The sequence below is a fragment of the Clytia hemisphaerica genome, unplaced genomic scaffold (genome assembly GCF_902728285.1).
Source record: "Clytia hemisphaerica strain Z4C2 unplaced genomic scaffold, Clytia hemisphaerica genome assembly, whole genome shotgun sequence".
NCBI lineage: Eukaryota > Metazoa > Cnidaria > Hydrozoa > Leptothecata > Clytiidae > Clytia > Clytia hemisphaerica.
In genome coordinates, this window is record NW_027103633.1 from 1,166,661 (window position 1) to 1,290,956 (window position 124,296).

The 124,296-nt window shown below is 35.5% G+C and overlaps 9 protein-coding genes and 1 long non-coding RNA gene across 10 annotated transcripts; 8 read left to right on the forward strand and 2 right to left on the reverse strand.

Annotated features, from left to right (window-relative positions):
• The first annotated feature begins 909 nt into the window (after positions 1-909).
• LOC136802655 (uncharacterized) lies at positions 910-9,406 on the forward strand. The gene is made up of 6 exons (XM_067059416.1): positions 910-1,052; positions 2,055-2,249; positions 6,484-6,630; positions 7,287-7,805; positions 7,959-8,051; positions 8,626-9,406. The coding sequence occupies exons 1-6, from the start codon at positions 1,034-1,036 to the stop codon at positions 8,742-8,744; spliced, it is 1,092 nt and encodes a 363-aa protein (XP_066915517.1). The 5' UTR covers positions 910-1,033; the 3' UTR covers positions 8,745-9,406.
• Positions 9,407-36,090: 26,684 nt separating this feature from the next.
• LOC136802656 (meprin A subunit beta-like) lies at positions 36,091-42,351 on the forward strand. The gene is made up of 11 exons (XM_067059417.1): positions 36,091-36,231; positions 36,774-36,968; positions 37,411-37,534; positions 37,655-37,746; positions 38,182-38,265; positions 38,789-39,007; positions 39,677-39,724; positions 40,270-40,410; positions 40,761-41,029; positions 41,409-41,532; positions 42,147-42,351. Exons 1-11 carry the CDS (start codon positions 36,171-36,173, stop codon positions 42,317-42,319), a joined length of 1,530 nt encoding a protein of 509 aa, XP_066915518.1. The 5' UTR covers positions 36,091-36,170; the 3' UTR covers positions 42,320-42,351.
• A 345-nt stretch (positions 42,352-42,696) lies between these two features.
• Positions 42,697-45,443, reverse strand: LOC136802659 (transmembrane prolyl 4-hydroxylase-like). The gene is made up of 3 exons (XM_067059418.1): positions 44,896-45,443; positions 44,427-44,602; positions 42,697-43,614 (listed from the first exon to the last, which is right to left on the reverse strand). The coding sequence occupies exons 1-3, from the start codon at positions 45,401-45,403 to the stop codon at positions 43,117-43,119; spliced, it is 1,182 nt and encodes a 393-aa protein (XP_066915519.1). The 5' UTR covers positions 45,404-45,443; the 3' UTR covers positions 42,697-43,116.
• Positions 45,444-46,506: 1,063 nt separating this feature from the next.
• LOC136802681 (endonuclease domain-containing 1 protein-like) lies at positions 46,507-47,442 on the forward strand. Its single transcript, XM_067059441.1, has one exon. It carries the CDS (start codon positions 46,507-46,509, stop codon positions 47,440-47,442), a length of 936 nt encoding a protein of 311 aa, XP_066915542.1.
• A 6,071-nt stretch (positions 47,443-53,513) lies between these two features.
• LOC136802682 (uncharacterized) lies at positions 53,514-54,110 on the reverse strand. Its single transcript, XM_067059442.1, has one exon. The coding sequence runs from the start codon at positions 54,108-54,110 to the stop codon at positions 53,514-53,516; it is 597 nt and encodes a 198-aa protein (XP_066915543.1).
• An 862-nt stretch (positions 54,111-54,972) lies between these two features.
• On the forward strand, positions 54,973-62,558 carry LOC136802683 (uncharacterized). Its single transcript, XM_067059443.1, has 8 exons — positions 54,973-55,071; positions 55,269-55,386; positions 55,750-55,866; positions 56,744-56,874; positions 57,067-57,114; positions 59,214-59,310; positions 61,874-61,987; positions 62,467-62,558. The coding sequence occupies exons 1-8, from the start codon at positions 55,036-55,038 to the stop codon at positions 62,556-62,558; spliced, it is 753 nt and encodes a 250-aa protein (XP_066915544.1). The 5' UTR covers positions 54,973-55,035.
• A 2,737-nt stretch (positions 62,559-65,295) lies between these two features.
• On the forward strand, positions 65,296-71,637 carry LOC136802685 (uncharacterized). Its single transcript, XM_067059444.1, has 11 exons — positions 65,296-65,409; positions 66,060-66,190; positions 66,569-66,610; positions 67,353-67,437; positions 67,688-67,798; positions 67,995-68,128; positions 68,250-68,447; positions 69,220-69,292; positions 70,378-70,500; positions 70,754-70,858; positions 71,459-71,637. The coding sequence occupies exons 1-11, from the start codon at positions 65,316-65,318 to the stop codon at positions 71,635-71,637; spliced, it is 1,275 nt and encodes a 424-aa protein (XP_066915545.1). The 5' UTR covers positions 65,296-65,315.
• Positions 71,638-73,154: 1,517 nt separating this feature from the next.
• LOC136802686 (uncharacterized G-patch domain protein DDB_G0278987-like) lies at positions 73,155-73,520 on the forward strand. The gene has a single exon (XM_067059445.1). The coding sequence runs from the start codon at positions 73,155-73,157 to the stop codon at positions 73,518-73,520; it is 366 nt and encodes a 121-aa protein (XP_066915546.1).
• Positions 73,521-92,961: 19,441 nt separating this feature from the next.
• LOC136802660 (uncharacterized) lies at positions 92,962-94,433 on the forward strand. The gene is made up of 2 exons (XR_010846031.1): positions 92,962-94,059; positions 94,281-94,433. It is a non-coding gene; the product is annotated as an uncharacterized lncRNA (long non-coding RNA).
• Positions 94,434-99,746: 5,313 nt separating this feature from the next.
• On the forward strand, positions 99,747-101,462 carry LOC136802687 (zinc finger protein 862-like). The gene has a single exon (XM_067059446.1). It carries the CDS (start codon positions 99,747-99,749, stop codon positions 101,460-101,462), a length of 1,716 nt encoding a protein of 571 aa, XP_066915547.1.
• Positions 101,463-124,296: the final 22,834 nt, after the last annotated feature.

Consider the following 124,296-nt stretch of genomic DNA (forward strand, 5'->3'; position numbering starts at 1 on the left):
GCTGTATTTCATATTGTACCGTACAAATACGAGACCGCGTTCAAAAAGGGGTCTGGCAAGCGAGAGATCATTATTTTGTACAATTTTATGATTAGAAAGGTTTTCTCTTCGCTTCCAATACACAACAACTTATCAAAAGAGTTTATGAAAATAATGTTTTGATATTTTTAATGACCATTCGATTATAGTGGGGGAAATTACTAAAGTACTTGTTATACATTTTTGGAAAGCTAAGGGGTAGGGGAATCAAAATAACTTTTTTTTCAGACACTTTGGTGTGTTTTCGGATAAATATGACAGTCTAAGGTTAGAGATATATTGTGAGTATAGGTGATTTCTGTACCTAACTCGAGATATTAACCCTTAAAAACAGTATTTTCAGCCAGAAAAAGCTGTTTTGTCCAGTTTTTGCGCTTTTGGAAGCTCAATATCTCGAGTTTGGTACTGAAATCACCTATACTCGCTATATATCACTCTACTTAAAGAGTCACTTGTTGCCTAGAGTCAATTATTAGGTGGGCCATCGAAATAATCTCAAAAGTGATTAAGAAAATCACATTGTCTTCCTAATTGTCGATCTTGTGATGATAACGTTTCAAACACATTTTTTATAAGAACAAGTGAATTTTGATGAAGGCTCTGCTGTTCTTTTCTTTAAATTATTTTCAGGTTTAAATGTCCTTCTAAGAATTTCTTTACATGCTTACTTATAATTCACTTACCGCCTTAAAAGGGGCTTAAATTAGTAATTTTTAGCAGTTTTTGTCTGTGCTAATGTTCTTAATTTGTATTTTTTTACCGAAATTATAGCCTCGTGTTCCTATAAAAACGTCTAATTATATTACAGCATTGTATTCACAATTGCATTGTTTTTTTAATGTAAACTTGATGTGATATATTGCACGTAGCTGATATGTTTTGCAGAAAAACACAGAAGAAAGGAAGAGACACGAGAACGAAAAAATAAGAATTGATTTGCTGAGGCCAGTGAAAGAATATTGGATATTTTACTGGAGTTGTATTTTTTTCTAAAATGGTTCAAACTGTCGCGGGTAAGCTTTATTTCAATTTTTTTTATAAACTCGGAAAAAGTCGAAAACCAATGCTAACCAGTAATTATTAAGGAGAGTCTGATTTATAGATAGACAAAATAGAAAATTAGAAAAATTTATTTAAGGTTTGGAAGGGTTAAGTTTGACTTTCTTCGACTAAATTATGTGCACTGATTTCGATTTATAATGCAAACTCATGATATACCTAAAGTCTATTCACGATAAGTGTGCACTCTTTTTTCATTTACCTATAACTTTTGAAGGAATTATTCAATCTTTATAAATTTGGTATCGTTGGAAAGATATTAGTGAGTGGAACAATTTGGAATAAAAAAATCTATATCAAAATTCTAAAAATGAAGATGAAAATGAAGAAGAAAAAAATGAAGATCTTGTAGAAAGGTGCTATAACTATCATTTTCACTGAAGTGACTCCTTCATTATCGAACATCATCACTGTGAAAAAAATTCTCAAAAATAATCATTCAGTCAAAAGATATCAAACAAAGTTCTAAGCTGATTGACGTCTAAAAACGCTGTTTTCTGCTGTTTTTTGCTGTTTTTTGGGGTCAATCACTTATTAACTTTGTATCATAACTTTATATTGAAAAAATATTTTAGTGAAATTTTTTCACAGTGATGACCTCCTAAGATCAAAGAATCTCTCCAGTGAAAATGAAAGTTATAGCACTTCTCTACAAGATCTTCATTTTTTTCTTCTTCATTTTCATCTTCGTTTTTAGAATTTTTTAAAGACTTTTTTTTTTCAAATCGTTCCACTCACAAATATCTCTCCAACGATACCATACCAAATTTATAAAGATTGAATAATTCCTTCAAAAGTTATAGGTAAAAGAAAAAAGAGTGCACACTTATCGTGAACAGACTTTAATTCGAATATTATATACTATATATTATGACTTCTTTTGCATTTAATACACCTCTTTTCGTTTTTCCCACTCCAATAGTACTTTCATAAAAACTTTTTGATGGTTTTTGTAGGAAGCTTCAAGCAACAAGTACTAGACGCGCACAATAGTTGCCGCCAAAAGCATGGAACACCACCCCTTCAATGGTCAGACGCCCTAGCACAACAAGCACAGAGTTGGGCGGACAAGATTGCCAAGAAAGGCAAATTCGAGCACTCCCCAAGCAAACTGAGGAAAGGACAAGGAGAAAATATCGCTTGTGCTGGAGGTATAACTTCTTTTTTACAACTTCAAAAGCAGAGCCACTGCGATGTACTGGTCTTGCTTGATTTCTAGATGGGGCCAACTGTAGAATTATGTTAGAATTGAAAAGTGTCGATCTCAAGGCTAATCGATGAAATTTATGCCGTCAAGGTTAAGGTTCATAAAAATATGGACCCTAAGTGAACCCATCTAGGATGATTTATTTCGTCCGCTGACAAATGAGTGACTTTTAATGGAGCTAAAGTCGATTTTTAAAGCTTTTTTAGCTAAAATCTTTCTTCAAATTTTTGTAAGTAAGTTTCAACGAGGGGCTGATTTTTCGTTTTTTGTATTTTTTATATCTTACCTGTACAGGAAGAGGAGAAACTCCTACTCTTTTTATTGTCCAACTACCGACCCCATGAATCGACAAGCTTGAGAGAAAAATGGCATTGAGCTCCTCGCGTCATTTTTTTGGCAAAGATGCAAAAACTTGATTGCTATACCTGATCAAGGCCTCCACTCCTCATCATTAATTAGTTTAACAGCCCAATTATGCCTTAGAAACAAGTACATTATCAAGCAATTATATGCTTTCTTCTTTAAGAACTAAGTAGCTCTTTTGGATTCTTTTGGACAGTCTGTCCGGTTAAAAGTTTGGTACTAGCTTACTTAAGAGTTTATTTAAGAGTTTAGATATGATATTTTTTGTCCGTACTTGTATGCTGGTTATATCATATCCCAAGTTGTTTGAAATTCCTTTTTTTTCTCTGCTTGTGTTTTGTGCTTCTAGTCTTCATGTTATCTTATGAAAAATTGAAAGGCGATTTTCCTACAACCAAAACAAGCATCCAGTAATTATGTAATTGAAATTCCTCCAACGTAACCTGGTAATATTGATACCAATTTTTGATGGAGACCTCTTTCTCTAATGCATCTTCTTGATTGTCCAATTATGTAATCTGAAGTTTGGTGCCAAATTGAAAGGTCTGTCCAGCCTTTTTAAGTTCTGTTGATGATACTGTAACCAATAAACTTATTCAACTGAAATTATTATTTCAACTGAAACTATTATTTTGCACATACCATGAAGGTAATAAGAAATAGATGGAGAATTAACTCCTTTTGTTTCATTGTACCTAATCATCGGAAGCAAACGGCTCCTTAGTTGCAATGGGAAAAAGTGATTAATTTTGTGTGCACTCATGGGAATATTTAAGTTCATAAAAAACTGAATAAAAAGATGTTGGATTTTTAACAACTCTATTGTGAGATAATAGCTTTGTTGATCAAAAAAAGAAAAAGCTTGCCGTAACAAGCACAAAATCCTATATTTCTAAGGGTCCCCTCTCATAAAATTATCGATAAATTTCAAAAAGAATTCTATATTACGATTGGTAACCTTTTAATTAATCATCCACCGGAATTTGAAAGCCCCCTCCCTTTTAGACGTAAAGATTTCTAGTGAAGAAATTTTCAAGGAAAATGTGCTGAAACTCTGAAAATTAGCACAGTGTTCGCCCAAAAATGCATTGATATGGAACCATAGAACTATTGTAACCTTACTTTGAGAAAAATATTTTTGTATCACGTTTGAACAAGAACTTTTTGCATAATATGTTTATTTCAATCAGGTTAACATTCTCACTTCTGTTCTTATGAATTTACATTTCGGATTTTTTTACTTCCAATGATGGTACATCAAAGAAAAGCTTCTTTGAATAGATTTATAAAAGATTTTAACGACCATTTAGGTCATTACCGAGACGTTTTCTCTCCATCTATATCTTTATTACCTTCATGCACATACTTTATGTACAATGGTGTATCATCTTTTCCTTAAAACGTTCACCTTTTCTTATTCCCTTTGTGAACTGTTGCTTATCGCATCAGCTAAATTATATAGCTAATATCATGCTTAAACAAACTACCGTATTACTGCGAATAAACGCCTGGGTATTTATTGCCACCGGAGGAAGCCTAAAGCTTCTGAGGATGGCATTCATATCTTCACGCATAAGGAAGTTGGGCAAACATCTCATAATTTTGCGTTTTTCAGTATTTTAGTTCCACTTAACGGTAGCATTCTTATCTTACGGTCTCTCTATTGTTTTATCATCATCAAAAAGACTTTCCCGGAGTTATTTTGATCTGATTACTCATTTTGAAATGTCAGTTTGTCTTTTTCTTATCCCTGGAGAGTTAAATGAATCCAAGGAAATTCCCTTTTCTGGGAGATTCCCTTTTTATACCACAAGTAGTTGTTAAGCGCTCTCCATAGGTTAAAATATTACTCTACCCAAAGTATTCGAACAGTTATGTTACTGAACGTGTACATTAGTAAAATAACATATGAAGAGCAGTATCTTCAGATATATACGCTTTATATAGGAAAAACCAGTAAGTCATATAATTCTGGCTCGGTCGCTCTTAAATTTATATAAGTTTTTCAGCCTTAAATGTCAATATTAATTAAAATGGAAACATGTACTTCTCAGTAATTTCTGAAATCTGAGGTTCAGATTCTTCTTAATTTGTTCTTAGGTTTTGGCCAAATTTCAGCCTCGTATTCTTATGAAATTGTTCTCATAAAAAACGTGTAAGACAAGGCACAGATGTCACTCTAAGTAGACTGTAAATCACTTCCTTGACACATTTGTTAGCATTTGAAAGAATTTTGTCTCAGATGAGAGGTCAATCTTAACAAAAATTACTGTAGGGCTAAGATCATTCCTTTTGAACGCAAATTCAACTTTATGTGTTCGTTTTGCTGCGGTGGCACCTTAATGAAAGTTATGGCTAGTTAATTTTTTTTATTTCAGGAGGGGCGTTTATTCGAGGAGGCTTTTGAAAGAATGGGGCGTTTATTAAATAATCTTTACCCAAAGTCACTTTAATAAAGTGAATGGGAACCTTGTTTTGCCTTTTCCTTTTTCATTCATTTCAAATGTGTCATACGTTAGTATGAATACTGATTGAATGAATATGATTCTCCCTTACCTGTTCCAAATGAACGCCCCTCCTAAAGGGGAGCTATTTATTCGGAGGGGGCTGTTTATTCTAAGGGGGTGTTTAAAAGATAAGGGCGTTTATTCAAACTGATACGGTAATTTGGTTCGGTGAAATCACTTTCTGTACTGAGGGTCGCTTGCGTTTCGAAGTGGCATCATGTAGACCTCTGTCTCACGTCAGCCGCAATGGATGCAATGGAGATATTCTCATGTTTTTTCAACTCAAAAAAACTAGTAACACCCCTGTGTCACAGACCCGGTGGGCCCCCCACCCCGGTGGAAAAATAGGCCACAAAATCGTCCTCGGTTGAAAAAATATCCTACAATTTCAACCCCACTGGGAAATTGCTCTATGATTTTATCTCCATTGAAAATTGAATGTAAAAAATTGCACTCCAAAACCATTCCCGGAATTTTCGAGCTGGAAACAATAGATTTTCTATCCCCATTGGCATTTTGATAGAAATTTTCATCCCCACTGACTGAAAAAATTCTACCGGGGCACTGAGACAGGGGTGTCTAGTAGGAATGGCTTTGGTGTGAAATTATTTTTCTATTGAATTTCGGATTGGGATGAAATAAAGTCTATTTTCCAGGTGGGCTGAGTTTGTAGGGTATTTTCCCAGTTAGGACGAAATTTAAACCAAATTTTCCAGTGGGTAGGGTGACCCACCGGGTCTGTGACACAGGGGTCTATCATGTGTGGCTCAGAAAATTGGCTTTAAATAATACCCCCTTTTATGTATTTGCCTCACTTCAATCCTTAACAAAATAAGTCGATCTTTTCAAAAAAATTTCTTAGTTTTTTTATGGGCTTTATTTTTTATGCTTTATTACCTAATCCAGCCCCCACCCAACCTATCCTTTAACAGTGCAGTGTCTGTCTTAACAATTGTAAAGAATTAAGAAACAAGAAAACTAAAAAATTGGGAAAAGAAAATTTGTCTATGTCTCCTTTCAAAAGTCCAGAGTATTATATACCTAATATTTTTAATCGCAGCGGAAAGAGCCGCGACAGTGGCAGCGGACCAATTGGGCCAACCCTTTTTAAAAGCAAAAAGAAAATTTACCAATAAAGCCAAACTTTTTTAGATAACCATAACCTGTTTTAGGCGGTTTAGAAGGGCTACAATTCCAAAAATTATTGGTGCCTCCTTAGTCAATATATCATGGCTCTATCAATTTCAAAGGGGAGCCGTGGCCCCTGATGTAAGCCAAAATTTTACTCAAATTCTTCGTTTTCCGTAGGAAAAGAATTGACAGGCGAAGATGCCGTCAAAATGTGGTATGACGAGATCAAAGATTTCAACTTCAAAAATGTCAAATACAATTCCAAGTGTGGCCATTTCTCACAAATGGTATGGGTCAGTACAACCGAAATAGGAGCCGGCAAAGGTATGAACTTACTAGTAGAAGAGTAGAAAATTTCTGTAACCATTTTAGACTCCTGAATTCTAGGAAAACCTTACTCGTTAATGCTTTAAAGTGTGGGAGTACTTAGGCAAAATGGGTGCATGTTATGTGCGAGCCATAAGTGTATTTCTTCAGAGCCACCACACGATAAGTGTAAAACTTTGCAGGGTGACTGAGAAAGGGGTGTTTCTAATAACAAAAAAGTCACTTAAAGGTCACTTAACAAAAGCAAAGACTCATTACCCTTTTGAATAAAAAAACAACAACAAAATGTTATGGTTAGTATTACAAGAAATCATCATCATTTGATCATTAAATACCTCTTATTTCTTAGTTTCTCGAAGGACATCGAGATGTTTTGGCAATTATATTAGCTTGAGCCATCGCTGAAAAACACCCTCTGAATAACGAGATTTGTTGATGATGTAATGATGATATGTAATGCTTTTTAAACATGACTTAATCTTTTTACCGAAAATCCCTCTTAAATGCGATAAAAATCCAGAGACCTTCAGGGCTGTTCTTTTTGCAAAATTAAATAGATTAGGCAAGGGTACGGGTAAGGGTAGCGTGATTATTTTTTTATTCCGTAACATTTTAAAATTTATTTTACTTTTTTCTCTTTGTAATCTTTTAAGGTACCGCAAAAAACGGTATGCAATTCGTAGTATGCCGTTACAATCCTGCTGGTAATATGCTAAGCGAGTTTAAAAACAATGTCAAACCACCCGGTGCACCCGCCTCTACAGCTCCACCTCCCAAACAACAAGCCGCCGCTGCTCCACCTAAAACTCAACCACAGCCCAAACCAATCAAATCACAACCCATTCAAAAATCAAAACCGAAAACTCAAATCGTGGAAAAGCCAAAACCAGTTAAAGTTGTGAAGAAAAAAGCAGACCAGAAACCAAAAACAAAACTTAAGAACGTTGAGCAGCCTATAATTCCAACAAGAACACAAGTGGTTCATGCAGCTCCTCCGCAAATGAACAGAAAAACAATGGTTTTGAAATCAGAGAAGAATTTTTATAAGAAAACAACAACAACTATAACCAACAATAATAACATTGAGCCAACTATCACAACCGATCAGCCAATCAAAGTGAAGCAAAATCAACGAGCTCCTCCAAAATCGAATGTGAAAGTCACTGAAAAGCGTAATTTTTTAAGTTTTTATTTTTCCGAATAAGATGATCCTTCATGAAATTCAACAAATGTCACTTTTGCAAGCTATTTTTTTATATTTTTATACAATACAAATCTATCAAATCAATGCGGTTGGAAAAATGTGTTTGTTATTTTGCTCATAGACATCAGATACGACAGCACCTTGAAACAAAGCAGTGGCAACAAAGTCATTTACGTCATGGATTACATTACTGAAGTCAAAGAAGTCAAGCCGAGTATGTTAAGGGGTCTTATTTACATACTCCTTATTTAGGCCCGGTGCAAGGCACGAAAAAATAGGTTACCTCCTCAAGCTAAGAATTCGCCAGCCTATGATCTAGAATTCATTAAAGTTTATTTTTCATACTCCAGCCTATCAAAAAACGCCCCCTTGTCATAGACCCACTGACAAAACTCCCCACTGGAACCCCTTCCCACTGGAAAAATTGTCAAAAATATTACCTCTGGTCTAAAATTATACTCCAACTTTCGCCCTCGCTGAAAATAATCAAATAACCAAAAAATATGCAAAATATTATGCTAATTTTCCCATCCCCACTGAATTATTCTTTCGAGTCATGACTTGAAAACAAAAGAATTGAAATCTCCAGCTATAAATAATATGGGAATATCGATCCCCATTGTGTTTACTTTCATTTCCACTGGAAGAAAAAAAATACCGGGTCTGTGGGAAGGGGGTGTCAAAATTGAAGCAAAACTCTTTTATATTGCTATGTCAGAGCTCCTCAGATACCCGGGGAGAATTTTCTGACAAACAAATTATCTTACGTTTGCTGTTCTATTTTTTAGAATGTTCCACAGTTCAAGTCAAGAACATTGGGAAAGAAGCTAAAGTAGCAATGTGGAAAACCAAAGAATATTTAAAGATAGGTCATTCATACACTATCATGCACCATTGTCTCTCATGAAGATGTTCTTTCGTTGATTTATAAGACTCTGTACCAACTGTGAATAATCTCCAATCTTTTGGGAGGAAAATATTATAATCGTTTTGAATTCGGAAATCTTACCGTGATATTGATTTTAAAAATTTTGTTGAAGCAATTATCTAATGTTCACAACGTCAGTATAACGTTAGATGAACGTTGCAACAACCTTGTGTACCAGCTGGAAAATATATTCAAAGTGTAAAAACGGTATACTCACCCTATACACACCCGATACATGATGCCCGATTTTGCCTAGGTGCACCCCTAGTCTTAACACCTACTTTGCATAGGGTTTTAGATGTTATTGGGACCAATGAATTGTAAATATTTGATGTCTTCGCTATATAATGAATCTTTTTCAATGTTACTTCCTTGAGTTTAATTTTTCAAATGGAATTTTTAGATTGATTAGGACTTTTTTTGTTCTCATGTATATTAATGTATATAGATTCTAACTGGCTTGGAGAAATTGTGCGCTTTTCCTACCGGGTGACCCACGAAAAAGTTCAGACGTTTCCCGACGTCTTGAGGCCGAACAAATGTCCCAAAGTGCTTGGAGTTTTGATATTTAGAAAGTAGATATCCTAACTTAAAATTTGAGCTATCACTTTTTAAATTTGACCAACTTGTTCTCTGCTTATGAGCTTTTAAAGTCAAAATTCACTTTACGGAAAGTGTAAAAAACACGTAAAAAGGGGGTATCATTGACGAGATTCATTGTTTCTGACATCATATAATATTTGGACTAAAAAAGGGCCTGTAAACTTTGCAATGCTTCATCAAATGATAAGATTTTTCGATTGATGTTTTCTTAAAGGTGAACTCTATTGCTTGATACTTTCCTCCGAAATTATCCAGCGACTTTATGTCTACAAATTGAGTCTGAAATCGTGTGTGCTTATAAAGAACTTTTCATTTTCTGGCTTGAGAAAATATATTTTCAAAACAAAATTGAACGGATAACGAAATGGAACATAAACTTGTTTCCGTGGACGAAGTTTTTACGTATATTAAAAGGCTAGAATCTTCAATACTGATTATTAGAATGTTTATAGCAAACGTGAGTTCTACTAAAAAGTCTCTTAGAATTTCTATTGATACATTTTATAAAAGAAATCTAAAGACTTTAACGACCAATTACCGACACATTGAACTCCTGTTTTTCTTTATACCTCTATGGTTCTTCTGAAAACGTGTTTTATTCTTGTTTTTGATAAGATATTTCAAATGTTTTTTTTGGAACCAAAAAATACTCGTAGCAACTGGTTTTATTGTTTGTATTTAAAGCTGGTTGGCAAATTCTGGTCTTTTTCGGGCTTTTTCATCTTTTATGAAAAGCCTTTTGTACATATTATTTAGCTTTACATTAAACTGATACATATATATTACATACTTTGCACAAAATTTCTTAATTCGTTTCTCTTATGATATAAAACTGGGTACACCTATCTTATGATGACAAATCAGAATACACAATAGATTATGCTGGCCATTACGTAGCAATATTGAAATAAAAAAGATTGGATAAAACGATTGAATGAAATATCAGCATCAAGAATTGGATTGAACTAAATATTTAAAAGATTGAATATTGCCACAGAATGGCTGGCATAATAAATATAATTTTCTCAAATTTTGTTCTCGCAAGGCACATGAGTGGGAAAAAGTTTTTCTTTACTTTATATTCAAAAAGGACGCCTGAGCGAATGTTCAGACCAGTCCGTGAGAGTCGAACTATTAGGCTGTTTTCGATGAGGGCATTACTAAAGACTATCGATTTTACGGTATCAGTAATATGTAAAGATTTTACAAAGACGTTTTTAAAAATGAAGTTGTAATTGCGATATTTCTAACAAAGATAATTCGATAAGATTATCCTTAAAGGTTTTGTTTTTAAACACGAGGCATATCGTTTGCTTGCTCATCAATTTTAACTCACAGGCTCTTTCACGTTGGATTGACACGGATGTGGAGCAAGATTGGCCAGAAAGAGGAAATGAAAAATCTTTTTTGCTTATATAGCATAATAGAACAATGTGTCTGCCACTATCCCGATATGAAATATGTGTCTGATATGAAACGGGAACACTTATGTAAAAATAAAACCTTTAAGTATTAAAACAAAAAACCAAAAGTTAATTTACAAAAATACACATCTGTGTCATGATAATTTGGCAAAAATGTCGTCCCTGGCGGGAAAATACCCTAATATTTCAGCCCCACTGGAAAATGTTCATTGATTTCATCCCCATTCGAAATTCATTGTTTAAATATTTTATACTAAAACCTTCCCCACTGGATTCTTTAACCTCGGAAAAATAGAATTTCTATCCAGATTGAGATTCCAATAGGATTTTATCCCCACTGAAGAAAAAAGTTTCACCAGGAGACAGGGGTGTACAAATGATTGTCAAGACATCATCCAAAAATATCTTATGGTTCCCTTCACCAATTGTTTTCTTGAAAAGCAAAAATATTTAGAATTTACTTTAAAAATATCAAACCTCCACGTGAAGCGCGCCAAAGATGAGCAAACATAGTTAGTCGTAAAGACTTTTGCAAAAGTTATAATTTTGATCACTTGGTTTGCATGTGTCCGACAAATTCATCAGATGGATCAGAAATTCATAGATTAGAATTTCTTTATTTCTTCCACTGTTAGGTCCACCATATCGGTTGCTTCATCGATGGTTGCTTTGATCGTTTGATTTAAGGAAGGATTGATATTACCGATATATTTGGCTGACAAACCAAGTCGCTGTCTTGAGTTGACGATCATAGAAAGCATGGTATTCTCATCTCCATATGTTTTCTCTTGTCTTGCTTTGTGAGTAATTTTTCAGAGAAAAGTGCTCACGATATCATTTTTTGATATTGGTATATGCAGTTGATGGATGATTTGATGATTTGATGACTTTTGTTACGCTTTCAGATCCTTAAAGGTGATGCTAAAAGTATGATGCACAACTTTGGGCATTGGTGGGAATTCTGTCGATTTCAATAATAACCTCGATTGAAATAAGAATTCTTTGATGATACACCGCAGCCAATCAGTTACATTCTGGTAATCACCAATATGCTCATATTTTGACGCATACGCAAATGAATTGAGACACATGCACAAATGAATTGATGAAATAAAGTATACCTTGCTCATCACACACTTGGTGGTTGACCCCAATCGCCAGTAATGCGTCGACATTACCGTTGAAGCCTTTGCTTTGAAAGCCAAGAAGGACCAAGAAGGACCATACTAGACGTACATTTGACGTTATGCGCCTTGATGTCACTGACTCCAATTGGCAATTACACGTTGATTTGAGGTTTGGTCACGATTGCCCAGTCTTTCTCATTTCATTTGAAATCCAATCATTAAATACCATGTGGAAAGTAGGGCAGCCATTATTAGACAAATGTATTTCAGCATTGATCTTGCGTATCTTGCCACTTACACCGTTTTAGTTTTCGCTTTAAAATCAGATACAAAATGGGTTGGAGAATATCACAAAGATGTCGATATCTCCATCGGTAGTCAAATAAGAGCTCCGTCTTACCGCTCCTAATTCTGTCCCGGATCAAGGTAAATAACTCCTTTCTCACAGATCTGGTAGGATTTTTCCAACCAGTGAGGATAAAAATAAATAACTGAAACTCGATGGGTATTGTTATCCTCATATTTTTATGAAAGGGGATTTTCAATTCTTTCTTTTGAAGTCAGAAATTTGTTATAATGGATTGCAATAATTTGCATTGAGAATTGGTTTATTTGATTATTTTTAGTGGGGACAAAAATTGGAGAATAATTTTCCACCAGGGACAATATTTTGTAGGATTTTTCTAGTGGGAGGGAGTCCAAGTGGGTCTATGAGAAAGGGGTGTGAAACATACAGCTCCTATCTCATCTATCAGAAACCATAGTTTGTTATGTATTTTCGAGCTGGCACACAACGTTGTTTCAACGTTCATCTAATGGTATATGGACGTTGTGAACGTTAGATAAACGTTGAAACAACTTTGTGTATCAGCTGGGAAGAGCTTCATAGATAGCCTGCATAGTTCGGACCCCCCTTTCTTAAGGGGGATGACACCTTCCAAGAAAGTGAAGAAGGGGGAGGGGGTCAGAAATTTTCATTAAAAAGGGGGGGTAGCAAGGAGGGGGGATCGTTTAAGAAGGGGGGGGTTCCCAGCCGGCACTCAACGTTATTTCAACGTCCATACAACGTTCATAACGTGCATATAACGTTAGAAGAACGTTAAAACAACGCTGTGTGCCAGCTGGGTACATATATTGTAGATTATTTTCCAGCACTGTTATGAAATTTGGTCTGCATGAAAGAAAGTTCTTTATTTTCACTAAAAAGTGGTATTATATTTGCCAGACTTAATTTTTCTTTACTGTTTCCCTTCCCTTTTTACCATAAGAAAATTAGCCCAAAACCCTTGGGGGATAGGCATTTTTAAAGGTTGGGGGGGGGATGCCAAGAAGGGGGGGATCATTTAAGAAGGGGGGTCAGACCCCTTTCTGCACTATGGCCTGTATCACTACTCTTGTCCGTTGAAAAGATCATGCGAGTAGATGGTTATCTTTTTCTTTCAGTCATGGTTTCTTAGTTTAAATTGGATATTCATTTTAGCTCGTGTTACTCATGTAAAATCATGAAAAATGTTTCAACGGCAATTACCAATACCGGAACTATGTATTTAATGAATTTTGATTTGCAGCACTCAAAACATTAATTCTCCTCTTAAGGGAAAACGTAAAATGTAGAAGCAGCAAATTTGTAAAACATAAAAAATGAAGCGACTGCTTAGGTAGAAATTTTCGTCATCTTTCGTGACTTCATCAGCATATAGCTCAACAAAAATGATATCCTTTTTATATGGAAGCTAGAAATTTCACAAAAACGTAAATAATAAAAACAATTTAAAAGCTATAACTATGTACAATAAAATATCATAAAAATTCTATTCGATCGAAATTCCCTAGATACAATAATAAAAAATATATTCCTATGAGACTGCATAATAATACCGCAGTAATAATACAAAAGAAATGGCTAAAATCGAAAAATTAGATATTACCTCTTAAGGGTATAGAATGAACCGGAAATCTCCCCTTCCGAAAATAACTCCACTTCCGAAAATGTTTTGCCTCAATCCGTGCCCTATATAGGCGTTTACCGGCAGCCCATGGACAGGCCAAAGCTCAAAACCACTTGGTTTAAACCAAAATGTCATTTTTGTTTTTAGGCCATCAGCTTTCAAACGGTGCCAAAAATTTTAGCAACCCATTTTTAGAAACCAATTTTAAAATCCATAATCGGAATAATCCAAGCTCGAAGTTTGAAGATTCTAACCTATGGAGTGGAAAATCTGCTAAATCTCGTACCGCCTTACGCGCCTCCGCGCCCTCACTTTTCTCCGCGCCTGTATTCTCTTTTTTGTCTCCTTTAAGGGGCTCTGACCATAGTCCAAAAATTGATTTTCGTATTTGAACATAAAAGTTATATTTCAGGTTCCTTAACACTTTTAACAAAGAATTGCCTTTATAAATTGCTTTTTAATCGAATCCCTTAAGAGTAATAAAGAATTTAATTGCAAAAATGACGTTATGAACTTTAAAAAGATGTTAATAATATGTTGCATCACCCTCTTTTACAAAAACTGCTAAGCTTTAATGGGTAATTAACTTTTTTGTTTCAAAATTTCTTTACACTGTCCGCAAAGAATTGAACTATTTTAAATTTTGCGGAAAATTTTTCTAAAGAGATGTGTCAAAAGTTATGACTTTTTTTTAAGCAAAATCCAGATGAAAAATTGACGAAAAACCACTATTTTGAAGATTTCGAAACAAAGAAGCATTTACAAAAATTTTCCGCAAAAATTTTTATTGTTCGGTAAAAGATACACCATCTACCGCAAAAGTATTTTTAAAATGTTTTTTCTTCGCCGAAACTAAGCTCTTCAAAGTTGAAATATTCTTCCTCGCAAAAGTCTTCATGTTCTTCTACATCAAATTTGTTCAATGGAATTTTTGAATTTTCAGATTCAGGAATAGTTTGTCTAACAGAAAATGTATAACATGCCATAGTTTTGTTGGTTACATCAGTCAGACAACACATTTTAAACACGGCAATTATGAAAAATTCACTATGGTCAGAGCCCTTAATTAAAAGATGCCAGACGATATCGATTTTTACTCTTCTGGATATCACGTACACATATGATATCCTTTTTCTTTTTCCTTCCAAGAATATAAGAAGATTTCCGCTATTTAGGAAGAGTTTTTTCGATTTAAATAAAATGATCTGACACAATTATCGTCCTGGCCAAGTGCTTATAGGGAAGGAAATTATACCAATTAAAATATCATTTTCTATTTATAAGATGTATATATGTCACTATTCGAAAGTTAGCACATAATGTAGTTTCAAACGCCGGTGTTCTAACAGCCATGTAGCGTGTTCATAGTTCATATAATGTTAGATTTACGTTAACGTTGACAAGAATGCTATAGTAAGTGACTTTAACAATGATCAAAACAAAAAACTTTCACTCTCCACTTAATAGGGAAAACCAGGAAAATATTTTACTCTATCCTAGTGATTCGCAAAATTAAATTCTTGCTAAATATTTCATTGACTCAAATTGCGAAATTAAATAAATTTTGCTAATGACACGACTCGCGAAATTGTCGAGGATTGAAATCGTTGAAGGAAAAGATAACTAGGACGACCGGTTTGTCTTTAGTGTTCTGACTAAAAACGGGAGGTGAGGGGCTTTTTTTGGGATGTACCTTTTTCCAAGCAGGGTTAGAAGCTCACACTACAATTTGTTTTCTTGGTCTTTATAATCATATTAAAATATTATTTTCTACCACTGCTATTAACAAATAAGTTATGAAAAGTTACACAGCTTTCACGGTGAATATGGTACTCTAAGAACACACTAAGGATATACATATAGTCAAGCGCAATATAAAGATTTTAGCAAAGTTCTAAAGCAATATTTTCAAAATATCAATCCCTCCAAGGGCTAACGAAATCCACTAGCATTCCATACAAGGCTAATATGAAACACTGATTACGTGCCTCCTCGCAAACGTCATAAATTTCCAGGTTATAATTTATTGTGTTTTCTTTTTTTTAAAGTTCGATACCCATATTCATCACTGAGTAATTTGACCCAATAATCTTAATCCAATTGAAATGGTATCTCAGGACTTTGCCCCCTTGCATGCTAACACACACCCATTTAGCGTCCATAACGTCAATTTAACGTTAAATGAACGTTCAAGCAACGTGATGTGCTATCTGAGTTGCATGCATATCGAATCGAGTGAAAACACATAAAACATTATATTATTCTTTCTCATTTGATGAACCCTCTGATGAATCTGATAGCGACAAATTTTCCAATTTCGGTGTCGTCGAAACTTTGCGTTTTGGGTTCGTAAATTTACGCGGTAACTTCTTGTCGGTTGTTAAATTGTTATTATCAATGCTATTGTTGTTATTATTGTTGTTGTTGAAATTTAGCCCGAGCTCATATTTCGGTTCTGCAGTTTTTTCTTGAGGGCTCACAGGCTTCGATGAACTGCTTTTTCTTCTCTTCTTGTTCTTCAATTGCATTTTGGGTGATGTTGTGCGACACAAATCGCTGCTACGAATCACTTTTGTACTCATCGTGTAAGTTGGTCGAAAATGAATATTTTCTTATCTGGATTATAAATATCTACTTTTAATTCAACCTGTTGATTTCTAATTCTAAAAAAGGGAAAAGTAAAAAAAGCATTAAAAGTTTGTTAATTTGTACAAATGTTTACTTCCCTGGGACACTAACCCGGAACCAGCCAGGAAAATAAGCCCAAAAACCTAAGTGAAAAACACACTCCAAAAGATTTGAAATGGAAAAAAACACATCAAAATCCATCTAAATTCATACTTGAACTATATCAATTCTAATGGTTTTAAGCTGCAACAGAAATAACAAACAGTGGGCCTCCTATCGCTTAAAGGAGACCAGATATCGCAATTAAACATTGAATTTCGAAAATTCACACCAAATAAGCGGCATTTATAACCAGATATATCCAGTAGGATATCATTAGTTCAAAAAGAAAATCCATCAAAATGTAATTTAAGATCTTGTCAAACATACGTGCCTGCTTCCTGTTTTAATCTTGCATTAAATCGCACCTTATATAGAATGTTAGCTTTCTAACAAAGCAAAACCCTGTATAGCAAACGAAAACATGATAAAACAGAATCAATATTCCTGCCCGTTTGTTTATGTTTATTTGAGACTATGTTTCATAAAAAAACCTGACGACTGACGCCGACTTTTGTTGACATTTTCTCGACTTAATTACAAGCTAGCGGGTGATAAAAAAGTTTATTTCCCGCCAATCTTATATTGTTTTTTTAATTGTTAGGATCGGTTTTGTTTTGAAATTGGGAGAAGTTTGAATTTGAATAGCTATCTAAAAAGGACCTTCTGTGTCGCCTCCAATGTGACTGCGAACTTATTTACATGTTTACACGTAGAATACAATCAGCATTACTGTATCTGTTTATCTAGCCCCAATTTTATCCAAAAGGTGACAAAAAATTTCAGAGTAACGCCCCTGTCTCACAGCCCCGGTGGAACTTTTTCAATTTAAACCCAAACGGTGATAAAAAGCTCTATTGTTTTTAGATAAAAAATCCAGCGAGACGGGCTGTGGAATACAATTTTTCCAGTGGAACTGACACTTGAGGGTACTTTTCCCACCGGGAGCCAAATTTTCCAGTAGGTAGGGGGTCCCACCGGGTCTATGACACAGAGTATTTTCATTCTCATATTAAAGTACCCCATTAATAAACACACGCGCTGATTTCCTTACTCTATACATCTCAAGCCGGTCATATACTCAACCGTCCCACACAACCAAATGCTTAACTTCTGGTCTGGCACAAAATAGAAACATTCATCATATAATGAATTATTTTTTCTACATCCAATACTTTAATACTATCCTCTGGAAACACTCTCCGGAAGATCCGTAGAAAAAATACAATCACGGAATTAAAAGTTATGCCGTATAAGGAGATAATAATTATGTAATTTGGTTTTTCTTATCTTTGTATCTGTTGCAAATGAGATGCAAGATAAGAAAAACTTTGAATAGTGCGTATGGTCAAGTAGCTAATGAGAACAGCTTTTAAATATCAAATTTTAGTTGTAGGAAACTCAATTTGAAATTGACACTCTTACTTTATGATAAGAGACAATGATCTTTGGTTGAGAGTTTTGGTCTACTACCTATCTTTCGCGATTTCGGGCTGGCATCTTCTTAGACTTCCTATAAATTATGAATAAAATATTTCTTTTCAAATTATGTTGGCCATAATATTTTGGAACAAGACGACTTAAAGTCGAAAATTTCGCATAATATTAGAACATCAACGACGAAGACGTGAAGCATTATGGATTTTGAATTAAGCGTTACACAAAATATACACATTGTATTGTACACACAGGTCGTAGATACTCTGTTTTCTTATGAAAAATCTCAATCCAATAAAAACAAAAAGATAAAATTAAAAAATGCGACTAAAAAATTCCTTTTTATAAGCGTTAAAAAGATCTTTTATATTCAGAATAAATCAGAGAACTGCAATATACTTGAGAAAAATAATTTTAAATTTTTTTGAAAATGAAGAAGAAAAAATGAACTTTTCATTCTTTGATGCCAAAAACTTCATTTTGTGCTTTGATAACAAGTCACTTGTGATAAGACTCCTTTCACTTGCGCAAAGTTTATATCAACTTCTTTCTATAAACAGTAGAATTTTTCTAAATTTGAGAATTAGTCAGAAAAATCTGTTGTATACTATCTTTCTGAAATGTTGATGGAGCATTACCATCAAAATCATTGGGCTTTTCCAGAACAAATTTGAATATTGCAGAATATTGTGGGGGGGGGGAGTGGGTTATCACATTTTTTGGAAATTTACCCTGTGATTTAACCCATAGACAGCAGGTTTAACCCCCCGGACAGCAGGTCTAACCTTCAGACAAGCCAAGCATCAGTTGACCCCATGGACAATCATAGGCCACTAAAGGCAAAAAGCAGTTGAGTAGTTGAGCTCCAGCTTCTGAACTAGAAAGTGATGCAATTATTTTATAAAATAGCCTGGACTAATAAAATAGAGACCTTTAAAATTAATTATTTCTAGGTTGACCATAAATCTTTCAAAATCATAAAATAAATGTTTACACACCAGTGAAAGTAGTAAGTGCTAAAAACAGTAAAAGAATCAATATTATACGTAATCGATTAATGGCCCTTCTAGCAAATCACAACAATGACTCCTTTATAATTCTGCTCTAACTCCATTAAAACGAACCCTCCCCAATATCTTGCCAGTTATCCTGTAAAATAGATATAGGGGAAAGATTCCAGAGTGCGGAAATAGGAATCTCATACAAAACAACGGTACCACTGGAGTTTTTAATGTTTCAAAATGAAAATCCTGATTAGCAAAAGGGGTATCAAGATCGCTGAAGTTTGATTGAAGCTCAATTAGTTTGATTTATTACCGTCAACTGCTCTAACTAACTGGGACTATCTGACAAAATATGGGACGGCAATTCGGCCACCATTTCACCGAACCTCCAAAGTCATTTGATTGAGTTAAGGAACAGCGTATAGACCTTTTTTTAATGAGGCCACCCTGTTGAGTAATTATGTAGTCCAGCAAAAAAAACAATGATATAGCCATGCATAATTATTATAATATGAATGAAACAGTAATTATGCATGGCTGTATCATTGTTTTTATGCTGGACTACATAATTATTCAACAGGGTTGCCTCTTTAAAAAAAGGTCTATTTAAAAATACACGATTTCTCTTTCGATTTTACAGTAAGTGAAAATACAGACCAGATTTGCAACAGTCCCATGTTTCGACCAATCTTCCCAAGTTAGAGCAGGTAACGGTGCCTTGTTGCCCATTCTTTTTACACTCTGAAGGCTTATTAGCAGACACCTACGCTAAACCTTATAGAGCAGGCCAATATCTATCATCTCATCCGCCAGGCGATGTCAATCGAACTGTTCGATTATCGAACCAAATCCAACAGTCATCGAACCAAGAAATTCCGGTAAAGTTCAATTAGTTTGATTGATGTTCGATGTGTTTGATTGAGCTGTTGCGCTAGCAATAACTGGAACCATTTGAGCTACAAAAACACTGATCGAACTTAATCGAACTGCGATATAATCAAACATCAACCTGAAGATTTTCCAGTAAAGTTCAATTACTGTTCGATCAAGTTCGATAATCGAACACCTATCGTTCGATTTATCGTTTGATGAAATTTGATGGTTCGATTACCAAAATTGGTTTGATAGGATTCGGTTGACATCATCGCCTGGCATCGGGGAAGAAAAGCTGGAACTTTTTCTTAATCCAAACCCATCCAACACCAATCAGACTTCATCAGATAAAAAACTGTCATCAAACTTACATAATCAAACTAATCAAAAAATTGTCTTACCAAATTAGGCTCGGTAATCGAAAAAAGCTATCGTTTGATTTCGTTGGATAGCTCGACAGTTCTTCGTCGATATACGAAAATGATTGCTGAATTTCAATTGACATGATTTTCTAGGAAATATGTGGAAATACTTGCTAAAGCAGACTGTTTGTCGCAATTGGTTAACATTTAACACACAATGACTATCTGGCGAAAAAAAATAAAAAAATATCATACCTGTGTGTTTGTAGTTTTTTGAAGAAGACAGAAGAGGGTTTTATGTGTTGTTGTTTTTATGTTGTGTAAAATTAACTCTTTTTGTACTATTTACTGAGCATTATCAATTTATTGGTGCATTCACTAACTACACAAACATAAAATAATTAGTAGTAAACGAATAATAAACCTCTTTAAAACTCTACAAAAGACCAGAAAACATGATAGTTGATAAGAACTTATACAGCAGCATCAATCACTTTTTGAAAAAAGTTCTCATGATGAAGATGAATGCTTACAAAGGCTTGGTTACACGTCTTGCACTAGAGTATTTTAATTATCAACAAAAGCGCTGTTTTTTATCTTTGTGAGTAAGTCCACCTTTAGAATATTGGCCGTAGTACGCCCGCAGCCAAACGCCCACGCCATAATTTGCGCCCAAAAAATTTTCTCGCCACACAGAAAGACTATCGTAATACTTTCGCTATGCGAAATTAACAAGGGGGTATTCACTCGAAATTTTAAAACCACAACGGATTTTTAAGTGTTTTAAATTAAGTAGACTTTTAACATTATACTTTAGGCTGGGAATAAAGCTATTCTTCATGCTGTTCTTCAATTTTTGCTCTCTTGTAATCTGTTCAGGCTAGAACTTTTGGTCCTTGCACTTTTTCATTAGAACAATCTTATAGGAAGAATTGAAATCAGGCTCAAAAACACCAATCGAGGTAAATCCAATTGCTGAAATTTTAGGATCACTTTTGATAAGTTAGATAATAAGCTCTAAAACCTAATAAGAGAAATTTTGGAAGGTAAAGAAAGGACAAATAAGCCTCAAATTTCCTGATTTTTATAAGAATGTATGTATAGAGAACGCGTATATACGTGCATTGTCATATTTAAGTCAAGCTCATCTCGTCAAAAGAAAATCGAAACTTCTCAAAACCTGAAAACTGCATCAAAATAATACCATAACAATCTCAAAATAATAATCTCCTATAACAATCTCTTTAGGATTTGACTTTATTTTTGTTTACGAAGCGTTTATGAATTCTATTACTCTGTCAATCCAAATTTTGAAATGATACACCTTAAGTAAGCATTTTCAATCTATATTTGTCAAGACCACTTTGACCATATTTTTCATTTAAGTGGTATTAAACATGCACAAACGAGCTTATTGAGGTCGCTTAGCAAAAACAGATAAATAAAACTGATTCCTATTTAATTCCCGAAGCTAGGGGCCAACACTCAACCATTACAATGTAAAAAATATCCACCAACCTCCAAATCATATGTTCGTTAATAACAGTTGACTATGTCCCGATTGGCTTTCTCAAAGAGCGTTGAAAAAAATCAGGTATTTAGAAATCAAATCGAGCTCAATTATAAACACATAATTTGCAAAACCTCCAAATCCTACACCCTCTTCTCAGAGACTCACTGGAAACCCTTCCTACTGGAAAAATTGGCCAAACTATCGTTCCCATTGGAAAGTTATACTCTAATTGTTTCCCCACTGAAACTAATCAGATGAGCAATTCCTCACTGCTGCAAAAATGAGCTATTTTTTCTGCCCCACTGAATTTTTTGGCTCGAAAACAATGTTAATCAAACCCAATTCAAATCCCAAGCCAGAAAAATACATGGAAATATAACCCCAACTGGCTGAAAAATCCTACCGGGTCTGTGAGAAGGGGGGGGGGGCAATCCTATGATGATAAGAAAATAAATCACAGAATTCCAAGAGTATCAAAAACCTTTACAGAGTAGCTCCTAAAAAGTACACGACTTCTTAATAGCCACAACCTACCACACTGTGTTGAAAATGAACAGTTTTCCCTGAGGGTAATCTGAAGTAAACATTGTAGCAACACGTTTTATTTATATTACCAACCCTTATGTAATCATACAAACTTGTTTACTTCCTGAAACTATTATTAACGAAAGGCACCCTTTCCCCTTGTTTGTTTCCCAGGAACCGTCATTTAATCACTGAAGGTTTTCCTTCGATAACATCCCATTGTTGTGTTGCTAGGAATGAGTTTTCATCAAAACCGACCCTGGCCGCAAATCAGAATATGTTTCGATATCATTGGATTTTTCAATCCAATCTCGATTATAAATCCGAAATGTCACGCATTATAAAAACATTAGGAAGATACCAAAGAAGAATACTTGCTCAAATACGAGATTCGACGAGGTTACAAATTATGTAAAATGCTCGAGTATCTATTTAAAACTTGCGGAAAAAGCTGATTTTAACTTTGAGTGTTTATAATTTCTATAGTGTTAAGCTTTGAAGTCTCGTAATCACAAGTTGCCGTTATGTTTCTAAAAACAGTAATTCCAATACCGATTGCGGACTCAGAGGAGACTTTTAAAATCTGACGGAGGATGAAGTTTTTATCATAATTTCCAAATTTAGACTTTCCGCTACTCTTCCCAAATGGAGTTTTTTTTTCTCTGTGTGACCGGCCTTGTATGAAAGTTTTTCAATAAAATATATTTAAGTCTGTTTTTCCTCCTTCGGAGGTGCTAAATCGTTGCAAACACTGACGTATTTCCATGAGGGAAGAAATAGCCAAAGAAGATTTCCCAAAAAGCAAGTAAGAAAAATTAATTAGAAAACACCCACGTTCGTTGTTGTTGTTGCAGATTTTTCAAAAGACAGTTAAAAAAAAGTCCGAGGAGGTATTACTTTTAATATTACTTTAATCATACTATGCTTTAATCTTAGGCGGACAAAAAGTTATCTTTAACACGTCTGTACATGTCCCTGCAGTGACGTAGGCAAAAGAGGGGCGCCAAATTTGTGTAAGAGAACAGATTCTTCTATGACAGAGTATCTAATTATCTTTTTATATTATGAATAGATTATTACAGTTTTTTATAAAGATTTTAAAAATCTGCTCTCCTACACAAGTTTCGCTCCCCTCTTCGTTCACGCTAAATTTCCTTCGTCCAAGAAAGAAGAGGCTCAGCTAAAAACGTGATCACGCAAATTATACAGAAATACTGGTAGCTAAATAGTAAAATGGCGGCAAGCTTCACTACGTTTACATGTATATTTTTACCTTCAAGCAGAATTATTGACTGACAGACATTTGGCGAGCTGTCAATCTTTTTGGAATAGATGCTTTAGCTTGTCATAAATAGAGCCTGTAAAAGATAAAGAAATGTGAAAATTAACGTTTTTCTATAAAGAGAACGGGGACAACTTCACTTAAACAATTTCCCGTTTATAAACCACTTTAAAACGACTCCAGTCTGAACGAATGATTGATAACTACCTTTAACATTGAACTGATTAAAGTACATCTATTTTAAACTAAATTCTTTTTTCACGATCATCCCGAAATTTGCGCGATGATGGATATCCTTTGAAAAAAAATTACGAGTAAATCATTTGGTAGACAACAATAAATTATTCGGCCTCAAGGCATACAGACTCCAAGTTTAAAACTTAAAAGCTTTGAAATATTTAATTTGCCTATTTCGTTAATCTGTTACACGCTTTTTTCTATTCAATTTAAAGGGGAAAATGCACAAATGTGTATATTATGGATCTCTATTTCTTTGGACTAGACAAAAATAGAATCCATTTTCAGGAAATCGGGCTAATAGTATATTCCGATATTGATTAGGAGATTAAAATCGGGTTGTGGGTTTGACATCATATCCTTTCAATTTCAAATGATGGCGCCTTCTTTTTTTTTCCTGACCCCAATTATATATAATTGGTTTTCTATGCTTGTGTGTAAACATAGAAATTTGAAGGAGGCATATTTTTAGAGTACGCCGAGGACGATTCTACAAAAATCCCAGATTCACACTACACACAACATTGTTTCAACGTTTTCTCAACGTAAGAAGAACGCTGATTCAACCTTGCGTGTCAGCTGCAAAGGGTACGGCTTCAGTGCTTTTGAAGGTCTTCCTTCTGCTGTGGCTAGTGACTTTAGGATATTCTTGTTTGAGAAAAACGGGAACTCGCTTACGATCTAACTATGAAATATCAAGATACCAAGATACTTGCAAATACTGTATACAAACTATCGGGTTCACCTAGTCTAGTCAAGCAAAGATAATCATCAGGCAAAAGGCTCACGCTTGTTTTATCTTTAATTTTAAACATTGACGGTGTATATTGTGGTCATTAACTGTCTACTGTTTGAAATTTTAGATATCGATAACACACATTGACACTTTTGTTAACTTGAATTTGAATTGTGGTAGATTCAGAATTTCTTAAAGTTCCTTTGGTTACACAATTGCAAAGTTAAACCCCTCCCCTATTTGTCCGTGATATAGTATACAAAATGGTTTATGTGTGAGCTTATCATTAAGTTGGTCACGCTAAGATATAAATTGTATAAATGCAGTTTTGACGAATAAAAAACCCGTACCAACCATTGAGTTTAAAGCCGGAAGGGCTAGAGTAGAATATCCAACCTTTCTCAGGCAAGAAAAAGTCAAGCCACTTATTTCCCATCCAGAACGCGCCCAGAATGCGCCATAATCATAATCACGACGAGGAATTGTATCTAGCAGTTCCTTTTTCTAAATCTAGCGATAGATTTTAGTTTCAATCCGGCGTTTGTGCAAGAACCACGCGCAGGCGTTCTGGATGGGAAATAAGTATCTGCATTTCCCATCCAGGAGTCTCGACTCCAGCCAATTGGGCTTGGAAGTCAATGGTACCAACCACTGTTCGCTCGATTATTCTTTTAACTGCTAACATGATTTCAAAATCCATCAATAACTGTAACTTAGCACTCACTTATCATGTTCAATAAATAACCCTCGTTAAGAGATGCTAATTACTACAGCATTACGAGTGATGTCTCATTAATGCTTCCTGTACTTGTGGTATCTCATAATTACACTAATCAAAAGTTTGCCGTTTCCAAATATATTTCCTGTATCCTACCTAGATCTTCATCCTTATTCATTTCTAAGGAACAATTCATAATTTCGAAAATAGTGTTCTCATCGCACTTTTGCGGATATCCTTTCATAGGCATTTTAATATCACTGTGTTTGCCACTGTATGAAACTTTAAGTTAAAAAAACTACACAAGGCTTATTAATATTCGCAACATCATAAACAGGTCTAAACATCAAGTTTTTGGCACAGAGAAGGCGCGATGGTCAAGTGGTTAAAGGCGTCAGCGTCTGAAACCAGGGACTCGCGGTTCAAATCCCCGCTCCTTCAAATGTTCCGTTCAGTTCATAATTATCCGAGCCAGCTGGCCGTGGACCCCGTGAAATCAATCGAAAAACTGTCTAAAAGTCCTAGATTACTGGGCTATCCACGTAAAATATCGTAATGAAGTACTTTAGGCATGAATCATGTAAAAGCTGATTTCTGCCCTTAAAAAGGTTTGAGCATTTTGTCTTGAGCATTAAGTTTAAAATCTGAAGGGCTCTAGGGAGGAACCTCATGCCTTTTTTAGGCATTAAAAAGTAAACCCCTGTGTCAAAGATTTTGGAATTCAAATTTGGCAAAAAATTCGTCCCCAGTTGGCAAATATCCGGGAATTTCAGCCCCACTGGGAAATTTACTTCGGTTTATTCCAACTCTGGGATGATACCCTGAGTATCAGAGGTTAAGTTTTTAAAAAATATATTAACCTCTGAAGACAAATAATAGAAATTTTATCGCGCATGTGTCAATCTAATCACTGTACAAAAAATCAAAGATGAAGAGCAAATATTACCATATTAATGTCTAGCAGACTGTATCAGTATGCAGTTTACTATTTACGAATTCCCCAGAAACTTCCAAGTGTAATTGAAATGAGTTTATTTCGAAAGAAATCTTTTATATGATCCCCAAATGTATAACAGTAATTACTAAACTTTTGATTATGGAAATGTCACTTTAATTGAATCGAAATAATAGACAGACTTTATGTTATGATTCTCTATCACTGACTCTTTTTACAAAGCATTGCGATGACTTTTTGTAAGTTGTGTTTTCAACGACGGGAATAAAAATATCAACTTTGAACCTCATCCAAGATCTTGGATGGTCGTCATGGTTACTTTTGTCTTCGTTGATTGCGCGCTGAATAGAATCTCGATTCGTCGGCACAGCGTCAATATATGATTTTGACCTGTGCTATTCACGGTACTGGGATGACTCTTTTTAAATTTCACTCCAAAACCATTCCCATTTCTTAGCCTTGAAAAATAGAATTGCTATCCCCATTGGCATTTCAAAAAGAAGTTTTATGCACACGAGGATAAAAGTTCCACCGGGGCTGTGAGGTAGGGATGTGAAAGTGAAACAACTACAATTCAAGAAAACTTGTAGAGACAGATTCTAACTATCCTGGCTAACGATTGTTTATAGAACTTTACATGTGACTTCCTTCAAAGACTTTGAATTATGAATTGATGACGCTCTCTATATCGACGCTCCCCAATAAACGATATCGGCTTAACGTGAAATCACAGATTAGACCTCCGAAAATTGCCCACAATGCTTTGCGCAGAAAAAAGTTCACGGTGAAACTCTTTCCGCACAAAGCATTGTGGATAATTCTTGGGGGTCAAATAGGAGTTTTCATGTAAAGCCGATATCGTCTATTTCTGCTTACTTATTCGATGAAAATTCAATTCCCCTTGAAAATCGAATAAGAGAGTGTCAATCGTAAAAGTATACCCGTTCAAGATTGCACTTCAACAAGACCAAGTTGTTGTTTCATTCAAATGTAAAAATTGATATTCTAATTATAAAATCAAATTACTTTTATTGTTGATAAAAATCTTTCAAAACCATCATCCTGGTATGTAATCCTGGATAAATTGTATTAATACGCATTCCTTGCAAAAAAATTAATATTACACATATTTTCTTATATAAGATCACAAGGTTTCCAAATAAATTACAATTCCATTTAAACCATTCTAGGAACATCTGAAGGTTTTTGAAGATACTAAAACATGCAATTCCTTAAAAAATACCAACTAAATGCCGAAAAAAAGAACACCAAGAAAAAATTTAGGCTTAAATCCTGAAAAGTTAAGAACATTCGAACGCTTCAAACTTATTGACGTTCTTATAAAAAAATATTAAGCGAAATCGGATAAAATTATGATTTCTTAGTTTCAAGCAGTGAATCAGACATTTTTGAAATTGTCATGTGATTTAGAAGATTTTTGACAGTTAATTTACGTAATTTTGTGAAATTTTCAAATACCAGGTTTTTAGAATTGCTTTATCTAGCAAATATTATTTGTGACAAATAATTTGTCCGATGCTGACAGAGATACGATATAAAGCACTTTTTTTATAGTAAATTAAGACTTTCAAACAATCTAACTCACTGGCCTAAATGAAATTGAACTGTACATAAATAAATTGAAATCAAACAAAGCTTCGAATGATGTAGAGGCTGAACTCCTTAAATCATTGAACAGTCCAGATATGTTAGAATTAATTCATCGCTTAGTGTCTAACCTATGGGAAAATATGGACATTCCCCATGCATGGGGAAACTCAAAGCTCCGCACCTTGTGGAAAGGTAAAGGATCGAAAAATAAACGACCCTGCCAAATATCGGTCTTAGTATCGGTTCCACTGTGTGCAAACTTGTTGTCAACATTATTCTAGACCGTTTGCGCCCATGGTATGAAGTTAAGCTATCCGAAGAGCAAAACGGTTTTCGAAAGGATCGGAGCACCACTGATGGCATTTATTCGATTAAGAGAGTCCAGCAGATTACTCATCGTAAGAAGCAGCCTCTCTACCTTCTTTTCATTGATCTAACCGCCGCCTTTGACCACATTCCCAGAAAGTGGCTGTTTGACTCAATTAAACTACGTTTTACGGTCCTGAAAGTCCTTTCTTGTTTAATTTGTTCATAGACTTTGTTATGCGTGTTTTTATTGAAAAATCTGAGGGAATCAATTTCTTTGATCATAAGTATCGAATTAACCCGTTTAGTTTTACAAGGGAAGAAAGATACATATTAAGGAGACAACACACTGATTTGGATGGCTCCTCTGATTTTGCCTGGTGTGGGTATGCAGACGATCTAGTTTTATTTCTCGTCAACCTGGTCAGTCTTCAAGATACCGCCAACCTGTTAGATGAGGCGTTCCAAAATTTTGGCCTCACTGTCAACAAAAGTAAAACTGAAACAATGATTTTAAATCATGACATCTTAGGAGTTGATGAATATCCAAAGTCAATCGTGTCTATTAACGATACACCCCTTAACAATGTTCCGAAATTCAAATATCTCGGCTGCTATATCGATTACCTTGACCCCAACACTAGAGACGCGGAAATCAATCACAGAATCCAAATGGCAAGTGTCAAGTTCTCTCAAATGTCAAATCTACTCCAAAATTTCCACATCAATCTAAAAACTCGCGTAAAGTTTCTGAATAGCTTTAAACGTAGCAGATTAACCTACTCATGCCAGAACTGGAACATCAACCAGAAACAATTTGATCGAATCGATACCGCTTACCGTACATTCCTCAGACGAATGGTAAGGAATGGTATGAAACATGTCAATGAAAAGGAAAATGATTTTGGCATGGTTATTAGTAATGCTCGTTTGTTGGAAATTTGTGGTACGAAAGATGTGAGTTTGTTTATTAAAAGTCAGCAATCGAAATATATTGCTCATGTTATTCGTATGTTTATTAATAGAAATGTTAAACGTCTCACGTTCAATGATGATAAATATACTCGAAAAGGTCGACCAGTCAGGTTGCTTTTGGAATGCGTTATGGTTAATGAAAATGTGAGTGTTGATGGTTTTTGCAACCTTGCATTTCAAAGAAAGAAATGATACGATGATATGATAGTTTTTCTTTTGGTAGTGGTGAAGCTGGCCTATCCAGGTTCAATTTATTATTTTAAGAATTCGGTGTGGGCTTGGAACCGACGTCAAACGACGTTGGTACAGGCCAACACCCTATTCAACCTAGCAATAGGGAATAGTAAAAAATTTTATATTATATATATATCGAATACTCCCAGACAACCCTTTCTCACTGAAACTTTAATGTTTTCTTGTCTTACTGGCATATATACATCCCTGTATCATCTAAATTCCCTTAAACGCGTATTTTTCACTTGCAAGTGTTAACACCTTTGTTTCCATGACATGCCACTTTAAAACCTATCTTGGCGTCTCCCTCTTAAAACCCTGTTGCAATTTCACACACGAACAACCTGTTAATCGGTTCTTTCATTTAATTCAGTGTTATTTTTTACTTCAATACCAAAATACTTTTCTACATTTTTATAAGTGGATTACTTTGAAAGCTCATTTAAGACGCCATTATCCAGGAAAGTGCCATAAATAATATAAACATATCTGAGAATCTTAACATGATCACAATTTTAAATAACTCGAAACGCCTCTAAACCTTCCTACAAATGCACAGCCTCAAGTACAAAAGCTTAATTAGTAACAAACCAGGTCAAATAACAACCAAAATCGTTTCAACATTCATTTAACGTTAGAGACGTTATGAACGTGAGATAGACGTCGAATCAACGTTGTTTTTCAGCTATTTTCAGAAACCCAGTGACATGCATAGGTGTTGATCAAATCAATTTTGATTCAAATGTCTAGATTTTCACAGTATGTAACAAGGGTAACACTGGGAGTAAAACCTCCCAGGATTTAAATAATCATGATGGAATAAATAAGAACAAGAACAATTGATTATAATTATTTATAAGAACAATTTGATGAGAAAAATGAGACTCACATATACTAAAGAATATTAATAACTTCATAATAACAATTTGACTTGTCTGAACTGCCTGAATTTATCAAAATAATGGATGGATAGTAAACAGTAAGGCATGCACTCGAAATACAGTTCTTAGACATAAAATAGAAAATGGTAGATACAAACCTTGAATAAGAGGAAACTAAATTAATTTACGGGTTCTTATAAGAAAGACTCTTTGTATCTGTTTTCATTCTGTTACCAATAGCTAATAATTTGATTTGAAGATATTCCAAGTATGTGCAGATTACAGTAATGCTGTTTATTTAATGTTTTTAAAGTATGAAACACCAAGAAATTCGTGACTAACCACAGAGCTGGCTTTTATTACTTTTTTAGATAGAAATTCTCTCCGTGATTTAAACTAACAAAGATACTTGTAAAGCTCTCACAACACTTTCAATATTTCATAATCAGCAGAAACCCTCAGTCGAAGACTTTAATTTCAGTAACCAGTCAAAGAATGTTTGTTTTGAGTATAGTATATTATGCAACCTGTGTGACTAAGACCTTTGGTTCTTCGCAGGAAAATAGAAATTCATCGCGATGAAAAATCGCACAAAAACTTAATCATCATTGGTACATCAAACCAAGTTTCTAGGCCTATTATTTTGACACACTCTAATCACAGGCCCACTGGGACCCCTCCCCACTGGTAAAAATTCGTTAAAATATTGTCCCCAGCGGAAAATTTTACTCAATTTTTGTCCCTGCTGAATATAATCTGATAAGCAAACCCTCGCTGCAAAATATTGTGCTATTTTTTCCATCCTGACTGAATTTTCTGGCTCGAAAACAATGAATTCAAATCTCCAGACTTAAAAAAATCATGGAAATATCAATCCCCATCAAGTTTTGATCTGTTATTTTTAACCCCACACTGGCTTAAAAATCTCACCGGGGTCTGTGAGAAGGGAGTGTATTTTGACTAGAAATCTTAATAAAATGCTTATTTCGCTTGTTTGAAAACCCACACCCGAAAATTTAGTTTACATTAGTTTCTTTTTTCCAAACATCTACTGTAATCACTATTTAAATGATGCTGGGTATCATGTGTGTCTGTCCGGGTTTCCAACGTTTTGATAGTCTGTCAACAAGGTCACTCACACGAAACAAAACAGACAACTGTATCAGACTTTTTTAGTTGCACCAAACTCTAAAATTTTAGAAACTTTTTATGATAAGGTAAGAGTTTTTTTTCGAAAATTTTGAGTCTGGATACCCAGGCTAGGTATCATTATCAAAGACTAACTACAGTATTTGTGCCAACATGTATATGTGCACATTGAACTACTAGAGGACTGAAGTGAGTTTGGAACTCGCAATTTTCATATTACAATGATTTAATAGATAAATTCAATCAGTTTTTTCTTTGACAACTCGAATCTAGTGTCTATAAGATTTTAGGGCTAAAAGAAGCAATCAAACAACGTCAAGTCACATCAACATCAAAGCATATTCCAGAAAATAGAACAGATAATACCAATCTATCCAGACCAATATTATCTTTCTGAGGCACATTAAATTCATTTGATCAAACAACAAACTGCTGTAAAATGCATATTGAGGCCATGCTGTGAACTTGCCGACAAGTCTTTTCAATTTCTTTCATAATGAATTATGAGACACATTAATGTCTTAATTAGTCTTCTTTTCATTAAGAACTAAGACAAAAAAATATGTCAATGTGCTTATGAAGGGATATTATGACCTTTCAATAAATTCACTGGTTTTCAAATCAAGTTATTTTTAATCTTTTATTTTTTTCACTATTTACCCCAATTTTATGGTAAAGTAAGGTTTATTCCAAAAAAAGTTATGGTAGTCCGTACGTTTTGATACACTGCTTAGATAAAACTTCGTTGAAAAAAATAATCTTAAGTGGATAATTTTAAGACTATATCGATAAAATATCGATAGATCAAAAGTTAAATCCCTTCAAGTAAGCAAAAAATGGCAAAAACTTTGGAGGGCTGTAATTTCTCAACAAGGTACTACTTAATTATAATTATTTCTTCTGAGCAATGTGTGGACTGCTGTTATTTGTAACAGACTTTAGTGTGTCAAAACAAACTTACATTTAAAGTAAGTATGTCTGCGATCTGAAGGCTCCCGATAGCTATCTAACAGAAGGGGAAGGGAGGATGCAGCTCTTTCTCCCTGGATTACTCCACCCTTGACCCTTCTCTTGATTGCTGAGCATCTGTTAATGACGCATCAAATAACATTTTTATAATATGTACAAAGTTTTCGACATATAATCCCGGAAGGGGATTTAACATTCAACCTTATGCACCATAGCTGAATGCTCTACTTTTTTACTACTAGGGCTGCACTATTGTACAGGGTGTCCCTAATAAAAGTATCGAGTTTGAACATGCGATTGAGTAGAAAGTTTTAAGTGTGTATTCACAAAATTGTATTTTAAGCTCTCCCTCTTTTTTCTTTGTCATTACGTAACAATAAAAACATACTCTGCCTGTTTAAAAATGCAACGAAATTACGATCATGAGAAAAACGCAACAATTAAAACATGTTTGTAAAGAATCGTATGTAAAACTATGAAAATAATAAAAATGGAATGTATGGAACAATAAAAAAGTAAAACGAGGGAATTTGAATTTTTATTAATTTTGATTTTTAAAGACGTACATTTATGCAACAGGGGAATAGTAAAAGGGCTATTGATTAATTTATACGTTGTAACTACCTTTTGTAATGAGCCTATGTGATGGAGAACGTTCTTATATTTTAGCGATAACACACACAGACTTTTTTACAAAATCGCATGTTCAAACTCGATACTTTTATTAGGGACACCCTGTACAGTGACTGTAAACATGAACATATAAACGACTGGACATCCATCTCCTTTGTATTTTTGTAGAAAAGGCTGCTAGCTTTGTTGCCGCCTCGTTAAAATGAAACAATAGATTTTGATGATATACCACTTGGGAATACCTTGCTAACAACGTCAAAACTTCGACAAAAGTCTCTGTTGTTCTATTCTTCTCAAGTCGTTGTATGTATATCATAACAAAAATAACAGAGGCAAAATCATCGTCAGCTTGTCAAAACTCCGACTAATATTTCTAAATTTTGACTTAAAAGTGTCTAATAATTTTAGAGAGTGTCACATTCTAATTTCGATATTCTTATGAAACAGGCTCTCAACTTTGGCAAGCTATTTTTTTCAAGTCATAAAAAAAATTATTGGAGTGACAAAAGGGATTCAAAAGTATACACGCAGTCGAAATTCTGCATTTTAGAGTTGAAAATGTTGATAAAATATATTGCAAACTTGTGAAAAAAATTCAAAAATGATTTTTTTGTGCATTAGGAGTAATGTTCAAGCTCTATCAATCCTTTTACTTAAATAATTCAAAGAAATAAAATTATGACGGAATATTGTCTGATTTTTCATACCAATTTTGAAATACAGGCGGCAACGAAGCTCGATTCAAAGAGACAATAAAAGATAGACGTCCAGTCGTTTATATGTTCATGCTGTAAATGATTTAGACGATGAATCATAAAAAACAACTCCGTTTGTATGTCTGTCTCTGTTTGTCCTTATGCCTATAATATGTTAGCTAAAACTTCTTTAGGCTTAGGACAGTTATATCCATAATCCTATAAGGAGATTATAATACAAATAATTACCCTTTCAATAGCATACTTTAATTACTATTGGTCTCCTACTTAGACTACTTTAAGTTTTATCCTCATTTCAGTTGTATATAAATTGAACTTTTACCACACACGATTCATAACATCATCATCAAGATATTTTTATTTACTGTTTGCTTCCTTTCACACGATCTGAATGGAGCATGAACGGTGGGTTCTAAAATCAAGGTTGCACCCACCAAAGATTATGAAAGTAATAGCTACGTGTCTACGTATTCTTGAAAACGTTAAAATTGAACCAGGCCAACTTTAAAACCTGAAAAAAATTAAAGAAATATTTCAAAAGTTTTCCATTTTTACCTTGAGATAGCAATATGACCATTTTCCTCTTTGACACCCCCTGCTCACAGACCCGGTAGGATCTTTCAGCCCGTCGGGATAAAAATAACAGACTCAAACTCGATGGGGGTTTATATCCCCATGTTTTTATGGCTGGGGGTTTGAATTACATTGTTTTTAAATGTGAAAATTCAGTTGGGATGGAAAAATATTTTTCAATGAAAATTTGTTTATTTGATTATTTTCAGCTGGGACAAAGAGCAGAGCATGATCTTCTACTGGGAAGGTTATTTTGGCCTATTTTTTGAATTGGCAGGGGGGGCCCAACAGGTATGCAAGAAGGGGGTGCTCTTGGGGTAATACTGGCATTAATACAGTCTAGTCAAGTATGGGGTCAATACGACAGGAGACCCGTCCTGTCTATACAATCTGATGTTTACAGGACGGGTTCGGGCATATTTCTGTAACATGATAATTGCAAGAAAACAATCATGAAAGTTTTTATAGGTATTTTACCCCTAGCATTGAGATTCATGCTATGTTATTCAAACTCCCGCTCCCGTTTATTCGAAGTAAATTTTTATCCCCCTTGGAGCTTCGAATAACGGGAAGGCTACTGTAATTTATAATTAGAAGCAGATGATAAGTAGACATTCGAATCAATATTAAGTTTTTTCAAACAAACACTGAGATAAATCTTTAAAATTTTATTGCATGGTAAATTTGAAGTGCAATATTTATTTCAGCTGAATCATATACTTCGTTACACTTTGTTTGACTTTTCGTTTCTTGAGAGTTTACCAATATTTATCAATATAGATTCTGTTTCATCGTGATTTAGCTGATTGCAATTGACTTTCCAAGATTACGTAATGAGTAGTTTTGCACACGAATATTGATTCGAAAAGTTTTGGCTGATCATCTGTTGTGTGCAGTTTTGTAATTTTTGCGGAGTTAATTTTTGCGCAGATTTGTAATTTTTCACCTTAAGAGTGTCTTTTTAGGACCAACAAAGTCCCTTTAAGGGTCGTAAAAATCACAATATTTAATTTAAGTCCCCCTAAGGGTTACATTGAAACCAAAAACTACAATATTCATCCCTATAAAGGCCCTGTAAAGTTTAGGAAAAAAGTCCCGGTAAGGGTCCCATAATCCAAAAAATTTCCGATTTTCAAAAATTGTGTGGCATCCCCCCATCAATTCGCAAACCTGGTAACTCCCAAGGTTCGAGTCCAAAGGCTGATCTTATTTCCGCATAAACACTTCCAGTGTAAACTGGATAGTCGTACTCAATCGATAGAGTAGTTGCACTAGTAATTCTAAAATTTCGAGATCGAATCTCACTTCTGTCCTCAATTTAGTAGAATTTAGTCAAATTGAGGTAGATGCGCACATATATACGTGTTGGTATTATATGGTAAGTGCTTGATGATGATATCGATGAATTTAGCTGTAAATTGGGCAATTTTGAACCTTCAATAAGAGCCTGAGTTTGAAACCCGTTGAATTAATACTCTTTTTAATTTAAGCTTTTCAAAATATTTGTCAAAACAATACAAACAAGCTCATTTGTGCGCTCAGCCTAGTATATATTATTTTAGCTGATTAAGTCACGTTGCCTAAAACCAAGTTCAGGGGGTTGAAATTGTACTGCTGGTCTCAATTTTTATGGTAGGGTAGAGTGCAAAATTTACACTACTCTAATGCGAAATGATATATGAAGATACTCCCTCACAGATGGAAAATCGGCAAATTTAGCATAGAAGAGAACCCTTGGTGATTATCAATACAAGATTTTTAAAATATTTGAGCATACAAAAGACGTATCGTTTTCATTTTCGTATCATTGAAGTCAATTCAACTCAAGTGAAGCGTTGATAGCACTCTTAGATTGAGGAAGAGTGATTTTCAAAGCAAGTTTGAAGATGAAAAGTTTTGCAATTTTAGCAGCACTAATTTGTGTGGTGTGCTCTTTCCCAGAAGAAGGTAAGTCCCCATTTTTTCCGACCCTTAGTGGGACTGAGATTAAATTTTTGACTTTTTAACTTTTACAGAAACATCCAGCTTCCAAAATGGCACCCTTAATACCGGCAAATCCGTACCCTTCGCTTGCCTAGGTAACCCATCCGGGAAGTAAGTCCATCTAGCCTTTATCAAGAAATAAAGTACCAACCTTTCTTGCAGGTATTGCACTTTCTCGTATGAGAAGTACAAATCAAAGAGTAACTATTCTTGGCTTTAGGGATAAATGAATTTCTTTCTTCAATTTAGGTTGTCCGGGTATCTAGATTTATGGGATATAAAGTTAGTATAAAAAAAGGGAATATCATCAATGTGACGCCGATTGCTAGGTGAACTTATGATTAATTTTCAAGAATCAGAAATATTCGTCCATCAATAAGGGTGATTGGAGACTTTTTGGGTGTCAGTTAATTAAATAGCTGTCATTAAAACGATTAATCTTTTTGCCTCAAATCTCAAATTCCGTTTCTACATTTCATTTAACCTTAAACATACCATATTTTTAGAAAATGATGACAAGGATGGCTTATTATATGCGGGTGACATGATGTTAACGCCCTTACAACGTATGGTGATAGAAACGGGCGGAGATTTGAGTCGTGTTAGAGGTGATTTGACTGCAAGGGCTGCAATGAAGAACATCAATGTGTTATGGTTACCTAATGATAAAACTGTTCCCTATACTATTGATGATTCGTTAGGTGAGTTGAATTATAGCAACCCCAGCTGCTAAACGACGTTATTTGAACGTTAATACAACGTCTTGTGTATGTTATGGACGCTAGGTGAATCTCTTTTGGACATTCTGTATCAGGATGCTCAAACCCAACGTTTTTACATATGTCTAAAAGGTATTTTTGTTGGTCTTCGTAATATAGGACCTTACGATCCGACATCCGAGATAGATTCTTTTTAATGTAAAACTCCAGCCTAGGTTATAAGTAAGTTAACTTGAACAAGGTTCATGAAAGGTAGCTTCACTATGCGTGACCGGCAGTTAGATATTTCAAATAAAAGCATTTTCAAGCCCCCCCCGGAACTATAACAAATTGGCGTGCTTAATTACTTTGGCTTCAAAAAGGTTATACTGTATCTGTCCTGAAACCCTCCTTTCTAAATTTGTAATTTTTTTCTATTATTCAGTGGACGAACCAGAAGCCACTTTGGGAATGATGAAGGCTTTTCGTGAATGGGAAGAAAGATCATGTTTAAAATTCAAACGAAGGGATCAGGAAGAAGATTACATCAATTTCTTTAAAGAAGGAGGGTAAGGAATCAGGTGGAGGATACTATGCCAGTAGAGACTGGTGCTTTATTTTTTAAGTTGTTCTAATAGACACGAGAAATAGCCGATTAAAATTAACAATTTTCTGTTCACTTTCTTTAGCTGTTGGAGTTATGTCGGTCGTCAAGGTGGTGCACAAAATATTTCTCTAGGGGATGGTTGCTGGGATATCGGTACCGTGGTTCATGAAATTGGTAAGAGCTTATTTCAAAATCGTGTCTTTCAAAGTAGAGAACCTTTTTCAGAGCTAATAAAAACTTAGCAGTTGGGTTTGATTCTAGTTTTGACCGTGGTGAAAAGTAGAGGTTTCGGCTAAGGGCGTAGGTTCTATCCCCGACCGGGTCCTACCAAAGACATCATACCACAGATCTGTAAAGCCAGAAGGGCTAGATTTGCGGCTTTTATCGAAAAGTGAAGCCTAGGTTTGGAAGGATTTCCTACCAAAGTCACGTGACTAAAAAATGCAATTTCACCGGTTTGAGAGATGTGAAATAGCGTTTGCATGACGCTCAGCAGTTGAACAGATCAATTTTTACTAACCTCGTTTGAGGCTTTTAAAAAAGCTAAGGAGTCAGCATTTTTGGTTGATCCATTTCTTAAATTTAAGATTACCTTTCCTTTGCTTTCAGGCCACGCAATGGGATTCGGACATGAGCAAAACCGTCCGGATAGAGACCAATATATCAAAGTCCATTGGCAAAACGTTCCAGAAAGTAAGTTTAAAGAACGCAAATTCTATGATCAGAGCATGCGGATTGCATATTTCACGGATTGAATCATCATATTTTCAAAATATTTCCAAATTTTTGAAATATCATATTACCAAAAGTTGGAAATATTTTGAAAAAATGATATTTCAATGAATTTCAGATTTGGAAATATCATGAAATATGATATTTTTATTTTAAAAAGTCATGTTTCCATATTTACAAAAAGTTGTCAACCGTCAGTTGAACGAGTTCAACGGCCAGTGTCAACCGTCTATGTGTCACGAGCACCTTTACAGCCCTGTCTCAGTCGACCACGCGACCTTTACCTGACGGGGCGTCACCACTAGAAAAATTGATATGTTTGGAGATGTAAGATCTTGGTTTTCCCATTTATACAGACTTTATTTGCGCTTCTTTTATTTTCTACTATAACGAGCGATGGACACCTTTGAGTTATCTAGGATCGAGTAATCAACCATGGGAAAGATTCTACTCATAGACAAAAATTTATTTTCATCACCTACAGGAAAAAGACACAACTTCCAAAAATACAACGATTCCAAAGTGGACAGTTTGAACTCCACTTACGATTACAAATCCTTCATGCAATATTCAAAAACGGCTTTCGGTATCAATGACTCACTAACCTTAGATCCCTTACAAAAAGATATTTTTCAACTGGGACAGCGAGTCGGATTCACAAAGGATGATCAATATCAAGCTATGGAACTTTATCGATGCAATGGTATGTTGAATAACATTTCTTTCACAAGTTTCAAAATATTTCTTCTCTTTTATGTATATCCTGTAATTTGCAACTATAGACTCCTGTTTCACAGACCCGGTGGCACCCAAACTATTGGGAAGTTGGCCAAAGTTTCTTCTCCGATGAGAAGTAGCCCACGATTTCAGCCACATTGGCAAATTAATTGACTTTAAAGGAAGCCCCAAAACTATTCTACTGGATTTTTTTGAGCGGGGAACAATAGAAATCCCCACCATGGGAAAAAGTTTCACCGGGCTGCGTGAGACAGGGGGGTCAGTATGTGAGAATCTAACAATTTATGATACACCCCTGTCTCGCAGCCCCGGTGGGGCTTCTTTCCTCAGTGGGGATAAAGATTCATATTGAAATCCCAAACGGGGATAGAAATTCTATTGTTCCAAGGTTAAAAAATCTAGTGGGGATGGTTTTGGAGTACAATTTTCAAACATTGAATTTTGAGTGGGATGAAATCAAAGTGAATATCCCAGTGGGGCTAAAATTCCAGGGTATTTTTCCAGCGGGGACGAAATTTTTGCCAAATTTTCCAGTGGGGCTGGGGTCCTAGCGGGTCTGTGACACAGGGGTGTTATGATTTAGTATAGACGTTTTCTTCCTTATACCCCATGACACATTTTAATGTCTTTGCAGGTAAAACAACGCGTCCAACACCAACTTATGAAAGATATATTCCAAAAGGTAAAACATCTCGAAAAAATCTTTTCACTTGACTTCTTGTGTCTTGAAACTCTGTAAAAAGTGCTAATGTGGCCACTAAGTTACTTCAAGGGTAAGGTATCTTGTTTATAAAAGTACAGTTTTTGGGCATATGAGTTGAGGACAAGCAAAATTTAAAGGATCAAGAATTTTTGAAATCAGAAGTTTTAGGGTTAAAGCGTGCAAATTTTGATGCTTTAGGACGTAAGGTAATATCATTACGAATCTCTTAAAGATTTTGTTTTTAAATAAGAGTGGCATTGTTTGCTTACTCATCAATTTTAATTCACAAGCTTTTTCACATTGATTAACATGGATGTGGAGTAAGATTGGTCAGAAAGGGGGGGGGGAGAACTGGGGAGAAAAACATTTTTTTGCTTATATCAGCATACACTGTCCTAAGATGTGTCTGATATGAAACGGGAACACTTGTAAAAACAAAACTTTTAAAAAAGCTTGCGCGCGATCTTTCGTAAGGCCTTATGTAAAAGTTTACGTACATGTGAAAAAAGCTTAATTTTACCTAGGTGATGATGTTTGTGACTTTGAAAATGGGTTATGTCATTATACTCAAGATGATACGGACGATTTTGATTGGTCAAGAAGATATGGAGGTACCCCATCAGGAAATACAGGACCTGAAGCAGATCACACTACTTCTAGAATGGGTATGAAATGATAAGTTTATAAGTTATGTTGTTACAAAGTATAATTTTACAAAAATGAATATTCTAGATAAAATGGTCTAGTTCCCTTCAAATTTGTAATTTAGGGTAAAAAAAACAGGTAAACTACTAGAATAGTAGGATTTCCTGTATGTGCGGACCGGACCTTCAAAAACCAACCTTAAAAACCTAAACTCAATTATTTTATGAAAAGAAAGTTACCCTTAGAGGGACAAAATCGGTGATATAAGTGACCTTTTTTAGCCTCGATAATTTTTAACTAATTGGGAAACGATTTTGACCTCCATTAATTCTTCACTATAAATTTTTTCTTTTCTTCACCTTCCTTTTAGGTGTATTTGTTTACATCGAAGCCTCCTCCCCTCGTCGTCTTGGAGACAAAGCAAGACTCATGACCAAAGTCTTCCCAGCATCGAAAGACCAGCAATGTTTATCATTCTTCTTACACATGTTCTCAACGAATAAAACCATGATGGGCCAGTTCAACGTCTATTTGGTTGATGATAATGGCCAACAAAGAATTTTGCAAAAGACTGGCAGCCAGGCTGTGAATGATTGGACAAATGTTCAAATGAAGTTCAGACCATTCGGCAATTACCAGGTGAAGTCAATTTCTTAAGTATTTTGTAATTAAAACAGAAATTCGATGATGTTAATGCTGTATTGTAATTTGTAAAAAGATCCGAGACAAAATAAGATGATAACGCAAGTGCACTTTGGTTATCATTCCATACGGGAAAATTTACCTATCAAAATCTGCGAGCAATGAAAAATTGCGCAAGGCCGCAAAATTATCATAAAGTCATTTTCAATGAACAAAGAAATGTATAATTTTCACTAAGGGAAGAAAATTAGAATTCAGACCCTCGTTGAAAAATTCGTATGTTTTTGTTTTATACAAATTTGTGTACATGAAAAATTGAAAATATCCATTCTAAGCTTTTAATTTAGTTTTGAATTAACTCTTAACTTTGTTTTAGATCGTATTTGAGGGTGTCCGTGGAACTAGTTACCAAGGAGATATCTCTTTAGATGACATCACATTCACCAAAAACCAATGTCCAAGAAATGAAGCCAAAAAAGCACCATCGAAGGCCACTGGAGGTAAAAATACAATTTCCTAGCCATCATTTCTTGCTAGATTGTTAATGCGTTATCGAAATATCGAGACACTTTATCTAGCACTCCAATAGATTTTGGAACCTCAGCTCAAACTAATTCAAACCATATAACTTGTACCCAATCTACGTTTTGATTTTTCAAATGAATATCAATGAAACACAAAAACAGCAATAGGAAACATCCAAAGAAATCCTGACTATCCTTCTAAAGTTTTTTTGTACAATTATTAAACTGATCAATTTCGAACATTGCTATTAGGTTGTTGATTAAGAGCTTCTACACGTTCTTTTATCAGAACCCAGTTTATTGGAATATTTGGGGGAAAATAGAACATCATATTTGGTCAGCCTAAGAATTGAAAATCTAGCCAAATTTGTTCCTAATTATCTGAATTCATATGAAAATTTCAATCGAGATTGCATTTAATTATTTTAATTCCCAACTTTAAATTTGAGCAGTTTTTGACGAAAAGCTTTTATAACCAAAGGTAATTAATTCTGTGAATAATAAGAACATTTTAGGCTCAAAATTGCCATAAAAAAGACTCAGTCGAAATTTAAACCTTCAAAATATAATGTGTATTTTATCTCCTTAAGATGGTACGTGCAAGGACACCAAAGACCGTGAAGCACGCTACTGCCAACAATGGAAGGATGCTGGTTATTGTCAATCACAACAAAAATACATGTCGCGCTTCTGCCAAAAAAACATGCAGTTTATGTTAGATGGAGAATATGGAAAAGTGAATTTATTGAAGATTACCGATTAAAAAGATATGAAAAATACAAGATATTACTATGATACTTAATAGCTTCAATTTATTTTTGTGAGATCCAAAGTTTTAGTCTTGAAACGGCGTTCAGTCAAAATAATTTTTTTCACTGGAAAAACTTGTTTTGGAAGCAAATTATCATTCTTTGAAAAGGAGATCTGCGGATGCGTAATTCGAATCCCCACCTCTATTTATGCTCTACCAGCTCATAGATTACCGAGCCGGCTATTCGTAAAAACCGTGAAAACGATCGAAAGACGCTTTCAAAAGTCCTAGATTACTGGGCTATTCACATGAAATTTCAACTCTGTTTGATACTATCTAAGATAAATGTTTCCTGAAAGGCAAAATGAAGTAATGTTGATTTCTCAGTTAAGAATTGTTATCCTATCAAAATATTTGAAATCCTGAATTAATTTTTTTATAAAACGATTTTCTTTACAAGTGTTTTTTTTACAGTCAATTTTCCTTAATCTAAAAAAAGAGATGACTCTCAACTTATTTGAACGCGAATGGAAAATCTAATTTGTTCGAGTTACAGAGAAAAGCATTACGAATTATAGAAAGAGTCCACACTGGAAAGATGCTGGTTATTGTCAATCACAACAGAAATACATGACGCAATTCTGCCAAAAAAACATGCAGTTTATATTAGATGGAGAATATGGAAAATAGAGTCTATGAGGATAATGGATTAAAAAGAAGATGAAAAATCTTATCTGTTTATGTTACAGAGAAATTCGAGTTATAGAAAGCATTTGACAAGGGGTTTTCGACAATGTATAACACAATTTCTATAATTCATCATTGGGTCTTTTCAAAGCTAACCATCCTTTCTTCGAGTCACGTGATCCCTTTCCTCCAATCAGATTGATCCACGTGTTGGCAATCCATTTTTCACTAGTCGTGACGTCACAACCTCCATGATACGTCATTTGGTCTAAATGCCCCATCCACCCATTTGATTGGTCAATTTGATGATTATACCATAACAAAGCTGTCCCTTGGGACGGTTGCACTATCAAATTACTCTTTTCACAATTATCCCCTAAATTACATTTAATAGGTGCTTCTTCCTGCCATCCCTCAATACTAAAAGTCTTGTTATCCGCTACAGGAAATACAGTTTGTCCGCCGCTTGTGACATTATTCAAGAAGAACATAACAGTTAGGTAACGACATTGTCGGCACATGTGGTCCATGTTCTCATGTGTACAGCAAGGGATTGTGGGATCGATTTCATCCGAATCGTGATGACAATAATAATGACCCCCTTCTTCGTAATGAACCACCTGAAAAAATAACAATATTTTAAAATTTATAGAAGGAGGTTTGAGATGTAGTAGTAACTGAGTAGGTTGTTCGGATCTGAGTCGGGTGTGGCGTGGCGTCCACGGAAATACCTTCAAAACACCGGGTTTGAGAAAAGAGTTTTTGGGGAAAACTACCGAATTCGAATATTGTCCCTTCTAGGGACAAATTAAAGCTTCTTGAAACCTAGAAAGGTTTTGGTCCAAATCTTCATCTACTTTTTAAGCATTTCGCTCAATTTTTTCGGAAATTTTCCTTTCAAGTTTCAAGTATTTCTGAGCTATATTTATAAAGCTCCGAACCTTCCAGATTTAGTAAATTTAAATTGGACAATCAGTTTTTATGTCAAATTTTACTTCCAGAAACGGCATTTCTTATGTAACTCAGATAGTTAGCTATCAGGCTCAGCTTTCAGGAAATTTTGACTATTAGCACTTGAAAGGCATTCTTGCTATCACTTGAACAACCCTTTCTCACAATCCCGGTGGGACCCCTCCCACTGGAAATTTTGGAAAAATTGGAAAATTATACTCTAGATTTTGTCCCCGCTGAAAGTAACCAGATAAGCAAATCCTCATTGCAAAATGTTGTGCTATTTTTTCCATCCCACTGATTTTTCTAGCTAGAATACAATGGAATTCAAGTCCCCAGCCATCAAAAACATGGGAATCTCAATCCCAATTGACTTTCTTGGTCCGTTACCCTTACCCCCACTGGCTGATAAAATTCCACCGGGTTTGTGAGAAGGGGGTGTATAAAGTTTTCCATAGTAGGACACAAAAATCAACTCTACCTGCATCGGTTCACTGATCTCAATCAAGTCATGTGGTAATTCAGTCAATCTTGATAGCCTCTCGTGAAAGCCTTCTACGAGTTGGTCGTAAGCACCGTAATGCCATATCCAAGATTGCTTACTTAAGCGACTTCTCAATTTTGGATTCCTCTCTCCAAGCATGTCGAAATATTTCCCTATAAAAGATAATTTTTGATTCTTTTTTATCTCGAGAAGTCAAGTTGGATGATCTCGGATCTTGGTGAAGGGAAAATTCAGTTAAAACCTATTCTTGGAGATCTAAGATTAACGTAATTTTCGAACGGGAAATTGGAGAGTATTTCTGTTACTACTAAAACCACTAAAAAAGATTCTTGGCTAATTTTTAAAGGTGCCAGGAATCTCACTGGGCCTATGGTGTGATGTGGCTAAAACTGATAAAACTTATTACATTATTTTTCATCACGTACACGCTCAATTAAAACTTTACCTATCGTTTCAGCCGTGATGGCGTAAAACTCTTCTAAATTCATTTTATTATCGTCATTCTTATCAATCTCCAGATCTTCCATCATAGCCATCATTTCAACCTCCGTTAAATACAAATTTCCTTTATTACGTATAAACGTAAATTCGGCGGCGTCAACGTACGTATCATTATTGACGTCCCATTCTGTAAACACATCCCGATTTGTCTTGAAATTTCCGATTTCTGTATGAATCGGGCTATCTTTTAATCCAGCTCTTTTAGCCATGAAAATTAAATAATTACACTCCTCAGGTGATAGGAAATTCTTAATTTCAAATACGGGTGGGTTTACACTTAACGTCTTGATCTTATTATTTTGTCCTATCTGTACTTTGATTTCTTCCTCGTAGCCGATGTGCACAGGGTTTCTACGAGGTAGTCGAAAATTTTCTTCATCATACCAACAATGTATAAAATGAAAATGAAACAGGAATACCAAATATAAGTAAGTAATTTTCCAATCAGCCATTTCTGTCTTTGCTTTCAATGCAGGCTATAATACATGCTATGGGTGCGACTATTCTTTTGATCTAGATAATTCTTCCTCACATTCAGCATTTGTTTAGAGCGTTCAGTTTGGAAAGCTTTTGTTTGTCATTCTGTTTGCAATGCTTGCAAAGTAAGCATTTATTAGAAACTCGGTTTCAAGCTACACGTTTTTATTTCATAAGAAAAAATTATATAAGAACATAAGGCTTCGATGACAAAATATTAAGAACAAGTTAAGAACATCTGAAGGCCTCGAAAATTGATAGATCCCTACTTAGCTTAGTGCTCTGGAAGGAAATGTCTTTGAAAAACTACTTGCTCTGGAAGGAAATGTCTTTGAAAAACTACTAAAACATAAAGAATATGCAAAGCATGTTGCTTTATACAAAGCATACGCGCCCCTTATACTGAAATTTCATCTTTAGGATTTTCCAAGTATCAAGAAAGACTACAATATTTTGACGTTTTTATGTAGAATCTCCACCATAAAACGAATTTTTTAAATTCTTCGCGGGAGTTTATCGATAAGAAAATGAAAACATTACCAACCTTGGTATTTTTTAAAACATTGTTTCAAAAGTGTTTGTTTATTATGCTCAATTTAAGCAAATTACTTTTTATTGAAATTACTATCATTTTCATTTTGAAAATATTAACAAAATTTGTTTGATTGTTTTTGTAACTATGTTTTCATTTTCTCGTTTTCAAAAACTTTTTTGAAGATGTTTTGTTTTGGATAGTTCAACAAATAAAAGGTAAGAAATTTTGCTCTTTGCTCTAATTAACATTGTGAACAACCTATACCACAGCCCTTTACTTTAAGCTATACAGTAAAAAACAAAATTCAAAGAAGATGTGCTGAATTTCAAGTAATTCTTTATTTTCTAAAAGCTTCACGGTATTGAAAATAGGATTAAAAGCCAAAATTAATTATACTTAAAAACGAAAAGATTTGGACTCAGGTTGTCATAACAGCAAAGTCTCAACAAAATTTTAATTTTTCTATAAAAGAAAGAGTGTTGATGGTTTCTATCCTGATTGGTCTTTGTATCCACAATTCGATTATTTTTCTTTTCTTTTAAGATGGAGTTCCTCGCTTCGTATTTCGTTCACTTGACTATTCTTTTGGCATCAACAACCTATGGTTTCCTTTCCCCACAACTCAAAGATTGCCGTGGATTTCTCAAAGATAAATTTCTTCCAAAGAACTACCCAAAACCGTTGAAAAAAGTTGGAATATGTCAACGCTTAAACACAGTGAAATATTACGCTACAATGTACAATTTGGAACACAAAATACCTCTTTACTCCGCTTACAAGATGGATCCATCTATAGAAAAAGACCAACCACCTGATCTCAAAAAATGGATGGTTGAGCTTGGTTTGAGTGCAAAAGGCGGAGATATGGGCGATGAAAACGAATTAACGAAAAAAGAAGCAAAAATACAAGCTGTAAATAAAGACTACACAGAGGCAAAAGAGCCTGTTGTCCGAGGACAGATGTGTCCGAAGATTCATCGAAATAAAGAAGCAAGAACGGCGACTTTTACACTGACCAACGCGGCCCCACTTTATGAAAAATTTCAAGCCGTTTGGCGTATTGTTGAGCAAGAGACTAAAAAACTAATGATGAAGAAATGCATTGGTGCCCTTGCGCCTGGCACTCCATTCTTCGTCCCTGGGCCTATACCAGGTCCGACACAAATAGCAGAAAAAGTTCACATACCGACGCATGCGTATGTGGCATCTGCCTGCGCTAAAGACTCACCAGGAACTTTTTCTTTCGGCGTGATGGGACCGAACGACGAAAGTGCCAAGAGCCCTAAAGACATTCCAATTTTGGTGACTGATGTAGTGACTTTGGGTAAAAAGATTAAAGAATACTGGGGTATGCCCCCTCCCCCGGAAGCTCCTATCAAATTTTTCAAAGATGACGGAAACCCTGTCAATAATGTGGCGGTTAATGAACTCAAGGATGCTTTAAAAGACAGGGGTGTTAATGTTGTCGAAGATATGTAAATGGGACCACAATGATATGCACGTTTTTTTAAGAACATCCAAAATCTTAATTTTTGAGTTTTAAGCCTTAAAATCTTCTTATAAAAACGGGTATTGCAATAAAAAGCCTGGTGCAACTAAAAAAGTCTTGTACAATTTGAATGCACAGTCTGTTGACAGAATCTCAAAACTGTGGAAACCCAGGCAGACACACATGATTATAATTAGTTACCATAAAACCTCTTTTAGACTAAATCCAAACATCAGCCACATTCATAAAGGCTCCTTTTCCATCAACCATTTTGTTTAGAAATTAACCTGTGTTTTTATTTTCATTTGTTTGTCTTATTTTGCAATGTCAGCTTTGTGCATAAATTATACGCGCGCATAGAAAAATATAGAAAACCCCGTGACTTGCTGCAGATCGAGCAATCAGATGCACTCGCATATGCAAGGCCAAATATCCCTGCACGCGAGTTAGTTGGACCAGACCGTTAACAAGAAACGAGAATTTCAAAAACTAGACCGTGAAATTAGTTTACGGTCTGGATATCCAGGCTATGTTTTGTAAATAATATTACTCATTTAATTTGAAAAGACTATGATAACTGCATAGATATTTACACTGTTTATTTTACGCAAGTCACGCTAAGTGAAATTAAAACTTCTTTAACCCTATTCATACTAGGCTTTAAGAGGCGGATCAGAACTAGGGGGCTTTTCCAGTACCAAGCCCTAACTTCTGATCTTGTTGGTCTATTTGAATAAAAATTTGGTACACAAGATCCTTGTCATATAACATTGATACAAGTACGAAGCGCAGACACTGAAACAAGATGACTGGTACAAGCAGTTCCCCGAGATGGCTAATTCTAAGTCAGCTGACCAACTTTGGCAGCTTTTTAAAAAGTAAGTTTTGAATATGAAAATGTTTTGTACCCATTAAGATCATCGGTGGTCAAAACTGTAAGAGGAAAGTTAGAGTACTTGGAGCTCAACTGCGGAAAGAAATAGAGAGAGAAGAGATGCCTCCAAAGAAAATGAATGAAATCATTGCCTGAGGAAAAAGAATACACCCCTTTTCAGTCAGTGGGGGTAAAAATAGTAGACAAAAATTTGGTCTTGAAATTTCCATGCTTTTTATGGCCTTGTTTTCGATCCTTTTCTTAAAAACTTTAAATTAGTTTAAAATCGATTAAAATCTATTAACTTAGTACTTTCTTAGTGAAATCTCAGGCTCAAGATTGATTTTTTCATGGATTTTGGCAAAATTTCCACCTCGTGTTCTTACAAAGTTGTTCTAATGAAAAAGCTTGTATACTTCCTAGTTGCATAATGCCAATTATATATTCTTTAAAACACGTTTCTTTAAGTTTAAATTGGACCGGTGACAATTCTTTTAGTTTGCGAAGCTTATACTTATTTTTTGAATCACAAAATGGTCTCGATAATAATTCTCTCCCTTGTAACCGCCATTGTTTACGATAAGACTTCAAAACAGGAAAGTAATGAAAGATGATCTCTGCCCCGAACAAACAGTTATATAATAAGTGGTTGTAAATCAACACCGCTGCATCACATCATGGGAAATCTATTGTTGTTTTTATGACAAGACCCTACATGAAGATCTTTTCTCAAGCTTATACTTATTTTTTGAACAGGGACTGTTGACTTTTATATAAAAATTACATATTGCTGGAAGGTTTTTGAATTATGTAGAGATTGTATGTGAGTCGTCTATAGGTTCTCTTAGGATTTGGGAGGGTTGTGTAACTTGATGAAAATCCACCATTATGGAAGAAACATTGCATTGCATTATAACACCCCTGTCACAGACCCGGCATCCCCGTCCCACTGAAAAATTTGAGTTAAAATTCCGTCTCGGTTTGAAAATGTCCTACATATTCAGCCCAACTGGGAAATTGACTTTGATACTCAACGGAAAAGATTTGCACTCCAAAATCATCCCCACTGGATTTTTTGAGCTGGGAATAATCGAAATTATATCCTGATTGGGGTTTTAATAAATATTTTCATCTGTACTGTGGGGAAAAGCTCCTACTGTGCTATGAGCCAGGGGTGTTTTAACACAAATAGAATATTTAATCTAATAATGGTGGAAGTTATATAGCCTAGCCAAACTGAAAAACCACTAGATAGTGTAATTTGCCTTGGTGCAGATTTTGATTTAGGTTTGGGTAAAATAACGATATCCAGTCAATATTGGACCGAACTCCGAAAACCAACATTTGAAAAGCTAGTTTTACGAAAAAGGGTATTCATAATCACTTGGAGTATAGTTTGGGGAAATAACATAAATTTGGGAATTCCTAGCACCGAAATTAATTGCTCATGTTTAAATAGTTCTTGTATTTAATAGAAGGTATAATGAGTCTTTTCACGCTTTTATATATTTATCTAGATCTTATGCATTCTAAAAGAAACTGGTGAATGCTTAATTTACAAGGAAGTTTTAGTATTACTTGAAAACAAGGAGCGTTGACAGGGAATTTTATGACAAACATGACACAGGGAAAATAAAAAAAACGGTAAAAACCCTTTTTTAATTAATGGAACTTAAACAGAAATCATTTTACTTGAACTTTACTTTATATCTAACAGTTGTGATATCAAATATCGATTTTAGTTTCCAAGCAAATGAATGATAAAGAATCAAACAAATCTGGTGTGGACATGCAAAATTCTCCATTAGGATTCAATGGTGATTTATGTAGTGTCAATGACCCGGTAAATGAATCAAAATCCAATGCTATGACTCGTTTAAAGTTTCCAGTTAATAATGGTGGTGCAAAAGTTGTTCAATACCGAGATTTGGAACAAAGTACCTCAGTGATTGAATCAGCAAACTTTGATATACAAGAACGGACATTACCTAGAGCTAAACTTCAAATACAAGATATATCAGTGTTGCCGACAGACCATTCAAATATCAATATACATGAACCAATAATAGATGAAAGCATCGTACGAACACAAACATTACCAAAAGATTTATTTTCTGGAAAAGAATTTACATGCTTGCCGATAGACCTTCAAAATACGCCTATAAATAAAAAAGCTACAATAGACTCAAGGAGAACAGCTCGAGAATTAACTGTTTTGCAGCCTATATGTCTGCAAACTCCACCACCACGCTACAAACATTTGGTGCATTTATTTTTAACAGATGAACCTCCAACTTATTATGCTGCCACTGGAATAAAGGTGGCATCCGCGAAAGAGGTATAGTTTTTAGAAAAGTCTTTATATAAGTGCTTTATTAGCTTCAATTATCTCTATACACCTCCTTCTCACAGACCCACGGGAAACCCTTCCCACTGGGGGAAATTGGCCAGCAAAATTCGTCCCCAGTGGAAAATTATACTCTAGTTTTTGTCCCCGCTGAATATGATCAGATAAGCCAATCTTCACTGCAAAATATTGTGCTATTTATTCCATCCCCACTGAACTTTCAGGCTAGAAAACCATGGAATTAAAATCCCAGCCGTGAAAAAAATGAGAAGAACAATCCCCATCGAGTTTTGGTCCGTTGTTTATATCCCCATTGGCTGATAAAATCCCACCGGGTCTGTGCGAAGGGGGTGTCTCTATATACTTCCCAAAGTTGGGATGAAAATGTCTTTCGAAATCCCAATGGGAATCAAAGTGCTATTGCTCCCAGCTCAAAAAATCCAATTGTTTTAAAGTGGAATTGATTTTCCCATTTTTTAGCAAATTTTCCAGTGGGGTGTACCGGGTTTGTGAAAAAAGGGTGCAAATTGACAAAGATAATGAAAAAAGCTTTCTAACGAAGCCACCTTAACCCATATTCTTTAACTTTTTCTGCCACAAGCCTAAAAATGTTTTTTATTTTCATAATTTTTTAAATAGTTTTATGTAATTTTCTAAGAGAGAGACGTTTTAGCCCTTGCAGCATTAAAATGTTGTTAAGTTCTTCTTGATATTTTTGCCACCGAAATATCATGTTTTTGAATACAGTTGACTCTCGCTAATTCGAATCTTACTATCATTCGAATTTTTCTATATTTTGAACTAATTGTTAGTTCCCGGTATAGGGAAAATCTCGTAAAATACTTTCAAACAAATTAGAATTCCCGTTCGAATTCGAATTGGCGTGAGACAACTGTAGTTTGTTCCTTTAAAGAAACACGAAGAGCTAACATATCCAAAATTTCAAACTTTTCTTTTTTCAGCCCGATCTAACAAAACCTGCCCATGACGGACAGACCAGAAGATGTTGTTCGTTGAATTCTATTTGTGGAAAGGAGTTGACACGATTTGAGATTGTTCTACGGGTATTGGCTGGTCTGGTTTTTATCATTATCGGCATTTCTATTTTTAAGAATGTATTGTAACATCAACATTAACATTCTAAAATGATATCGATGAAAAATGGGCTTCATAGGGGTGGAGGGTATACTTTTAGTATGGAGGGTATACTTCTAGCGTAACAGCAAATAAGAAGAAAGAACCTCCAAACCTTGAATATTTAGAGAGACAAAATCGGGGTGAAAAGTGACTCTAAGAGAAACTATTTTGTAGAATTATCTACCCTTTGAGTACCGATTTTCTTTAGGAGTAAGAGGGATTCGGGATAGACTACTATCCAAGGTTTTAAATATAGGTCTGTGACAAGACATACCCGTGGTTCTCTAAACGCATAAATTTACTGGGCGGAAAAAGTATTCACATGTAAATAATTTGTAGAAAGTATTATATTTTTAATCGATGTTATCTTTGTTAGAAAAGTGTCTGTAAATTATATAATTTTGTATTTGACAAAAAGAAATTTTAACATTTATATCTGGGTTGCTCTAAAAAGCAGGGTAGCCAATTTGGGTAGCTATAATTGGGCTAGGCTGTGGGGTAGTTTTGCATTTCACGGATCAGAGTAAAAAAATAAAACGCTTTTATATGATAATCCTCATTGGAGCCAGGGGTAAAACTTTGAAAAAAATATTGAATTATTCATTTATGATACAGAAGAAATTCAAAGAGTTAACTTAACACATTGTCAGAGCTTGTTTTCTCCACTATTCCACCTTCTGACTACATATAATTATCAAATGTAGTTTCCATAGGTGTAAGGTAAATTATCATTTGATAAGATTACCCATTGTTCTGATATTCATTTGAGTCTCAAAAGTATCCTGTACTTTTCACCATAAAAATCAGTCTGGTCTGTAATCTTTCAAAGTGAGACAGGTAGAAAGTCAAGATGGCCACCACACTCAGTAAACAGAAGTAGATTTTAGTACTTTTTACAAAAATGGCTACAGTAACTAAAGTTACGGAGCAAATTTAAACCTGATTTCTTTAAATGACTGTTAAAAAAGTTCTAAGATTGTATTTTCACAAATTAAAGCACTGCGCTTCAAATGTTTGGTTAAAAAGGGGTACCACATAACCTAGCCCTGCTTTTTAGACCAACCCTTTTTTTCTACAACTACAAAAGAAATACAAGAAATTTTATAAGAACAATGTTAAAGGAACATGAAGCTCAATTGTAGCCGAACAAAAGAAGAAATTAAAAGTACCTTAAGGGGACTAAATCTGATGGGAACTTATTTTAGCGGCCAACGTAAGTTTTTAATTTTGAAAGATTAATTTAGTTTTTCTAAGAGCAATCAAGCCTAAATAACATAACGAAAAGAAATCACCAAAAATTTAGTGGTTCTTATGAAAAAAAGTAAATGTTATTCTCAACCGATGATATCAACAGAGGGAACTTGATCAGAATTTCCACACAATTTACAATTCTCATAATAAAATTCACTTCGATCAACACCAGGTATATCTTGATTTTTCAAATCCCACGCCATCTGGTAAGTAATATCACTTTTACTAAATCTCGAAGCAAAAACTTGTGTTTGACCAGGAGCACCAAATCTTGACTTAGTACAAAACCACTTATCGCAGGGATTTTTAAAAGTCTCAGTAACTCCTGTCGGTTGTCCTTCAATAAATTTCCATCCCTCATTCTCTCCTAACCACACTTCAACCCAGTTATGATTTCCGTTTTCGATCTTACTGTTCCAAGCCGGTGTTCCAACTAAACGTGCCGGAATGCCTTAAGCCCGCATAGCATCAATATACAAAATGGAAATCCCAGTACAGCTTGCGTATCCAAAAAGCATAGTCGACATTGGATCGTAAATTAAAGGCGTTTGACTGGACTTAAAAACGATGCTTTCTTTCCCTTTAGGTGCTAACTCTTTCCAAGCCTGTTTATTAACAAACAAAGCCATTATTTCATAAATGTTCGAACGGATGTACTTTCTCCTAAATTCAAAATACTGAGCTGCCAAAGGAGATAACTTATCCCATAAAATCTGCCTCCAGTTAGTACGAGCTTCATTGACATTTGCGTATGGTAAAACATAGTCAAAGTATACATCCAGAGGTACAGAGCCAGCCCAAGGATATATTTGCCGAGCCATCAATGAGATATTAACAGTAGGTTCGACTATACCACCGTCAAATAATGTTGCGTTGTTTGGTTTGTCGAAATCTGGCATTTGGTTTTGTAAGAATTGAGTAGCTTCTTTCACAGCATCTGAAATAGGTTTACAATTTCCATTGTCCCATGGAACTGTAGTGCTTGGACATACACTCTCTACTCCAAGTAAAGATAGCGTCGATAAAATCCAAATTTTTAAAAGCAACATTATTACGAGAAAAATATTTCAAGTCTGAAATCAGTTAAATTCTTTATACATTAAAATAAAAAATGCTTCTGATAGTTGTCACAGATTTTATTGTCAGTGTCTTTTATGTAACCTCCTTGTTTATGTTGTAAACCGAAAATAAAAACATTATTTTGGTGTCATTTTACATCAAGTCTTCAACATGTCTGATAACATGTCTTCTTGTCTTGCATGACACCTTATTATTCACTTTAAGTTTTTGTATATCTGATCCCTTAAGAATAGCCAGGTCATACGCACTAAACTTTTCAAACTTTTTATTATACGATTTCCAGCCTGGATATTCTGCGTTAACGGAAACCTTTTTTCCTTATTTAAGAAATATGACATAAAACTAAACCTATTTTCTTGGAAGGTTTAAGGCTACATGACAATCGTTGAGAAAAGGAAGCGACGCAACGTCTTTTTTATGTTCATTAAGCGCCTGCAACATTATAACGACATCAGAAAAACGTTAAAGCAAAATTAAATTACATATGAGCGGAAGCATCATGAGTTTTTGTTTCTTATATAGAAAGTGTTAGACCCTGATAGAATATAAACTGAATCTACGTGTCCATCTAACGTTCATATAATCGGAATAAAAATGTTTAGATTATTGAATTAACGTTCAGAGGAAAAATGGGGGCGTTTTGAAAACCACTCCCAAATAAGGCGTATCCGAGATGTTTGTAGGCGGAAAAAAATCATGAGCGAAAAGCATTATATCTTTTTTTTCTCAAAATATCTACCACTCCCAAGTGTGAAATATGGTATCGAAATATTTAAATGTGAAATCTTTTTGCTCATTAACTTTTTTCTGATTTTTAAACAAGTTTGTTTGTCGAAAAGCAACTAAGACCATATTGATTTCATCTCTTGACTTTTAAACACTTAATGTTTGAAAATGGCCCGATTTTATTTTGTTTTACTAATATCAATGGTAAGTGATGATGTGCTTGGATGTTTCATTTAAAATCTAAATACCCTTTTTTCTTCATTTCGGGCATCTTTGCATTTTATCAATCTCCACTTTTTCGAGAGTAGTCAAGAATATTAAATTCTTTCAATAAAGTTGTTGAACCACCATCAAGATATCGAGGAATTCTTTTATCAAGAGTATTTCTTCTTTTAATGTAGTTTTTCAACCATCATGAAATTTCTGGTCAGCTATCCAACTTCACGTTTGATGAATTTGTCACATTGAACAACCAACTATCGAAACAATGTCTTCGGAATTCTCCCCGATTGATTCATAGTGAGTGGCTGATATGACTAGCTGTAGCTATTTGTCCGAGGGGGAAGGGGCGCTCGATTTCTCTAAGTAAAATATGCCTATCCCACCACGCGATTTTTTTATCACTTTGTTGGTCTTTTGGATTTTAAGTGTTTTAATATACAATGAAGTAACGTCAGTTCTTTAAAACAGCATTGCAATCGCACTTAAAGTGACGTCAAACTTCCCCCGTTTTTTCTTGGGGAAAATATTTGTTAAAGGTTACAGACGGAACACTGTCGAGACAAACAGGCAAACTTTATATTAAAAAAAAATGAAAATGCAACTTTGAAGAGAAAGAATCTATATTCGCTATTGACGCCGAACTCATTTTCAATCTTTAAGATTCGTCAAAGACCTGTGAAGCTGAGTTCAATCCACATTGGCTATGTTGGCCAGACACTCCTCCCAACGTTACTATAACAACCACATGTCCATCAATGCTTTATAACAACACTTTTGGTGAGTTAAAATTGCCAAGGCTGTATATTACAAGGTCCTGTATAAGGCTCGCATGTTTTATATATCTATTGGAAACCACGCTTTTTTGGTGCATGATTCAATTTATCTTGATGAAAAATATTGAATTTCGACCGTTAAAGTATTCTTAAGAAAGTGCCAAAATTGAGGGTGAAATATTCTTAACCTATTCTTACTTTTTTAGACTTGTCTTTTTTACAAACATGAGAAATGATCAATTTGAGAGTTTTGGACTTTTGAGTGAACATTTGGGTTAAAATTAAAAATTCTGTAAAATTCACCCTAGAGGGTATTCTTAGGGTATTTACGATTTGGCCATATTTCACCCTGATATTCTTATAAAAGATATTCTTATAAATAAAGCGTGTATTTAGGCTGTTTTTGAGTTACGACACTCCCTAATAATTAGGGCAACAAAGTTCATGATTCCTGGCCATGACTTCAATGAACTTATTGAACCTTTCTTCAGCGTTATTTAGGTTATTTTGAAATTTGGCTTTCAACCCTCGGACCGCCTTAGTGGTCCTAGAAAAGTGGAAAAAAGGAAGATTTTTTGAGTTTTGCAACCCATTGGAACTAACTTAACCAAATTTTGTTGTTTTTGAGGGAAAAATTTAAATTTTCCTATTTTTCCGACCCTAATAGAACTGAGATTTTCTGACTTTTCCAATCCTTAAAGGGACTGCCAGGTTCCAAAAAGACACCCTTAAGAACAACACATACCCGTACTTTCACTTACCTAAGAGTATGTTTGAGTGTATATTTTCAATCTTGAATTTTTTTAAATTCTAATCAAACGTTATTTGTACGTTATATGGAGGTTAGAAAATTGTTGTTTTGATCGTTTCTATTTTTTCAGGCCAAATTAAACGCAAGTGTTTGAGCAATGGTACTTGGGATACATCTGTTGATAAAAGTGAATGTGTTCCACTAAATACACAACAATCATGGTGGAATGTTGAAGACTTCCTAAGACAGTATAATTTCACGGTTGGTTTTTTACCAGCTGTCTTAAAGGGGGTGGGGTAGTTGAATGAAGTTTTAAAAATTGTTCCACGGATTTTAAAGTAAAATCTTTCGGTGCAGTTTTTAACAGAACAAGAATCATTTGCTGTTTTCACTCTCAAAGTCAAATTTAATTTTTTAGCTTACAAAATTGCTAATTATGAATTTTGTTTTCAGCGTACTGTTCCAAATAATATCTTGCCAACTCAAGTACCTCCAAAAAGGGTATGTTACATTGATTCGTATGCTTTTATTTCATGAAATTTTATCTCAGAGAATTCGACTCGCGCATCGGCACCTAATTGCTTTTGTGCAATACAACTCTCTTTTATCTACAAAGATAGCCGGATAATTCTCCGACAGAAATTTCGAACGATCACAAAACTCTTCGGATATAAATCAAGTGATCTGGGAAAACGGTCAACGGGGTTATGTCCTCAAGTTTTCTTGGATCTCTATGCTCCCTTTTTATTACATTTGTTTGATGTACATATGAATGAGTGACCACAAAAATAATGAATAAAACGGTGAAAATTTAGTATTTAATAAGGATGGAGTAGGAGAATTACGTCGTCGTCGTCGTCGTCGTCGTCGTCGTATCTCGATTTTTTAAGGCGCACCTTAATTTTCCGAGTTGATTCTAAGTCGGTCATTTTAGGTGCACCTTAAATTTTCGAGTTTTAGAACTCGGTTATTTTTAGGTTCACCTTATTTTTTCGAGTTACATAACTTGGTCATTTTAGGTGCACCTTAAATCTTCGTGCTACATAACTCGCTTTTTAAGGTGCACCTTAATTTTTCGAGTTATGTAACTCGATTATTTATGGTGCAACTTAAGTTTTCGAGTTTCATAACTTGGTTACACCTAAAGCGACTTAATCGAGTTAATTTTTCACATAACCAAGTTGGTCAATCATACTGTAATTTTCTCTCTTCGAATAAAGTAGTAGTTTCGACGTCAGAAGAGACGGGGATAAACTTTCAAAAATGCGTCAGAAAAGCCCTTTCTATAGTGTCGTGTTTATGGTAATTTATTGATATTCCAAAACCCTTTTTGAAAAGAACTCATGTCCAAACTCAAATTCAAGTCTTTGTACGATTTTTCCCTTCACAAAAGACAACCTTTGCAGAGTAGCAGAGAGTTTGAATCTTTTCCGTTCCGAAACCCAGGCTTAATTATAACGTTACTTATGGACGCCAAAGAAAGTGTATAGGCTCAAAAGCAAACGTCTGGTATCCTTCTAATTGTTATAAAAAAGCCTTCAAACTTTGATAATCTTTTCAACTAACGCTGTGTCGCTCCTCTATCCGAAAAGAGAAAATTACAGTATGATTTACCAACTTGGTTGTGTGAAAAATTAACTCGCTCATTATAGATGTACCTTAAAAAACCAAGTTATGAAACTCGAAAACTTAAGGTGCACCATAAATAATCGAGTTATATAACTCGAAAAATTAAGGTGCACCTTAAAAAACCGAGATAGGTAACTCCGAAATTTAAGGTGCAACAGGTGCACCTAAAATGACCGAGTCATTTAACTCGAAAAATTAAAGTGCACATAAGAAACCGAGTAATATAACTCGAAAATTTAAGGTGCACCTAAAATGACCCAGTAAACTTAACTCGGAAAATAAAGGCGCACCTTAAAAAATCGAGTTATGACGTCGTAACTCGGGTTTTTTAACTCGGGTTTTCCAGGCCTCGAGAATTAAGGGATGGCTAGATGTTTAGCTCAAATTTTCAAGGCTTTCTCTTAAAGAGAAAATGTTTCTAGATCTGAGTGAAGGAACGTGGCATGGGACAGGGTGTAAAATTCCGAATAATTTCTTTGCTCTCTCGACATCTGTCTATTAGTCGATTAAACCTTCTCAAAACCATAAGGACTGAGAACATCTAAGAAGGCTTTAAAATATTTATATCTTTATTGATCCGGTGACAACTTCAATGGTCAAAATTCTTGTATAAAAAGTTATAGGTCTTAGAAGGTTGCCCGTTGGAGTTGAAAAAGAATAGCAAAGGTTTTATGACCCAAATGAGCTGCCTTCTAGAGGCTGTAGCTTTTGATTGGAGAAATTTAAGGGAAAAATAACTAATATAGTTGAAGTCAGGAGGCTTCAAATTAATTCTCTAGCAAAATGAAGATTTTCATCGTCATCTACTAAAGTTTTTAAATTATTTTTCCTAGAAATCACAGTGCTCTAAATATGATATGTACATTTTTCGAAGAATGAATTAGAAAATTGCTTACGTCCTTTCAATCAATGACATTTATATACATTAGGTTCTTGAAATTAACGTGTTGACGTTTTTCATGCGTTTTTAGTCCAATGAAAGATTGGAAATAACAATTGAGATGTTGCAACAATTCTCAACCCGTATGGAAAACAAATGCCACAATGATGCTTTCAAGCTAGATTCAGGTATAAAGCTTACAATCTAATCTGAGTTCTTGAAGCCTTCTCTGTTTCATTCTTAGACAAACCACCAACCAGACTTTTCAACATGTACTAGTGTATATGTATAAGAATTGCGAAGCGATCCAGGCAAGTCACTCGATTCGCAAGTTGCAAGCAAAATATTTATAGAGTCACACACTAGAAATTGCAAGTTAGAATAGATTCATAATCAATTCGTAAATGTAAACCCCGAGAAACCCCGACAACTGCTCAGGTTCAGGAAGACCGAGCCTCTTTAGAGATGTACTCAAACACTTCAGGTGTACAAACTTTAAGACGTTTACTTCTACGGATTTGAGAAAATTATATGATTTTTTTCATGAATCGCTGTGAAAAGTTCAATAATCATTTGTCCGCCCGGAGCCTTGAGTATTTTTATTTCTTAGTCTTTGTTTTAGACTCGTTTTACTTCCGGTTTCGAACTCCTTGCGTTCAAAATCGAACTTTCGAATCTTTCTAATTTTAAATTTCGAACGTTCGAATATAAATAACATTCGAAAACTTTTTTCCTAACATAAACACCCCTGTGTCATAGACCCGCTGGAAAACTTGGCAAAAATTTCGTCCCGGGAGGGAAAATACCTCTCTAGCCTCTTCAAAAGGTCTTCCTTGCAAAGAGCCCAGAGAATTAAAAGAAGTTAAAAACTTTTAACATCGCTCGGTTTATTGAGACAGGGATGTGAAATACAGAGGATTTCAAGACTAGAATTTAATAGAAATAAGTTGACTTATGTAGTTTCAAAATTCAATAACCATATTAATTAGGAATATTGTATCATTGCATCGTAAATTCTGAAAAATTTAACAAAGTTATAAAATTATATCTAAAATCCTGAGATAAAAATAAAGAAAAACCAGATAAAAAAACTGAGATATAGAAAGTATTTTTCAACGATTCTACTTAGTAAAACCTCTAAATTTTACTGGCTGTGATTTTTTTCAAAGTTGGGAAACTCTTATCTTAAGTTTGCTGGAGGCAAGTACTTGGCAGTCTTTTACCCTCTTACTTACTCGAGTTGTTGACAAACAGGAGCATGCTCTTCACATAAAAAGTAAAAAATCTTTGACTTTTTTCTCGGCTGTAGCACAGGAATTTAAATCAGTTAAAATGCATCCATAAACATAATGTCATGGGAGGAATAAATTCTTCCAGGTTAGCCATATCCAAAATCGCAAAATATTTTTGTTCCCATCAATTCAAAACATACAAAAAGTCCAGTGATGCTCACTTCAACATACTACCAAGATTCAATCTAAACCAAAAGGAATGGCTTTCCCACCATATGTATACAGTTCATTTCTTCAGCTTAGATTCTCTTCTTGCAATGAAGCAACAACTCTGTTGAGCCTTGCCTGTCGATGAAAGAATAAAAATTCCATCTTCTTTCTTCTCATTCCGCAAGTTCAGCTGCTTTCTTCGTTTCTTTTCATCAAGCACCATCTCTTTTCAAAACACCAATTTCTCTTTTCAAAACAACAAGAAATGTTTGTTTGTTGTTTTTAGTCAACATTCGAATTTGGAAAAGTTCGAAAGCCCTTCGAAAGTCTTTGCTCGAATCAATGCAATGACTTCTTGAAGAATGAGCGCCATTTGAACGCTTCTTGAACGCTTCCAGCCCGCGCTGATTTTCCGATCTCTTCTTTGGATTTCCTAATTTAAACCTTAAGGAGATAAAAACAAGGCTTATCTAGTACTGGTAAGCACGTGAGTTATCTCCGTAGCTTTTAAGAATTGGTATATCTAAACGCACGAGGCGATACTTTTTGAAAAAAAACGAATTTAACCATCCGTAATTCCAGGTCTCTCCGCCGTGATTCTAGGTTTGATCTAAGGAAGGGCGGACGGCTTTCTCAATCATTTCTGCGTTTGAAAGATTGGATATATATAGTAATTTTTCATTTGCGCTCCCCAGCGTAGGTGAGATTTAAAGGTACATATACACGATAGCAAAACTGCTTCGCTCATGTATATTCGCTTCGCAATAATGTGATTTCTCAAAATAATTGTCCAGGAGGGGTTCGCCAGAGAAAGATGGTCCGAGTGAATTTTTTGCAGGGGAATTGATTGCTAGAATAATTTACTGCATGTAGAAGTGCGTGTATTTTCATTGGCTTAATCTGGAAATCACATCATTGAAATAAAAAAGTGTTTCTACATGGGGGCGAAAATATGTGCACGGTTATCTTCAATAGACAACATCTATTTAACACCCCTGTCGCACAGCCCGGTAGAACTTCTCTCAACAGTGGGGATGGCAGTTTCTATCGAAATTCTAATGGGGATAGAAGTTATGTTGCTCACAGGTCAATACAGTCTTATCGGAGATGGTTTAAGAGTGCATTCTTTTCCGTTGAATTTGAGATAGGGATGAAAAGAAAGTAAATTTTCTAGTGGGGCTGAAATTGTAGGGTATATTCAAGCCAGGGACAAAATTTTAGCAAAGATTTTCAGTGGGTAGGGGACCCCACCGGGTTTGTGAAACATGGGTATATTTTAACTGGTATTCTTTTCACTATTTTGTTTCAGTTTCGTTCAGTAAGAAATGTCCGGTAGATTTTGTTTCGTTTCAATGCTGGTCAGAAACTATGCTGGACACGACGTTGAGGATGCCATGCGACAATTCAATCTTATATAACGAAGGTACGAGTGTTCTTTGGTCCATGTTATATTTGATTCTCTATTCTATATTTAAAAAAAGATGAATTTTCCACAATAGAGAAGGAAATTGTTTAATTTGAGGGTTTATTTTTTTTGTACGACACCGTTTACTTACAAAGCATTTTTAAACAATAGAGTTTTAAACAAAAAAGAGCAACTTTTCCTCCTTTCCTTGCTTCGCGAGCAATTCTATTCTTTTCTTTTCTTCTTTTGCTTAGTAAGCATAGAGATGCTCTCTTTTCCATATCATAAGAAATTATTCTTGAGCTTCCCCAGTTGGCAAAGAACGTCGTATCAACGTTCAGCTAGCGTTATAAAGCTATTACGGATGTTCAATGGACGTTAAAATAGCGTTGTGTGTCATCCAAATATCCCTGGTGTAAATGGATTAATAGGTATATAAGACTCCCCTGTCTCCTTTTGATGGTACTTGGTTAAATCTTTTTTTGATTGTCATTCAGAATATATTTTGTTAGAATTGAAACATCAATCGAAGAATGACAAGCAAAACAAAAATGAAAGTGAATGGAATTTATGTTCAAACACTCGATGACTCGATAGAAGTACAAAATATGATTACCTTATCGGGGAAAACTTCGTCGGGGAAAATATTCGTCGGGGAAAATTTTCGTCGGGGAAAAATATTCGTCACTTGCTGGCTTTGGTAAACGCATTAAGGTCGGGGAAATTTTTCGTCGGGGAAAACATTCGTCACTTGGCCGAAATTTCATCACTTTTCCCCGACGAAGTTTTCCCCGATAAGGTATTAAAATCGAAATTTTTACTCAGGTTTGATGGAGCGGAAGTGTCTCACGAATGGTACATGGTCTTTACCGGATACTTCGAACTGTACGCGATCTTCGGTAGTTGGTTTTCGTGAGAAGTTGTATAGAGGGATGGAAAAAATTGCCATTAAAGTAAGTTTGAAATTCGTTCCGTCTAAAAAGCACTAGATCCCAAAAATTAGTTTCACGGTACTGCAAAGCTGTCCTCCATCGGATATATATATGGTCGGGGAAATGGGAGATATATAGGTAGAATCGATATTTCATATGAATTAACTCAATAATGTAGGGCTTTTAGACAGCCTTTCGTTTTTATAGGGTCCACGGCCAGCTCGTTCCGCTATCCATGAACCCAATGGATGGAGTTTTGGATAGAGCGGGTATTTGACGAGCATTCAGTGATTCAAGCTTTTAAGGGAGTACCTAAATTTGCTCAATTAAGCTTTTACCTCTATAAAATTGCAACCGTCCTATGCAACCGACTGCTTCCTTCATGCCTTCTTTTTCAAACCAGTCGTTTGTTGTAATTGACTTAAATTTCAATATTTTTTAAACATTTAGATTTACGCTGAACTGACAACAAAGGTCGTAAATATGACAACATTGAAAGATTTTACCATACAATACAGAAACGAATGCTTGAATAAAGCTACCAAAATCAAAAACTTAAGTAAGTCTCCTTAACCCTATTAGCCCCAGGGGGGGGATAGAATCTACCACGCTGGAGTTCTTTTGTTTATATCTCGGAGAAAAATTTTTCAAACGACTTGAAACTTTCTGACTTTTAATAAAATCTTATTAAGAGTACTTGTACAAATTTTTAGGGTCATAGGTTGTCCAAATCAGGTTTTATGACTTTATTGTGAAACATGACATAAAACCCAGCTAAAATCCTTAAAACTCAAAATTTTAAAGTGCTGATAACTTCTAAACTATTTATTCAATCATTTTCAAATTTTGACACGTGATAGGCATTGATAATAAAAATTTAAAAAATCTAAAGAAATTTTTTGAAAATGATGACGTCATCATTTATGACGTCATCAAATTTTGAAAATTTTACTCATCTTCAGCATAGATTTTAAGAAAAAATCTTCATGGAAATTAAAAAAACTGGCAATTATGTTAAAGAATAGTCTTTTACCTTTCAGAATCTTCAAACAGAATTGAAATATCTGTATTGGTTCGACTGTAATAGACACTTTTGTAAACCATATATTTGGGCTTTTTTCCGACAGGTGGAAATTTTGTGATGACGTCATCAGTTTTTGGATGACGTCATCAATTTTTTTTTTCTTCCTGGAAAATTGTATCATGATGGAGAACATCTGTACCAAATTTCGTGGCCATAGCTCTTCTAGATCGAAAATAATCGAGGGTGGTAGATTCTACCCCCCCCCCCTGGGGATACAAAAGTCAAAAAAGCTTGGGGCTAATAGGGTTAAACCAAATTGATCTTTACAACCGCAAGGTACCTGAAATAACAACCTGGTGCACATAATATTGTTTTAGCGTCCAAATAATTACGTTAGATAGATATAAAACCAAAGTTCGTACATAACAACACCCCTGTCGGATAGCCCCGGTGGGAACGTCTTCCCACAGTGAAAATGAAAATTTTTTTTCTGATCCAAATGGGGATGAACGTTCCATTGTTCTTAGGTAAAAAAAATCGGTTTGGAATGGTTTCGGAGTGCTATTTTTTCCATTGAATTTTAAATCGGGACGAAAAAATAGCCAATTTTCCACTGAGACTGAAACTATAGGATATCTTTCCCACCAAGGACAAAATATTGGCCAAATTATCAAGTGGGCAGAGAGCCCACCAGGTATTGGACACAGTGATGCATAGCAGACCCAAAATCTATGTAAAATTTGAAAATTCATTGCCGTGCTCTTCGATATACGTGAGACACTCTGGCACAGTAGCTCGTTTGTTACCGTAAACATTATTTCAATAACGAAATTCATGGAATATAACTAAATCGATCGTAACATAAAGGTAGATCATCCAGCTACGGTGCATTGGAATCTCGACCGGGCCAAAATAGAGATGCATCTCTGCTTTTTGCTACGCACTTTAAAATGGGTTACGGGTAAGCAGGGAAAACCAGTCTAAGGAGTGCCCCCCTTCCCTACCGTTAGGTAGACAACTAAAGAAAAGGGAGCCCGCAGGTTGCCTCACTGCGGTCGTAAACATATTCAAGCATGCATATCGCCACACCAGCACATATTCTTCAATTACGGGCTTCCATGATATTGATATTGAAAATTTATATCGGTTACATTATGAGATACGATGAACAAAGGAGGATACTTGTCGCTTTAGTAAATTATATATATTGTCGGACAAGGTCCATTTTAAATTCATCAGAACAGTCTCTGGAGTTTGTTAAGGTCCATAAATAGAGAATTCTTTTTGCACTTTTTTTCTATATACCTGATGTTTTTTCTCTATTAATCTTATATATAGACTTTTCTGTAATAATCAATTTTTAGACTCGAGACAGAAATGTGGACCAGACATGGAGCTCCGTTATCTTCAATGTTGGTCAGAAACACCGAGTGATAGCACAGCATCGATTCCATGCCAACGTCCATTTTTTGTACCATTTCAAGGTACGGCTTTGTTGAAATCGTTATTTTTTCGGCAAATTCAACAAATTGTAAAGCTAAAGCTTTTTTTGCTATAGTGCACAAGCTCATCGGTTGAACCACTAGCGGGGTCATTGAAAGAGCTTTAAAATTATTACTTGGTTGCTTCTTCAAAAATTTTCAATAGTTTTAAAGCAGAGAAAACTGCCTGTCTTTTAATCTTTGTTTTGCCAAAATCCGTCGTTTTACTGGATTCTCTTGTCTCCCGAATAGACGGGGGGGGGGGGTCCGAATAAGCAGGGGGTAGGAAAATTTTCTAAATTCTAATAGGCGGGGTGGATGGAATAAGAGGGGGGGTAATTTTTTTTAACTGATATCAATTTCAACAACAAAAGTGAACCTTTAACAAATTAACACGTAAAAAAAGAACCAATACTAACAAAAAGGAAAATTTTAACAAGTTTAAGGTCTATCTACACTGTAATAAAAAATTAATTATTCAAATTTAATTAGCGGGGGGTCTTAATAAGAGCGGGGGGGGGGGGGGTGGATTTTTTTTGCTCTTAACAATTAGCGGGGGGGACGTCTATTGGGGAAACAAGAGTATTCTGAAAGTTTTAGCCCTCCCTTAAATCAGATATATATCGTAAAGAGCATCTCCTTCTACTTTACAGGCTCAATAACAAGACGATGTTTATCAAATGGGACCTGGGAGCGACATTCGAATGCTACACAATGCATACGGTTACATCCTGGACAGTTATGGTGGCGTTTAGAAGATCTGTTGAATAAATACGGAGTCTATGTATGTAAAATTTCGTCTTTATCAGGGGGTTCGACTTTGTTTTTATTAGTCCAATCAATGACAGTCCGGCTAATACTAGATTGTAGGCAAGTTCTTGATAAATGCTTTCATATGAATGTGTTTGGGCCAGTCGACAAGATATTTGACCGGCGAATCGTAATTTTTATTTTGTCTTAGCGACAAAGTTCACCTTTCCCCCCGATGAGATGCCAAAATAAGACACCCTCCCTACCGTTAAAAATTCTCAACATTATGCATAAGCAAACTTTTTGAAAAGAACTGAGTAGCTTTGAAATTACATATGATAAATGTTTGCTTATTCTAATAGCCAGATAAAATTTTTACTGGAATAGAATTCAATTTTCTTTTTTTCTATAGAGAGTAATGCCTGCCTATGTCAATACCACAACGGAACCAGAAGTGAGTATTTTTCGAAAAAATTAGCTCCTTTAAGACTTTTCATTTAACAATACCAGGCCGAGAGATGGACTAGGTTTGGAAGGTGACGGGCCAAAGTTTGAAAATTATTCCTTTGAGAGACTGAATTTCGAAAGTTTTGCCCATTTTATTTTCTAATTCTGGTCCAATTATGGAAATATATGACCCTATGAGAGATTTTGTGACCCTTTCAGAGACTCAATCGCTGTTTTATATCACATACCTGACACCGATTTTGCCTAAGTCATCCCCCTCCATCTAAATAATGACGCATATACCAATAAAGAACAACATTTCAATGTTTGCAGCGAACAATAGGCTAATAGGAAGCTACTCAATAGAAAGATATCCCAGATAAATAAAATGAAATGTTATCATGTAGAAACTGTTGTATTTTGTTACACCCCTGTGTCACAGACCCGCTGGGACCCCAGCCCCACTGAAAAATTAATCAAAAATTTTGTCCCCAGTGGGAAAATACCCTTGAATTTCAGCCCCACTGGGAAATTGACTTTTATTTCATCCCCACTCGAAATTACATGTTTAAAAATTGCACTCCAAAACCATCCTCACTGGCATTTTTTAACCTTGGAACAATAGAATTTCTATCCCCATTAGGATTTCAATTGGAATTTTTATCCCCACTGAGGGAAAAAGTTCCACCGGGGCTGTGAGACAGGGGTGTTTTGTTAAAGAGACTTAACTAACTTTTCTTTTTGTATAGCCTCCAAAACCTGTTCCATTTAACAAAACCAGCTTTCAGAAAACTGTCACCATTCATGGACATAACACTACGCAAAAACTGCTAGGTAAGAAAATTGTGTTGCTTAGAATAAATTGCTTTGCTCATTAGTGGTGACTCGCAATGTTCATTTTACATTTTATGTCAGTTTATGTCAGTGTACCGTGACTTCGGTAACTTTGTCAATGAATTTTGTGAAAAGCAAAAGCGGTTTTGAAGGTGATGGAAATTCATGGAAGATAAAACTAACCTCCTTTTTACGATAATCTTCCTTATTCAAATACGAGTTAAAGTTTTCTAATTTTTTGACTCCTTAGGAGTGGAGGTAGTATGTCCAGCTACAGTCGATCCTTACTACCAATACTGGCCGGATGGTCTTGTTAATTCCACACTGGTGCAACCCTGTAACCGAAATTTCTTCGAAAACGGTAGGTATCTACGAAGAGTAAACCACTCAAAAAAGTTCCAATCCAAAATTCCTTTTGGAATCAAAAGAATATTTTCACGAAGATCATATCACTCATCCCAAAAGTTTTTTGATAGTCAATAATGTTATTCCTTATTCGTCTCATTTTCTATCTTTGAGGAGACGCCAGCTTGATAATGTTTGATATTCGTTTTTAGGCCTAACAGAAAGATCGTGTGGAAGCAATGGTAAATGGGTTTCTAGGGTTGATACGTCAAATTGTGTTAAAAGATCCAATGGAACAGCTATTGCTTTACATTTTCAAACGTTTGTTGGAAGATTTGGGTATGAGGTAGGTTTCTGAATATTTTCTCTGGCACTATCCGGTCTGAGTAGGATTTTGAGCATACAAGCTTCAGTCTGCAAATGACAGATCCCCTAGATTTAGTTGCTACCTTCATTCTCAATTTTAGACCGATTTATATACGACTGAAAGTTTTTTGGCAAAGACAGGTCTTTTCAATGCTTCCTCATCAGTAAGACCAAGCTCCAACGCAACAACCACAAAATCCATCACTTTCACTACAAGTATAGATACTACAAAAACTCCGAATAAAACGTCGGCATTTTCAAATACCACTACATCTCCCTCTGCTACAAGACTCTCGAGGGTAAGTGTTTTTTCACTGACGGCTTAAATTAACAGGATTAATGAAGCTTTTAACCTTTCAAAGCCGCTAACTTTTTTGAAAAAGGCCAAAAATTTCATCATTTTTTTCTGGAAATTTATTCTTTCAAAGGCCATTTCTCGACCAGGACAAACGATTCAGGTATCAACTTTGGTATCGTTAGAAAGCCCTTTCTCTCAGCTACAAAAAATAGCAGATTTTTTTTCTCTGAATCTCAAGTGGTCAGGAGTTATGACCAAAAGACTGTGTATCGGTAAAATGGCCGTATATAATATATATATACGTATTCTGGCTTCTAAGGGTTAATGGAACGAGGAATAGCCCAAAGTATTCGTATAATTTTTGGATAAAAAGATATGGTTGCCCGTTTTTTTGTTTTTTTTTTCAGCAGTATTTCCCAAAAGAAGGAAAGAAAGAATCGTCAAATCTTTCGTGTTTTGCATTTATTTTTTAATCCATTTGATCTTGGTCGAGGGAATGTTTGAGGGAAAAAAGAGCGAGGAGAAGCGGAAAGGGGTATACAAAAGATTTTTCGATCCCCCCTGTGTTGATGTGGGGAAAAATTGAAACGAAAACATCAACGTGTAACCATCTTGTTTCATTTACAATGGTGAAATTTGTCGTTCTTTTTTAAATTTGTCGTTCTAAGCATAATGAGCCTCGAACCGATTTTCTCGTATGCTTAAAAAACGAAATGAGTAGTAAATAAGAAAACAAAATATGAGTCCATGTCAAATTTTTTTTTATGTTTCAGATAACACCTTCAGAGGAAGAACACATAAAAAACATTTTCACCATTAAATGCAAAGAAATATCTAATCGCACAGGTAATGGTAATGGTAAAGTTCTAATATTTTGATAGTTTTATTGAATTCACTCTGATCATTTACCAAGGTCGAAATTAATATCTTCTGATGAATTGCTTTACAGTATATGACTTAAAATAATATTACTAAGGTAGTTATATCTATCAGTAGTCAGTTGCATGGAAGCAGGGGAGGGCTGCCCCCTAAACGGCCGATTTTTCGGGGGAAGGCACCGAAAGGCAAGGGTCACTAAAAGACACATCTGGTTACTAACCTTTGGGGCCTCTTTGTATATTTACACCTTAGAATTAGCAGTTTCAACCAAAAAGAGAAAAAATTCCCAAAGATTTTCGTGATCGTTTCGTTCGCGTCATTTCAAAAGCTATTTTACTTTCAAAAGGGGGCGCTTAAATCCCAATTTTCGAAAATTACCTCTCCATCTTTGGCCAACCGACCATGCTAATGATGTCTATCATAGATTACCCCTGCGCTCTTGGCTAACGAGTTGCCTGAACAAACTTATTCTTCTAATAAAGATAAATCGCTATTCAAAGGATATGATAATGTGCGGTGTGTGTATTTTACGCGCAAGTTATTTGTAAATAGATAAACATTAGAAACTGACTTAATTGTGAATTAACTTGAAGAAGCCCCCTTCCCTTTTCTCCCCCAGCAATTCTCGTTATCGTGCACCCAGTGGGCACAAGATGTCCTATGGACGTCCTTAGAAAGTCCATTTTGGACGGGAGGACGTCTAGAGGAGACGTCTATTGGACGTTCTATGGACGTGCAATATGAAGTCATATTCGTCTGTTCGATTTCGGTCCGAATAAGACGTCCTTATTTGACGCGAAATGGACGCTATTTGGACGTTTCTTTTAAAATTTGACGTCTGAAGGACGTTTTAACGACGTCATATGGACGCCTGAGTCACTTCATTAATTGAAGTTTTCCAATTCACGATCACATCACATATTTTTTTAATTTTCATGCATTCAAATAGGTAAAAAAAGCCAATTCAAGCAAATCGCTGGGAAGAGTCCCTTACGGTGTGTACACACAACACAGATCTTCTCTGTTACTTCTTTTTCTTTTGAAATTTACAGATTCATCACCAACCAATATGACATGTTCCGGTCATGTCGATGAATATTACCATTGTTGGCAAGAAACTCCAGCAAATTCAACAATCAGAATCCCATGCATATCACTTTATTTCTATAGTGATCGTGAGTGCATCTTAAGATTGTTTTCGTTGTTTTGTTGTTACGAATCATCATAACTGAATTAGTTTTTTTTTCTGATCCCGTTCGCATTAAAATTATTCAAGCACCAATGTATTTCTTCAGCAAATGTTTAATGATATAGAACTTTTTTCCAATAACCATTGCACACAAAAGGCTAATTGATGAAAAACATATGACCTTAAAAAAGAAAAACAGTGAAAATAAAGGGATTATTCTGACTTTAAATTTTCTCCAGGACACATCGATCGACATTGCAATCATCATGGAGAATGGGAAGATATCAACATCGATGATATTTGTCTGCCTTTAGAGGAATATGAAGTATTGAAAAGATGGAAAAGTCTGCTTGAACGTTACAATATGACGGTAAAAAATATAACATAATTAATCTCGTTTCAAGGATCAAATTTTTACGGTGGTTTGTTAGTGCCATGTACAAAACAGATATAATTAGCTAACTAACTGGGCTCAAATATATTATGACTTAGCGTGCTAACTCGACCTTGCGTACTAACTCGACTTAGTGTATTAACTCTACTTAGCGTACTAACTTACTTGACGAACTCGACTTACGGGGAGACCACACAAGTTGGACCCCCAAAATGGACGCCTAAAATGAACCACCAAATGGAATCCCTTAAAATTGAAAAATACGGCTGTTTCTGGCTGTAAATGATCGAACTGGTGACGTTGACGAAGGTGCTGGTGATTCTGATGGTGGTATGATTGTGGTGCTGGTGAACCTGACGATTGAATAAATGGTGCTTAAAAATATGAATGTGATGATGGGAGCAATGGTGCTGGAATGTGGTGAAGAAAATAAGGGTGATCATCAGATTAATCATCAGATTCCTCATTTACCGTTGATCTCACCAACAGATCCATCAGTTCCATCGTCACATTCATCAGTTACATTGATTCCACCATCTATTGGTTTCAGCATTAGAATCGCTAGCACCATTGACTTCAACATTAGATTCATTCAGCAAGTTTGCTTTAACTTCATTGATTCCAGCATCAGGTTCATCAACACCATTGATTCCACTTTCAGAATCACCCGGTACATCATCACCACCACTAGATTCATCAGCACCAACATCAGATTCACAAGAGCCTTGATGACATCACAAGAATCACTAGATCATCCATCATCAGAATCACCAGATCCATCATTGAATCAGAATTCTACAGCCAGAAAAAAGTGTAATTTTCAATCCATTTGACGGTCCACTTTGTCGTCTCCCCAGTAAGTCGAGTTAGTACACTAAGTCAAGTTAGTGCGCTAAGTCAAGTTAGTACAATAAGTCGAGTTAGTGCGCTAAGTTGAGTTAGCACGCTTAGTAGAGTTAGTACACTAAGTCGAGTTAGTATCTGTTTTGTACATGGCACTAACAAACCACCGTGAATTTTACCACTTTTCGATTTTAATGGTGAATGAATTCAAATCATTAGATGCATAGGTTTTCGATGTTTTGTGTTGAAGACGGCTTTCACGACCCTTTAGAAATTCTACTGGTAGTTCTCATACTTTATCTTGTGTTCTATTTCATTATTTGTAGGTGATTTCAAGCAATGCTAGCAAGCTTTATACAAGCAAGGTAAGTGAGAGTTTGTCTCAACATATTTTCTGAAAGGTTTTCGTAATTAAACCTTTCTCATATAAACCTGTAAGCATGAGGATGTGAGGATCTTCGAGTTACTCTTTCAAGTTCCGAGAAAGGTTTATCAGTTTCAAGAAATAGACATATAGCAGTCTTGCACCCAGAGTCATTTGTATCACTTTTTGATTTTACTGATGGGCGTGATACAACCTTTCGCGTGCTTTTAGAAAAACTAAAAAAGGCGAACTGAGGCAATGAGTTCGAGTTTGGATGTCTACCCCTCTTATTTTATTTAAAAACAATAATATCATATTGTGTAATATCTCTTTTCCCATTTTAGCTGGTCTTCTTGTGGTTGTTGGTTCTGGCAATGTCAGCCATATTATTTAATACTGTGTAACAAAATGCTGTTGGCGTGGTGCAAATCAAAGACAACACCAAGTGTTTATATAAATGATTATAGTCGTAGAGGGTGTTTATCTTCTCCTCGTAGAGTGCTCAATAAGTAAATAGAGCGTTACTATAATAAAGAGTCTTGAGTCAACTCTTTATTATATAAATGATTATATTCATTAACGGTAAATTATTTATGAAAATACAATTCAATTAGATTGTATCAATATGACTCTTCTTAATGTTTTACAGTTTTCATCAAAATTTCATGTTCCTAGCTTAAGCCAAAATAGAGCATTGCAAAAAACAAGTTTTGGCAACATCGGCATTCTTTAGTTCTTCCTTAACCCTATCCGTACTAGGGGGGTCTGCTCGGCGGAAAATTATACTGATGATAAATAGGGTAAATCAAGTTTGGTTTTCCCTCCTCACTTCTATAAATTTTATTTCATAAAATCTCCGTCGATGTAATATTGGTTACTTCCAACCTAACCGACTCGGTACGACTGGAACCTAGTCTAACGGCTTAGTCCCTAGTCTAACGACCTCTTTCAATTTAGATCGCGAATTGACAGGACCTTTCTTCAGAAAACTTTCAATCTTTTTAAACATTTTCTGAATCCTATTATATCTTTTCAATAAATGGCTGACGACAAGAAAATACTAATCGAATGGAAACAGTACAACCCTCAGACACTGAAAGAGGGGAATTTTCTGGAGAAATCGACCGAAAAGCCAAATAAAAAGAAGTCGAAAAAGTCGTCTGCCAAGAAACGGAAAAATAAGAGAAGAAGATTATCTTCAAGCTCCAGCTCCTCGTGTAGCTCTTCATCTAGTTCCTCATCAGACTCGGAGGATGTCTCATCTGTTGAAGGAAGGGCACCAGAAAGGTTCAAAGTTGTCCCTGAGGAAGAAAAGAATAAATACGAACTTCCTAAAAGCTTGACCGAATACGTAAATGAACAATTTGAAACGTATATCCCTGAGAAAGATTTAAAGTCTGCTTGAAAATCCAGTGCCAAACAATGTTGACATTGTCACGAAACTGGATGACTTTGCTAGGAGTATGTTGAAGCAAGAGAAGAACAACAGACTTGCCAACGAAGCAATCAACCTGGATAGCGTTCTTGAGAAAATCCAAGGAAAAATCCGTGACGTAATGGGACCACTTTCATAACTTTGGCTCTTGATTGAAGGTGCCCTAGACACATCGCCAGATGGTGATGATGCAACTGTTTTCAAGAAGCTTCAGGAGCTAAATCAGCAAACTGTGATGATGTTGGGTCAAAGCAGTAACACAGTAGTCTACCATAGACGCTTTAACTTGTTGCAAAATATTATCCAATCAGCTTCTCGATCGAAAAAACTCTTGAAAGAAAAAGCTGAACTTTTACAAAAGCATGATTCACAGCTAATGGGTAAAAGGTTTCGTAAACACATCATCGAAGTAACCAAAGCCCAAAATACTGCCATCGAAGCCTTCTCGAAAAACAAGCGCCTCGTAAATCGAGATTTCCAGGAGCCTCGCAGTCTTTTCATCAACAACAAGGGAGGAGTGCTGTGGGGCGACCTCACCCGATTCAAATTACTCATCAAATTCAAGATGGCAGAGAAATGGTGGCAGCACAAACCAATTCAACAACAACAATAACTACAACCAGAAGAGTAGATGACACAAGGAACATGGAAAATTTGTTAAGTTTCGCATCATATCACCCCAAGATTGCTCCAGTTCTGGAGAAAGATCTCTCTTGGAGAGATTAACTCTCTTGTCCGAGAGTTATTCTCAGAACAAGAAATAAATCCAAATCTTCCTATCGCGGCAAGGTTAAGATACTTCATAAAAAACTGGGAGGTGATAACAAAAGATCCAAACATATTGTCATTAGTAAATGAGTACAAAATTCCACTGTTAAGCTAACCATCCCAGGCAAGAAAACCTCGGAGATTAAGGATGAACAGTCAAGAGAAAGAACTAGTCAGAACAGAAATTGTAGCAATGCTTGGAAAGAATGCAATTTCAAAGGTTCCTCACTCACCAGGCCAGTTTCAGAGCAATCTATCCTGGTGGAGAATTGGGCAGAGGCCTGTCATAAACCTGAAGGATCTTAACAACTTTGTCCCTTACGTTCATTTCAAAATGGAAGGCCTTCAATTGATCCCCCTAATGTTACAGCAAAAATGCCTACTTCAGTGTTCCTCTCCATCAGGAATCTCATCAATATGTACGATTCGAATGGGAGGGATACCTTTATCAATTTGTTTGCCTATGCTTTGGTTTGGGACCGGCCCCCAGAATTTTTACCAAGATAATGAAAATACACATGAGTATCCTTCGCAGACTGAACATACAGATAATTATTTACATCGTCGACATGTTAATAATTGTTCGTACAAGGGAGGAGGCATTGATAGCCAGAGACACAGTCATTTACCTCTTGCAACAGTTGGGGTTTCTTTTCAATCTGGGAAAATCTGTGCTGACACCATGTCAAGTAATAGAATTCTAAGGCTTAACAATAGACTCAACAGCAATGACTGTGTGGTGTCTCTCCCACAAGAAAAGATTCTGAAAGTTCAGAAATCATGCAAGGATATGTATCGAAAAAAAGTAACATCGATTTAAGAGTTAACAAAACTATTGGGTCTATGTCCATTTACTTTCTCTAGTCTACCTTTGTTCAACAAATTTGATTTGTTTCTAGCTGGACGGAAATAAGGTTTGGTCTATTGACAATTTTTGTTATAAAGAACAACTATCTTTCTATCTGAACTCTCTCCTCACGGAATTTGGCTTTGATCTATTTTTTTCTCAATGGCAACCTTTGTCCTACAGGGTTATCGTCATATCTTGACTCACTCCTAGCGAAATTTTCTTAGCCTGTCCATTCTCGAATGACTTAGGGCAAGTCTCAAAAACCTAATTGTTCACCCTAAGCTTTTGCGATCAATAGCAGCTAGATTCAGAGATCTAATTAGGGCTCTAAAGAACCTCTATACCTTGAAGTTTACGAATCAAATTCTGACGTAAATAAAAGTCACGCCAAAAATCAATGATAAAAGAAAATGTAATCATGACGTCATAATTTAATCAAATTTGGTGACGTCATGGGAAGTATAGTCGCTATAATATTTAGAGCACATGCCCAACCTTTATTAAATTTGAACCAAAGATACATAGAGAGAGGGAGAGGGAGAGGGAGAGAGTTAATAAAATAAATTTCTTTTTGTGCCAGAGCTAGCAGTGATAAAGATTCGAAGAGTTCCTGAGCCGATTTAACAAGTTCGTCTTCTGTGTGAAGGGTTTCTTTAAAGTTTTTGTTTTCAATGAAACATTTTATACTAATCGAAAGCTGATGCAAATTATCTATCTTTGCTTTTAGTTCATTGAGTTTCGCTGCCTCCGTTTCAGTCATTTGGTTTCTTGAAACCTTTTCGTACGCAATCCAAATAGACTTCTGAAGGCCAGTAATACGCAAATTTTGGTAATCACAATACTCTCCACCTTTACTAAAATTTGAAAGATCTTCTTCTTCTTCTGAGGAATCAATATAAACTGATAAGCCGTCATGAAATGAACACACTTTTAAAAGCTTGACTTCCTTCATTGCAATTTGATTCGACAGCTTCAAATTGATGCGGTTCTTCATACCTGAAACGCATGAACTATAACATGCCCAGACTGTACCGAAGCATCCTACAATGTATTTAGGACGGAAAATACGGAAAATGAGTCATAGATAATTCCAGTTTCTGTTTTCTTATCTACTTCTTTGATTTTTTTGCTCATGAAACGGTAGGTGGCAGGAACAACGTTAACCATTGGAACTGGGAAATCTAATTTTGGAAGTTTTCTGGATTTTTCTTTGTTGCATGTCTGGTACACTGTTTTGTTTCACACCTCTCTCATTTTTGTTTCAAACTTTTTTTAAGCAATAGAAAGCACCAAATTCGTGTGGGTTCACATCTTAGTTCTTGGGTTGATATTTTTTTAAGGTGTTCCCCAGGGATCTATTTTAGGTCAATGATTTATTTTACATCATTCAAGAAATTTCAAACTTTGCCGATGACTCTACTGGCACGAGTATTGACGATGTAAATAGAAATTTATTAAAGCATTTAAAAATTTTATTAGCGTGGTTTGAACATAACTCTTTGGCTGCTAACCCATTAAAATTTCCGGCTAGTTCGAAACGCAGGTTCAGGTTTCAGGTTACAGGTTAAATCCTTTTGATGGAAATTTCAAAAATAAAATATTTCAACGTGTAGAGTGGAGCTTTGCGGTTTTGACATTATATAAATTATTCTATAATTGTTAGTAGTCTTTGAATTATCATATAAAGTAAAATATCTGTTTTTATTTTGAAACGCGTTCAATTTACTGATTTAATATTCATTTTACAGACGATGCGTTTTGTTTTCTCGTTTCTAGCAAATGTGCACGGGGCTTTATGAAGCCCGGTTTCTATGGAAAGTGGAAACTCTTTGTTTCCAGCTCGTCTTATGTTGTTATGTTGCGCTTTAGTTTCAGTAGCGGCGTGTCAGGGGGCAATGCCCCCCTAGCGAGAAATTTTTTAAGGGGGCGCCAAAAAGGATGGGGCGTGAACGAATCATTACAAATAAAATACTTTGCTCTTCTCTCGTACGTATAAAGAAGTACGCTCATAGTTTGAAAATTGATAAACAGTTTATTATGAATGGGAAAGTAAAATCCATCAGGTGAGCCAATTACTCCTTTTCTCAGTACGTCGTTTGAATGATATCAGTGACAGTGGGTTAATAAAAGTAAATAAATGTTCACAAAAACAAACAGTTGAGTGTTTTGCTACCACCTTTGGAAGATCCACAGTGCTCAACTTATGTGGATTCTGAAATTGCGGCCCGGGGGGGGGGGTACTACCCTTCTCGACCGACGGGGGTGCTCCGCTGAGGTTCGAAAAATGGACCCTACGTGGGACTCGAAATTTGCTAAAAGTGACCCTGAATGGGACTGAAATTCCAAAATTTTCTCAAATTTTCTACTTTTTCCCCAAATTTTCCAATAATAGGGGCGTACGGGACTTGCAAAAACCGATAAACCGCGCAAAAATAGCTCTTTCACCGATAAACCGACAAAATTTATCCTCTTCACCGACACCGACTTTTTACTCTTGCTTCAAAAAAGGTCTGTAGCTCTTAATAAAGTAGACTGCATGTATCCCCGAAATTTGTGTAGCAAAACTAACCCATAATCCCCAATGCATGCTGGCAGGAATTCAAATTGTTGTTTAGGAGGAAGCAGGAGGCGCAACCATGGTTTGCGCCGACGGAAAATTTTTCAGTTTTCTAGCTTTCGTTTAGGCTAAAAACGCCCTTTTTAGACACTTTTTTCCGAAAATAAGCTGGCTTAGTGAATAAATACTATTCAATACGGGTTTCTGCATTTATTATGTTGGTTGCCCTCGACGGAGAAAACTTTTGTATTTTCTCAACCCTCCATGCGAGCGAAGTGAGCGAGAAAAAAATTGATGGACTTTATTTGTGCCGAGATTTGTGCAAGTTACTTGTCCACGATTTTAAACTCCAAAATTATAATCTCTAAAATGGTGTTTGGAAAAAGCATCTTTTGAGGCCCTAAAAGTATTACTGGACTGGACTATTTTATTTTCTGCTGGTCATATATACACAGTAGAGTGGTGGGTAGGTCAATGGTGGGGAGGCAAAAGTAGAATTTTGGCTGAATGCGCCCCCTAGGCATATTCTGGCGCCCCCTTTTTGGTCGCATTAGTATACCGAGATTTGTTTAACTTGAACTTTTGGTCATTTTAGAAACATTTAGGAAATGCGAGCGAAGCGAGCAAGAAAAATTTGCGACATTATTTATCGAGATGAATTTGCGTAAAGTCAATTAGAGTATAATGATACTGAAATGCGAGCGAAGCGAGCACAAAATTTTCGACTAGAAAAGGAACAAAATAAAACCACGTAAAATTATTTTAGTAACTTTATAAAATTATAAAAACTTTAAAATCAGGCATATAATATATGACAAATCTTATGAAAAATTCCACATACGATCCTTGAGGAACTATTATTGGTTATGCCTATTCTAAAAAATTCAATGCAAAAAGTTGACTCTGTTTGATGCGAGCGAAGCGAGGGAAAGTTTTTCCAAAATAGAGCTTAAATTTGAGCAAAAGTTTAGTAAAAGGGCGCCTTAAAGGGAAAGAGGCGCTACATACTAAAGAGCAAATACGAAAGAAAACTTTCTTCTTTTAACGCCCCTTTAAAAAGCCTCCACTGGGAGGGGGGAGTTGCCCCCTGCCACCACGCTACTGTATGTAAACAATTGTTTCCATCCGAGCTTTTACTAATGGGCTATTGCTGAACATATGTTATTTAACTAGGTCACTCCTGGTGTTTTCTGCGAGCGAAGCGAGCAAAGAAAATTTTACTTCTTGATTTTTGATTATTTATGCACAAGGATAATCAATTCTCAGAAACCGACGTATGTGATAATCACCGAAAAACCGCTATTTTTTGATTTTTTCACCGATAAACCGAACATAAACAGCTCAATCACCGACACCGTGATGTTTTCCCTTCACCGATAAGCCGACATATTTCGAGCTCTTCACCGATAAACCGACAAAAAAAAGGGCCGAAACCGACAAACCGCGCAAAACCGCTTTCCCGTACGCCCCCCACATAATAGGTACCCTACGAGGGACTGATTTTTCTATTTTGGTGTTTTTGCGACCCTACCTGGGACTCGTGGAGGTTAAAAAAGGTACCCTGACCAGCAGAGCATCCCGTAACCCATCTTGCCCTAGTATCCCACCCCCCCCGGAATTGCGGTTTCTCCATTAGACGTGGAAGAGAAAAGTGCTTCCGAAATGATTGACGTTGAGGAGAACTGACATTCCAAATCCTAACGCTAACATAAATGTTCTAGACGATGTTTCATCTGCTACGTATACTGAAGAGACATTTACAACAGAAGGCCATTCCTTTAAGCGCGTTAAAACGAGATTGAGATCCTTTATACTTCAGGTCAGGTTAGAAGGACTTTTATGTTGATGTCTACAGAAAAAAAGATCTTATTACAAATTGACACTGACCTACTCGGAAAAAATTCTCCAGAGCTTTCAAAGGCGCTTATTTTGTAGATTATTAGGGCATTTATTTCATATCTTAACTTAACCATTTTTAGAATCGAGTTAAAGCGTCCTCTGCCTTCGCATATTTTCTTTACGTAGTTCTTAGATTTTTGCATTAAGGTTAATTAATCATCATTCATTAATCAAGTTTAAGTTCATAGAAAACTAAACTAAAATGCATATCCAGCAACAAAGCGTGGAATAAAAATCACAGGTTTTCCTAGAACATCTCAAACGATAAAGAAGGTTTTTATATGAGCATGTTATATGTCTTATAATAGAGTGTTACGTTTTTACCGTGTAAACAGTAGATCCTTTTTTAAGAAAATTTATTCTTAGGATCTTGAGAAAATAATCTTCACTCGTATTGCCTGCATTTCCTACTCCAACAACTGAACGGGCTTAGGACAGTAAGAATAAATTGTCTTAAAGTGTGAATAAATCCGTTGATCAAGTACTTAAAGAGAAGGGTCGAATGGGGCGAAAAAATAGGGGCGCCAAAAAGGTCAAATGAGTTTTGTCCCCGCAGCTCTGAAGCTACTGTTTAGTGTGTTGATGTGTACAAAACGTAAAAAAAATGTCTGTTTCTTCTGTCATTAATTGCAGAGCTATTTTTTATACTTTTGGAACGAATTTTTGACTTCTATTCCTTAGAATTTTATGGGAAAAACAGCGGGACCAGTATTTTTGAAACTTTTTGGACGGGATAACGATAATTTTCAAGAAAATGGCCGGGATGGCGGTAATTCAAAACCGCGTACGCCCCCACCGTTATATAAAACGCGTGTGTTTTAAGAAAAATGAAGGTGGTATTTAGTTTATGAAATTGACATTCTGTAGACAAGAAATAAATAGTCTTTTTAAAAGATCATTATTAGTGTCTGATATATGTTTTTGTATATCAGGGTTTAGATGCAATTGGTTTGTTTTGGTCCTAATCCGGACTCTTGTTTTAGCCTCACTTTCATGCCCCTTTTAAGACCTCAGATTTTCCACATGGGCCTTTTTCAGTTCTTCAGTTCTTCAGTGCAGACTGCTGTTTTTGCGAAGCGAATTTATGAGCGAAGCAGTTTTGCTATCGTGTGTGCGTACCTTTAACTATCTATCCTTTCGACTCTCTATAAGGCAGGGAGAGGGGAAAAACGTTTCGAATCTCCGAGTCGCGCGACACCAAAATATTTAGGGGATAAAATATGAAGGATATTCACCGAAATGGTAACTCAAATTACCTCCGTCATATCAAATTTGACGTATACGTCAGAATGATACGAAGAACGAGTCTACCCTCCGTGACCCGTGACGTCAATATTTAGGAGATAACAAACGTGAAGAATATCCCGGGAAATGATAAAACAAATTACCTCCGTTATAGTAAATTGTTATATTTGAATTTATTGCAAAACGAAAGTGATGCCATTATGCTCCCTGTCCTTTTTGACGTCACGGCGATAGAGATATCTTGACACTGATTGGTTCTACAGATTCGTTGCCATGGTTTCAGTTTATCATCAAAGGGATTATTCTTTTTTTTCTCTCCGAATTTGGCTGAATCGCAATTCTGAGAAACTGCTTGGCTGTTTTTTTGAATTTTTATTGAGTCATTACTTTCTGTTATCATCATTACAATTTACTATAATTTGTCCTGTTTTTCTTGGCTTCGATCCTTGATTGTCATCGTTCTGTTTTGGTCATTGGTTTGGTTTCGACTTTCATTTCAATCAAATCGACAGCAAAGAAAGAAGGCACTGGCCTGTTATTGTTCATTGTTTGGTTGGTTGTTGGTCTTCAGATCAGGGAAGTCAATTTTAAAATTTATTGTGCCACAAATTTGTTCTCATTTTTTACATTTGGTCTTCGAGTATATCCTCCTTGCTTGCCTTTCTGTTTAAAAGATACCGTGTATTTTAAGCAACTTTTGTTTGCCATTTTTTAACCGAATTAATTATTTTTTGCTAGCCGTGTTTACTGTACTGCAAAATTGATTATTTTGATAATATGTCAGCTTCTCCAGACAGAATTTGTCCAACAGGGCTTACCAATTTTGGTCGAAATGTGTGTTTTTTCAATTCTGTTATTCAAGCATTGTATTCAGTTGATGCCTTTCGGAAGTTTGTTTGTGAATATGAAAATAGTGCTGAAAATGACCCAGTTATAAATGTGATGAAACACTCATTTATTTCTATAACGTTCTCTGATGCCCCATTAGAAACATACCCATTATTGCCATATTTTGAGCTGCCAGGTTATGAACATGCAAGATGTGAACAGTTTGATGCACATGAATGTCTCCTTCATATTTTGGATAAAATTTCTCCAATAGATACTGAGCAATCAGTGTTTAAGACTTCAGTTTTACAGTCAATACTGTGCAAAAGTTGCCAGAATGTTTCTGATCAAACAGTTTTTGAACAAACGTGTCACATCAAATTTCCAAATAGAGAAGGTAATTCGATAAAGCAAGAGCTGATTAAGCTAGTAGACGATCCATTTGGAGAGCCACTTGATGAATTATATCAGTGCTCTGATTGCTCCGTTCGAACAAATGCTATTAGATCTAGAACATTATTGCATATATCTGATTTCCTTATTATTACATTGGGTATGTTCCGTTACGATCATACAACGCAGAATTCAAGAAAAGTGGTACCTGATTTAGTAATTGAAGAAAATTTTGAGAATGTTCTTTTGGGAAATTTGAGTTTACAAGGGGGGGGGTTTCACTTTTACGGTATGACGGTATTGGACCTTTTTACCCCCGGTAAATCGGTATTACGAGAAAAAAACGACGGGATTACGGTATTTCATTTTCTACCGGTATCGGTAAATTGCCTGTTTTTTTGTCGGTATTTCGATATTTTTATCAATAAAAAACGGTATTTCGGTATAAAACTATTTACCTTTTAGTTTCTTCATAAGTTTCATGACGAAAAATTTTCAAAAAAGATAAGTCTCTTCCGCTATTTTAACCAGTAAAATTTTCTTGCTCGCTTCGCTCGCACAATCTAGGATGTCCTATTGAGTTATTGTCATGGTGAGGTTATTCAAAATAAGCAAAACTTTACGATAACTAAACAATTTTTGCTATTTTTCTGCGGGCGCATTTTTTAATGACAACTTTTGTGATGATAATACTGCATCAAGTAGTTCTAAAAGCATCTTGTGCAGCATCGAACGATTAAAAAATAATTCACATCATGATGCACATGATGCGTTTTCAGGCAATCTAGGCATTCTAAATTTTAAATTTTTTCTTGGGCGAAACTCTTGGAACGCCGCACCGGGTACGGCAGGTACGTCGCTCGCCGTACCATATTTTTGCCAACAAATGGTCAGTGTTAAATAAAATCAAAAATTGTATGACCAAACAAGGCATACTTGGCTAACAATAGCGTATTAAGGCCGTTTTTCAATAACAAAGGAGAGCGAAAATTCTCGAAAAATTTTCGCGCTCGCTTCGCTCGCGTTATTTTTTACATTTTTTTTCTTTCATCTTTCCATCTTTGCACCACAGCACCACCTCTATGAAGCCTGTGTTGAAGTCTACGGCTTCTCAGACCATGATTGGCCCAAACCTCGATTTTGAATTAATTCTCAATATAAAAGACATCTTATGGGTCTGCGGAGAAGAAATTATTGGGGGAAAGGCTTATTTTTGCATTTGCCTCCCGTAACAAGCAAGTAACTTTGGCGCATTCAGACCTAAAATATTGCTTTATGAAAGAAGCTCAAGTAGCTGTAAAAGAGACCTTAAAAAGTGGACGATATCGAGAATAAGGTCACAAAACTAGCAAAAAACTTTATTGGCGAAAATGTTTGGTATAAGAATGGGACAAGCTGGAGTTTTTACAAGCTCTCGTTTGATTTGGTTGGTCGTTAACCTGTAATAAAATTTGTTACTTTTTCTAAAGAACGCGTCATCGCTATTACTTCAAATAACCAATTAGTGAAGTCTGTTGTAAAAACTCCAGCCCATCCCATAAGAATAGGTCAATCTGTTTAAAAGAGACCATAAAAAGGTTAAATTTAGCCCAATAAGGTCACAATCGTTTAACCAAAGATGTAAAAGCAAAAATGTTTTTTTTTCGCGCGTGAATACGTGAATTGGCAAAAATTTGTGCGTAAATACAAGAATTGAGGGTTGACTGGGGGGCCTCATAAAGTACAAAACTTGTTTGTACAATTTCTCATTTGTTACTACACAATAGATTTGATAACTGAAAATTCATTATTTTCGAGAAAATAAACATAAATATAATAACAATATCGGTATCGGTATTAGGCTTCCTTCACCGACGGTATTACGGTGTTTGACCCAAAATCTTGTCGGTATGACGGTATTTAAGACCCCTGAAAACCCCCCCCTACAAGCTGTCATTTTCCATCACGGTGAAACCGCAAATAGTGGTCACTATACATCGGCCGTCAAATATAAAGATACATGGTATTCGGTTAATGATGATAAAGTTTTCTGTATCAAAAATGTTAATTTCAACTGTAAAGTTAATGATGAGACTGTTCCATATTTATTAATTTATAAAAAATCAAAATCACAAAAAATTTCACCATCTATACCAATTCATAATAACCTTGTACGCAATATAAAATTTGACAAAAACATTTCTGAAGTCTCTATTAGCTCAAACTCAAAAACAACCAAAATATGGATGCTACCTCTTTCACTAAAAAAATGGATAGAGTTGATATACTTTTGCAAGACGAATGTGACATTTACAAAGCTAATTTTTTGTCACCTCAAAAAAATGAAACCACAAAGGCAATAAGGAAACGAAGAAAAATTATGCGAAGTGAAATAAAGGAAAAAAAGTCATGTATTGTAAAAACTTCTACTAATTATAGACAGGAGAGTTCTGTTAAAGCAATATGTACATCTCCACTGAAAAAAAACTTGCTTGATAAACCAGATTTAAAAATTACCTTCCCAAATAAACCAGAGGGTAAAACACTTTTTAAAAATAACTTGCTTGATAAACAAGATATAAAAATTACCTTCCCAAATAAACCAGAGGGTAAAACACTATTTAAAAAAAACTTGCTTGATAAACAAGATATAAAAATTACCTTCCCAAATAAACCAGAGGGTAAAACACTTTTTAAAAAAAACTTGCTTGATAAACAAGATATAAAAATTACGTTCCCAGATAAACCAGAGGGTAAAACACTATTTAAAAAAAACTTGCTTGATAAACAAGATATAAAAATTACCTTCCCAAATAAACCAGAGGGTAAAACACTTTTTAAAAAAAACTTGCTTGATAAACAAGATATAAAAATTACCTTCCCAAATAAACCAGAGGGTAAAACACTATTTAAAAATAACTTGCTTGATAAACAAGATATAAAAATTACGTTCCCAAATAAACCAGAGGGTAAAACACTTTTTAAAAATAACTTGCTTGATAAACCAGATATAAAAATTACGTTCCCAAATAAACCAGAGGGTAAAACACTTTTTAAAAATATTGATTTTCAACGCATTGTTATCCCTTCTGCATTTTTTAAAAAATCCTCAAAAGAAACATCATATAAGAACAAATCGAAAGCTGGCAAACTTTTAAACAAGAAAAAGACAAATCCAGACAGGTTATTAAAAGGTCTTACTCAAAATAATTCTAAATTATCACACACTTCTATGAACATCAATACTAATCGACAACCTTCTGACAACAATAACATTCCATTGAACAATCAGAATGATCATGAGATGAATGAAGAACCACGTGTGAACGAAACAAATATTCAATTGAGTGACCATCATCATGGGCACCTTAACATCCATGAAAATAGATTTGTAAAAGAAGCTGTATCAAACTTCATCAAAGGGGAAGATAAGCATTCTTTAGATAGATGTATCACATGCCAAGAAGTCAGGCCAGTATTCTTTTCCCATGTCCCTAAGAAGAAGGCTGATAAGTGGCAAGTAGAAGATCAAAGATGCACTAGGTGTAAAGATGAATTTAATCAGAAACAAAATCGAAAAAAAAATCATGCGCTACTTTTTTCAGGGATTCATTCACCTCCCACTGATTGCTTCTGTGACAATGAGGGAAATCTGTTGCATAATAATCAACACTTTGCCAACACACCCTCTTTTCTCCAAGGCCTTACTTTTGTCGAAACATTGTTAATTCGCAAAATATCCATTGCAATCTATGTTCATTGTTTAAAGTACGGAATGTTGGCCTCAAAGGGCCATGCAGTTGCCATACCTTCAAATTTAAAAATATTCACCAAATTGCCTCAATTACCATCTGAAATTGGCATCATCTTGATAAGAAGTGGTAGCAATAATTCAAAAGCTTACATGGCCTCCCGACACAGGGTACAAAAAGCTCTTAATGGTTTGGTTTTTGGTATCCCTGCTTTTGGACTGGATAATCCACAACCTGGATATTCTCAATATGAAGGAAATATCACATTTCTGGGAAAATTTTAAAAGGGAAATATTTTTTGCATGAGCCCAATCCATATTATCATGATGTAATTATTGAGCAGAATCGCCTCTTAAACATTCCTGAAGATGCTGGAATTATACCAGGGCTTCCAATAGTTTCTGCTGATAAGTTCAATAATGAAAATAAAAATGAAGATAAAGGCCCAGCACCTGGTCAGTTTGAAAAGCTTGCCGTAGATGAAGAATTAACAACAGCATCAGGGTTTGCAACTCAATTAACAAATTCTGATGCTGATGAAAATGTTAAGAATGCATTGCGTGCATTTCTGGGTGACAATGCTAATGTTGAAGAAATTCTTGAAGCAGGTCAAGTAGCAGACATAGGAAGGCTGCACCTAAACAAAAGAGAGAAACCTATTCCAGAATTATCAACCGATGGTTTTTTCACAATGTGTTATCCTCATATTTTTGTAAATGGGACATGTGATTATACTATTAAAGCTGCAAGAACTTTGAAATATGAAGACTGGGTACAGCACATATGCTATGCAATGATAACAGAGTGCCTGCTCACAGATTTCTCAAATTTCACCTAATGAATATCAGTATGCGTAAAAAAGCTTTGGATCAAGGTTCCTTTTGTGTCAACCAACAGATCAATGAGAAACATATCACCAGGGATGAGTTACTTGAACAGTTAGAAAATCAAGATGAAGCAATACCGCGCAAATTTTTATCATTCAGTGCTAACTTAATTGATACAGCTCCGTATTGGCGTGAACGAAAGCATGAATTGGATTCCTTTTGTTTTTTCATGTTGAAAGAACACCAAGTTTATCCTACCTATTTTGATACTTCCAGCTGTGCAGAGCATCACTGGATTCCACTGCATAACATTTTGATAAAGTACCTGTCTCAAATTACTGGAGATCTTGAAGCTGATCTCCAAGTAAAATTCAAAAGTGACTCAAAGTTTCGACATCAAGTCTTACTTCAAAACCAGCATATTGTTACATCATATTATGATGCAAGACATCACAATTACATAAATACAGTATTAAAAGAGCTTTTTCAGTATGAAGAATTTTGGAGTCGATATGAATTCGCCAAATCAAGAGGGCAGATTCATTCACACTCCTTATTTTTTTCTAAACAACACTATGATAAAGTCAAAGCTATATTATCTCAAGATAAAAATGACCCAACTGTAAATATTGCCAAAGATCTTGAAACATGGCTTCAAACAAATGAGATGAATGACACTGGGGTTTTTTCTCCTGGGTTTGTATCCTTACACCATGCAGGAGGTGAAGTGCAACACAATGATGATCAAACACCACAATGGGTTCCTAACAAACAAAATTGGCCTTTGCCAGAAGGAAGTTTAACTGATGTAGATGCCAATGTGTTGAAAAAATGTGTCTTATGTCAAGGAGATGATGAAGAATTAAAAGCATTCCATACTGACTTAGTCAATAAGGTTATGCTTCACACTTGTAGCTCGTACTGCCTTAGACGTAAAACTGTAACCACTAAGGAAAAAGATCAAGATGGTAAACCAATTGAGAGAGTCATTCGATATTGCAGACATCATTTTGGCGAATACGATGAAAAATCTAAAAGATCAACTGGTAAAGAGATCAATCCTTTTGAGCCAAGAATTACAGAGGGTAAAATATCCAGATTTGAAGGTAGAAACGATCACCCCAGGATGGTTCAACATATACTTCTAAGACCTTTAACATGGCTAGCCCAATGTGATACCCAGGCTATAGTCACTGATGATTTATTGGCATTGATTAAGTATATAACTGGGTATTGTTGTAAAGGTAACAAATCTACACAAGACCTTATGGATATATACAAGGAAATACTGAATAAATCTGATCCAACAGTTTCTCTGAAGTCTGTCGCTCAAAAACTGCTTTTGAAAACAGTTGGTTTTGTTGATACTCCATCTTCAGCTGCTGATTACATCAATACTAAAGGTAAGCTATACAGCTGCAGCAGGAGATTTAAAAGAATTGGTTTAAGCGGTTTCAGGCTTTTTGATCCTAATGGTAAAGATGGCAAAGTTACCAAAGATACCATTATTGACAAATTTCTTTCAGATAAAAGAAGGGAAGAAAATCCCTATATTACTTTGTACGACTGGGCAAAAAAGTGTGATTGTGCAAAGAAGTCACCCTGTAACAAAGATCATGTTCCTGTATTTACTGGATGTCAGCGCTTTTGGATATGGCCAGTAGGTGAAGATTTTTCTAAAGAACTATTAATGAAATTCTCTCCTGGTACTTGGAGGAAAGTTGATGATTTGAAAAATGGATTTGATACATACACAGAATCATTTGCTCAATTTCTGGACTCTGACTATTGCCCTGAATCTGTGAGAATGATGCTGCAGTTTGCCAAGGCTGAATATGACAAGAAAGTTGTTAGACGCCAAAAGAGACAAAACAATCAGCCGAATCAACCAATAGAAGAAATAAATTTCTCTCAATCAACACTTGAAGGAAGTCAAGATAGTCAATTCACAAGACTCTGTCGTTGATACAATGGGAAACCAACTTCTTAGAGATATTGCGAGAGAAAATAGACTATCAATTGAAGAAGCTTCTGTCGATGAGGAAGTGCTATACAATGGTGGAATTGATTATGACTGGCACGCAAATGGCTTGATGTGGTTGGGTGTACAATCCTTTCCTGACACACTTATAGAAGAAACAAAGAATTGGCTATCCGATGTATCAAAGCAAGCAAATGAAGCATTTGAGAGGGAAGGTAGACTTTGTACATTGCCAGATGTTGACCCAAAATTAGTAAATCCAATCCAAATGCTAATTGTCAACTACAATATTCAACTTCTTTTGGATTATGCGAGAGGAAATTTTGCTGTAGGATATGAACATTGCAAACGACTAATTGTTCAAGGCTGTGCGGGTACAGGTAAGTCACAAGTAGTAAAAATTATCACCCGTCTTGTGCGTCGCATTTTCAAATGTAATAGATCTGTTTTAAACGTTGCTCCTACTAGTGCAGCAGGTATTCTTTTACCTGATGGCGGAACTATTCACTCATGTGTTAATATTCCTAGAAAAACTAAAGGAATAACTTTTGACAGTTGTCCCATGAATTCTGATCAAATCAAACATTTAAAAAGCCTGGCACTCGACAATGATGGCAAAAAACTCTCTCTCATGTGTCTAAATGCTGATGAGAGAGGAATGGTTGGACAATATGTTTTGGGTTGGTTTCATCAACGGTTTTCCCAACTTTCAATAAACCTATTAGACAGGGAAAGTGATCAAAGTATACCGTTTGGTTGCATTCCAACTTTTAATTTTTTGGTGACATTTTCCAATTGAGAGCCATTGGGGAACGTAATCTGTATGATATTGTGTTGGATTCGACAGACCCTATTGATTCTGCTGGTGGTTTTGCCTACAAAGATTTCCAGGATGTATTCATTTTAGAAGAAATCATGCGGCAACAGCCCAATCAAGCAGCCTTGTTAAAACGCTTAGACAACCTGCGAACTGGCAATGTAACCAGAAAAGACTGGGAGGAGATAAATCAACGTTGTTATGATAATTTAACCACTGATGAACAAAGAAATTTTAACGACGAAACTTCGAATGTTATCTGTTTAACAGAAACATGGAAAGAAGCTAGCAGTTATAACCGCCGTGTTTTGAATTCAACAATGACCAATGGAGAAAGGACTATTTGTGCTGAATTCAAGAGTACTGGCTATGGTAAGCATCACAACAGCGCCAGAGAATCCATGTCCCAAATACCCAACAGAACAACCATTGCCGTTGGATGTAGAGTTATTTTAACAAGAAATCAAGGTTGTATGACCAGACTTGGGTTGAATAATGGTGCCATTGGTAAAGTTGTTAGTATAATTTATAAAACTAATATTAAACCTCCTCAGATGCCAGAGATTGTCGTTGTTGACTTTCCTAGATACAAGGGCCCTGTCTGGGACGAAAACCACCCAACGTGGGTTCCAATAACTGCAAATATTGTTACTTGTGAGGACGTGTCAAAATGCTGCAGAAGAACTGGATTCCCTTTGATAACAGGTTATGCAATCACCATTGCTAAGTCTCAAGGTATGACAATCGGACCGAAGCAACAAATTACCAATGTTATAATTAAATTGTCTCCTCAGACTACCATGGAACAATTGAATTGTGGGACGTCTTATACTGCATTCTCACGGGTTACACAAGATGAAGATTGGTGTTTAGCTGAATCTATTCCATTTGAGCGTTTAGAATATATTAATCGTCACCCACAATTGAAGCTCAGAAAGAAAGAAGAAGAAAGACTGCAAACTCTCTCAAAAAAGACAATTTCAGAAAACACATGCTCAATTCAAGAATACTTGAATTTACTACGCGAAGTTGACTTATTTTGCGATGATGGCATATCTGACGCTGACTGTACAGATCCGGATTGTGAAAGGTGTTTATTACACAAGCATTGAGCAAATATAACCGATTCAATGTATTAATTTTCAAGTAGATTGAGTTGCCTATTTTGCCTGTTTGTCCTTTTTCTTATCATTCAACTTGTTTTCAAGACTCTTGATAGGCAACTACTTTATATTATTATTGTTGTTATAAAGTTTTTAAAATTGAAAAATTGCCGTGTAAAATACCCTTTTACTTTGAATTCTGTTAACAATTACTATTTAAAACATGTAATTGATTTCGTTTCACTGGCAATATTTTAAATCAAGGCTGATTTTCTTTCCTGCGCATGGTTAGAGACAGGTTTTTGATGGATGATGATAGTTGTTTCCATCAAAGGTGGATGTTGATAGTTGTTTCCACCCTCTGGTGACATGTTGATAGTTGTTTGTCACACACAGAGTATGACACTGTGAATGTTGATAGTTGTTTTCACAGTGACCCTTGTAACATGCTGACAGTTGTTTGTTGCAGTAAGGGTGTAAACCATGTTTCTAATGTAGCCTGACGCAGTGAAACAGCCTTGTACCTTAAAAGTACCTTCTGGTCTCTACTACTACTTCTATCCTTTTCAAGATAATTTTAGATATATTAAATTTCTCAACAACATTTTAAATGTATATTTATATGATTAGCCACGAGATTTGCGTTCTTCTTTAAGGACATGTTTTTTTTTACTGTACCAAAATGCCGATTTTCAACTAACCCAGTTCAAATTGGCACTAACAGAGACAGCTGAACCCTTTCTTATCGTTATTCAAAAATAAGAAAATAGATTAGTAGCCCTGATGATATTTTTTGTCCAATCTTAATAGCTTTTATGGAACTTAACGAAATAACTAAAATAAAGCGATTTTCACGATTTTCGAAAACCTGATTTTGGTACAGTCAAAAAAAACATGTCCTTAAGCTTTTTTATATTAATCTCTCTAAAACTTTAGCGAACAAATAGTTTAGGAGACCAGATGTTACAATTTAAGGTGGGGTACAAAATCCTATGGCTTATCCTTCACGTGGTGTACCCTGTTACGCATTTCCAATTTTCCAAATTGGAAATGCAAACTAAAAGCCAAGGCTATCCAAAGAAAGATAATTATTGTTAGTAAAGTATTTGAGATCGAAATGCATGCTATTATCTCTCTTTAGATAGGATAAACCAAGAAAGAATTCGATACAGGGGCCCCCAGCGGTTCACATAAACATTCATATTTTGTGCATGAATACATGAATTTCCCCTCTTTTCCTCTGATTGTGTGCAGTTCTCCCGATTTGCCAATGTTTCCCTGATCTTTCCAGAAAAACTTTCCAATTTTCTGAAAAATCAGGTTATTGCGTGAAACTCAATAAAAATTTATATGATTGCATGAATTGAGGGTTCGCTTTGGAAGGGGGGTCTCACACAGTGTGTCCATAAAAATTGATATTGAAATACGTATCAAATTTAAGAAATTGTTTATAGAATGGATGTGACTATTGATATGCCAAACTTTAAATACATTTATTATAGACGCACTGTATTATCCAGATTGAATTTTTTGTTTGTTTAAGATAATAAATCAATATCAGAATGAGTAATGAATTATCAGACCCACCAATGAGTGACGACTCGCTGAGTGCAGAGATTGAGGCAGAGAAAGATGAAGAGATAGAAAGGCAAAGACAACAGATAGAACAATTGGAGAAACAACTAGAAAAGTCAAAAAAAAAGAGAAAAAAGACAAAAAGAACGCAATAACATATACACGATACAAAAAAATGAGAGAGGAGAAGGGAGGGCCAACATCGATAAGATCATACCGATTTTTTAAGGCGAACGGATTTAAGGACAAGGCTGGATTTTTGAATAAATGGCGAGACCCACGACCAAAGAACTTTATGCAATTCAACAAACCATATCCAGTAACTGCTGAAAAAGTTTTCAACATCTCAGTTACTGGTGAGGGGTCGTGTGGTGTGCGTTTTTGAGAATTTTTATTTAGGTAGTGTTATGTGTTTTTGATAGTGTTTATTTAGGTAGTAGTGTTATGAATTTCAAATCGACTGATCTTTTATTCAATTTTTCAAGATTGAAAGTTACAATTCCTTATTGCGGAACGTGCGTTAGAATTTCTCTACTAAATTGCGTTTTATTTCATATGTACTGCTTTAAAACATTATCTTTACCACTATTATTCCAAAGACCCCTGTTTCACAAACCGGTTGGGAAACCCACCCCACTGAAAAATCTAGCCAAAATGTTGTTCACAATGGGAAAAATACCATACAGTTTCAGCTCCACTGGGAAAGTTTTATTATTTCACCCCCAATCTAAGAAAATGCATCTCACTAGAATGTTTAACTTGGAGAAATAGTGGAAAAAACTTCGACTTCCACTTCCACTTCCACTGGGGTTGTGAGACAGGGGTGTTTTAAAGTCTTCTCTTTGAACTTTTCTTCTTGTTGGTTAAACAGTTTAGTATCCTTTCAGGGGGAGTTTAACAATACTTTTTACAAATTGCATATTTTATTGTCTCCTGTGCAAGGTTTACACAGGTAAAGAAGTAGTTTTAGTATTCTTATTGTTATTATTATATAGTCTGCTGTGCAAGGTTTACACAGTTATAGAAATAGCTTTATTATATAGTCTGCTGTGCAAGGTTTACACAGTTATAGAAATAGCTTTATTATATAGTCTCCTGTGCAAGGTTTACACAGGTATGTGTAATATTATATACCTATACATATAGGCAAAAAAAAGATCCACAATAATTTTGCATAAAACTGAAAGAAACCTATTTCATTGCGGAACGTGCGTTTAAGTACTTAAGAGCACTCATGTTTTTGAACTTTTTGTACAATTCAATACTTTTGAAGCGTATATGGATTACAGAGTTTACTTTATGAAGGTAGTGATAGTTCATCGTATATTTTTGGATCTCTTATGATTAATAATTTAATGATAACTTGGATCACTTTTCCATGATTTTTCGTTTAGTGTGATGTAACAATCAAAATGGTGATGAGAAAGGACAGTATTGAAAATCGGTCACTTTTACACGCTACGAAAATTGGGTTGTATTATTAAATATCTTGAAATGTTTAATACTTTCTTTTTAATACAAACAATTAAAAGCCTAAAACATGTTTCTTTTATTAGGGTGTTAATGCAAGTATAAAAATGAAATTCCATAAAAAAACTTTCCTTATGTTGAGATAATATCAATATCCAACCGCCTACGCTTCACAACCGTGAAGAAAAACCTCACTGGTTTGATCCTACTACCTGAAGGTGACTTTCGCGGGAATTAATTTTCGGCAAAAAGAGGGTGTCTACCGCGAAAATTAGTCCCGCAAAATACGCCAAATTAGAACCCTCGCACCGCAAAAATTAGTTCCCTTAAGGTATTAAAGACTTACCCAATTTACATTTCAGTTGACGCTATCGAGTATTGGATGCTTTCATCTGTTGGAAAATCGTATTGGATTCGTAATTCAAACCCGTTAGTAATTAGACACGGCAAAGAAGAGAAACAGCGGTAAGAAACTATTAAATCCGTTATTTTGGGAATATTAGCACTGGCTTACAAAATTTTGCCCCCACCCCTACAAAAATCCATCTGAAATATTATAATCATTGCTCATTATAATATGAGGAAATACCAAATGAATCGTTGCCACTCCACTTTTTTGTCAGTCGTTTATTTTCAAGAACTCATTATATCTAGGTTGTTGTTTTTTTTCTATTTTTTTATTTCAGAAACTTTCTTCCCATCGTTACGAAAGACTACCGAGACCTAGAAGTTTTTTTTTTTACGAAGAAATCATCAATATATGCTATATTAATATTTTTGTATTGGCGTTATCGATTATTATATTATGTAAATATACCACTACTCCACATTGCTTAAAACCTATTCAATCATTCATTCAGTCCTTGTTACCAAACTGCTCCAACGATTAATTTAACAAATGAGATTAATGAGAATTGAAATTAGCTTTTACGATTAACGACTTTCCCAAAAGAATGTTCTGGCTGCACTTTATTGGAAAATTTCCAAGAAATACACTAAAATTTCTTTCCTTAAGTAAAAAGATGTCAAAAATATATTTGTCTTTCCGTATCGAAAGGACTAGATGTCAAATATTTAATAAGAGTGACACTTCTCGAGTCGAACAGATGCCATTTCTGCATTACTGTATTTATACACTCCATCAATTGTTCTTAGAAAAAAGCAAAGAATGCACGCCTGTTTCAGTGACCCGATAGCTTTTATAATTTCACCGTGGATAACATTTTTCTTTGTAAATCCATTATAAATTCCCGGGGAGCAGAGGGCACTAGGTTTGCGGGATAATGTGCCGCCCGCGGTTTTTGGCGGGCCCTTTTATGGTGGGAGCGAAACGGACACTTATTAGGGACTTACATCGTGGAAAACCCACATTTTAGTGTTTTCATGATTTCCCTATTAACACAATTATACCTAAAATTTAGGCTTTTCCGGGTCACAATATGGAATTTTAGCTGTTTTTACCGTGTTTTTTTTTAGTTTTTTTCTGCATGCCGTTCCTTATGAAATTTGTCGTTGTTTTTGTCAACTTTTCCCCAACTTTTAGTAATGCAGGATTTTTTAGATAGACACCCTCCACGACCCTATGAATATTTTGCTTGCAACTTGCGAATCGAGTGACCTGCCTCGATCGCTTCGCAACTTTTATATATATATACGGCTTGTTTGCTGTTTTTACATTTATCTCCTGTTACTGTTTATCTGTCAAAATGCTTGCTGAAAGACTATTCTTTACAATTTTCATGTTTCTAACTTCTCCACCTACTACTCCCACCAGTGAAGATAACAACTCTACTGATACCAGAAAGAAGAAATGCCCTGGATGTCAAAGAAGTCACGACTTAAATGAATTTGGTCATCCAGGCAAAAACTGCCAAGGTCCACCTCCACCGCCGTCTCTGTCTTCTTCTCCATCACGAAATCATCGCTCATCTCCTGAAAAGACGAGGAAAAGCCCCGACTCTCGTTCCTTCTCAACAGAGCAGATAGATCATTACCGCCAACATCTTCAAGACCTGAAAAATCAAGAAACTGAGCTTCTAGAATCAATCAGACGTGATAAGGAAAACCAACTCCGTGAAGAAAAAAACGTTTTAGTTGAGGAAATTAAACGTCAGACTGAAAAACTTCAACGTTTAAAAGGCTCTAGAAGTCAACAAAATTCGTCTCGCTCCGCCCCTCCGCCCGATACACGCAACGGTTCCTCAGGGGAAAACCATACTGCTCGATCCGCCATGTTTAACAATTTTCCTGTCGATTCGATGTCTACTTTGCTTCACCGCCCGCTCCTCTCTTCTCAACAACAACAACAACAACAAACTTTGAATCCTGGCTCTTCGTTTGGTAATGCAGCGGCGGATCTGTGGTGGTATGGTTCAGCTGAACCACCCCAACCCTTTTAGTAAATAAAAAAAAACAAACGTTACCAGGGGTTGTATGCATATGGCGTGCGTTTCCGTGGTGCGCGCGACAAACTTAGCTTTTTCCGCGCTAAAAAATCTTTAATTTTTGTGTGTACGGCGTAGCTAGCTTTCCTGCGCTCTAAAAAATCTTTGTTATGATTTTTTTTTTTGCGGGATTGATATCTAGCTTTGTTCTGTGCTAGGAAAATCTTTAATTTTGAACCTGGTTCACAAAATGCATCCAGTAAAATGGCAAATTTGAGGTGGTTCAAGGAAATTTCTCGAAAATACGAGACCGACCGTTTTGAGCGTAAAGGATTTTCCTACAAAAATAATTTTCAGTCGCATTTCGTCGCCGGCAAAATATTGAAACGATTTGAAGGGTAGCCATTCGTACGGCAAACGACCTTACTTCTTTGCAAGCGTTCAATGCAGTGTTTTAAAAAAGAAAGGAATTAAAGTCCTGAAAATTGGTAATAATCAGGCAATTACTTATCTTTTTGAGGACATTTTTGGTTCAATTTAATCAGTAAATTTGAGAGAATCACACAGCAATATCATCAAACAAAAGCAGATGAAAATTCCATCACACAGAGTCTTTGTGAAAATCATCATACATTGAAGAGTGATAAAAGAAAAAGAAAAGACAACTTTCATTCTGAGGAAACATTTTTGTTTTGGTTTATCTTTAGAGGAGATACCAACAAAAACAAAACTTAAATCAATTTTGCTTGATAAATGAAGTTTGGAATTCATTTATGGGAAAGGACTTATTTGTGAATATTTGGTGGAAGGTTATCGTGTCTTGAATATAATCACAAGATTTACGTTTGGCTCTTCTCCCATCATCGGGCATCGGGAATATCATGGGGAAAAATCTACCTAGCTATATATATATGGATCACGAGATTTGTGATTGGTTTCGAGAGATTCTTCTCCCATCATTGGACATTGATGAATTTCACATGGAAAAAAAGGTAGCTAGTTTTATTTTTGAAAACTATTATAGAAAAAGAAAACAAAATTTGTTTTATAACAGAGACTGGAAGAAAGGTTAGGGAACAACATTTTAGCAATTTGATTGAATTTGGTTGAAGAATGAAATTTCTGGAAAGGTGAACCTTCATGCATGCTTCAAGATAATGTAATGCGAGGAATTATTTTTGGTTTCGTCATGTCATAAGAAGAGAGAGTTCATACCACTTTATACTTGCAAAACAAAACTAAGATTACTTTTACGTGATCATATGAAAATGTGGTACTTTTATACAAAAAGAGACATTGGTGACCTCTGCTTAATTGTAGGTGGTCACTTTGTAATTTTTTGGTAAAAATCACCCAATTAGCATTTTCTAATGACCTCCAATTTATGGAATTTTCCTGATAAAGTGCCAAAACCTTCATTTCCCTTGGTTTGTTTCGGAAAATCACCCCAAAATCAGTTAATAATGACCCCCCATTTTATGAATTTTCTCTGAGAGTACTGCCCCTGCATGCTTCCACCCCCTACAAGTAAGCATAAAAGAGTACGATTGGATGCAGAATTTATGAAATGATATATAACAACAATCTCAACCAAAAGAATCATAAACAAGACGACTTAAAGTCGAAAATTTCGCCTAGAATTTAAACTACTTAGGAAAAACAAGAAGTAGAGATTGAAGCCAATTTGAAATCTACTTTACATCGAGCCTTGATGAAACAATTTTACAAGAACAACGAGGCTTAAAATGGCTAAAAAAAGAGACCAATTTAAGAACAACTGTTGTTTAATTTTTAAGAACTAATAAACAAAGGTAATATCTATCAAAAGTTATTTATTTGATTCTTATAAAGCAAATGCTTATATAAGAAAAATGAATATGCTCATATTGTGCGCCATCTCTTGTTTATTTTGGAAGAACTAATTACCGAAAGGTATATTACCGTCTATCAAGAGTTATTGATTTGATTCTTATAAAGTAAATGCTTATAAGAAAAATAAATATGCTCATATTGTGCGCCATCTCTTGTTTATTTTGTAAGAGCTAACTACCGAAAGGTATATTACCGTCTATCAAGAGTTATTGATTTGATTCTTATAAAGTAAATGCTTATAAGAAAAATAAATATGCTCATATTGTGCGCCATCCCTTGTTTACTTTGTAAGAACTAATTACCGAAAGGTATATTACCGTCTATAAAGAGTTATTGATTTGATTCTTATGAAGTAAATGCTTATAAGAAAAATAAATAAGGTCATATTGTGCGCCATCCCTTGTTTACTTTGTAAGAACTAATTACCGAAAGGTATATCACCGTCTATCTAGAGTTATTGATTTGATTCTTATAAAGTAAATGCTTATAAGAAAAATAAATATGCTCATATTGTGCGCCATCCCTTGTTTACTTTGTAAGAACTAATTACCGAAAGGTATATTACCGTCTATAAAGAGTTATTGATTTGATTCTTATGAAGTAAATGCTTATAAGAAAAATAAATAAGGTCATATTGTGCGCCATCCCTTGTTTACTTTGTAAGAACTAATTACCGAAAGGTATATCACCGTCTATCTAGAGTTATTGATTTGATTCTTATAAAGTATATGCTTATAAGAAAAATAAATTAGGTCATATTGTGCGCCATACTTTGTTTACTTTGTAAGAACTAATTACCGAAAGGTATATCACCGTCTATCAATAGTTATTGATTTGATTCTTATAAAGTATATGCTTATAAGAAAAATAAATATGGTCCTATTGTGCGCCATACTTTGTTTACTTTGTAAGAACTAATTACCGAAAGGTATATCACCATCTATCAAGAGTTATTGATTATATTCTTATAAAGTATATGCTTATAAGAAAAATAAGTAAGCTCATATTGTGCGTCATCCCTTGTTTACTTTGTAAGAACTAATTACCGAAAGGTATATTACCGTCTATCAAGAGTTATTGATTTGATTCTTATAAAGTATATGCTTATAAGAAAAATAAATATGCTCATATTGTGCGCCATACTTTGTTTACTTTGTAAGAACTAATTACCGAAAGGTATATTACCGTCTATCAAGAGTTATTAATTTGATTCTTATAAAGTATATGCTTGTAAGAAAATAAAGAGAAAATCAAAACTGTGGAGCTAAAGACACAAAGATATATGACGTAATCCAAAGAAAACCCGCGAAAATCGTCCGTGGTTATACGAGCGTGTAATTTGTAAATTAAATTTAGTGAGTTCGTCCACCGTATCAAGCACTTTCGTTTTCTAATTTTTTTTCCGATGACACCGCCGCCGCCGCCGCAGAAAGGCTATCGTAATACTTTCGCTAAGCGAAATTAACAACACTCCATACAATTGAAAAAGTTGAAAAAGTGCTTTCCTACAGATTGCTGATGGTTACTGTTAGTACCTTTAATAATTCTTAAAAACACCAAACTTTGATGTAAAAAGTACTTTTTTATGAGATTATTCATCTAATTTCTGAATGAGAGCTAGAATTTCTTGAGTCTATTTGCACATAAAACACATTATATCAGTACTCATGGTCACCATGATAGATAATAGAAGTTTTTAATTGGTTTCACATGATTTTTGTATAGTTTTAAAGAGTAGTATTTCGAATAGAGAATGGAGTGAAAAAAATAGAATCCCCCCTGTATTTATAATTTCAGATCCTGCGCACCAGATTCAACACAGCATACTATCTATGCAAAAAGGAACGACCGTACAGTGACTTTTCAGATCTACTGAGTTTGGAGGAGAAGAACGGTATGAAAAAGAGTCACAGTTACAGGAATGACAGAGCTGCTGCTCAATTTATCGATACGTTTGGTAAGGAGATGAAAGATTCTTTTGTGAATGATCTTTTGAATGCCAACTACTATTCAGTATTAACCGATGGGAGTACCGATGCAAGCATCACAGAACAAGAAGTAGTATATGTTCTCTATCTATCTGGTGGTGAGCCAAAAGTTAAGTTCTTAGGAATAGAGGCTCCGGATCAAGCAACTGCTGATGGATTGAAAGAAAATATTGAAAAGGCTTTTCACAATACCCTTGCCAATCTGTGTGTTGATGGAGCTTCTGTTAATACAGGCATCCATAATGGTCTTGGTGCTAAGATGCAAGTTCATGCACAATGGCTAACCATTACATATTGTTTTAACCATAATCTGGAGCTAGCCGTTAAAGACTACTTTGATAAGACATATTTTAAAGAAATCGACAACATGCTCCTCAAATTATTTTACTTATATCGTAAAAGCCCGAAACGGCTACGTGAACTCAAAAAGTTTGAGGAAATTTATGATGAATCGATTCCAAAACCATACAAATCGTATGGAACAAGATGGATTGCCCACAAGATCAAAGCTATGGAGATTGTTTTAAACAACTATGGTGTATACATCCAACATTTAGAATCGTTAGCACAAACAGACAGTCAGGCTTTGAAGCGGGCTGAAATACAAGGAGAAGTGAAAAAATGGAAAAATGCAAAGTTTCCCATACACTTAGCAATGTACATTGATGTTCTAACGCCACTTAAAGTGCTCAGTTTAGGTTTCCAGAAGGAAAAACATGACCCTGTGCTTGCTGTCCGTCGAATTAAAGAGTTCAATTGGACAATGGCCAAACTACAAATTCTTGTTGACTCATCGTTAGAGGATGGTAACAATGACCGTCTGATTCACATCACCAAACTATTCAGGGAAGTTGCTGATGATGGAAACTATCCAGGAGTAAAGATATCAAATTTTACAGTCCATCAGAAATCGATCAGTGAGTCATTTGAAGAAATTATTACGAAGCTAGCGATCACAATGGAAAATCGATTTTCAAACATGATGGCATCACCGGTTTTCGAAAACCTCGTGACTATCCTTGACGTATCATTATGGCCTGAGGAGGATAAAGGGCTGTTAGACTATGGTGACGAAAGTGTGAATGCCTTAGTCGATCATTTTCGCTCTCTTATTGAGAAAAAGTGCAATGTTTCTCAAATTTCGTCAGAATGGGATAGACTAAAGCTTTCCCTTTCACCCAAATTGAAGGCAGGAGAGAAGGATTATCTTAAGGTTTGGAAGGAAGTTTTTTCGAATAAGGGGCTTCAAGACGAATGTAAAAACGTCTTACATATCATAGAAATTCTTCTCATTACCCCGTTTACAAATGCCAAAATTGAAAGAGTTTTCAGCAGAATGAATAGACTGAAAACAGATTCCAGAAATCGCTTGGGTCAGGCTAGATTGGAAACACAAATGCGCGTGGGAGAAGAAGGTGTCTCAATCGACGAATTTGAGCCCGACCTTTATATCAATAAATGGTTTCAGGAAAAGGTTCGCAGGATAAACGGGGCAAAACCAAGAGATTATCCGTCAAAGCGTCGCTCTGTTAAATCTAAAAGTGGATATTCTGTCATTGATATTGCTCAGGTTACCCTATCTGACCTGGAGAACAGTGATGATGAATTTGAACAGTTTGATTGAGACATTTTGACTTTCAGTCACATGATGATAAACAAGACTTACAACTTACTACCACTTTAGCATTCGATTTTATTACTTTTTACTTTCTAGGTTATTCAGTTATTTTCTACAAGAATATGGTTTTATAATATATAATATAATTTTACTACACAAATTTCCGTTCTCGTAGAGATTTCTCGAGACAGTAGAGACATAAATTTATTATTGTTTTGAACACAAAATTCCAAAAGAGGCATACAAATTTCTAAATTCTATCTACTTCACATTTATGTTGTAGATAGAACAATAGATCGTAAATATAGATCGCATTTAATCGCAAATTACATCGCAAAACTCGAAAAGTGCTTCGCAAACATCTAAAAATTTTCACCTGCGGCGCTATCCGGCTCGCTTCGCTCGCATTTTTTTAGCGAAGCTCCTCAAATTTATAATTCGAACCCTGTGGTGTACTCCACTTTTTGGCAATCTTTTATTTTTCCATCTTAAGAATATTTATTGTATTCCCTTGTATGTATTATATAAATAATCTCCTTTATTTTTTTTCTTGATCACTGTTTTCAAAATATTATCCATATCTGGTTTTATAATGTAAACATACTCAACATGAAAGGTTTTTGCTTGATTTTCAGCCAATTAATTCGCTACAAAGAAATTCCATAAAAAATGGTTATAAGAATAAATTATCGAACTTTTTTACCATGTTTTAAATATTCACGAAATGAAACTGAAGTGTGTAAAGTATTTTAATATTATAAATTGTCTTATTTTTTCTTCAAATTGTTCTTCAAAACCATTTATTTGCTCTTTTATCTATGGCTTTCTCAAAAACATTTTTTGCAAGAACCATGAATATATAAACAAATATACACAAAACAAGCAGTTTTGAGCATGCTCTGGGTGCTTGTTTTATCAAAATAAAAGGTCAAACCAAAGAAATATAAGAAATATAATATTATATTTCTTTGCTCAAACTATATTTCCGTTAGGGAATTTCCCAATGTATATATGAATTTCACCACAAATGATTATTACACGTTCAGCCTCTGGCTGTTCAAGCCGGGTCAAAAAGAAATTGGCCTACCGCCCTCCTTTCAACGCATGTTAACCCGCTGAGGCCTATGTTTGGAGTTCATAGGTAATGGGAACTGCAGACGTGCAGGCGCTCATTAACGTCCCCCATGTTGAATGGAAAAAAGGTGACACCGCCCAAACAGGGCGGGTGTAAAATTTGCGCCCAAAACGTTTGTTCCGAAAATTTCTTTTTGAAAAGAGATTTTTGAACCCTCTCAGAAAAATCCCAGATCCGCCTCTGTAATGTCCTTCCTTTTTTGAATTCTGGCTCGAACACTGAACCTTCTTCTTCTCGTCAGTTCACACAGAACGGACTTTTTCTTCGCCCAACACGCACCAACGACGTTACCAGAGGTAAAGCTTTACGTATAGTGGACTTTGTTTCTCGTATTCGACCTGCTGAGGATGAAAAAGTTTTGTCTTATGACAACAATTGTAAACTTGCCTTGATTTTACAGGACTCTAAACCTAAGCTTTCTAGTGTTACAATTGAACAATTTAATATTGCTAAGTCGAGAATTTGTTACGAGCTACTTTTTTCTGGGAAGCTTTCTACCCTTTTCCATGTACAGGAGTACGTTTCTTATGCGATTAAGGTCTTAGAGCTGGCAACTAAGTACACATGGCAATCCGTGTTGCAATATGACGATGAATTTCGGATTTTGCAACATACTTATGGGTTCTCGTGGAGTACTGACCATAGCCATCTACATGAGGTTGTTCTTATACCTCGCTGGGCTGCAAAGCTACCTCGTGGGCTTGGGCATGGCACTGATACTTCCTCACCTAAGATTTATTTTTTCTCCTCTGGTCTTGCGGGTAACAGTAAGGTTTCTGGTCCTCCCACAATGACACATCTTTCGTCCGGCTCTGAGATTTGTCGGATGTTTAATTCAAGAAAAGGTTGTCAGAAGTCACCCTGCAGGTTCACTCATGCCTGTAACCGCAAGGTTGGCTCGCAGGCTTGTGGAAAATCACATCAGGGTTTTCTGCATCCTGTGAATGAGGGTGGCTCTCAATGACTCTTTTCTTCTGAACCTGGTCCTTCTTCGCTTGATTCTGCACTTTGGGACAAAGAACTCCAAAATGATCCGGACCGTCAATTTTTATTTGATGGTGTGGTCAATGGGTTTCAATTGCTCCCAGCAGATGCTTTAATCAGCCCTGCGGAGATGGATAACTACAATTCTGCTATTGGCCAGGGTTCTAAAGGGAAAGTTGAAGTCACTATCCTTGAAGAACTTGCGGCCGGAAACTACATTATTGCTACTGAAAAGCCTGTGATAGTCAGCGCACTTGGAGCAGTTCCAAAGCCTGATTTTGAGGATCTCTGTTTGATCCATGACGGTTCAATGCCCCACGGTATGGGCGTTAATTCTTACATCGATATTGAGAAGCAATCTTTCCAGACCCTAGATAACGCCTGCAGGTTGATAGGAAAGGACTTCTTACAATACATGCGTATAGATCTGTCCCAGTCCATCCTTCTAACCGAGATTCTCTCGGGTTGAAGTGGAAATTTTGTGGGGATAGCCATTACACGTATCTAAAAGACACACGTCTCCCTTTTGGCGCACGCAGTGCCCCTGGTATTTTTCATCATTTAACTCAGAGTGTCAGACGTATGGTGCAGAGAAGAGGCTACCCTTTGATCATAGTGTATCTTGATGATTTCTTGGTCATTGGTAGAACTCAGCATGAATGTCAAGCTGCCTTCAATACTCTTTCCTCCTTTTTGGTTTCCCTAGGTTTTACCATCAGCCCCTCTAAGATTGTCCCACCATGCACAAGACGGGTATTTCTTGGATTTGAGATTGACACCCCTTTGAATTAAATTTTAAGTTTCGTGACGTAATGTTACGTAATGTTTATGACGTCATAATACAGGTTTTTGGGCTATAACTTCTTATAGCCTCAAGTTAAATTTTTCATACACCTATCACGTTGATCTACATCACAAGGCGCTTATTTCCAGCTATGTTTGACATTTTGAAAGTGAGTGGAACTGGTTCACTTTTACCTTGGACATGCCGTAACTCACTTGAGTTCCCAGAAGGATTTTTCCCCAGACACTTTACTCACCAGGGATGATTTTACCTTTTTGGATTCTGAGATCCACATCAGGGTGAGATGGAGCAAGACTATCCAGTTTGGTCACACACGGTTTCTATACCACTGGTGGCGATGCCTTCGTATCCCCTCTGTCCTGTTTCAGCAGTTTCACATGCCTTCTCCCTTACCCCAGGGGCCCTCCCATGTGATTAAGCTTTTTGTTTGAGGGATTCCTACCTGGGGGCTAACAGAGTTTTTGTTTACCGGGATTTCATGTACATTCTTCAAGCGCACCTCTCACGCTCTGGGCTCTCACACCGTCAATATGGGTCACACTCATTTAGACGTGGTGGGGCTACCTTTGCTTTGGAGGCTGGTGTGCCTCTTGACTCCATTGCAGTTATGGGTGACTGGAAGTCTGATGCAATGTATCTTTACTTACATATGCCCTTGTCGCAGCGTTTGCATGCCCAGCATTCTATTTCTTCATATATTTCTTCTTTATCTACCAACTAATACACACATTGGATTTGGACATTTGTTTTATTTTCCTAGTTTATATTCCTGTACATATTTTGTCTGTGCCTTTTTCACAGTGTTTATTCCGTCAAGAACTCAAAATACCATGTAGACATATCTGTGTGCTTTTTACCTATCCTTGCCTATAGCCTTTTGTGTTTAAATCTCTATTTAATTTCATTCATCTAGTTAAGATATCAACGTGAACCAGTTAATATGGATGTTATTTTCAATAAGTTATTCGTCTGACGAGGATATGAAAAGCAATGTTCCAGATAGAATATTAACAAAAGTAACAATGAAAGAAGAAACCGACAATGAGAATGAAGAAATTGTGATCGGCGATGAAGATGGATATGAAAGCATAAAGGCAGTCCCGAAGTTATACAGAAACCTCCCAATCTTTTATGAAGGAAAACGTACATGGGAAAATAAAAAAGTCGTACACTTGTCTACATTCTCGTGAACGGGAAGTCCTCAAAAATTTGCCGAAAAGTACCATGTGGTGTCAGAAAGAACTTAACATATATCATCGACACCTCGCATCTGAGAAGCAAAGATGATTGGAACATGGAGGGCTGATGATCTAGGAAAGTGGGAAAACGATCGTTACCTTTGATAGACAAAGCAAGATTTTTGAGTCAGAAACACTGAAATGGAAAATGAAAGACCATCAAATCCTCGAGTGGAACCAGCTATTGATTGAACGCACCTATTACAGAAACGGTTCATGTTCGAAATTCAAAAAGAATGTTATCAAAATAAAAGAGACCAATGAAAACGTAGAAGATCTGATTCTAGTGGAATACAGGTAATTTGCGCTATCTAATTTCTGCAATGTAATCATTTACGTGACGTTGAATTTTAAGAGAAACGTAGGTTAATAACGCCCCTTACTTTAATTGAATCATAAAATAATAGACAGACTTTATGTCATGATTCTCTATCACTGACTCTTTATAAAAAGCATTGATGACATTCTTGAGTTGTGTTTTCAATGACAGGAATAAAAATATCAACTTTTAACTTCATCCAAGATCTTGAATGGTCGTTATAGTTACTTTTCTCTGCATTGATTACGCGCTGAATAGAATCTCGATTCGTCGGCACAGGTCAATATATGATTTCGACCTGTGCTTTTCATGGTACAAAACGTACCATCTTTTTTTTTGGAAAAATCATTTTCTCAAGATATAATAGACAGATTTTCCTGAATCTTCGCACAATGATGCATAATGGCAATGCCCAAAATGTGACCGAGCCCGAATTTCGGACTTTGTGCTAAATTGGCTCTTTTATTTTTTTCTATTTTTTATTTTTGCAAAAAAGACGCGTACCATAATAGTAATGCCTAACATATGCTAGAAGTCTGATTTTTCGGGAACGTTCTTTTCGGTCTGTAGAACCGGAAATTGCCGTTGCGTTGTTACGGATATTATCATATTCTTTCATCTCATTGTTTCTTCATCTATAGAGGAGTAAATCTACTGAACCAATCGATTTATCGAGCTACTTATTTAATTGATCTGCTGATCTATTGATTATTTTCCATTTCTTTCTGATTTCTTTTCCATTTTTCATGTCAGTTTTCTCATCAGGTAGGTCCATTCAGCATGTTGCTTGTTACTTTTGATAAACTATAGCCATTTACTTTACTTTCACTGGGGCTTGTTCACTCCGATAAAAATTGAAATGATGTTCATATTTTGATAATGGCCACAGCCACATGTCCACAGAAATCTCAAAGCTTTACTCTGTCGAGAAAGATTGTGGGAAGTTTTTAGAACCAAAGGAATTCACAATAGATGCAATGAGTAATATACAAAAATGTATACGAAACAAGAAATAATTGGATCATGATTTCCTACGACCAGTCAGGATACACCCCCAATTAAGGAGAAACAGTTGGGGCGAAAAAAAAAAAACCCTTTCTGCCTGTTCATGCGGAAGAACCTCAAAAAAGGAGAACTCTACAAGCTGCAATTCAGATGAAAGAAAACCCAGCTGCCCCTGTCTAGCGTACGAGTATGGCTGTCTTGTCATTTGCAGATGTTTTAATTGTGCTAACCCTCTTGAAGCAAGACCTATTGCAAAGTTAGAGACAAGTAACCGGCAATGCTCAGCACCACTGTTATCCAACACAAGAAAGAAAACTTGTGATTAAATCATACACTCCTACTGTATGATTTAATGTCAAAAGAAGATGGTACATCATTAATAACAAAAAGGTTCATTAATGAAGTGAGGCTGTTACAAGTGCTTGTTGTGAAATAGATGAGAAAACTGAAACTGAAATATCTTCAAAGATTCAATATAGCAAATCTGCAAGATGACTGAATGCAGAGCTTAAAATATCAATTTGATTGTATCTATTAGTTTAATTGTAAAAATTAGTTGATATGCAAAGCTTGAAATTCATTTTCTTGTCATGCAGCCATTATAAGAAAAGTGTACTTTTGTTTTTTTTGTTTTTATTTAATTTTCTAGGAAGGCTTCTTACCAGAGCAAAAATACCATTTGGCCTCCAATTATCTTTAGCAAACTAAACAGTTACTCCATTTATGCTCACTTCCAACTGAGCTGACCTGCTCAGCTGGTTTTCTCTTCAGTTATATGCTGACACAGCATATTTTATTATATGAGAACTTATTTTCCAACCACAACAAGCTTACCAAATGCTGCCTTAACTTGGCGTCCCCGTTTAGCATTTTAAGATCTGGTCTGGTAACTGAGTGACCTTATTTCCTCCGATAAGCACCAACGCTCATTAACAAAGTTTTGGTGAACCAACCAATGAGGACATTACGAGTTCTTTCTTAAATTAGAAAATATTGCAGAGGGGTGGATGATATATGTAATAAACATCTTTCAGTAACCCCCCCCCCTGTATCTGCCTGGACCTCCCAGGGCAATTGGATAATCATCCCCTTGAAAAATATCAGGGCACCATCTGTCTATATTTTAAAGACAATACACCGTTTAACAGTCTCGCTATCTCCACCGTAGAGGCGGTAGGTAAAAATGCTCACTTTAGTACTGTGGAAGGTTAGAGAAATGTAAACATTGCCATTTTTTTTTCTTTCCTTTAAAAAGAATGTTTTAGATATTTGAACATGATATTAATGACAATTTTATGCATCTCTCCTGAAAATTTCACAAAAATTCATCTAGAGGAAAAGAAGTTTATGATTAAAAGGAGTTCTTTACCTACCATTTCTCTGCTGGGTTTTCTTATGAGAACTGGATGTTTACCTACCATTTTTTACGGGGGAGAGTGAAGTTTCCCGTGGTTGCCAAAATCAAAACAATGGAAAATTGTTCATACGCGTGCGCAGTCGACACTGTTAAAAGGTGTATTAGAGAAAACATTGCATATTTTTGTTGATCAAATATATTTTATTTTTTTCAGAACTATTGTGCTGACATACCTTGACTTTAAGTCTAAGGATATCTTCCCTCGAAGAGGTTGAGGAGATCTCAATACATATTTATGAAGTTGTAAAAGCTCATGTGATGGATAGCGTTTACAACTATTTGGAGTCGATGTTTGATCGAACAGAATTAAGGGAATACAGGCTTGCTCCCTTTATTGGCTTCCAGAATGATGTATGGGTACTTTCTGATAAGGTAAGAACAATATACCTAGTAGGAATTTGGTACTGTGTCCCAGAGTGTATCTCACGTTGATTGTTTTGAATTTAACTTCCGCGCATTGTCTGTTTGATAAAAAGTTTCCAGTTTCCATACTGACTGAGACCTCTGCGATGAAGTATGATTTTAAAAGTAGCAACATTTCTCTCTTCACCTCTGATTTCTCACCAAACTTTGCTGCAACTGGATTCGCCAAAGTTAGTCTCGCCAAAATTAAATACTTTGCTACCTCATCAAAAATAAAATTCTTAGTAGTTTGCTAAAATAGTCCCTGAATATCATCAAAATTACTTCCATATCAAAAGATTTTACCATTCATTAAGTGGTTTATTGGCAAAATGAAAGATTTCATGTCTTCAAATTATTTATTTTATAGATTCACATAAAAGATGGAATTATTCTATCCAAAGTACAAAAAGTTCACATCCTTTCCAAGGAATTGCAAAGTTGTCAGCTGGAGGTAAAAGAGAAACTCTTCACAGACAAAGAGTATTTTGCTGGAAAGTCTGGAAGGTATATTTTCTCTTTTTTATTCAATTTACTAATACGTTTTCTGACGATTGAAAACAAAGAGATTTGTACAGGAGAAAAAGGAAAATAACCATCAGCACTTTTAGAAAATTAGTAACTTAACGATAAAGCCTTGCCTGAAATATTTCAAACATTATTTGTCGAGAGGTTCCCTTTAAGGTATTGTTGTCTATGAGAAAATTAATTAGTTTGTCTGAAGCTGTATCCAGTTGTTCCTTTTCCTTTGTGTAGTATATTATCATTGACAAAACATTACCGATGTAATTGAGATGCTGTGATACATGCAATTTCATTCACCTTGAGCGTAATGCACCATGAAACACTTGCATGTATAGAAATACAATCCCCTTTTCAGTTGCTACTAATCTCAATCAAAACTCCAATAGTATGGGCTACTATGTCTTCCAGAGTTCAGGAGTTTGTGCAAAGGGATTTTATGATTGACTATGATTGGCATTTATTATTTTTCGATCACATCAGACATCTTTTAGCGACGTCATTGGGCCTTGACATCTCCTGATATGTTTATTTTCAGATAAAAGTTGTGACCTTTTTAATTTTTATGCTCTTTCTGATGGAATAAAAGTTTTTCAAATTTGGCTACTTTATATTTTGGTTGCCATAGTAACCAATGTGAATTGACTTCTTTATATCTATGATTTAGATAATTATGACTGAGAGTAGTATTTACACATTTCTTTAGCTGAATCAAAGTATGCTGTACTTGCAACTGGAGTTAAGTCTGCTGTTGGGAAGTCCCCCCCTGGTGAATTCCCCCATATATTTTTTATATATAATTTTGATCGAGTTTTTCTTGAAGAGAATAATTGTAATTTTCTATTTAATGTTCTTATAAGTAAAGGTGCAGTCTAGTCATAGTTTTAGATTGCGTGCGGTTGTGTAATACGACCGTAATGAGTATTAATGGTGGTTTTAAAAAATGGGGTTGGAAGTATAGTTCTAAATTCAATATTTTAATAGAAACAACAATAAAAGAGCAAAAGGTACCCTAAAAGGAACCCGGTTTTAATTATATTTTTGTTATATCATTATATCAACTTCTTGTTCGACGAAAGTCATGCTTTTATCTTTTATCTCATATCTTTCAATGGGCATCGAAACAAATTTCAAGAAAATCTTTCACGGCTGTTTCGCAATATTCCTTTGATCTTAGCAGAAAGCCTTATCACAGTGGAAAGGCTGGAAACAATGCTTATTAATCGAGTTCTGAGAAATAATAAAATCTGCTATTTTTTGTTATTCTTAATTTTATGGTATTCTCGTGACAAAATCTAAAACACGAACCGTTCTAATAGAGTAAACAAACAAACAAAAACTACAATTTGAGCATAATAGTAATATAAAATAATATAATGTTTTTTAATCGAAAAACGCAATGTTGTGGGCTATAGCTCTCAAATATTGGACTGTCTGACAATTAGGATGGTCATAATGGTCATAATACACTGATTACAATCACGATATCTGCGTCTCTGGGCTGGTAGGGCGACAAGTTGTTGGACAATCTCAACACGGACCAAGTTTTCTTCATCCTTTAGAAGGTCGATAAATTTCCAAAGGGTAGGGTGGCATGATGAAACTTGTAGGGAGAAGCTTCGATGCCACCCTTCAACAAGATTGTTGTTGGTTCGTGGCAATTCTTCGTTTGTTCTGTTGAACATGTTCCATATGTTGGTGGGGGGGGTGACCACGACGATTTCGGCGAACACGACCAATGTAGGTGTCTTCGAAGTAATCTAGTAAATTATCCAGATCATTTTCGAAACTTTCGTGAATGGCATCCGTCAATTCCCCAAAACCATCAATAACATCTCCTTCTGGGAGGAAAGCAAGGGCATAGATCATCCGACAATAGATAAATTCTTCGGCATTTGCATATCTTTGTTGGAAACCCAACTCCCTTACTTTCTTTCAAACATTCGAAGACAAATGATAAAAACAACCTTTGATCCCAGTATTTTTATTTTATTTTTTATTTATTCTTTATTTAAAGTTGGGTACTAAAAATCTAGATTTTACAAATGAATATAAAGTCTAATTAAATCCAACTTAGTAAAAAAAAAAAAAAAAAAAAGAAGAAAAATAACAAAATATTAATTAAAAAAGTTTAAAAACACATTTAAAAGTAGAGTCAACCATATTTCTAAATGCAACCTTTACAGGTGCATATAGGAGAAACAGATTTCAGAGCAGCCTTAAAAGATTTTAGTGAATCTAGGTTCTTAATATTGGATGGTAATTTGTTCCAGGTAGAAACTGCTCTGAAATCGAAAGTATTTACAGCAAAAACACTATCATATTTTTCATATAATGGTAAAGCTAACGTATGACCAGAACGGAGGGTATAAGCAGATTGTCCTGTATTGAAAATATCATGCATAATGCTAGGTCCGATGTGCTGGATTGACTTGAAAACTTCAACGGACAGAAGTTTTAGATTGCGTGCATGAATAGTCTCTATATTACAATCTGTTAGTAAGTCCTCATAACTAACACCACTACTGTTTTTAATAGCACGGAGTGCTCTGTAGTGGCATTTGTCTATAAGGTTGCTTCCCCCTTTACCACAAAACATCCAAACCAGGGGGCAATAATTAAAAGGTGACAAGATATAAGAGTTAACAAGAATCTTAGTTTGATCATCAGACAGAAAGCTTCTCATCCTACGAAGAGCCCTTAATTTTTGGTTGGATTGTTTACAGAGCTCACTCACGTGGGGAAGAAGAGAGATCTTATCATCGATTTTGAGCCCTAGAAGTTTCACAACCTCAACATTATTTAAGACAATATCCTTGATTTTCAAAGAGAGATTTTGGTTAAATGTTCCCGGGTATATCAGCATGAATTTTGAAGGGTTAGCAACCATAGAGTTATACTCAAACCACTCTAATAAAATTTTCAATTGGTTTAATAAATTTCTATTTACATCGGCAATACTCGAGCCAGTAGAGGATAAAGTATTGTCATCGGCAAAGTTTGAGATTTCTTGAATAATGTAAAATAAATCATTAATGAATATGTTGAATAATAAAGGACCTAAAATAGATCCCTGGGGAACACCTAAGAAAATATCAAGCCAAGAACTAAGATGTGAACCTATACGAACACGGTGCTTTCTATTGCTAAGGTAACTGTGCATGAGTTTAAGGCTGTCATTTCCGAGGCCATACGCTGAAAGTTTGGCTAACAGGAGGTCATGAGGTAAGCAGTCAAAGGCTTTCGATAAGTCAATTAGAACAGCACCCACTTTTTTATTATCAGCAAGAGCATTTTGCCAATTTCTTATTAAGTTTAATACGGCATGCTGAGTGCTATGCTCCTTCCGAAATCCACAAAGGAGTCTTGAAAACGAAGATTCCAAATGCTCATTAAGCTGATCTGCTAAGATACGTTCAAAAATCTTGGAGACGACAGGAAGTAAACTTATGGGTCTGTAATTTGACTTATCAGTTGAGGAGCCTTTTTTAAAACTTGGAATGATGTCAGCGAGTTTAAGCCTATCAGGAAATGTTCCTGACGAGAGACAGTCATTGAAGCAAAAAGTTGGAAATGGGACACACGACCTGGCAGCAATTTTAAGCACTCGAGTCGGTATATTTCCACTTACAGATTTCTTTGGCTTAAGGCTCAAAATAGCTTTGAGCATGTCTTGCTCTCCAATTTGGGAAAACTCAAACTTAGCGTCGGAAGTTTTGTGTTTAAGAATTTCCTTAATACTTGGATGATTTTCAAATTTTGAAGTTAAGGAATTATCAGACTTCAAAGGCATGTTATTGCAATCCCAGCTTGGAATGTCAAGATTCTCAGTTATCCTATTGAAATATGAATTGAAAATATCTGCAATATCATTATCAGATGTAAACAAAATATCATTCTCAAGCAATTGAATTCTTCCATCATTAGCACAACTTTTGTTTGAGAATTTAGGTTTTATCGCATCCCAAAAATGTTTTGGTTTATTAGTTGTACTCATGAAGTAAGCTTTCCTTGCTTTTCTGTTCAATTTGACAACCAAATTTCTTTGACGCTTATAACAATCCTTGTCCTCAGGTTTCTTTGTCTTTTGAGCCAAGGCTTTGAGGTGTGATCTAAGCATGATTGCTTTTCTGAGGTTCTTGGTAACATAAGGTTTGTTATTTGCTCTCAGATATTTGGTTTTCAAAGGTGCATGTCTATCTAAAATATTTGTAAAAATATTTTCAAAATCATCATAATTGCTTAGTGCATTGTTGAATATACAAGTGTTAAGCTCATAGAGAAATTCATCTTCGTTAAAGTTTTTATAATCTCGATATTTTATGATTTTGGGTGGTAATTTTTCATACTTTGTCTTAAGCATAAAATAAATCAGATTGTGGAAATCGCTTAGCCCTGTCACTACTGTTCCTGATTTTTTTATGGTGCTTGGTGTATTTGTTAAAATTGGTCAATGCAGGTGCCTTGGGCTGATTTAAAGCATGTTTTAGATTTCATGATATTGGTAAATTCACAAAATTCAAGAAAATTTCTCAACTTAGGATCAGTAGGTTCAAGATTAAAATCACCACAGACATAAATATTATCATACGCTGGTTCATAATGATAAATAGCTTCAGATAAAGTATTAAAAAATAAATCAACATGTATTCTATCAGGTCTATAGATATTAAATACTAGCAGTTTTTTAGATTTAAGTCTTAGTTCCAAAGGCAAGATGTGTAAAGCAGGGTCTATATCAAATTTTGACAACTGACGTACTGGAATGTCACTTTTTACGTAAGTTAATAGGCCTCCACTGTTTGATTTACAATCAATTCGAAAAGGATGAAAATGATAACCCTCAAATTTAAAATCTGCACTAGGAAAAGACTCATCAAGTTTAGTTTCTGCTATAGTAAGAACATCTGGTTTCAAACAGTTGATAGCATTCATAGTCGCTTTTTTAAAAGTCTACAAGAAAATCCTGCAGGTTTTCGTTTTGTACGTCTTGGAAAACTTGGTCAAAGAACCTGCGGTATGTATCCTCTGTTTTGTTAGGAAGTAAGGCATAAATGCACAGAAAACACGTTGAGCATGGATGGCGTAAAGCTGGAAAAAGATTTCAAGACACACTTTGAGAGTTCAGTCTGCATACTAATCATAAAATTCCCCTAAAAGCTGAACGCCAATGTCCGACGCAAAAATAAAAATCCTATCTACATCACCAAAACCACTATCGTAAAACAAAAAAAATCTTTCATCCACCATAGTTTGGCGGAAGGCTGGCGGCAACACAGGAACTGCTCAAAGGATTTGCCGGTTGATCACCATCTTCTCATGCATTTCTAATATTTCGCCCCATTGTTTCCACACTTGGAAGGTTAGCAGCAACATCCTCGCTCACGTTTAGTAATTCTCTAGAGAGAATTTGGTGTGGGTTGTCCGTTGTTGATTGAGCTCTCCGCTTCATGCTGACCTTTAACTTCGTAACTTCAGCCTCCGTTTGAGCCTGCGTGTGAAGATTGACTTGCTCAACAAATGCATCATTCTCATCTATTTTAATGAAAGCATTACACCGACTTTCCGTAAAATACATGTTCTTAATCCACTAGCCAACTCCTTTTTAAACGTATAAATGTATCCGTCTTTAATGATTTTAGGTTTTCCTGTTTCCGTTTCAGTAAACTCCATGATTTCACTTCGATCGTAGATTGCGCATTTAAGTAGAGTAGTACATCATGTGCCCAAGTTCAGGAGTTGCCATAAAGCCATTATGGTAATAATCGGGAGGGCACATTGCTATACATTGTAAGTAGAGTAGTATATATATTTATAACGATTCTTCGTTTGCATGTTTTTCTTTTTCAAAAAGGTAAAAACCTGTTTTTCTGGATTTTGTTGTAATGTAGACACTCGATTAAGTTTCAAATCAATTTTGTAAGGGCCGCAAAAGATTCTGTATATGGCACTTATTGATTTAATTATATACAATATAAATGTCAGTAGTTTGAATAAACTGACGCAAACGAGAATTTCTGCCTTATTTATAAAAAATGAATATCAATTTCCATTCATGTACGAAATCGATATGTCAACTTCTTTTATATTACATTCTCTATTGATTCTTTTGGAAATTTAGAAGATGTTATGTACCTAGTGTCAATCTTTATAAAAATATATGGGTGGGAATTCACCAGGGGGAATTTTCCGGACACCCTCACGGCCAAGGAATACCTTCAACCAGGCATCCTTTTACTGCTGCTGGCAGTGGTGCTGGAACAACTTTGTAAGTTTGTCTCTTGAGATCTTTTAAGCAAGGAATAAAGTTATTTACTTTTATAAGGTATTGTAGGTAACTTTGAAATTTTTGCGTAATCACACAGACGCCTGAAAATATTGATAATGTTAATATCGAAATTATGCCCTCGAAAGAGGGGCGTTCATTTGGGGGCGTTTATTCGAAATAATACGGTAATCTTTCAAATTAAAATGCCAGACTGGTCAAAATCTATATCTATACCTCAAATGCATCTGGAGAAAACGCTCAAATTCCTAACTTAAATCTTGGGGATCACGAATAAAGCTATCTGTCTTCAACAACTGAAAAGTATTGTTGAAATTGAATCTTTTGATTTTTTTATTTCTTTTACTTAAGGACAAAACAATTACAAATATTAGCTTTGTCTAATACGGTCATAATATTCAACGAATTAGAAATTATTTCGGCAATGGTTGGAAAGGCATTAAAACAAGCTCACGACAACTATGGGTGTCATTCAGTTGGTCGTGGAATACTCAAACCTAAAGCATCTCTGCTCACCTCGTCGAATCAACTGAGACCACACTTAAAGTAATTATCTAATTTAATTTTAACTAAATACATTCTCGAACAGTCTGGAGTACTAATACTATCATTTTACAATAACCCTTTTGCATTTCCAATCACTAGAGTGATTCATTATTCTCGACTTCAGTTCAGTTGGAATTTGCGTGTATGTATCAGTCCCCTGTCAGTCCCCTCAAAGCTTTTGGGGCAGGCCAAAGACTTCAAAAATGGTTTGCTTACATAGTTTGCACCCTCTTTTTTGATAGGGGGTGCCAAGTTTTTAAGAGCCATTACGAGGGGAGAGGGTACCAAGATTTATTGTTGGCTAGTAACTGTATATATTTTACACTCTTTCTTAATCCTTTTGGTAGGCGGTGCATAGAGCGATTTTCCTTCGTAACGGATTTTCCTTCGTAACGGATTTTCTTTAACAAAAAAAGAGGGCGTAAAATTTCATCACAGAAGAAGTGATGAAATAAACGTAGGGGTTCATACCTCTCTTCAAACTATGGCTTAGTCTGAAATTTTGCACACTTGATCCTTCGCTGAATCCCTCGAGACGTTTTTAGGGAAATTCATTTTTAGGGACGTGGTCACGAGTACTAGCCCAAAACGAAGCTAAAGACTTAAAAATGGTCCGATTTTGCTGAATTTTGTATACTTGATCCTTGGGTGAATTCCTGGGAATGGTTTTTCTTTTTTTCATTTTTAGGGTGATCACAAGTTTTAGCCCAAAACGAGGTTAAAAACTTTCGGCCAGACTGAAGACTTCTAAAATAATTTCATATTGCTGAAGTTTTCCACACTTGATCCTTGGGTGTGAATTCAAATTAGCTTAGCTTATGATTTTTACGATTGGACACATCAATCCAAATTCTGACTATGTGAAGAGGTGGAGAACTTCGACAAGTTAGAAGATAGAGTTTATAGAAAAGAATGAGAGTATCGAGGATTTACTCTTTTGAAAATCATAGGTTAGGAATAATAAGGGTTCGCAGTGCTCAACGTGTGTGTAGTGCTGTTGGGTGTCCCGTGGAGGACGAAAATGTTGCACCGTTACTCAAGTTGATGTATAAAAATGCCATTGACAATTCTAAACGGAAGAGTCATCAAGGATATCGACATGACGATACCATCAAAGAATTTGCAGCGTCACTTCTTTCTTTGCTTGGTAACTCAGGACATGAGTTAATCCAAGCAAACTTTGGAAATGCTTTACCCAACGTTGCAACCCCTCAACGTTTGATTTATTCGAAGTGGGAAGTGAAGGAAGGGAAATTTTATTTCGATGAGTTAAAGTCTCATTTAACAAAATTCAATGCGCTGTTATACGTGAACATACAACTCAATGATGCAAGGTTAATCAAGAAAGTGGAATATGACCCGGTGGCGGATCGATTTGTTGGATTTTGCATCCCCGTTAATGACAGCCTTCCTCACGCTGAGGCTTTTGTTCTTCACTCATTTGAAGAAATTAAAAACGCAATCGATACGGAAGCAGTCGGTAAATATGCTCACTGTGTAGTTGCAAAGTCGGTCAATTCCTCAGTATCATCTTTTGTGCTTTTTGCAATGTGCACAGATTCTAAGTATGATTCATAAACAAATATTGCAACATTACAGCTACAATGAAAGGCATATTTCCACCAGAAGAATACCTGTTTTAAGCAATGGAGCTGATAGGGCAGGTCCCTTTCTAAAAGCAATGACAATTAAAGTTAATCTGTTCAATAGAGAGCTGACCGAAAACGCCAAAATATTTGAAATTCTATTGGATGGCCAATCTACGTCAAGAATCTCTTGTGTGTCAGGATACTGTGAACTTACTTGCAAAACTTCGAACCCGACTATTGACACCATCAAATTTAATAGCCATTTGTAATGAAGTGGATTGTAGAGCACACCTTGTCAAAGTTTGCAATGATTACCCAAAAGTAGAGCATGGTCTTACAAGGCAACTGCTGGAGAATAAAGACAAACAAAACTACTCTAGCATTGAAGTTTTGCTGAGTACAAATGTAGAGCAAAGTTTGCAAAAAGTAGAAAAGAGCAAGGGAACATTGGTATACCTTTGGTTAATGAGAAATATTCGCGATGCTTTCTTCGTCAATCACCATTACAACGTATTTCACTTCCATGGCAAACCATTTTTTCACCTGAGAATAGGGAGAGTTTGGCTGAGTGATAACGGCTGTTCTGAATCTGACCACTTTATCACCCAAACCACACACGTTTGCACATTTAAAACCACCTCACCAACCACTCACCGCCCCCGTCCTACGCAACTCAACCACCAAATTTCCAGATACCAAAACTCAGTCAACCTACCATGACGCCCCAAAAACCAACTATCCAAACTTCATCATCGACACTCCAATTCAAGCCACACATCAAGACAACAACCGCTCATCCACCACAACCCACAACCTACAAATCCCACCAATCAGACAAACATCATCAACCAACTCATGTCACGAGATAGGAAAAGACCAGCCGAACAACAACCACGAGAAACAACACAACCGATTCTAGACCAAAAAAACCACACTTGAAGCTACCACTACCACACACTGAGAATGCTGAACGGAAACAAACAAATGAGCGGCTACCTTGAAGAACATACTGCAAATCACAAAATTACCTTCCAACGCGCAACTATCTAAGGAGCTGAAAGACGAATGGGATGACGTATTCAAAACAGCCAGCAACAGCCTATGGGACATCATGCTAACACACCTAGCCAGTGTAAGATCTCTCTACGAACAAGAAAGAGAAAAGTTGAGACCTTTTTTGAGCCAAAACACGGAAGCCTCAGTAGCAACAGAAATCATGATCAATCTGCTGCATCATCATTTTCATGTTCCCAGCCTGTTTCTAATACAGATCGTGCAAATTTCAGTGGAGCAGCCTCAAATTACAGCAGCAATAAATTTCCAATGGAAAATGCAGGTTTGTTAACGTATGAAACTGCTCTTGCTCAAATATATTTTGAAAAGAAGAAATTCTTGCAAATTAGATAAAGAACTCTTTCAATTAATAAATGATCGAACTTTAATAGATCATCTAAAGTTGCTTGTTTGAGATAAATTTTGCAAACAATATTAGACCCAAGATGTTTTTCTCACTTTATATCTCAATTAATATTTCAGTATTTCAAAAGAGGCTGATGAAATTGTTGGTCAGAATTTGTGATGCTGCTGAAAGTACAGAATCTCAAGAGCCTGAACTAGAGAGATCCAAGGAACTCCTGCCTGTGAAAATTATGCAGAATCAGCAAAAATGGTCTTCAAAGGTGCACTTATTTGATTTATAGCTAACATTTGATAACAAGCCAGTGTTATTGGATTCAAAACAGAGATAGAGTAAATTTTAGTATTTGAGATTGGAAAAACATGGCTTTTATATTGGCTATCATACTGGCATATATTTTTAAGGTACGCTGCGACACAATCAAACCAATTTAGTTATGTTCGCCATAGGTATAAAATGTCTTAATTGAAATTTTTTCTAAAATAAAATAATCAATGGCGTTGGAATAAAAATGACCTGGATGGAAAACTTTTGGGGGTTGGACTATTAGAGTCCTGAGAGTAACCGCACTTCAAACTTTTATCACACAGGTTGTTTAGCAATGCTGTATTGGCTAAATTTAACATGAAAGGCAAAAACCGAGGCGCATCGAAGAACAGTGAAGCCAAGAAGAAATACCCGTTTGAGAATCTTAAAACTTGCAAGGCAATCATCGGTAAGATTCATCCTCGCTTCTTTTTAAAGGAACTTATTCTTTCTTTTTTTTTACTTAAAGGGCTTTTATCCATTCTTGGATAGCTAATGGATAGAGGAACCAATCAAAATTGGTTACCAATTTTAATCTTTTATATTGTATACCATTCAAATCTATATAGAAGACTTTCAGTGGATATGTTTGATTTCTGTACTGGTATTGAGATATGGTTTAAATGAGTTATTTGGACCTACCTCAGAGGTCCTTTAAATTAACTGAAGTTTGTTCATTTGTTACCAGATTTTCTCAGGATTGGCTCCTTAGTTTTCTCTTATTTTTTGCACAGTGATGCAAAATGGTTTTTTTTTTTGCATTTTCTCGAGATTTATCATTAGGTTTTTCTGATTTTTTTTCACAAAGATGTGTATTATAGCAATGCCCAAAACAAAGTTAAGTCCTATTTAGAAAAATGATGATGCCAGAAATTAGCCGGTTTGGCAAAATTTTGATTATCTATGTCCATTGTATATTTATCATTAGGTCCATTTTGCATTCTGCTTATTTTTTTGCGTATTTTTCATTGGGAAGGTCAAATTAGCTGTTTTTCAAATCCAAATATATTAATATAAGTACAAAAATAGACTATACCCACTGAACGCTTTTGAATGCTATACAACATAACCCTATCATTATCATTTTTTTAATTTCCAATGATATTTACTTGTAAAATAGACTAAAGTGTGCGAAATAAAATTGGTACCTATGTAATTTTGGTTCCTCTATCCATGAAGGTAATAGAAATGGATGGAGCTATCACTCCTACTATTCTATTGTATAATATCATTGATAGCAAAACTGTTGGTTTGTTGCATTGGAAAAAGAAAAAAGCCATTATTATTTTGCTTTCACTCATGGGACTAGTAAAGTCGAAGAGTATTGCAAACATCCCCTGGGAGGGGCATTCGATCTGAGAACGACCATACGTTCGGCCAAAAATTTGGCTTCCAAAATCAGACCCTTACAGTGCAGTGGGCCAAAAGTCTGGTAGGTCACTTACCTTGTGTGCCTCCCCCGGGCAAACATCTATCCCGCAAAAATTAATACAAATACATATGGAGGTAAAATATAAGAAACCTAAAAAAATGTGAAAAGCTTTCCTATGGTAAAATCGGTCTTTTTTCCCCTGCTTTTGGATTTCTTGTTAAATGGATATCTAAAATAATAAATCTCACTTTGCACTTTACAAAAGATTTTTTGATTTTTCTTCAGATGCTGTTTTACCTAGGTGGAAGAGTGCCACCGAGGACGATATTCGATTAAAGATAAAGAACGTTTTGTATGCGCCTGACCGACAAGGTGGTGGTGGACGTGGCAGTTTGGACAGTAGTATGTCTGGTCACAGTTTGGACAACAGTCTGTCTGAAGATTAATAATTTTTAGAATAATCTGTTGATATTAATGTTAATATTCTTAGTGACACAGTCCGGTGACGGCCTCGAATTATTCCTACAATTAAAGTTTTTCATGGGTCATTTAAGCCAAGGGGTCCTTAAAAAGCTGATTTTTGAAGTTGATTAGATCTCTAAAATGAGTCATTGGTCGATTTACTCCCCCGGAATTGGCCGATAGGTTTGGTAAAAGTCGTGTTAAGTCCCGAGGAACCGCCACCTGACTACTCATGAGCGTACTGTTAAAATAGGTTGCAAAATGAGTAAAAGTAGTTCTTGTAGAAACCAGGACAACACAAACCAAACTGAATAGCGAAGTGAGCTACTGTCCTGGTTTCTACATAGAAGCAATTTATACTACCAACCTTTTTGCAGCAGACTTCGTTGAAATTTAGTTTCTAGCTTTGCTAACTAAAAACTAGTTGGTCAGAACATGCAATGCCGTTGTAAAAATAAGTATTTAAAACTATTTAAATCTGTTCTTTTTGTAGAAAGGCACCTTTTTTCAGGGTTACCTTGACTAAATCTCTTTAGTATGTGTATATTTGGAACAAGTATAGATCTATTTACTGTACATTACTTATTTCTTCAACCTGACATCATTCAGGAACTAGAAGTTAAGATTTTGTTCTATTTTTTTATTATTATTATTATTTTTTTTTTGGCGGATGACACTTTAGCCTGGGAATCCATGCTATGATTTCTTCTCTGATAAACTGATGGCGAATGTATAGCATGGTAGGGGCTGAGTGTTTGAATTTCTCAGATCCTAATAACAGTTGAAAACATAGCCAATCAAATTTTGTTATTCTTTTACTGGTCACACTTTCTTAGAGAAAGCTCAACTTTCGAAATTTGGTTTTTATTTTAGTAAGTGAGGACAGCGCTAAATTCGAATTTCCCACTGTAAAAAATGTGAGTCCAATATTGGACTCACAGCTCGAACCCGTCTTGTGTACATCAAATTATAAAAAAACACACGACAGGTCTCCTGTCTAATGACACTTCCTCTTTTTAATTTTTATAATTCAAAAAATAAACTTGTCATATTTTTAGATATTTTTATATTATATCTCTATTTCATATTTTGAAACACATTATATAAAGAAAGAACTAGAAAAGTATTGAAAAGTGCATTCTTTTTTATTTTTGGTCTTTAAAATATAGAAAGTTTTATGATTTCCATCCAACGTTTTTGATACATAATAAAACAAACGTTTACTCAACGTAATTTTGTAACATCAGTGCAACGTTTAAATTACAACGTTAACTTTACAACGTTAAATAAACTCTCATTTCCGACGTCAACGTTAATCCAACGAAAATTGTAACGTTAAAAATACGTTTTCACAACGTTAAATGCCCACTGGGTTCACTTACCAAAATCCTACCCTACCAAACGGTTCGTATATCGTCCGCGTATTTGTCTCTGAGGAGCTTGAATCTCTCACATCAAAATACCAGTGACCCTCTTCCAGGCACCACCATACTATATAATTCAGACAGTGATCATCCAATGACCACATCGGACACACCCACCTTATCCCAAATACCCAACTACCTGTGGAAAAATGACAAATTTAGGAACATTTACAAATAAAAAGTCACAACATCTCTAATCAATACATCCCTACCGGCAGATAACTTTAACAGAACCATAACATCTCTATTCGGATCACTGAGATGCAGCTAGTGAAAGTCTATTTGAAACAAATTAGCCTGGATATCCAGCCCGTAAACTTTTTTTTGATTTTGATATTTCTTATATAATTTTAGAACTTTATCTGGCCAGAGGAATGTTTCGCTACGCCATCGGGAAGCGTCCAACCATCGTCTGTTACGCCATCGGGCAGCGTCCAACCATCGTCCGCTACGCCATCGGCCAGCGTCCAACCATCGCCCCTACGCCATCGGGCAATTCAATTACAACAAAAAAAAGCAGTCGTTTTCAAGAAGGATCTTCATCATCAACTTCCATACGCGGAAGAGGGGCCAGATTGGTCGCACAAGTTGCGCGACAAGTATTTCAGGTATTGATAACTTTCACCTTCCACCTAAAAACAGAATAAATTTTTTAATGAATGTAATCAAGGATAATGAATCGATTCTTAGCAAAGTACCTTATCCTACTCTGTAATCATGATAGATAGCTTGGCAGTTCTCCTAAATCTTCCATTCTTTTATCTATTACAGGGAGCGATTTTGCAAAAGTTTAAAAGAAAACCGTATGAAAAACAACAAGTAAAGAGGAGAGGAATAAATACACAAGCGGAAATCGTGACTTCGGATAAAATCTTCCAACGTGTAATTAATGAAATGGAGGCCGCAGAAAAGAAAAAGGCGGAAAAGGCATCAGCACCAAAAGATAAGAAGGCGAAAATCAACAGAAAATCGAAGAAGCCATCCAACAAAGTTCCAGAGGCAGGCAGTAGAATCTGAGACTGTAGAGGAAATTGTCCTTTCTGACTATTATGACAGCAGTGACCAAGATGTTGACACCACACCCCCCTTCCCGTTGACTGAAAGCCGCGTTAAGAACTACCTAAAAGGCTACTGGCTAGGGATTTCCTCACCTGAAAACAACAAGAAAGATGTGATTGGGAAGTGGTTTCTTGCTGTATTTTACGGCGCAACTCGAAAGCATGGGAAGGTTTACATCGGAAAGGCAATAAAGCGATTCGATTCTGGTAAGGGTGGGATCGTTGCATCACTTGAGGTGAGCTGCTTAAAGCCTCCGACCACGTGTTTCGCCTCAACACTAGAGTAGCACCCCAAGCAATCTCCTGACATTTGGACTGTGGATGCCTACAACATAATCGCCACCGGTCTCGATGTTACTTTTATTGGCAAATCAAAATGGGTAGTGAAAAATTATGAAGATTTAACCCGTAATAGGCTGCAAACCAGAACATAAAATATCAAAAAAATAGACTGTGAAATAGTTTACAGCCTGGATATCCAGGCTATTTTTGACCACGCATGATGATCATCACGCGCAGTATTCGAGAATATCGTGTCTGGGGATTACTCGAG

Bases quoted from the DNA above. Each gene is read 5' to 3' on its own strand.
- LOC136802655 (XM_067059416.1), top strand. The intron at 6,631-7,286 runs GTATGAACTTAC...TAATCTTTTAAG, and splicing joins CGAAATAGGAGCCGGCAAAG to GTACCGCAAAAAACGGTATG. The intron at 7,806-7,958 runs GTAATTTTTTAA...TTTTGCTCATAG, and splicing joins TGTGAAAGTCACTGAAAAGC to ACATCAGATACGACAGCACC.
- LOC136802656 (XM_067059417.1), top strand. From the start codon at position 36,171: ATGAAAAGTTTTGCAATTTTAGCAGCACTAATTTGTGTGGTGTGCTCT. The intron at 36,232-36,773 runs GTAAGTCCCCAT...CCATATTTTTAG, and splicing joins GTGCTCTTTCCCAGAAGAAG to AAAATGATGACAAGGATGGC. The intron at 40,411-40,760 runs GTATGAAATGAT...CCTTCCTTTTAG, and splicing joins TCACACTACTTCTAGAATGG to GTGTATTTGTTTACATCGAA.
- LOC136802659 (XM_067059418.1), bottom strand. From the start codon at position 45,403: ATGGCTGATTGGAAAATTACTTACTTATATTTGGTATTCCTGTTTCAT. The intron at 44,603-44,895 runs GTAAAGTTTTAA...TATCTTTTATAG, and splicing joins CATCACGGCTGAAACGATAG to GGAAATATTTCGACATGCTT. The intron at 43,615-44,426 runs GTAGAGTTGATT...TTATTTTTTCAG, and splicing joins AGATCAGTGAACCGATGCAG to GTGGTTCATTACGAAGAAGG.
- LOC136802681 (XM_067059441.1), top strand. From the start codon at position 46,507: ATGGAGTTCCTCGCTTCGTATTTCGTTCACTTGACTATTCTTTTGGCA.
- LOC136802682 (XM_067059442.1), bottom strand. From the start codon at position 54,110: ATGTTGCTTTTAAAAATTTGGATTTTATCGACGCTATCTTTACTTGGA.
- LOC136802683 (XM_067059443.1), top strand. From the start codon at position 55,036: ATGGCCCGATTTTATTTTGTTTTACTAATATCAATG. The intron at 59,311-61,873 runs GTATAAAGCTTA...ATTTTGTTTCAG, and splicing joins TGCTTTCAAGCTAGATTCAG to TTTCGTTCAGTAAGAAATGT. The intron at 61,988-62,466 runs GTACGAGTGTTC...ATTGTCATTCAG, and splicing joins TTCAATCTTATATAACGAAG to AATATATTTTGTTAGAATTG.
- LOC136802685 (XM_067059444.1), top strand. From the start codon at position 65,316: ATGGAGCTCCGTTATCTTCAATGTTGGTCAGAAACACCGAGTGATAGC. The intron at 66,611-67,352 runs GTGAGTATTTTT...CTTTTTGTATAG, and splicing joins ATACCACAACGGAACCAGAA to CCTCCAAAACCTGTTCCATT. The intron at 70,501-70,753 runs GTGAGTGCATCT...AATTTTCTCCAG, and splicing joins ACTTTATTTCTATAGTGATC to GACACATCGATCGACATTGC.
- LOC136802686 (XM_067059445.1), top strand. From the start codon at position 73,155: ATGGCTGACGACAAGAAAATACTAATCGAATGGAAACAGTACAACCCT.
- LOC136802687 (XM_067059446.1), top strand. From the start codon at position 99,747: ATGAAAAAGAGTCACAGTTACAGGAATGACAGAGCTGCTGCTCAATTT.